Source organism: Semicossyphus pulcher, unplaced genomic scaffold (assembly GCF_022749685.1).
Source record: "Semicossyphus pulcher isolate SPU_LCO1_2020_fin unplaced genomic scaffold, fSemPul1.0.p SCAF_24, whole genome shotgun sequence".
NCBI lineage: Eukaryota > Metazoa > Chordata > Actinopteri > Labriformes > Labridae > Semicossyphus > Semicossyphus pulcher.
This window is the reverse complement of record NW_027211698.1, coordinates 11,856,591-11,971,976: the sequence shown is the minus strand read 5'-3', so window position 1 is coordinate 11,971,976 and position 115,386 is coordinate 11,856,591. Positions and strand designations below refer to the sequence as shown.

The following is a 115,386-nucleotide window of genomic DNA, read 5'->3' as shown; positions in this document are numbered from 1 at the left end:
AGTTACGCTCCATGTAATCCCAGAAACTTGATGAGCCCGACAGTGGCTGCACTTATGCTGCAGTTATTAGCATTTATAAGTAAAGGGAATATTTTCCCACCATTTCGATTGGCTATCACACTGCTGTCTTTTGTGATGCTGACACACTGTGATGTTTCGTTCCCTCTTAGGTCCAAACTGCACCATTCTTTCATTAAATATATTTGAGAGGTTAATAAAATATTGAATTTGGGTCGCAATGTGTCATTACGGAGGTGGTGAGTCCTGAGGCGAGACCATAGACTGTATAAAAGGATGGACGACATGACAGCTCCCTAAAAAAGAGGCCAAAACATTTTGGGCGCCCCCTGCTGACTGGCTGCAGTATAGCTCATAAAGCCCGCCTCCTCCATGTTAACAGATGGGACATGAGTCAAACTATAAAATCAAAATACACGCCCAATAAGTTTTTCTCAAACAAGCTTTCTGTCATTATAGCTAGTTCTTATAAGTGTTAATTTTTCTAACAAGTTTATTTTTAATTAATTATTTGATGCTGTCAAAATGAGGATTGACAGCTCTGTTGACAAATACGGCTCCTACAGCCGATCAGTTCCGGTTGAGCGGAGCGGAGGACGATCCGCGAGAGGAAACGTAACTAAAACAATCACTACAGTCATTGAAGTTTCCATACCTGTGAACGTTAACCTCAGACCAACACAGAGAAGCTGTTCTGCTGTTAAACACGCTGGCGTGCGGGATCCTTGCTGTTTTTTCAATAAGTTAAGTGTGTGTTTGGGTTAGCGGAAGTGGCTACGGCCGCTTCACTCGCTGATCTCTACTGCGCAGACTCTGGCTCCATATGACGTCACCATCGCAAGATGGCAGCGCCTATCACAAGGGCTATTTTGGCATCAATTTCGTACAATGGGAGCAGATGGAGACGCGTTGTCCATCTATATATACAGTCATTGGGCGAGACCATTTGAGAACCACTGACCCAGAGGGACGTGTTTTATAGTCGGTTCATTCCCCAGCTTTGGAACATTATTGTGGACCAAATGATCCGAACTCAAAGGTCCAACTGTATTTGGAGCTTCCATCAAGACCTGGTCAGCGAATGGTGCCAGCTCTAGTTGCTCAATTTCTGGCTGAAAGCACCATGAATACTTGTAAAATTTTTCGTAAGATTTCTAATAAAAGAAGGTTGGAAGTCTGAACAAAGGGGGGCTTCACATGAGCAATTTCCAACTTTTAAACGTATACTAGTCTGCAAATGTTGATGAGGCCACGTTGCAAGTTCTTAACGCTTATGCATAGGTTACAAACATGGCTTTTTTTTGTTTCTATTAGTGCAACGAGTCAGGTGGGAAATTAACTCGATGCTTGCATGTTGGGAAGTTGGTGGAATGTGCCCCGAGAGCGTTATTTTTAATCTTCAACCCATGTTTTTTACCTATTATTTTTCAATATCCATAAACCTGCTGATTACTTTTTTATTATGTCATCTTTTTTTCAGTCATGGTGATGTTCAAATCGGTAAAACCGTGCAGACAGTCTGCAAATATGGAATAAAAAAACATCTTTGATTCCACTTAGAGTCGATAAATGATGCTTTTGAAATATGGCCCAGAAGCAGCTATAATAAACATATAAGATAAAACTATATGGTCATGTTTGTGTCCCTGCTGATGGAGCAGTTGGGAAAAGTGCTTCTCGGACAGTCTGTCAATCAGCACCAAGGAGAGCTCCTCAGAATGACTCACAGCTTTGCAGCGGATGGTAAAAGCAAAAGTAGCCGAAGTGCAAAGTAAAATGACTCATTTCACACTCGTTTCCCCCCCGCGTTCCGCCGCGCACTCCCCATTGGTTAATGTTTTTGTGTCAGGCAGTTTGATTAACTGTTGCCTGGTGGTAACTGCCGCTTGTCAGACTCCACCAGAAGCTTCCATCGCCGTCGTGATCTCCATTGTTGTGGCCTCAAGGCAATCATATCAGCAGAAGCCAGCCGCATATGGAATCCTTCTGAAAAGGCTGCATTTGGCAAAGACTTCAAAAATACTCTTTGCATATAATCCAAATCCTAACAGTGTTATTCTGCTGCTGGAAGCAAAAGGACAAATCTTCAGGGTTTGGGATTGATGCAGAATTCAGAGGAGCAAAAAGCCGCCATCAGAAATCAGCTTAATCCTGTGCTTTGCTCTCTTGTAGCCCCTGTGAGCGTCTGCCCTGATTCTCATGTCTCCATGGAGTGTAGCCTACTGACACACTTTCCATCCGCTCCGAATTTTTGAAAGAATCTCTCGTTATTTGACAAATCTGTCACAAGTGCCAAGTAAAGATATTTTACATCAATCTGCACAAGAGTTCAGCAGAAGCTTTTTGAGGATGTGGATTTTGTAGTGATTCAAAGCGACGGTTTTGAGAGGTGATTTTCACATCTTGCGCTGCATTTTTCCGCCGCGCAACCACAGTTTTCCTCGACTGACTTTCTTTGTTACATTAGACTCGATTTGCCGATAGATAAACAACAAAGGCGGAAGATTAAAAGCATCACCTCTCGCTATCTCTGCATTTTCCCAACAGAATTGAATGTTTCAATCAATTAATTCACCTTAAATTATCTGTTATAAATCATCACATTTGCATGTCATTGTAAGGTAAAGGGTGTGGCATCAAATCCCGATATTAATCTTAAAAAAAACAGCATGCTTTCAGCTTAATAACACAATCATCGGATGCTTTTTTCCCCTTCAAAAAAAAGGAGCAAACTCACCTGAAACCTCTTCTTGGACCAGATTTTCTTCATCTCTCTTTAAGTAGTGCTTCCTGTCAAGCGTGTGAGATTACCTGTGGCATGAGCTCACAAAAACAACCCCTCAAAAATAAGCCCAGGGTGTGGCATCAACAACATGGGGGGAAAAATGTTAAAAAATCAAGATTCAGTACGGGATTCGGCTCTTGTGCGTGGGTGTGTTTACTCTCCGGTCTGGCAGCAAGACGGGGAGAAGGAGAGAGCGAAAGAGCGAGAGAGGATGCAAATAAGCCGGAGCCAGGTGTCTTTGTGTCTGAGCGTGCATCCGCTGATGTGAACAGCGTCCCTCTCTGACGTAGTCGTCGCCTTCAGAGGGGCAATTCTCAGCTGGTTTGACCAACCCCCCCAACCTCTCCGCCGCGATCGAGAGCGCTCTCAGAACACAAGAGGAGGTGGGGGTTGGAAGTCTGAGCATAAGGGGTGTGTTGATCTTGATTGCGGTGATGAGAGTGGAGAGAGAGAGAGGAGGAAAAGAGGGTGAAAACAACTGACTTCAACAGGGAATGTTGACTTTTTTTTCCCCTTGAAAAGCAGGAGTGAAAGATGAAAGCGAAAAGGGGGACGATTGAGGCGGAGAAAGAGGGAGAAAGGGGGAGGGAGGGAGACAAAGAGAGCATAGAGCGGAGGCGAGAGGTTGGTGGGGAAATTATTCACGAGGGAGGAGGCAAAGGAGAGAGAAACGGAAAGAGGAAGCAAGAGGAAGAGGCACAGATGATAGGATCGAGGGAAATGGCTAGACGCTAAAGAAAGGGGGGAAGGGGGAATTAATCTGCGAGAATTAAAATAAACCCTCCTGAATACAACCAAAAACAAATCCCAGCATCTTCTACCTCTCCGTCTACACTCCTGTTCCTCTAAGAAAAGGAACCAGCCCTCAGCAAAACCCATAAGCCATCAATTATTAATCCAGATTCCGTGTCTGTTAGCTTTAACCAGTGATAGGGTCAAGGTTAGCACCGCCTGGAGCGGCCGAGGGCGACTCGGACTGGAAGAGCAAACACAATTCCCCTGCTGGATTACAGGGTGATGCATGGGGCATATTCCAGGGGCAGCGGCCTCAGTTCAACCTCTTGATTTCAGGAAAGAGTCCAAAAAATTACTGCAATTGTCCAAATCCAGAAGTAAAGTTTTTAGAGTGAGCAGCATCCAAAACCCAGATATAAACAAGGTAAGAAACAGAAGACATGTTTGCCGTCACATTTCCCAAGCTTCAAAAGGCCAATGTTTTCCAGTTTTTAATAATAAATGACTTGAACTACACTACTACATTAAAAAATAAGGATTACATTTGACATTGGAACACCGAGTCTACCATACAAATCTCCTCGCTGACAGCGCTGCCAAACAAACAGCATTTGGTGCTCTGGTTCAATTCATACCAATAAATCGGGTGATATGCGTACAAGTGGCGCAAAATTGGCTCATTTCTATGCAAATGAGGCTCGCTGCAAAAACAGTCCATTTGACAAACATCAGCTGAAACAGCCACACGAGGTTAGAGTGAAAATTATACGCGTCTTCAGGGAGTTGATGGGACACGGGGATGGTTTATAAACGGGTGACGCGCCCAGATTTCCCAGGGGTCATTGCCGGTAAGTTCCCTTTGTCTTGGCAGATCGGTAGTATGCTAAATGGATAAATATTTTTGCACCGTAGTTGGATTAACCCAACCTGCAGCTTGAGGTTGAAGCCGTTAGATGAATCAAAAAAGGAAAAGTTAAAAAAGATGCTAGAACATACGCGCATTTCCGCTGATTAGAACTGAAAGATTTGCTCCGACCTCTTTGCTTAGTTTTCATCTCACCAAATAAAATCCTGATGTAACACTAATATCTATGTCTACATGTCGGCCTGTGAAAATCAGATAATCATGGATTTCTTTCCTCCAGGATGTGAAATTTGTTGAGCAAACGTGACGAGAATGCGCAGCTGCTTCCCACCATCCGCCCACCTCCTCCTCTCTTGGTGGAATACACACTCTGACGCACGTTAATTGTCCTTTCAGACACATCTGTGCTCCCCTCAGCACCTCCGTCAAAATGAATCTAAGAATAATTACAGAGCCCTTTGCTGCGAACCACCCAGAATCCTCGTCTGCGTTTCAGCACGGCTCTTCTTCTCTCGGATGCTTTCCTGATTTTTAGCGTTGTTAAGTGAAGCATGTTAATGTTTATGCCCTTGTAAACACAGAATCAATATGTGCGATTTACTCCCGCCATGAATCAGGGGTTTCTCTGTGAATGATTTCGATTTTGGTCATTAGCTCTTTCCCTCTTTCCTTATTAGATCACGCAGCTACAAGTGGTATTTTCCGTAAACCGGAGCAGAATTTAAAAGCCCTCCTTGCTCTCTTAAGACGAATCTAGATTCAGTGGTTTGCAATTGTTATTTCAACAAACCTCCCTCTCTTCACCCTCGCACGCCTCGCACTCCTCCTCCATCCATCACCAGAGAAAGGCACTCGGTCCAGCACAGAGTGCAGCGATCAATACCAATGCTTTATGTGTGATACGGGATACACCCCCAAGTAACAGTTCAAACGCCCCTCGGATCGATAAGCTCATCATAACACAAGATTCCAGGAGCATCATCCAGGTCCATTTCACGCTGCTTGGAAATCTCTCTCATGAGGTAGTTTTTTTTTACGCTCGCTAAAAGCCAAAAGGACTCTGCTTCAACCAATCTCTGGCTGGGATATCATTAAATATCAGCCATTAGGAGAAGATTATTAGATTTTAACGGTGCATGTCATTTGTCTCAGTCTGGATCTGCTTTGATTTGATGGCTCAGGAGGCCGAATTCTCCTCTGCACTGCTTACTGTAAAGACGCTCTGTTGAATCAGCCTGCAAATCTCAGCTCAACACAGATCGAGGAATCATACACGCAAAATGAGCGTTTAATAAGACTTTGGACAGGTGCGGTTTGGAGCACGCCACGGTTTAATTAGCTTAAAACAACAAGAGAATAAGCAGACTTCACGGAAACCCATTGATTTTGTGACAGAAGCTGCTTTCCGTGGAGCGGCCCTGATGGATGCCTTCCAGGCGTACAGCTTTATCAGCAGCAAGTCGGGGCATAATCTCTCTGCAACAGAATACAGATTCTGCTGCTGTTACATCACACTGTGATCACACTGTCTCTGCTTCTCGGCGCAGAACGAGTCTTGTCATATCAAGCCAGAGCTTCCATATCAGGTACTTTACATTCATAACCAGTGAATAACAGCAGGGGGGCTCCAGTGGAAGCTCTCCAGAGAAAAACCTCTTCATAGACGAAGAATGAAGTCTTCTGAAGAGTACAGAGAATATGACAGTAAGTCCTTCTGTACTGTCTTGGAGCTATCCTATGTTTGACTGGTTTACATCTACGTATTACTGAGTCTAATGATACAGTACAAAATACAGTACCAAGTAGTCAGTCGCCTTTTTGTACAAAGCTCTAGGAAAAGTTGCATGGGTTTGCTCTCAGCCAATCACCCCAAGTGCTCCTTTATTTAAGGCTACATGTGATTGGCCCTCTACCTACAATCAACCACAACCTTTTGGTCTAATCTAAGGCAGTGAAATCGATGGAGCTGGAAGTTCAGCATGGTTAGATGCCACCGAAACGTTTGGCAGTAAGTCAGATTTGGAGATCAATCCATCCATCCATTATCTATACCGCTTATCCGTCGCGGGGAGGCTGGAGCCAATCCCAGCTGTCATTGGGCGAGAGGCGGGGTACACGCCGGACTGGTGGCCAGTCAATCACAGGGGTGACACATAGAGACACCAATAGCATGTCTTTGAACTGTGGGAGAAAGCCAGAGTACCCCGAGGGAACCCACGCATGCACAGGGAGAACCGGGGTAGAAAAAGAAGGTACCAGATGAAATACTCGATTGGTATCAGGATCACCTTGAGGGTACTGATATTTCTACTTGTAAAGACGAAACAAAGCCGTGTCACACTTTGTTTCTCCATTGTTCACGGTATTTTCAGCGAGGGAAGGCAATGTTTCAAGATCTGGGATGAAACAATTGGGTATTTAGCTGAAGATTACATTTGTAATCCCATTTGGCCGCTATGTATCTGAACAAAGGAGAAAGCTGTGGCTTCTTTATTTGCCTCCCAAACCCTTCAGAGGCCAATGTAAGTGTTGGTATGTCGAGTCAGTTTGTATGGCGAGCTGGTTTTGAAATCCCAAATGACAGTGGCCAACGTTGACAGTCACACTGCAACCCGATCCTACCACTTAATCCCGACCAAATCCCAGAGGGTTCCTGTGAATGACCGTGTACCAGCGAGGATGGAACATAAACACGCGCTCTGCCAGACCAAACACCGGGCAAACAGCGCTGGCTTTACCCTCGCATGTCGCCTCAGCTGCCTCGTGAGAATGGACAACCTAATTGATTGTGTTGTAGCCTTAATCCACTTGATATAATATTTGGAGAATGTGAAATCATCAAGCAGCTATAGATTATCTCTGCTGCAGAAGGCCAATGTAAGCCGGTCGCAGTCCAGAGAGGAGGACGGGGTCGATAAGGAATGGATGCCATGTCATATATGGTGACAAAGCAGACAAGAAAGGCGTTTTGCAAGTTCCAGAGTAGCTCTTGAATAAAAAAGGAGAGACCAATAGTTTGGATGTGATTCAGCTGATATTCTGAGAGAAAACAACAGATCACTCAAATGTTTATGGCCAAAAATATCCACATCTGCCTGATCACAAGCAAGATTATTTTACTTCAAAGCAAAACCCTGCAGTAAAAAGCGTTTCCCATGAATATAACAAGGGCTTTAGAACAGGGCAAAGCCTACTGGAGACACACTGAATCCAATTAAGCAGCCACAATGGCAGCCTCAAGAGTATTACCTTGTTTTCATTTCCATTACAGCTGTTCCACTCAGTTGACTACGCATTTCTTAATTCCCTGCAACAGTGTGAGGCTTCTCTTACTTGAAGGATTCCCAGCAAACCGGTGCATGCTTTGTATTGATACCAGCTTCCCACTCACCTCTCTGTTTCTTGCTTCTCGGCCCACTCGCACCTTCCCTGACACCCCTCAAAGCCTTCCGAGCGTCAAGCAGCTCCCTCCGAAACATCTCGCCCCTTTGAAAGCCGAAAAAGATCGCTACTTCTTCTTGCGCAATGAACTTCTCGGAGTTCAAGTGTCTTCCATGGAGACGAAACACTAAAAACAAGGTGACTGCAACAGGCCTTCTCCTTCCATTTCCATCTTTCAATGTGATGTTTTTAAAATGGCTTCCTGTGCAGCATGAATTATTGAATTGGTTAAGCAAGGATGGTCGCTTCAAGATGGCTGCAACCCCTCAAACTTTAACTTCCTCAACCCATGTCTGTCCTTCTTGCCCTCTCCCTGTCTTCCCCCTGTCCTCCCTAACTTTGCCGTTCAGCCTCAGGGGTCTATTTCCAGTCTTGCATAGTACAACCCCTTGAGTTGTACTGTACTTTCCCTCTGCACCCCCTTTCGGAGAGAGCCTGCCCCCCAGATTAAACACATGCGGCGCAACAACCTTTGCTGTCCTCTGCGGGTCACTCTGCTGGGAGTTTTGAAACTCTAGAACAAGGCTGACATGTTGTAATACATCATAAATGATATGCTACAATACATTATGGAACAGCGAGACAGCGACAGGGACTCCAGCTGAAGTGAGGTGGCAGACAGATCGTGCTCATAAACCTTGGAGCTGGAGGTGAAAATAACACTGTAGCCTTGAATGAGTTAAATAGAAACTTCAAGACCGTGTGGCCAAATGAATACATGATAACAAGCCTCCGTGCTGATGGCTTGCATGTGTGGAATTCACTGTGAATCAAATATGATTATAGATCGACTTAAGCCTGTATTAAGATTGACTTATGAATCAAATTGTGACTGGAGGGAGATTTATTCGAGCTGCTCGTCTCTGTAAGGTAGAGCAGAACCGTCTCTGTCAGTCTGTCACATTCATATGGAGTGTTTGCTTCAATAGAAATGGCGATTTTTAGGATTTCTCATCTGATTTATTTGTGGCAGAGAAAATATGACGTTCCCTCATCATATCTGACTCGCTTCCAATCACCATTTATTTATTAGTCGCTTGTTTACTAGCCTATTAATGAACACTCTTTATTAGTACAGTACTTAATTACTGTTCATTTTTATGAGGAATAAAGGTCAGTTTACGATAAAGGTGGGAATCGCAGGGTAGCTAACATGCTAAGCATGATATATATGATATGATATATTGCAGGAAAATAATCACAATATCTGATTTCCGTTCACGTTACCCTCAATTATTACTTTATTTATTTTATTTAAAAAGGGACCACGTATAGTTTAAAACATAAATGTCACCGTTTGATGCAACGTACCAGATTATAGCTTTAAGCTAATTAGCATCCATAGTCCCTTGGCAGGTCAACACAAAACAGACAAAACAGGACAATAACAAACAGTACGGAGTAAAGCATACGACAAAGTTACACAAAAAAAGAAAACGACAAAATGACAAAGAGGGGGAGGGGCCACACCATAAGCGCTACCACGAGGAGTCGCCAGCCGATCGATAATTGTATTGCACGAGTCAGGACAACGATATAATGCCGATAATTAGTCCCACCCCTAGTTTACGAGGAGATGTCTTTTGTGACGAGACACAGGATTTTGTACCTGCATCACAGGCTGCACAACTTTACAGGAAAGATCCTGCCTTTTGGGTTGTTTGACCCACACTGGGAATCTGACATTTCTGCCCCTGCTGCTTTGAGTTCGACTTCTCCTTTCTTAACGTCCTTTCGACGTTATGCAAGCGCAATAAATCACTGGAGGTCTTTGAAACAAACAGGACATTTGTTCAAGTTGACTGAGCAACTTCAAGAGCTTTTGACGAGAGACTTGTGCAGCAAAGAGAACAGTTTGCTGTGACCCAGAAAGCTACCAGTGTAACATTACTGAATGAATCCAAATGCTCCGTCCCGAAAATGCACATGGCTTCTTAAAAACTGCATGATTATGGGAATCAAGAGAAAACCATGTGCAATACCAAAGGCACCAATGAGTCTACCGTACACTGCACAGATCCGTCTCTCCTGTCTTCCATCCCATATATCCCTCTGGCATCCGTCCAAGCTTTTCAAATTCTCTGCATACCTCTCCTATCTCTTCTTTCTCCAGGTATCCTCCGATGACGCAAAAGCCTCAGTCCGTTCCCCTACACTGAACTTCCTCCTGCAACGTTTGACCTTTCTCTCACATCCCTACTTCCTGCATATCATCAAATTTTAAAGACATGCTGTTGCTGAACGACGAGCGTTACATAAAACAAAGTTAATATGAGATTGGGCGTCAGATTCGTCCTGACTTTTTCGAGGTGTTTTCTTCTGCTCTCATTGGGCCTCAATCCCCAGGTTGGAAACCACTGCTTCAAAAGGTGCAACAAACATTTGAAAATGTTATTTTTTGACTAACTGCGAGCTAAGTCTGGGCTGTTGATGCACCTGCGTCACTATACAACAATCATGTATTATAAAAGTAGCTTAAAATACCACAGGTGAGCAATTCGCCGCTTTCTCAGAGCCTCCATCAAACTGCCTCTCCGGCCTTTCTTCCCTGACATTATGATAATCAAAAGCTTTACGCCACAGGGTGACGTCAATAAAGCGGTCTAGACTTGTGACACAGCACTCCTGGTTCCTGGTTGGTCTGATGTCTCAGGGTGAAACCTTAAAGTGACAGACCTGGATGTCAGTCTGACTCACTGAGTGATGCTCAAAAGCAGCCATTAAAACCAACACGTGAGCAAGCGCACACTCGCAAGCGCGCCCCTCCCTCTCTTTCATCACGCTGACCGTGATTGAGTGTGACAGCGCCGCGTCTTGACCGTGGCGGTGCTATAATTATCTGTGATGTCTGCTGGTTGCAATCGGAGAAGGGGGGCCGGCGGCATCCACACATCACTAGAGCACGAGCCCTCTGGCCAGCACGACACATGCCGGGCCATAAATAACCACGAGGAGAGAGAGAGAGAGGGGAGGAAAAAAAGACGGGGACATAGTGGTTATTTACCTGTTTTCTCTTCATGTAAATAATAACATCCAGCAAGATTTAGGCAGGAAATAAAAGGATGAGTTGTCTGACAATTATAATTCACTATATAGATTTGCATATTTTCCTTTTAAAGCTGCGTTCAAGTGTCTTAAATCTCGTAAATATGACGCTCTGTACGATTCGATGCATGCATTTAAGGTTAGGGTTGCTTCAGGACTCTCTCACAGCTTTACTTGGATGTTTTTGCACTTAGGTCAAGCCTTCGCAGGGTCAAGTCTGAAGCGAGGCCTCGTCTCCCCGCAGTCAAATCCAAGTCAAGTCTCGGCTCTTCATTATGGAGACTTAAGTGTGACACAAGTCACAGTGTCGCGTCTGCAGCTCAAGGCGGAGAGAGAAGATAGCAACAAAAAGCAAAGGCGGGGCAAGGGCAGAAATGTAGCTGATACGGAGAGAAGTTAAAAATGCCTCACATGCGAGTATGCAAAACAATGCACCAATCCCACACCGTGATTTATAAGCCTTCTTCTGCAAAACAGGAGCGTAAAGAGCAAAAGTGTATGTGTTTGTTTTGGAGCGCGAGAGAAGAAGTTTGCAGCAGGTGTGAGGCTGGTTAAAGCTCCACAAAGTCAGCTTTCACAGCGTCTTCCAATTAAACATTTTAAGGCTTTTATTTTGTAAATTAAAAGTTACGAGACACAAAATAAAAGCACTTTCATGCTGTTTTGGCGGGCACATGAGGGGCTTGCATAGCTCGCTTCTAGATGCCTTACTAGTTCTTAGCCGACCCAGGCCGGACAACAATAACAGCAAAGCAATAAGAAATGATGAGATGAAAGGACGCCAGGGGTCACAAAGAAGAGATTGGATTGAAGTGAGGAGATCAAAACCACCACGGCGAAGCCAGACCGAGGGGTGATGAGTGATACGCCAGCTGGACCGCGGTGCCAGCTCAGAGTGTGAGAGCTGGCGACATGCGAGCTCAACTGTCGACTTTCTCCACAGGCCAAGGCGGCAGGACGGTGATCAAAACCTACCCGGCAATGATCTCACTGGAAATTGTGTTCTATATTTTGCGCATGGGACTCTGTCAATCAAACGGGTGATGCAAGGAGTATTTATAGCTCCGATTGTGATGCTCCTGACATACAGTTTTGTCCTGTTAGATCCCGCTGAAAACCAAGCTCCACATCCAGACATGCTTTACTGTCTTGAATGCATGCTGTTGTGTTACTGGTTAAACCAGTGGGTTTTTGTTCCTATCATGTGCTTCAAGTTTAAAAGAAGTGGGTGAGACATGATGATCATTAGGACGATGGGACAGATGGGACTGCTCTTACCGAGCCGTCTCAAGAGATGATTTATGTCTCGCATGTTTTTGCCGTCTGAGTTTATGCTGACAGGACGACCACCCTGAGAGAAACTGTCCCACCGACATATTTCAGTCTTTGGAATGTTGTCAAGCTGCAAAGCTGGAAATAGACTTTTTTTGTTGTTGTTAAATGAGTTGGTAAGTTTTAGAGTAGGGATGCATGATATTGGATTTTTTGCCGATATCCGATATGCCGATATTTTACAACTCATTTAGCCGATTACCGATACCGATATTTTTTTCCCGTACACCTAACTGCAGAGATCACCAGCTCTCTTCTGTATTGGAATTAGCGTACAGTATAATGGTGATACTCTTATCACATTTGTTACAACGGTCGGGGTGACGGGTCTTGAGATGGTTAATCAAGTTTGTAGTGTTGAAAGACTATTCTATTTCGGACACTTTGAAAAACTTCCACACCACGGACATTTTGGCTTCTAACTCTCTCATGCTGCAGGTAGACACACGTGACGTCATCACGCTGCGCCGCACAGGTCTTCTTCGCGCCGGCGACATTGCGCCGAGGATGGGCATTTAATCAAATATGCACCAGCCCATTATTTTATCAGTTAATTATATTGGTGGATATCGGCATGTTGGCCGATATCCAATAGTTCATTTTTAAGCCGATATCGGCCGATACCGATAACGTGCCGATAATATCGTGCATCCCGAGTTTTTAATCAGCAAATCTACGAAGTTACTTCCAAATGTAAACAGAATATTCAGGAAGAAATAACTTGAAAACCAGCCTCTTAACAATTTCTCTTAATGTGGCAACTTCAGTCTGTATAACCGAGCATCTATTTTCACACTACCTGCAGAAAAATCATCCTGTTTCATGACTACCTTATACTTACAGTGCTTTTTGAACTCTGTACTTTACGGTAATTATCTTGAAGATTTTCATGTAAATAAATGTTGGTGATTTGCTACATGCATCAGCCAGCAGTGGTTGGTCTGCCAGAGAGGGTAGGCGGAGCTAAGCGGCTGCTTTTCCGGCGTAAACAGTAATCTACTATGGCTGAACAAACAAAGAAAAGATGGATGACTACAGATACAACTTCAACAATAAGTGAAAATCCAAAGAAAAAGAAACAAACTCGACGCTCAGATGAAGCAAACAGTCGAAAACGGAAAGCGACCGTCAGTGAGGAAAATCAAGAGTTACAACCGGAGCCAGCCGTGGACGTCACATCTGGATATCTGGGAAGTGTGCTCCCGCAATTACTGTCTATGGCCACAGGTGCCGCCAAAGAGAATGAAACTGAGATCTTTGAGATTACCACTTTAAAGTAGCGACCATATGTCAGAATAATCGAGCAAAACGTTCTTTATTCCGCCAAAAATTGCACAATGCACTTGAAATTGCAGCAACAGCAGAGGCTCATAGAGTTAGCTGTTATCTAACCTTTATGCATCATGTTAACAGACTTATTAAAATATCATTGTGCTGTTTACCATTCCATCTACTAAGTCATGCACACAGCTGTAGACAAGCTAATGATTTGTTTAGTCTTGTGGGCAGCTTTTCCCAGGCTAATTTAAGCTTCCTGACTCGAATTAGAAGCAACTTATCCTCCATGTAAGGTTGCTTCAACCAGGTGAACGATTCCGAACTTCCTCAGCTCGGAAAACACAACAAAAAAACACCCAAACATTCAGCTGTGCGGCTAAAAGGAAGCGACGGCAGGTGCAGCAAAACTGAGACCCTCTCTACATTCACGGGCTAATTTTAAAGGGTCTCTCGTTGCTGCTCTGCTGACGTGGAAGGCAGGGTTACCGTCTGATGATCAAAACACGGTCTCTAATTTGCAATTGTTTGGTCTGGGTGCACTCTGCCTGAACTGGGATACTGTTTCAAGGGATCCATATCAATTAGGGGGGATTAGTTTAACAGATTTAAATCCTCTTTTAAGCAGAAACACACTGGTCTTCTAGTGTCATAAATTAGCTGTTATACTGTACACAAGAGGAAGTGCAATCCAGCTCTTTAAAGGAAACTATTAGCCTGTAAACAAAAAGCTTCCTGTGTGACATTACCTTCACCCAGGTCCATTATGGCCAAGACAGCACTGCAGCTCGCCTCTCCCAGCTCATTGGTCGCCACACAGGCGTACAAGCCGGCGTCGCTCGTGCGGCAGTCCCGTATCCACAGCCCCCCTGAGTCCTGGGCTTCTGTCGGAGGAAGGAGGTCATCGTTGTGGTGCCAGGTCAGCGACGGCTTCGGAAAGCCTGCCACCGACACCCTCAGCCGGATATCACAGCCCGTTCCTACCGCCGCTTTACGGAGCTTACGGATGAACACCGGCGCTGATGGTTCTTGCGTTGCAGCCCCAGCGTCCTGCTCCTTGGCGACTCGGGGCCTCTTGGAGGTAGAAGTGAGACTGGGACCGGATCCAGAGGCGCCTGACATCCTGATTTCTTTCAGACTTCTTAAGCGACTGTACTTTTATCTGGTAATTGATTTGGGTATCAAGATGAGTTACAGTTATTGAAGGCCTCTTCTGAAAGAGTCCATCGGTTCGGATGTCTCCGGGCTCACAGGGAGGGCAGAGGATGTTTGACCTAGACTTTTGCACTGGGGACTGATGACAAGAGAACAGCAATCAGGGTGACATCAGGGCTATCTTTAGGCGTTACACAGTTTGACTACACACCAACAAACACCTGAGTTACAAAATTAGGACTATGAGTTGAAGAAAACGGTTGGTGCATGCTAACTAAACAAGTTGCATCATGGGATGTGTAGGATCAAGGGTCTGAAGGGCCACAAGCCAAGTGGTGTCTTCTCTCTTTGTCTTGCAGGTATGGAAGCCTGGAAGTGACAAAAACAAGTCCTGATACTGAAACCTTTTATAGCATGTCACCAACCATACTGGCGTGTGCTTTTACACTGAAAACAAGAGCTAATTTTGCATCATGCAATGTTTTTCTCACCCTTAGGGCCGCCTTAGGGTTGGGTGGAACAGATTTAAAAGTCTGAGGAAGGAGGTTGGAATGATGGCCTAACACAAAGGCTTTGACTCTAAAGGCCCGGACTTGCTTTCTCATCTCTTTCCCAAACTTATTTTGACAACCCTTTTAGATTCTGATGCAAGAAGTCTTTCCTTTAGAGAAAAGTTTATTACTAATGGTGGAGCTAGGTAAGAAAAAAGGTCTTCTTTTGCAAGAATGCAACTTGTGTTTTTGGACTTCCTGAACGCTTTTCAAGTAGTATTTTTAGAAACACGATTCAATTGGATCAAAGGAAACACAAGCATTCGCTAATGAATAATATTCCACAAATATGCTGATCCAAAGAGTTTCCAAAAATAGACCCCGCCCGATAATAGGAAGAAATCCAGCTTACCTCACTTTTGCCATCACAGCCGAAAAGAATCCCTTTGGACGTCCCCGCAAAGTCCGAGCGAAGGTAACAAGATCCATGAGAAATGTCTCATCTCAAATCATTTGCTAAAGCCCGCGTCTCTCCGTGTCCTTTAGCCAGCACGGGGCTGTAGGTGTAAGTCCACCAGAGATCATGTAGCATTAGCAGCCACGGCCATGGTCCCTTTCAACAGCTTCAACCCTGCTGCTGAGAGGTGAGACAGAAAGAGAGAGAGAGACTATTACTCCTAAATGTCAAAGCACTCAGGCCTTCTGCGCTGGTGTGTTTTCAACTCTGAATAACTTTAAAGAACCGCACTTTTAACCTCTTTAGTCTTGTAAGAGCTTAAATCAGCTCATGTTATCCGTCTCTCTCTCTCCCATCTCACCGCTTCACCCCCTGCTTCTCCCTCAGGTCGGACACGACAGCTGCACCGCCACGGATAGGTCACATTTCTCGGGCTGCCATGTACGACCTATGCACACACACACTCACACAGACGCACACAAGCGCACTCACACTCAGAGTCCTTTAGATAATGTTATCAACAAAAATGTGTGTGTGTCTGAGTGTGCAAGACAGGCAGAGACAGCATGCGTGTGACAGTTGGAGTTGCTATAAATAGAAAGTCTAAGAATAAAGTCGGGACTAAGTGATTCATGCAAGTGTAGGGCACTGATATAACAATACGATGTAATGTAAGTGGTAGCCACATTTAAATTAGACATAACAGAATATTTTAAATACATTTATCCAACTTTCATGTTCCTATAAAAACCTACAATCTTTACACAACCTTACGCATGTTTCCCCTCTATAATTTCTTGTTATAGTTTTTTCATATATCAATCATGAGCTTTTATTTCAATCTATTTACCTTCATAGTATTAAAAGATAAGAGAGTATTCTTCAGCAAGGTTCTAATTCAAAGCAAAATGCCAGTCTCAAGAGGCTATAGTGTTTTGTCCTTCAAAAAATAAGGATTTTATATGCTTGGACCTGGAAGAAGACACTAAATGTTACATAACTTCTCTTTTTACATTCTACAGATAACTAATTTCATGGCTGTTTTTTCAAACATAACCCTACGAGGGGCGTAATATTTTTAAACCGTGCTTTATTTTGGCCTAATACATGAGTACACACGTCTGGCGATGTGGTATTTCAGCGCCATCCTCTGGTAAATACAGAATATGGCACCTTCACAAACATACACCTGAATGAAGAGTTGAATGTGACGATCAGCATTCACTTTTGGCCACTACGTAAATATTTCATCTTTATGACCTCTTAATATTTATATTTCCTGATATAGAACCTCATTGGTAGTTTTCACACCGGAAATTAAGACGTTTAGCATCGACTTTGCAACTATAAATTGGCAAATTAACTTTAATAAATGCAAATGGTTTCATAATTAGGCTTGAGCTTGGAATTATTAGCTTTGGTTAGCATATAGACTTGGAAGACGGGGGCAACCGTTAGCCAGCCAGATATAACCGTTAGCCAGATATAACTGCTGAAAAGCGACCGGCTAACATTAGCCGCAGTTTACAGTCTTAATGATAAACTAGGCTAAACTGCTTTTAATGGCAAGTTACACCAAACACTGACTTGAGATTAAACCCGTACGCCAAATTATTCATTTCATCATTTGCTTGTGAAAAGCTTTATTCATTAGGAAAGCACTAAAGGGTTTTTTGCTGCGACAACCTAACTTGTTATGAGCGGAAGCTAATTAGCTAACATTAGCTAGATGAGAGAGTTGGCTGGCAGTGACTATTCTCTCACTCTCTAGTAATGTTAACTACTTTTCAGCAGGTTAAAAATCGTGTACCAGACCTTGCGACTTTTAAACTTACCTGCGTAGGTCCCATTTGTGTGGCTGTTGGTGTCTTTGGAGCTGCACAGGTGTTGCTAATCTCCTTAATTGATTGCTCAGTTCTATTTCCCAGAAAGCGAGCCAGTATGCACCATACCAGAGCCATGAGCAACTAAAATGTACCAAGCCTTCATTAGGATTATAATTCAAACATGTGTTTTCACTACTGTGAAATATAAAAAATAAAAAGACGTATAAAGAGAGATTTAATGTGGCATGAACCTGTAATCGCCACGTGTGGCCACAGATGGCGCTACTTAGCAAAACGTTGAATAAATAGGAATAGGACTTGGATTTAATACTGTTTTGTCAACAAACCTTTAAAAATGATTGAGTGGTACAACACAAAGCTTGTTTGTGAACATCAGGTCTTTGGCCTGTTATGTCTTTGTGCAGATACACACAATATGCAAAAAGATTTCTCTAACATGCATTCAAGGACTCAAGGCCAGTCAGATAAAGACGGCACAGGGAGGTACAGTAGACAAAGGCTCATTGTTTAGTGGTAAAACAGGTGTGTTATAGATATGGCAATTATCCACATAATGTAGGGGATTATAAAGACAGATTTTTTTTGTGATTTTATCAGACTTCTATGATCTAGATTATGCATAAAGCTACTAAAAGTGTGAATTAATGATACGTTCCCTTCGATATCGTGGGAAACAGCCGCAGTAACAGATGATACAACATCCCAACTGTCAAGGCCATTCTTTGCTATCTTCCTTTTGTGTGTTGGCAACAAAATACTTTGCTTGCAGACTTCTCTCAGCCTCAGATAGCTGTGAGAATAAGGAAAGTCACACAAGAGAGCCAGTATTCTGCAGCTTCAGTCCAGTGCAGTACAGTCATGGTGTCCCGCAAGGTCTACATCCTGGCCCCTTTGTGGATCCATATTCTGACACAAGCCTGCAGGGGAGAGGAGCTGTCCCGGGAGGCGGTGTTGTCCTGGTTCAGAGAGCGGGTTCTGGACGGCCTCGAGCTAGAGGAGCCTCCTTCGAACATGATGCAGGGTCCGGATGGGGACAGAGCACTGCCTGAAGCTAGGCCCACACCCCAGAGGGTCCCGAGGACGAGCAGGACAGCGTGGGTCAGACAGAAACCCAGGCTGAACCAGGACATGTCTCAGATTATTGTCTTTCCCAGTTCTGGTAAGATTTTTTGCTGTAAAATGACCTCGTACACTGTTTTCCTCATGTTAGCAAAGTTGCACTTCAAAATATGATACTATTTCATAATATTTTAAGTGATCTACAAACAAATATGCTTTAAATAGTCGAATAAAAATAAGCAACTTCCCTGACAGCTCTCTAATCTCACTTTGGCAGACTCGTCCTGTGCCCACTCTGACTTGGCTCCTGAAGAAACCACTCACAGCCACTTCACGTACTACTTCCAGCCGTCCGTGAACGACCGCGAGATCCTGGTCACATCTGCCCACTTCTGGTTCTACGCAGGCGAAAGCGCCTCGGCTAACTCCTCCGCCCAGCTGTTCATCCTCACCTCGGGGCAGCAGCTCCTTCAGGCCGCAGAATCGCCATCGACGAGGAGCTCGGACGGATGGACCACCTTTGACCTGGTTCAAAACCTGTTGGTGTTCGTAGGTGAGGGTCCTTTTCTTCTCCAGGTGCGCTGTCCGGCCTGTGAGTGCCACGCCGACGAACCAGACAAGATGCCCTTTCTTCACCTCCTCGCTCAGCCTCGTGGTCCTGTTCGATCCCCCCGCAGGGCCCCTGTAACCATCCCCTGGTCTCCCTCCGCCGTTGACCTCCTACAGCGGCCCTCCCAGGAGAGACCCCAGCACAGCGACTGCCACCGAGCCGAGATTGAAATCAGCTTCGAGGAGCTGGGGTGGGACAACTGGATCGTCCACCCGAAGGTGCTGACGTTCTCCTACTGCCACGGGAACTGCTCCACGTGGGATCGAACCAGCGCCATGCTGGGGATCACGCAGTGCTGCGCTCCGGTGCCGGGGACGATGAGGTCACTCAGGATCACCACGACGTCTGATGGAGGGTACTCGTTCAAGTACGAGACCCTGCCCAACATTATACCTGAAGAGTGTACTTGTATCTAATGAGTGACACTTAAAGGGCCAGTACACCCAAATTACAAAAGAACCTTTTTCTTTGTAGTTTCATGTGCGGAAGTTTTCCACCTTTGATTGTAACTGTGATTTACAAAAAAATAGTCCCTATAAAAACTGTCTACAGCAACGTGTTTAACCCTTAGAATAAGTAGGAAAATGTGATAGTTGAGTGAACTACTCCTTTAAAAGTCGAAAGTTTTTAGCCACTTATATTTAGCATTTATCTGTATTAACGGAAGGCCAGCGTTGTGTTGCATGTCTCTATGAATCTTACCTGTCGAGGGCAGCAGGGGTAGACAGTAACCAAGTAGTGCTGTACTTATATACTTTACTCGAGGATTATTTGTTGGGAAAAAGTATTACTTTGACTTCGTTACTCGCTACTTTTGCTCTGAAGTCAGCTGATGAATTTTCTTTTCTAAAATCCCGAAGACAACAAACCGTGTTCGCGTAGTTCTGCGTGTGGTTCGTCTAAGTGATGTTGCCGTACATGTACCTCGCGCGTCTCCATGGTGAACGCAGAGCAAACGTCACTTAGATCACGCAGTTCGTTTAGCGGTGCGTAAGGATAGCAAAGGCTGATAGTTTATTTTGTTGTTCCTGTTATTTTGGAGCTGGAAATCTGCAGCATGTGAGGTTAAAAATGTAAATAATGTTTTCTAAATAAACGTAACATAGCAGAATGTACACCCACGTATTCTTGACTGCACTCGTGCTTTGTGAAAATATGTTTGGAGATTTGAATCCTGAAGTATTTTTAAAAGCAAGTACTTTAACTCAAGTAATAATTTGACTGAGCAACTGTCACTTAAACACAGTAAAATGAGTGTCTACACTTTGACTCAAGTTATGAAGTTGTGTAGCAGAGACGTGGACTCGTGTTCATAAGTTTGAATGTAAATATAAAATGATATAATTCAACGTTGTCAAGTTTCTGACTATCAAGTATGTATTTGTTTGACGTTGTCGTCTAGCTGTCAGTAATTCGCTGTTTAAAAGTGATGCTGTTTGTTTTTGCTTTGATTGCATCTATTTCACTGAATATCAATAATTATATTCAGGTACAATTCATCGCCGTACTTTTTGAACAGGTTATATAAATTGGCCAATAATATCATTAGACGAGCTACTAACACCTTGTCTTTTGTCTTTATAAAGAGCGGAGACTACAGGTGAGAGTGCTGTATCATGGGTGGAAAATAAGTGGCTCGACTGTTGTGTACTTTGTCCACCACTGGGGGGCAGTGTAGGCCTACTTTTACACTACATTAAACACCATCTGATATCTGCTGTAACTCACGTGTTAGGAGCCTCTGGTCATACTTTTTGTATCTTATATACATTAGAAAAAGGGGGGGAAATGAACCAACTGATTTGTCCGTTCATTCACTGAACATTCAACCAAAACTTTTCCACAAAAAGAGTCGAGTCCAAAAGACCAAAACATACCGTTCAAATATATTTATTTACTCTGAAGACAAAATAATCTCTACAGTTACAAAAACTACAAACTTACAAAAGAAAAAGAAAAGTATAAACCATTGAAGATGTACCATATTCAAAATGGAAAGTCGTACCTTGTATGAAGTAGCAAAATTGCAATTGAGATGATTACAAAAATACAGCATCAAACAGCTCTTTGGCGATCTGCAGTTTCATTATTTCAGCCAAAGATCATAAAACCAAAGTACGCTGAACACGGAAAGCTATTGATCAAAAGTCTCATGATGAAGTGTGTGTGTTTACATGGCGCCGGGCCGTGCGTCAGCAGCCAACTGTCATCCCCTCCTCAGCCGGGCTGTGTGTGTGTGTTTTTCTTCCCGGGGTGCATGAAAGCACCCATGTTTGAGCACGGCAGAGGGGCAGCGGTGCACGTCAAGGATGGAAAATATGTCTCACCGGAGAAATATGTAAATTCAAAAGACAAGGGTGGAATGTCATTGTTAACAGGAGCCCAGAAGACAGATGTTTTCAGCTGCTTAGCACAAAAAGTGATATGTTTTAAAGTTTCTGCAAGAAGAAAGAGAATCATTTTTATTTTACACAATTAGGGAAGGGGGGAAAAAAAGGACCTATTTTTTCAGCAGTCATGTGAAACAGGTGGCGTTCAGGACGCCAACTTCTCCTTCTAATCTAGACAAAAGGAAACAAATCAAGAGCTTTGTTGAAGACGTAAAATAAAAAAGGAGGATTTTGAATGAATTGATTGTACAAAAAAATGATTCTTGGAAATTTCTCGCAACATTTCCTGTCAATAAAGAATTCAAGCATTTTCCAGGTAAACATTTTGGCTGATTTGAGTAAATATACAGGCTACAAAATCTGTTTCTGAAATGGTGTGGCTAATGAACACTAAATTATCCCTAGCGTCGAATCTGTTTAACGTGAAAGATGACCCATCTAGAAGAGGTTAAGCCGCCCTTGTTGCAAAAACAAAACAAAAAAAAAGCTACTGCACGTGCTCCAGACACGACATGACCCAAGGCTGCGTTCGAAATCCTCTCTGAAGCCAACATTCGGGGACATTTTATAAACAGAAAGCGTCTCTTTTGTGAGGAAGACAACAAAAGCAGACTCGGCCGGAGGAGTTTAAAGCTCTCCATAATCCTTGCGAAGGTCTGAAATGGAGGATTACAGCATGGCCACAAAAAAACACAGAGTGGGCGTAGAGAGAAAAAAGGGTGTAGACGAGGTTTTAGCTGAAGGCACGGTCCAGGTTTTTGGACGCAGGGTCGGCAAGTAGAAACTCGAGATGTGGCGGGCTTTCAAGTTTACAGTCGTGGAGATGAACCGCGGTCAGCTTTCAGGCTGACCCCTAATACTGAAAGGCACATTTCTCTCATCCGCACACTCAAACATGCACACAAACACACACGCTCTGGTCTCCCTCAGTGGTCTGACTGCACTCCCATATGTGCTTCCCCCATGTGTTTAAGGCCAGTAGGAATGGAGGCGCAGACGTTTGAGGCAGGAAGCACGCTCAGGCATGTATTCCTGGGGGAGGAAGAGCAAAACAAGAGGGATATTCAGCACGTATGCTCACTTAAAACCTGGATTTAAAAAGGTTCTTCCACGGGGAACATGACGTGTTGCTTGAGGGTTACAGAAATACATCTGAAGTTGACAATTAGTTACCTGCAGCTATTTTGATTGTTTATTGTTGTAAAGAATACGTTCAAATGTGAAGGATTTCAGAAATAAAGCTCTATTTTTCTGACATAAATTCAATGAAACTTAAATCGTATTTGATGTTTGTGAGTTCATAGCAAGTTGCAAAACATGACTTATGGAAAAACTATTTTTATAGGTTGGCAATACTTTTCTGCCAGATGTTTTCCTCTCAAAAAAACCCCGTGCAACGTTTAGATCTGCTACTGACAGTTATTCAAACGCTAATTCACAACAATCAACAGTCCAGAAATGATTTTCTCTCATTTACAACACAGAAAAGAAACAAATTCTTCATTTTTAGAGGCTTGAACGAGCGAGTATTTGGCGTCTTTTGGTGTAAACAGCAGTAATGACTATTTTTGAGTTTGCGTGGTTAAGTTATATCCAGCAATGTAGAGTTTTCAGGCGCATTTGTGTCACTTTTATCAACCTTTAAAGCTCCTGTGACGAACTTTGTTGGCGCCCCCTGTGGACGAAGCCGTACCTCTTATCTATTTATCTTATCGATTTTGTCCTGCCCGTGCTTAAAGGAGCAGTTCGCCCCTGGAAAAAACCACGGTCAGTCAAAGCTCTCTGTAATCAATAGAAGCAATAATAGTTGAAATTGGCGCCATAGCTGTGGAGAAAGTCGTACAAACAGCTCGTGATTTCGCCCATTCTACATTCCTACAACACCCAGAGTGCATTGCGCCCCTCCCTCTGAAAGGAACGGCCCCAGCGAGAGACGCTGGAATCCGAATTACGATGAGAATATACCGGTGGATCGTCTAAATAAATCTTCGGGACTTCAGTCTACATTTCAAAAGATTTTGAACGAGACATGACATTGGAGGCGGGCGTCCTCGATTGAGGAAGTGTAGTTTAGCGAGCTCCCTGGCCGGCCGGAGGTTTTCCAGGGCCCATTGGAGAAGCGGATCGCGTCCTCCAAAGGCACAGAGCCACATTGGATTTTTGCACCATAATGGCATTAGCTCCCCATGATAGCACGATAGGGCTGAGGCTTAATTTCAGTCCGTTTCATAACCAGTGAAAAACTCTTCTCAGGAGCTTTAAGCAAACTTCACCTGAGTCACCCGAGCGACACAAACGCGGGTAGAAAACTTTCATACTGTTCTGAAAAGTTTTTGAACATTGAGCTCGACTTCCTGGTTTAATATCTAGCTTGAAGATGGGGATGGTACTGTCGGAGAATACATTCTTACAGCACCTAAAATGTACCTTTCTCGCTGGTCTCTCCCTGCTTCTCCTGGGCGAAGTTGAGTCGGTTCTGCTCGGCGGCCGTCTCTGCAGCCGTGTTGACCTCGGGGCTGTTGCTCCGTGAAGGACTCCCTTCGTCCGCCTGGTAGGCCAGGTCCAGGTGCTGCTGGGCCAGCTTCAGGTGCCTCCTCAAGCGCTCCAGCTCCCTGGAAGACTGCACCTCGTCCCCGAAGCTCTCTCGCCCGGAGTCGCCCATCGGCAAGTCCCTCAGCTCGCCCTTCAGCTTCTCCTTCTTCATGGTGGCGTGGTATCCGGGTGGAGCTGTCGGAATGGAGCGTGACGAGGACGGACGAGGGGCGCTTGAGGTCAGGGTGGCCCTCCTGCGGAAGGTGTCCCGGATGCCGCCGATCCCAAGATGGATGATTTCAAAGACAGTGAGGAGCAGGCAGAGGAAGGACACGAAGTACATCACCAGCAGGAAGATGGTCTTCTCGGTGGGGCGGGACACGAAGCAGTCGACGGTGTGCGGGCACGGCAAGCGGGTGCAGACGTAGGAGGGGATCACCTCGAAGCCGTAGAGGACGTACTGGCCGAAGAGGAAGGCGACCTCGAAGCCGGTGCGCCACATCAACTGACACACGTAGACTTTCATCAGGCCGTCGCGCAGGATCCGCCGACGACCGTCATGCTTTTTCTCTGGAACTTAAATTTAAAGAGACAGTGTTCAGAATCTGATTTATTTGCATAAAAATTGGGCGAATTTGCTGCTCAAATCTCCAACTTACGTTTTTCTGCTTTGTCCGCCTTCTCTGGTACGATCTCCTCAGCGATCATGGGGTCTTCCTCGCCGTTGTCCTCTGCCTCCTCGTAGTCTCGAACCGCCCCTCGGCTGACGATGGGCATCCTCTTCCTCAGTTTCCCAAAGGGCCGGTACTCGCTGTCCTCGCTTCTGGCGATCTTGTGCATCGCAAAGCCCAGATACATGATGGTGGGGGTCGTGATCAAGATCACCTGGACAAAACAAATTCAGTTTGAAACCACTCTGGGTCATAATATTGTCGATGTTGCTCCGATGGAAGTGTGCAGCTCACCTGAAAGATCCAGAATCGGACGTGTGAGAGCGGTGCAAAGGCGTCGTAGCACACGTTCTCACATCCGGGCTGCTGCGTGTTGCAGACAAATTTACTCTGTTCATCGTAGTAGATGGTTTCACCGCCGACGGCTGTCAGGACGATGCGGAAGACGATGAGCACAGTCAGCCAGACTTTGCCCACGAAGGTGGAGTGGTTGGAGATCTCGTCCAGCAGACGAGTGAGGAAGCTCCAACTCATGGTGCCGAGGTGACCGGGGAGCTAAACCAGCTCTGAGGGAATAAAACCAGAGACAGAACTTCTTTTAAACTTTGTTCTTGTTTTTCTAAGTCAGTGACCCACCACTGTATTGCAAACATATGGTACTTTGCAGTTTTATTGTTTCTGTTTTTCTTGAGGTTACAGCTCTACAGAAAGGAAAGAACCAAAAAAATCTATTATTTTAATTCCACTGCGCAAAGAACGGAGGGGCAGAGAGCAAAAACAAGTTGTATTTTTCCACTTTACCCAGCAAATGATGCATTTTTAGAAGAAAAAATGACCAAAACTTACAATTTCCAGTCTTTAAAGCGAGAAAATGTGTTTATTGTGATTTTAAAGTGAATATATTTTGTTTTATGCTTCCAAAACTCCCAAATCCAGACATTTATTGCTGTATTTTGGACATTTGAGTCCAAATCACTCAAGGAAATAAGTCAAAAGATGCTGAATGCACATGCAGGTCTACTCATCCACACAATGATAAAAGAATGCAAGATCAAACCTTGCACGCATGCATCTTAAGTGAACCTCATCTGCAGGGCTAACAAATAAACAACCACATTCTTTGTTGTAATCGGACGCAGAGCTCTCAGACCTGCAGGTATCCACGTGCTGACTCCGCAACACACCCTCGAATCGGTCCTGTGAGCCCTTCATTCTTACACCTCGCTGCTGTTCTGAGCTGCTTAATCAAACATCAAAAGCGTCGGCCCGACAAGTTGCAGCAAGCTGCGAGGGGACCTGCTGCGGCTTTGGACCGCAGGAATTATGATACGAACGCGGTGAATGGGGCTTAGGAATTTATTTCCTGCCACCTTGCCAGGAATGATCCCTTTAAATACTTTAAAACCACTGTTTGATAATGTTACGTGGCCGTGACAGGAAGAAAGGGACGGAGCTGGACGTTTTTGACTCTCGTAGCATTAACAGAAAAGGCTCTGAACGTGGTCAGACTTTGTGTGGAGGTTTGATGACTTTTCAAAATAAGATTCACTAAATTTTATCTCCTAAACTTGCCGAAAAAGTTGCCTTGAAGCCTTTTTCAGAGCTGAAATTAAATTTGTTACTTGATTAAAGCACTACATTTGAATATACCAGCTTTGTTTGTTAGATATAAGGTCACAAAACACATCAACTGATATTAAAGCCACAATAACTAGATTTTTAAACCGATTTGACAACCAAACTTAAGACCTTAAGTCCAGAAGAAACGCCACGACTTCTTGGATCAACCTTTGCAACATTTCTCCATTTAACAAAAAAAAAAAAGGGTGTAACACAGAAGATTACCAGAATTTCATGAGTCATTTCAACAGGACAAGGCTTTAACCATTACAAGCATCTTCAGGCATGCCTCCTCAGATTAGTTGCATTATACCGCGGCCCTCCCGCCCCAGGTTACTCATCCATTCCTGTCTCCAAACTGGCATCTTCATGCGCTTTGGTGAGGATGACTTGCCCGAGCCTGACCAGAAAAAATGTTCTACCCAAAACCAGGGCCGTCATGGTGAAAGTTCAGAGGATCGTCAGTCTAACCAAAACTATGATAACATGTTGGAAGTCGGCCCGTCTTGGCTGGATCCAGACAGGGAAAATTACGGGCCCTGAGACTCTTCTCAGACCTAAAAGTAAGTCCAGTGAAACAGAACTAATCAAGACGGGTTTAAAAAGGAAGATTCACCTAAATCAGAGGCTTCATTCACTAATCTGAAAGAAAACAAACATGTAAATGCTGATTTTGGTGGTGGGAATGGGATCTCTGTGCCCCCGAGAGAAGCTCTGAGACAGGAACAAGCACAGCTGGGAGGTGACATCTGTTTTACCCCAACGTGCAATTACAAACCCCACCTATATGGTCGACTGTGGGTGTTAAAGCAGAGGTGTAGAGCACATAAACATGGGAAAGGCACTTTGAAACACAAACAAACCAACAATCAGGTTGTTTCAACAACCGTTCCAGCTCTCACAGGTACAAAAGTTCACATTTAAAAGCCTCGTCCCTTTAAACAGCGTCTGTCCCAGTTATGACAAGTGTCTGGTTTCCTCCATTGTGATCGGATATTCGGCCATCTCCGGTTCAAGCTGGGTTTTGAGGACACGGCCTGTTATGCAAAATACTCAGCACTGACCATAAAGCGTCTTTCCAGTCATAAATCCTGAGCAGAATGACCACTAATCGACATCTAATCTTCATGAAAATATCATCAATAAACTGCCAAAACACAAAAGTCAAGACCGCCGACATTTTAATTTGACCTCTTCAGTGTTCGACCTCTTTTTGAGCAACTTTTATCGACCTTTACGAACATATATCAGTCACCTGAGGAAACTTTTTGATATCCTCCCATAAAAGCTCCCCATAAGTCAGCCAAAGCTCCACATTGTCAGTATATTTGACTACTGTTAACATATTTACATCTTTCTTAGTTTTTGAGCAAAGCCTGTCCAGTTTGGGATTTTTAGACCGATATCACCGCCGATATTAGAGTCTCACTTATTACAGATACGGCGGCTGTTTGTGAATTATTGAGCTGGAATGCAAACAGACCTTTGCTAAGTGGATTGCGCATGGATTTTGCACCGATATGACATCTCAAAGATACTTAAACAGATTTTTTTAGACGGATACCAACGCCGATTTTAGAGGGAAAAAAATCTCACTGACTTCCAATATAGCGGCTGATATTGTGACTTATTGAGCTGGAATGCAAACAGATCTTTGCTAAGTGGATTGCGCATCACTTTTGCACCGATATGACGACCCAAAGATATTTAAAAACAGATTCTTTTAGACAGATATCAATGCCGATTTTAGAGGGAAAACAAATAACACTGATGACTGATATAGCGGCTGATATATGACGACCCTAAGATACTTAAAAACCTGCTTTTTTTTAACAGATAATGTATTCGTTTAGGATGAAATGATATACTCAACTCACGATTCGATAAGAATACCGATACTGGGCTCATGAGACAATTTTCTAATTTTCCTAAAGACAAATTATGAATAAATATGAATATTTTACTTCAATTATAACCAACACAATGTGTATTTTACCTCCAACTAATCATTAATCATTAGCCAAAATCTTTAAACCACCACTGCACTTAGTAATAACGATGGCTCTTTAACTCTGATTCTGGCATTGATATTGAAATGAACACAGATCCAATTCTCAGCATTTTATCTTTATTTCTTATTTTATTGTGTATACACACACATATATACATATATACATATATATATATATATATATATATATATATATAGTGTTTAATATTCTCTAATTAAGTTGTTAATCCTATGCTAATGCTTTGCTAATGCTTTGCTGCATAGGATGAAGACAGTACTGAGAATATTAATGGCACCATTACTCAACCTGTTTCCTGCATTATATGGTCTGTAAAGCAGTCATATCGATTCCTATCCAAAAACATACACCAAATCTTTTGGCCCACTAATATCGGCCTGATGATATCAGTCGACAGATATATCGGTCGGGCTCTCGTTTAAAGCGCTCTTATACGGTTTACCGCAGTCTGAATGTCACTGTGACTCTTTAAACTCCCTTTGTTCGCAACGCCGAATGTAAGAAGTGTAACTGAAACGTCAAGAAAAGCAGGTGTTATTAAGTCGCATATTGATTCTTAGCTGTACACTCCGTGCAGCAGGTGTTTATTAAGAGGGGTGTATCTCCTGCTACAGGCCTATGAAAGGTTTCCAGAGGTGCGTGGCTAAAGGGAAAGGTTAAAGACCCGTCTCTCCTCCCACAGTAGACAGATGAAATGTACTTTACAGCACCCATTGTTAGCACGCTGTTAAATGCCCACGTCTCGCTAACATAAAGACACAAAGGTACACACGAAGTAGCTCATCCCAAACAATCTGTTGATCTTGGACAAACTAGCTTCCCAGCTCGAGTAAATGCAAACATTTCCGTAACAGCTAACCAAAGTCAGCTCTCAAACAGTAGCTTATTTGCTCATGTGGGCTAAACCCAGCTCAACCGATTTAATGGCTTTTCTGCTTCAGGAGTCACTGGGCTGCAGGAGGAGATGGAGGGGGTTGGAGAGTTTTTTGGGCAGAGGATCTGGACAAAGCGAAGGCGAGTTAACATTCCTCCCTAACCAAAAGCAGAAAGCCTGGATTTTAGGGTTCAGGGAGCAGACAGAGGGCACATGAAATCCCCATGCAGTCTGAGCAGCAAGACAGGAATACAGCACCTACAAATGTCAATCAGTGCACTTCTTTGGTGCTCAAATAAAGTTTCTGACTTTGCAAAAAGAGGGACAAGAGTTTATCCCAAAGACTGGCTCTCTTTTCTCTTTCAAACAGGCAGTAAAAGAAGTTGAAAGGAGGCTTTCAAAGAGCCGTTGAAGGCTATGAACACGCTTTGCTGACTCAGACTGAATTGTTTTGGAAATTGTGGCATTCCAGGAGGAAAACAAAGTGCTGCCAAGCTTCAGTGGGGAAGCAAAAAAATCCGGTGGATTAGAAGGTGAAGCCGTCATTTCAAACAGTAAAAGACACGATGAGTAAGAAAGGTTAAACCGCTATTAATGGCAGAGTTAGTCATTAAAATAACAAAGGAAAATCACTGTAATGCTTTAAAGTACGTGGTGTCGGTTTATTGCACCATTCTGATGTGGCAGCAGGTTAAAAATAGCTTTGGTGGTACTTTTAAACATTTAAAGTCGAGCTAAAACCGAGTTTTTCAAAGTGTAACAGGTTATTTCGTTCTCCTTTGAACTTTAAAACTGACAAAAACAGGTTTTTGTAGCGACTCACCGCTTTCCGGCACGCGCAGATCCAAAACGCGTTACGTGGAACCCACTTTGAGTAAATTTAGACTCAACCCTGCTCGTAAAATAAATCCCCGGATGACAAAAAAGCTCCACTGAGGTTTAATTAACTCATACAAAGATACTAAACTGTCTTAACAAACTTTTCTCGCTGCCAAACACCCACCTTCTGCGCTCCAATCCGCGCGTGTTCTCTCCTCGCGCTTAATTGCTCGACCAGGTTTTCCTAATTAGCGCGCGCGCTCTCATCGGCGTCTGCGTGCGTCCGCGTCCGAGCCAGTCCGTCAGTGTGAACCCATTCAGCTCGGTTGACCCCATGTGTCGGCGAAAAAGAAAAAAGATTTCTGATTTCTGAAGGCTGCTTCTCCTCCTCCTCCTCCTCCTTCTCCTCCTCCTCCTCCTCCAGGAGGCCTGAAACTTGAGCCCCTCGACGCTGACTACCGTTCTGCCCTCGCGACAAAGGACTATGAGAATCCTATTATACGTTTTAGAATACGATGATGCTATGTTAAACCTCAGGTCTCCATGGGGAGTTTATTGGAATTTCATAGGACATAAAAATACCACGAGGCACAATGAAGCCACTGTAACCTCTCTGGTGCACCTTGTTTTAGCACAGTCATTGTGTTTGGCTGCAAAGTGAAATAACACACTGCCATGACTGACAATAAAACACTGAAATATTGAAATAATTCCCCCGTAAATGCAATTTAAAGATGGTAAAGTTTATAGGAAAGTTTGCAGCGAAAGCACTGGAGTTATAAGCTGCTATTACTATACATTTTAGAGTCACAAAATCCCTCTTTGTTAGGTCGAACAGCTGTGGAATAAATTGCATCGGCATTACAGTTATAATGCTCAGTTTTTGTGTGGGACTTGCGATAGAAATAATGGTCCAAACTTCTGCAACAGAGGCTAACTTTAATTCTAACTCCTAATGTGGGTCGATTTGAAGCAACTAAACAAGTTTAACCACATTTTTGTACAGAAACTGGCTGAAACATACGTTTACATGCTGGCCTGTATATTCTGAGCAGCACCGGAGGACTCCACTAGAGGGCACAACAATAAACTCAGACCATATAGAAGTTACATTTGTAGCTTTGCAGGAGGAAATTGCTAATTTGACTCTTGGTTCTGATGCTATCGAAGGCCCCAAGGTCCGGCACGTCTTTGTAAAGTTGCAACTATTAGCTTAGCGGCTGTTAGCTTAGCATTTCTGACCCCTGACCTTTGCACATTCCCATACCCCATGATGCAGTTAGCATTCATGTGCATCTTGCTGACTATTTGCATTAATTAATGAGAACTAGCATTAGCAACAGCAGCCACACAGTATTTTCTTATCTCCAATCCTGATGACATCACTGTGACATCATAAGAGGACATTATACATTAGTTTTTACAGGCTTTATTCCATGACTAAAATAAGTGCACTGCCCCTTTAAGAACCTCCATGTTCAAAGGCTCTCCACCTGAGTTGATTTATGTTGTCAGGATCTGTTTACATTTTTGTTTTTGATGCTAAAAAAGTACACAGAGTGCTTCAACACCATAATCTAATCATTCGTCTTCTTGCAGAGGACCCCGTGTTATCCGGAGAACCAAAGCTTGGCAGCTCAGCGGCCTGACAGAGCGCTGCGTGACTACAGCCTTTAGAAGACTTGGGCCCACCATCCAAGATTTTAGTTGAGTCCGGCGTTCAGCAAAACAACAGATTTCTTGCTGTCATGCACGCTGCAGCTGTAGTGCTCCTGATCTTGCAGAGGACCTGAAAATGTTTGGAGGAGGCTGTGGGAAGTCGAATCAGGCCAGATGTGCGCGCCGGGCCAAGTCCTCGTGGCTGCATCCCAGCTTCACTCTCACACTAACTATCCTCCCTGCTTTCTTCTTGCCTCTCGAATCGGATCCAAGTGAGGCATGCACTTATTCACCTGCGCCTTTTTATCCTCACAGACAAAAATGATTAAACTGCGGCGTATACGGGAACTCTTTATTTTTTATTTTCACTCATATTCTTTTAAAAATCCACTTTTTTTCCCTCCATCTCTGCACCTGGTTGCTATATTCAACACCGCTGTACAAGAGGTGTGACAAAGTCTGGAAAAGGGCCCAAAAATTATACGAGCATTATGCAATTTAAGCTAAAGTTGCAGTAAGGGTGGGGTTAATCTCTTTTCGGGCTTAAAATTCCTTCCTACACCCCTGCAGTGATTAAATCAAGTGCTTGAACGCAGGAGGAACACACTGATGTTGCGCACTTTCATCCTAAACTTGAACATACACGTTGTGATTAAATTTTAGTGTCAGCCCCGATTGCTGATTTCCTCCCCTAACATAAAACTATTTGACATAAATTCATGCCGCGTAACTGTTATGACTCATGGATTTTTTAAGGCTGAGTTTCTGGGCTCATTAACTTTACCCATATCACGGTCCAAAAACGAAAGAATTCAATATTTCCTCACTAGAAGTTTACTCCAGGCAAGATGGATGAGGCGCTGAAAGAGAGAAAGTCGGAAATTACCTGTTTTTTTTTAATCATTTGCCGAAAATACAAAAGAAAACAAACAACTTACACATGCTGGAAGATGATAAAAATCAGAAATGAGTCGGGGAAAATGGTCCCAGATGCCATATCAGAACTATTAAATAGATTAATGACGCACAATTCAGTTTTATGTACCTGCTGCTTTTCCTTTCATTTCAGCCATTTTACACAAAACTTTTAGGGGGCAAATTGTACTTTTAGACCCCGTTTTGACCCCTATAAAGAGAACAAAACTGACTGAGGGACCATTATGTGAATAAAAATGTGAACATTTCAAGACAAAAAATGGACAATATGTCTACATTTATAAGATGAAAGACCAAATAAGTTTTTCATGCCCTAACTCCAAAATTTCAACCATTTTAGACTTGACTTTAAGGGGGGGAAATTTGCACTTTTAGACCCCTTTTTGACCCCTGGTTTCCCATAAAGAAAGCAAAACTGAGTTAGCTATCATTATGTGAATAAAAATTTGGACATTTCAAGACAAAAAATGCACATAACATCCAACCATTTGACACTAGAGTTTTAGGGGGCAAATTGCACATTTCGACCCCTTTTTTACATTTCATGACAAAAAAATGCACATAAAGTGTCTAGATTTAATTTTTTTAACTCATTTGACTCATTTGACACTAGACTCTTAGGGGGCAAATTGTACTTTTAGACCCCGTTTTGACCCCTAGCTTCCCATAAAGAGAGCAAAACTGACTGAGGGACCATTATGTGAATAAAAATGTGAACATTTCAAGACAGAAAATGGACAATATGTCTACATTTATAAGATTAAAGACCAAATTTACCCCTAACTCCAAAATTTCAACCATTTTAGACTTGACTTAAGGGGGGAAATTTGCACTTTTAGACCCCTTTTTGACCCCTGGTTTCCCATAAAGAAAGATAAACGGAGTTAGCTATCATTCTGTGAATAAAAATTTGGACATTTCAAGACAAAAAATGCACATAACGTCCAACCATTTGACACTAGACTTTTAGGGGGCAAATTGGGCTTTCAGACCCCGTTTTGACCCCGAGCTTCCCATAAAGAAAGCAGAACTGACAGAGATGTCGAAATGTAATTTTTTTCCCCAAATTTACCAAACAAATGGACTTTTTTGCCAACACTTCAACAATTTTACACAAGACTTTCGGGGGCAAATTGCACATTTAGACCCCTTTTTTACATTTCACGACAAAAAATGCACATAAAATATAAATTAAACATAAACATAAATTAAATTTTTTAACTCAGAATTTATAAGATGAAAATCCAAATTTACAAAGAAAAGACTATTTCGTGCAGCAACTCCAAAATTTCAACCATTTTACGCAAGACTTTTAAGGGGCAAATTGTACTTTTAGTCCCCTTTTTGACCCCTAGCTTAGAAAGCAAAACTGACTGAGATATCATTAGGTGAATACAAAATTTAAAGTGTCTAAATGTAATTTTTATTTAACACATTTTCTTCAGGAAAAAATGTACTTGTCCCTTTAAGTTTTGACCCCCATCTCCAGAGCTCTTAGAGAGAAATTATCACATTTAGTCATTTTTTTAACTTACTAAGTGCTTCTCTCAATGATATGAAGGGAACATATCTTAGAAATAGAGTTTTAGACATTATTACTGTAAAATGCAAATGTTTCTTTCCAAATGATCGACCGGTGCAGTAATTTGTCTCATCAGCCATTCCCGAAACAAGCGGCGTGCACGAGGTGCATTCAGCTGATTTGAAGCACAAAGAATATCAATTGTTGCCTCATGTACTGAACAAAACCCTAAAATCCCAGCATCGAGAGCTGCAGCTGTAACACATGAGTTCTTAATATGAAAGCTTTGTCAATTTTTTCTGCACATATCCCGTAAGTCCTTTGATACTTTTGGATCCGTTCCCCGTGAAAGAGCTGTGATGAAATATGTCAACAGAAACCCAAATCCCTTTTTTTGGGGGGGGAGATTTTAGGGGTTCAAGCCTGTGATGCAGGAGGAAAACCAACTGGAGAGATCCAAATCAGTTTAAAGGGTGATTTTCCGCAGCTGACCTTTGACCTTCTTGCACAGGAGCAAGAAGCGATAAAAAGAATCAACCACAAAATGTGCTTTTATTTATCGAGTGATTTAGATTTGTGTAAGGAGCATTAAAGGCGTGAGTAGTCACAAGTCATTTGTGCGTAAAGCTGCTCCTGCTGACTGCTGCGTGGATCGTGGGCTTTGTCAGCCACGTGGGTGCAATTGAAGGTGATCCAGTTTCCCCCTGCGAGCATGTGGACAGCACATGCACAGCACCGGCAGGGGCTAAAGAAATATTTACACTGTGAAATTGGTAAACATACCTTTACACAGCTGAGCCTGGACACAAACGGAGCTTGTTGGAGTGGCGGTTTTGGCGTTGAGTTGCAAAAAGCAACTTAAAGCCTACAAGTGTGATTGAAAAAAGAAACAAGCGTGTTGTCTTCTTCTGCAGCTTTTCAGCATTCCTCCTCTGGTGCTGCTTTAAACCGGAGCCAGAAATACTGTAGTGATTAAGCTGACCCAATAAAGCAGAAAGGGCTGGTCAAGACGGCAACTTTACAAGCTGAAATTAAACACCAATGAAGGAATCAAACAATTATTTTCTGCAGGCTTCAAACAGTAAAAGTTAGCTAGCTAGCTTAAGCATGCTAGCAAGAAAAGAGAAGACAACTGCAAGTTTTTACCTGCCACTAAACAAACAGGAGGGGTAATTTCCTAATGTAAAGAGCTGGCATGTTTCTTCAGGTGACATGTAAAGACATATAATCAGATTGTTTAGGTAGAGCTATGTAAAGGATGTATATTGTGTGCTTTGACTCCTCCTAGCTACTGAAGCTTTCTAATGCTCTGTCAATTCATCTGTCATTTCCATATTAAATGTACCCTGTAGCGGAGTAGCATTATTAACCACTATTAGCATTATGGCGCTATGTTTTTACAGTTGGATACAATTTTTGGTTGGTATAATTCACGTACAAATGCATTAGCGCTAGCATCTTGATGCTAATTTAAGCTACACTGACCAGCAAAAGAGGTCAAAAAGAATCTAGCAAGCAAATATGAATGTAAAAAACCGAAGGTTGAAAATATTTTAGATTTTACAACAGTTAGTTACTGGCCAAGTATCTGATTGGACAAGAGGCTTTCAATGAGTGCTGATATAGACTAGAACAGCACTCCGCCTCACTGTATGTCTACATTAATCAAGCTGGTACCTCTGAGTCACACAGGAGACTCTTATTTCACTGGTTTTAATGATAAATTAAAACAGATTAGTGAACATGATAAAAAAACAGCAGTAACCTGGAGACACAGAGCGCAGCGGAATGTTTGGGTTGCTTGGCAACAACAGCCCAGTTTCAGTACGGCCATGGAACTGCCACTACTTGCTGCTTGTGTAACTGTTGTATAAAAGCAATATCACACTCGAGGTCATGATGTTATACTTAATATCAGCACAGCTGCGATTATCAGCCTACGACCGAATTGTTTAATTGATTTAGCAAATGTCTTATGAACGAGGAAATGTACTCAACGTGTTAAATTTTAAAGGATAAACACAATGCATTTTGGGAAAAAAAACTAAATGCGCTTTCCATGGCAGCTCTAAGTATTTGTTAATTTTTCAGACACCTTACTAGTAAGGTTTGAATAATTGTTACATACGCATAAAACTTTTCATTTATCAAAAAGAAACCACGCTGAAACACAAATGAGCACAAGACTTTTATATTCAAGTATTAACATCATTATTCATATTTATATAAAAATAAAAGACTTTCTTTTGCATCAACCCAGAATGAAAAATGCTAACGAAGAAATAAATTAAGTCATAGTTGTTTTTATAAATCAACAGCGGAGAGTTAATTTTGATCTTTACTGCATCTGACCGATTCAGATTCACCGATGAACAAACTAAAAACAAGGATTTAGTTGAGCTACTTAGAAATGTAACTTATCACATGATCAGTGCCTAGCAAGGAATTTCTTCATACACTTTATCGCAAACTAAACAAAAACACACCCACGTTGCACCTGTTCCCGAGTTTAAATAAATGGACACTGTTCATCTTATCTTGCAGACTTCTTTTTCCGTTCCCATGATGCAGTGCAGAGACGCATCACGAGACCCTAATTGGGGAGGAAAGGCGTTACGTGACCCTTGATGACAAGTGTCGTGAGCTTTGACCTTCCGGGCGTACCCCACGCCTCGTGTTGAGCGCGTGATGTCACAACTGACTGCACCCTGAGACGGAGAGGAAGGACTCTTATCAAGCTGCACTTCACGCCGTCTTAGTCACAAAAACCCCGAATCTGCTCCCTATCTGCGGTGATTGAAGAGCAAGTCGAGGCGCATTCAGGTGCATTTTAACAGAAATAACAGCAGCGGCAGAGAAAACAAGGCACACTCCATTTGAGCTGTAGAAAAGTTCAGTGGGTTGGTATCTGGAGGGCAGAATTATGCAACCAGCGCTTTTACAGGCTTGTGTACCACATGAATGAGCGCAATCAATTCCAAGTTCTTGGCTTAAGAGAAAGCAACAAGCATAATGGGACCAGACTGAGTGCAGACTGCGTAGAGAGAAAATAAAGACAAACTCACTCACGCTCACTTAACATTTCCCAGGACTGACACGCAAATCGTGCTCACAAAAACACACACAAAGAGTCTGCAACATGTTTTCATGCCCGTCCACTCTACGCTGCTTTGTCCTGCGTCCATGCTCGGAGTTTTACGCCGAACATGCCCTCCCACTGAGCTCTGACCCAGGCCAGCAGGCCCTGGAGGAGCTCCGCGCTCTCTGAGCGCACACACCACGTCTTCTCCTCTTTCACAGTCTGCAGGAGAAAACACAACATGACAGATTATGGAAATTAAAGCAGTTAACTATTATTGTATCAATAATAGATCTAATCTTCTCACACCAAACACAGCTTGATTTGGAGCGATTCATCTTTCAAGCGATAAGTAAACAAGCTGTGTGGTCGTGTTTAGAGTCACGGTGAAAAGAGGAGCAATTAGAGGAATCAGTCCGCTCATTAGTCTACTGTAACGACTGATTCACATGTGGGGCCCATCAACACCAAACATGGCCTCATGAATACCTGTTTTCACAGTTGAATCAGGGGCTCACAGCTGAGACCAAAACATGAAGAGACTAACACTGATTTCTGCTGATCTAAATTCCTCTACTTCATCATGTTGAGTCAATTTCATGATGAATTTGGAAAAAGATGTTTTCAAACTCAACTACCTTTTAATGACATGTTGCATTAAATAGTGTGCATCATGAAATTACCTCAGCAGAATCAGGATTGAACTAAGTCAGCAAAATGATATATTTAACTGTTCTCCAACTGTCTCAATGAGTAATGGCTGTTGTCGGTAGAAATAAAAGAGCTGTAAATTTATGAGAAAAAAACACAAGCCCGCGAATAAAACTTGGATATCCTCTGAGACAATGAAGTCATTAATCAACGGGAAATTTTTTTTCTGAGATTAAAGGAAACATTTTTTTTTTGTCCCAGGAACCACTTTTTTTTCTTGTTTTTTTTATGAATGAGTCCTACTGAATTCTGTTTTTATTTTCACTTTTCGATACACATTAAGACACATATACTTGGATATTCTTCAAGTAATTAATCAGTGTGAAAAAAAATCTATGAAATGTAAAATTTATCTATATAAAATTTTTTTTTTTTTTTTTTTCAGCCTTTTATTTACTCCAAGGAACCACTTTTTGAATGAATATTATGTTTGTGTTATTGTTTTCCCCCTTTTAATACACATTGAGACACTTAAACTTGGATATTCTCTAAGATAATAAAGTCATTAATCAATGTGAAAAAAATCTCTGAGATCAAAGCAAAATTTTACTGGAAATCTTTTTTTCTTTACTCCAAGGAACCACTTTTTTTTCCTTTTTCTTAATGAATGAATCCTGAATTCGGTTTTTATCTCCCATTTATTTTCCTGGAACTGGAATATAGTGATGACTTTGGCATTTACTCTTGGATTTCCTCCTGTTGAGTGTTTTTATGATTGAGCTTCTCTTAATACAGCAAAATATTCTGAATGCAAATGAGAAATATCTTCAATTGTTATTATACATAAACCTCACCTTCACAAATCCACAATTTTAACTTTTCAATAAACATCAAGACACATAAAATAGTTTTCTTCCCTAACGCATGAAACCTACTGAATCCTGGTGCGCTTTTTATCAGCTGCCAAGCTAAGATGCAAAAATTGTGTCTTTCTGGAATCAAACCGTGTATTTAAATGATATTTCATTGCATCTTCTTTTCTTAAATGCTCAAATCTCTCCTCTAAACCAAGCTTTATTAACACTGTTATACACTAACCTCATCGTACAGCTGAATATCCACCCTGCACTGGTCTGACGGCCACAGGTGGACGGAGCTCACGCAGCTGATCGACTGCGTCTCTAAAACGGTCACGCTCCCGCTGCTCGGTTCTTTGCTCTCGTTTTCTGCCGGGCCTTTCGGACTTTTGGTCCACTGGTGATCCTCTTTGAGGAGGTACAGGGTTTCCCGGGTCGCAAGGACTGTTAATGGCGTCCAAATATCATCTGAAAGAGAAAGATACAGAAATATGAGATGTTTTCTGCTTTGACTACTTGACAGAAAAGCTTTTAGTGTGTTTCAGTGGCTGTTTAAAGTCTTAATGCTCCAAGTCTGGATAAAAAAAGCTGTTTTATTTTGGAGATTTCAGCCTCTGATTTATGACTACACATTAAAGTAATTCGACAACTACTCTAAGAGCTTTACATAGTACTTTTCTATCTACATAACAAGCTCTGGTGCTATATTTCATACTGTCTTCAGAGCAGCGAGCAGAAGAAGAAGGCAGATCTAGACATGCAGAAAAATGACAGCACTTGAAATTCCTCAGACGTGCGCAGCTGTGTGTAGCCTGCAGCTAGCTTGGCTTCGAATGTTCCTGCTGATTCACAGACAGCGAGGCATCCTGTACCTCCTGGACACCGTATCCACATTCGCTTAGTCCGGTTAAATCAACACATTTGTGCCTCTTTTTACGGCTGTGGTTGTTAACAAGAATCTGTGACAGGCGCCTCATGGCGGCTGCTTCCCCACAAATCACATCTTCACGTCGATACTGACCTCATCCTGCAATTATTTGGTTTTATCAATTTTGTTATTATCTCTCATTTAGCATATTTTCCTGGAAGCAGAATATAATGATGGCTTTTATTTTGGCATTTACTCTTGGATTTCCTCCTGTTGGTCGAAATGATTGAGCTTATTTTAAAACAGGGTTAAAGCTAAATATCAGGAATACAAATGATAACCATCTTCAGCTGCATCTAGGCTTCATTTTCTTATTAACAGCAAGCAAAAAGATTCCTTTCTTTATGTCCTTATTGACAGAGGGGACAGTGGATGGAGTCGGAAACAGTGGGCGATGACACGCTGCAAAAGGCCGATGGCGGGAGTCGAGCCCGGGGTACGCCGCATTGGGGACTGAGCCTCTGTACGCGAGACGCCCCAATCAATCTTCACTGTCTTCCACTGTTTCCCAACATGACAGGGGCTGTTGGTGTTCTGTATCGGTGGCACTTTTTTACCCAGAAAGAAAGAAGACTGGAGGGCGTTATTAAGTAATTAGTGCTACAATTTGCATCTAAGGAACTCGTTCTATAGGACACGTTGAGTCTTGAAACCCTACACATCCTGTTTCTGGAACTATCAGCAGTTGCATTGTGGGTAACGTAGGTGCCAGTGAACATTTTTTCCTCCTCCTTTTTTCCCCAACATGTTCTTTTCTTCTTTCTTTTGTTACTTTTGTAACTCTCCTCCTCCAGCATCATGTTTTGCATTAGCACTCGTATTGTCATCACCTTATTGCCCAATAAAAAAAAAGTCTAATAACCGCAGCAGAGTGGACCCAGAAAGGAAGAAGACTGGAAGACATTATTAAGTAATTAGTGCTGCTATTTGCATCTACGGAACTCGTCCTATACATCCTGTTTCAAGAACTATGAGGAGTTGCACTGTGGGTAATGTAGGCGCCAGATATTATAAAATCCTGGTGAACATCAAACATGTTTTATTACTTTTCTGATACTTTTGTAACTCTCTTTCTGCTCCTCCAGCACCGTGTTTTGCATTGGCTAGTACTTGTACTGTCATCAGCTTATTGCCCAATAAAAAAACACCACACCAGAGTGGACCCAGAAAGAACGAAGACTGGAAGATAGCAGTAATTAGCATTAACAGCACTACTATTTGCATCCATAGAACTCATTCTATATGACACGTTGAGTCTGGAAACCCTATACATCCTGTTTCAGGAACTATCAGCAGTTGCATTGTGGGTAATGTAGGCACCATGTTACTTTAAAAATATTCCTTTATAGTACTTAGTGACTACTAAACTAATATTTTTTTATGTTTTGTTTGATTTTGTCATGTCTGATACGTTTGTCACTCTCAGGGATGCAAACAGGTAAGGGCTAAAAAAAAGGTGAGAACACTGCGTGGAAAACCTGCCACAGCTGAGGGGGTCTGGGGGCACGCAGATTTGGCGTTACACTCTCATTTCTAGTTATTTTTCAGTAACTAGTAACGAGCCATTATGAGGTAAAACAGTGTTGGCGGCGCGTCTGCCTCCCGTGTGTCCCCGGCGTCAGGTGCGAGACGCCCTTCAAGACAGTTCTCGGGGTTTACTTTAGAATCCTGTGGTCCTGGCAATTCTGTGCTCCTAACGTCTAACCCGATCAACCCGGCTGGACCCCCCTCGGATCTACACGAATCTTGTAGGTGACCTATTTTGTGACACCATGTATTGTATGTTTTGTCACTTTTTTTACCAGTAAAAAAAACAACACATGTGTAGACCCAAAAGGAAGAAGACTGGAAGACATTACAAAGTAATAAGCATAAACAGTGCTACTTTTGGCATCTATGGAACTCATTCTATGTGACATGTTGAGACTTGAAACCCTATACATCCTGTTTCTCCCAGATATGTGGAAAAATTCTGTAACATGTGATGCATAATTAAGTGTTTGTGCACAGTGAGTTCGATGTGTCACCTTGCAGGATGAAAGCCAGAACGTAGAAAAACTGCAGCTGGCCGTCCTCCACATCTGCCTGGATGTCTTCACACACCAGCGGCCTATCAAAATAAAAGAACATATATTAGCACAAACCCCTCCTCTCGCACCTAAGCGGGCTGCTGAAGCTGTCCTCCTAAAGATAACAGGGCAGTGCGGTGGCTGGCAGGTGCTGCGGCGCTCTCACATGGAAGCACTTCCACATCACGGGGTGAATTTCACAGTAACTGTGAAGCAAAGGGGATAATTGACGTAATAATAGCTGACAGGAGTTGGATTGCGAAAACACTGGAAGTGTGTTCTCAGACTGTGGTTAGCTGCCTTGAAACACATGAAGGAGCTGCTTTGATTTGTTTTTACTTCTTTTTTATCGAGCAGTGGAGGCTGTGGCCTGAAGGCAAACGACAAATTGGGAAATTTCAAGTATTTGCGTGCGTCGGCACATGAATGATTCTTCGGCGTATGTCAAAGGAAATGCAAGATTATTCATTTCCTAATCCATGCTGATTTAAAACTATTTATTTAACATCTCTAGATGGACAAAAACATGTTTGCAAAGCTGCCCAAACTGCTAAAAAGGCCTATAAACCATGCCTGTTTTAAATGGAATGATTGATCACGGCTCGCTTTGTGCCAAATTTTGCGCTCGTTCTGCAGAAATCTTCCTCCTACTCCTCTCTGAAATCACGTTTTCATTAAGAGAACCACATTCCTTTTCCGCCCGGACATAAATAAAGCCACCCTGTTCTGTTTTTGGGGAGAAAAACAACGAGGTGACACAACATGACATGCGCGCTTTCGGATCTGCAGCGCAACACATGCTACAGATTAAGATGTGGTTTGCCAGCTAATTTAGCGGTCCACTTTAACAAAGTAAAAGCACTGATTGTAATCAACTTAACATGTGTCAGAAATGCTCTTTAACTTACACCTCCCAACCACATACAAATGTGCACAGCACTATTTCGACCACATCTTTCAGCAAATAAACACATAAAAAACAAAGATGGCCACCGTTTTCTCCCTGCATTGACGTAGAGAAGGTGTGAGGAGCGTACCAGAGGTGGTGCTGAGGGTTGAGTCTCGTGGTGGAGATGGACTGCAGCTTGCTGTCTGATTGGTGCGCCATCTCTCGCACGATTCCTGCGGGATTAATGAAAGAGTTTTATTAAAATCAGACGGTTTGTGAAGTTGTGTTGGACTAAGCAGTTCAAGACACTCAGATAATCAATGATTAAGCAATAGGAGCTAGGGATGCACGATATTGGATTTTTTGCCGATATCAAATATGCCGATATTTTCCAACCCGATATATTAGGCACGTTTTTTTCCACCTAATTGCAGAGAACATCAAGTCTCCCCTGTAGTTGAATTGATATTATGCCTGCTCTTATAATAGTTGCCAAAAACTGCCATACCGCAGACCTTCTTTACGCTTGACAGAAGAGGCGTTGTGTCTGATCGCTCATGTTTCTGAGCGCACTTGAATGCAGCATCCAGGGAGGAAGACATGCCCGGACTTGTTCACTGCACCTACTACGGAGACATCAGTGATCGCCGACGGACTCTTTTTATCGTGTATGCAACCATGAATATGTAAGTTAGTTTTGCACTGATGTTTATGTTTCTCTCTGTTAGCGTCGGCTTTGGCCGTGAGTGTAGTTCCGGCGTGTTTGATGTTGTTAACTCCGGTAAAATGACGAGAATGTGAGCTAACTGTTAGCTAGTTAAGAGCTGTGAAAGTGGCTGTTCATAGTCTTTATTTGCATATTGTTAATAACTCATGCAGAGTTAATCTCGTAGCGTTACGTCAAGCTTTTTTAGAGAATCATGGAGCATTTAGACAGAATTAAAGCGGTGTTTTATCGGCGGAAAATATCGGCAGAAAAATGACATATCTGTCGATGCCGATAAGGTGCTTTTTGATAACACATGACAGCTACATTCTTTGTCAGAGTAAACATTAACAACGTGGTAAGTGAGAGAAAACAAGCTCCCTTTAACCTTTAAAGGACACAGAGGAGTTACAGTATCCTAAAAATGTCACGCCCAAATATTCATGGAAAGAGGTCTACACACAAAAGCCAAACTCGATCGGAGACTTCTCCTTTTGCTATTGTCGCCGGGACAAGAAAGCCAAAAGGTCTCTGGTTGCAGGTGTAAGATTTCGGCTCCATACACTCAGCGGGTGAGAAAATGTTAGGGAGCACAAAGCGCCGGGTCACGCTCACATTCGCGGATTGTAAGCGTGTCAATGAGCGCGACAGCAATACGGGACGGGGAGGATATCTGCAGTGTGGCTGCACAGTCAAGTTTGAATGGACGGACTTCAAAAGGATTTAAAGGGACAAGGAGGGGGGAGAGAGGGGAAGAAAGAGGAGGATGATGGGTTAACAGGGGAGGGAAAGAAACAGGTCAAGGTGACAAACCTAACCTATTTCCCATGACACTTCTCTATCTGTGCTCTGCTGTCCATACATTAGCCTTAAATAACTAATATACAAGGAAGAAAATACTCACTGAAATTTGATTTATGCCTGTATGCCTTGACAGACAAGCTGAAACAGCAGCAGGTATGAATTATCTGATGCACAGGCTCAATGTTTGCCTACTTGTGAGTTTGGGACTCCAACTAGGGGACACACGGTGAACATGGGGGTTGAGACGTGACTGATGGAGATAAAGACCACGTGTCTCAATTAGACTCCCTGTCTAAATAAAGGCTTAAAAATAATAATAATAACACAACTTTAGCCGGAGCTGTATTTATTGAACACTTGACGTATGCAGCATGGAAGCAGAGCATACATGTACCTCACGAGAACATGCCAGATCTCCTTCTCTGCTTGGTTTGAATGTTAGCTGTTAAACATAAAATGATCAAATTCAATGTTAAGTTTCTGTCTAACTATCAAGTATGTACGCAGCGCAAACTGGGAATCATGACTGGACGACTCAAAAACCTCCCCGGTATGTGACTGTCATGATTGGAGGCCTGGCTGTCAGTTAAACTCATCGCTATGGCAACACGCAACATCAAAGCCCCCAAATAGAATCCTCATCAGTCGCGCTCGTTACTACTTAATACGGTCTCAGAGCAGACCATCATCATGGCTGCGTCTGTGCCAAGATAATACAGACACAATTCACTGTCAGACTTTTTGAACAAGTTATATATATTGGCCAATAATATCATTATTAGACGGGCTACTAACACCTTGTGTTTTCTCTTTATAAAGACCGGATACTACAGGTAAGAGTGCTGGATCTTGGGTGGAAAAAAAGTGACTTGACTCAGGACTTGATTTGACTTGCCCCAGAAAAATATGACTCGAGACTTGCTTGAGACTTGGACCAAATGACTTGATACTTACTTGGGAGAAACTCTACAGAAACATAATTGATCACAGTGATTATATAATTGAATGAAATCGACTTCTCCAAGAGTAATCAATCCTCTCGCTCTCGCTCCTCTGAGAGCTTTTTTATTCCGTCTAAATTCATAAACGCCTTGTTAAGTGCTTTGTGTTCCTTGTGGCTTATAAAGTCATTCCAGATTGCTTCAAGGGAGACCACAGAGATTGTTGGAAACTGAGGAAACAAGGGAAAATGAGGCCTCAAGGTGCATGGACATCTCCCATTAAGTGCTATTATGGCGATCTCCTTTTTCCCCGATGCCAAATTGACCCCGAGACAGCTGCTGTAATATTCTGTCAGCAGAAGTAGCGAAAGGCCTAACTATAACAAACCCCCGTTTATCTTCCAACTGGCTCCCAGCATGCGGACAGAGCTGAAAACCACAACTGGAATGACGAAGGACGAGGAGAGGGAGAGAGGGAGGATGTGGTTGGAACTGGGACGGTTTTTCTGGGGCTCAGAAACTCACCGAGTCAGACACAACTTCACTGAAACATGAGCGATAACACGAGACTCCTGGAGGCCGCAGCCAAGACAGACAAAGGGGGAGAATCTGCTGTTATTGGAACGGCTTGGAAATGGTCAGTTTTTGTACTCAAACTGTGTGCAACAACTTTCTAATAGACGAGAAACTTTTCTCACACCGTCCTGCCGCCGCGTTCGTACGTATCAAATCATGTTCTGGGGTTTAATTTCACGTGATAATCATCAGGGGTGTCAGGCAGCCAAGCAGTCTGGGTTTGAAACAAGAGCAAGCAAGGAGGACTGACAAAGACCAGAACACCAACCAAACTTGGTTCTCCTCTCTCGGCCCGTCGCCTTTTGTATACTCGTGATTGCAATCTTGGATGGCACCTTGTTAATACTGTCTGTGCTCACATGTTATGTAATTGATTGCTCCCCAACACGTGTAAATGTTCCAGCATCAGCGTGGGAGAGCAATCAAGCGATCAAACCAAAATGTGTTAAAGCAAACTGGAACTAATTGCTGGCTTTTATTTTACATTTTACTTAAAAAAACTGAACGTTTACAAGACTTAAAAACCAGAAAATAAATCAACGCGGCGCCCAGTTAGTGACGCGTTTTCCATCAGCCAGCAGTGGTTGGTCTGCCAGAGAGGGTAGGCGGAGCTAAGCGGCTGCTTTTCCGCTCTCTGAAAGTGTTGCGAGTAAACAGTAATCTACTATGGCTGAACAAACAAAGAAAAGATGGATGACTACAGATTAGGGCTGTCAAAGTTATAATAACGAGTTAACGCAAATTCCCTTTAACGCCACTATTTATTGTAGCCCGTAGTTTGGGAAATTAGGAAGCGATGCAGCCGGCACGTTGTGGATAGCAAGCAGAGACAAACCTCGGTGAGCAGAAGTGGATAAAGAAAAGACAAGTTCAGGCTCAAAGCCCCGCTCGATGTTTCTCTCGACATGACAAAAGTTATTTGTCTTTACTGTCGTTGTGTTACCACCGGAGTACGTCGAGTCTTAAATACCACTTGCTGGCCGAGCACACAGCTGATGCAGAGAGCCCCAGGTTATTTTTATCTACTTCTGCAGACTCAACGACTTATTACTGAGGAATGTTACATTCAGGTCAAATGCCCGTCTGTTGTTGCTTGTTATGCTTTCAGCATATTTTTTGTACCTTTCGTACCTTTGAGGTTATTCTGCAGAATATTCTGGACAGTATTTGTCATTGTTTTGGAATGTTGCAATAATAATAAACTACATTTGCATAAAGGAAGCATATTTGTCCATACCCATTTTGATAAGAGGACTTGAAAAATATCTCTTGAAGGTACATTTACAACAGGGAAAAAATTTGCGATTAATCGCGAGTTAACTTTGGACAACAATGCAATTAATTTTAATTGATTGACAGCCCTACTACAGATACCCAAAAGCCAAAGAAAAAGAAGCGACCATCAGCCAGGAAAATCAAGAGTTACAACCGGAGCCAACCGTGGACGCCTGGTTAAACTGGGAAGTGTGCTCCCGCAATTACCCTTTACCACCATTAGGGGGCGCTCATGAGAACAAAATTGATATTGTCAGTTTAGGCGCAAGCATGGCTTTGCGGTTAAATCGGCGACCACATACAGAGGCTATCGTCAGCTATGCGGCGGCCTGCGGGTTCAACTCCCACCCTCGGGCCTTTGCCGCGTGTCATCCCCGCTCTCTCTTCCCCTGTTTCCGACTCTATCCACCGTCCTCTCGATAAAACAGACGTTTTCTATTGGGGACATAATTTGCAGTTGAAAAAATGTCGCAAAATATGTTATTACAAATGTTTAAAACAGCAACAATATCATATTGTAGCTTCTGTCGGGCCTCTGGGTGACTCCCAACACGACTTTTACTGCACTGTAATTGTATATTGTCTATTATTGTGACACTTTTAAGTTGTTTAAATAATTGCTGTAACAGTGCTTTCATGCTGCCTTCTTGGCCCACGCTCTTTTAAACGAAGAATTTTATGGAGGAAAGTGAATGATGTGAAAAATAAGGAAAGATGACGCAGGAAACGAGACTTTCCATGCACAAACAATACTCCTCCCTTCCTGCGTCTCTTACCCTCAGACTGCTAATATGAACGAGCAATTATGGAAAAATACCTCCCTAATCCCCATTTTCTGTTACAATTACACGAAGTGGAACGGAAAAGCAATCCTTTCTCTCCACACGTGCCAACATGTTTTCCTGTTTTCTGCGGCTGCGTATTGTCAAATTCATTTTCCATATTTTTCCAGACATTCCAGCTCCCGAGCAGGAGCCCCCACGTCTAATAAAAGCTTTTTCCCCTCTCTGCCGCTTTTGGTCCTCCCTTCGCTGCAGACGAGTGGGTCTGGGCAGGATGTACGCAAGCCTGTGTGAACCCAATGCAGAGGAGGGGTGGAGGCAGAGACCTGCGTCACGTAGCCCACATATGGTATAGTATTAGTTTGTGAGGGGAGACGGGTCTGTGGCACGATGCCTGCGAGAGGAACATGTTGTTCTAATACCTGCCTCGGGGATTCAGCAGAGCTCTTCCACTTCTTTGTAATCTAAATTAGTCCACGGTTGTTTTGCGGTGTCTCCCCTTAGGAAAGCGCTCAAACCAGTGCAACCAGTGCGTAAAAAAAGAGCAGGGTGAGTGAGTTTCTCTGTAAAGAAATTAAATAATAAAAGTCCTTTTATGTGTTTTTCCATACATTAAAAAGAAACAATTTTCCACTTTGCTCCTATTTGGCAGCTTCCTTTACCTGTCAGCAAGCCAAAGAACCTCTTGCATCGCAGGCTGTCTCGAACCAGGAGGGTATAGGCCACGCCCCCGTCGCCAAACTCCATGTGAATGCACTGCGATCCAAGCCCCACCTCCAGGTAGCCGAGCTCCGCGATTGGGCGGCTGTCCCGCTTCTGCAGCCAATCGGAGAGCGGGCCTCTGCTGGGAGGAGAGAGCAGAGAAATTGACGGACACGCCGAGGTGCATTTAAAAAGTTTACTTAACGCTTTGGAGGTGTGGGTGTTTGCTGAAGCCAAAGTTTACTCAGCACAATTACGGTAATAAATGATGTAATACCTCATTTATCAAGGATTAACTTCAAAATAAAAGTCTCCTACGCAATGCCAAGAACAAGAAAAGACAGCCCCTGTGGTCGAACTCACGCTAACTCCTCTAAAGCCGTCACAGCGTGGGCTCACGTCGGAGGGAACTCGATCTTGTTTTGACGAGGGGGAGAAAAGATTTTGTAATGGAGGAGAGAAAAACTAATAAAGGGGGCTAAAACTAGCAGGAGGAGAGACTCCACGGTCCGTGCAGACACCGCGAGGTCAATGTGTTCTCAAGATGTGACCCAGAAACCTGCGCAGGTTATGCAATGTAATCCACATCCTAAGCAGAGGGTGTGGGGGCTACACACAAGTATTAAACGTTATAATTGTTAACTGCAGTGTGGCGTCCTCTTTTTGAATCCAGCAGGGTTTGATTACTCTTCTGATAAACTGGAATGTGTTGCGGAAATATCCCTGACTTTGTTTAAAGTTTCAAGTTATCATTGAGAGGAATCCAAGCGAGCATTTGTCTTTTTATGCTACAACACCTGCTACAAGTTTCCCACTGTGACTGAAACGTTTACACTTAATCTTTAGTTAAAATGTTTTTCTTACCGTGTGCGCCTATTGAACTGTTTGTCTGTTCGCCTGGGAATACGAATCAACCCCACGATGCGCAAGTCAATTATAGAGGGGGCCGATACTACAAACAGGGTCTCAGACGAGAGCCGAACGGGGTCAACATTATTTGGACAACAGACATAAATAAACCACGTTTTTATCAGAGGTATTATGACAAATTAGTCGCAGAGAAATATGAACTTTATTCATTATTTTTTTCACAACACCATCAAGAAAATAAGAATATTTTAAATGTAATCAATCTGGTGAAAATGTGAGAATATATCAACCATAAGCAGTCTACCTGTGATAACAGGTAAAGGTGCAAAAAGAAAAAGTGCACTCTGCTCTTATTTGCCCGAGCCAGGTGCTTGGCATCTTTTCTTGGCTGCAGGTTCATGACTGTTTGGGGTTAGGGTCTGAGCTGTGGACACTCTCAGGATGGAGTGACACACAGGTATGTGCTTCCAAACATGAAGCTTGTAGGCGGAGCTTGTGGCATCGTTCTATCAGCTCTACAGACTCATCAGCTCTGTCAGCAACAAACGGATTATGGAGCGCTTCGCATTTAAATTTCTGAGCGACAAAGTCGGCAAATTGCCGCGTAAACGCAGCGTTGCAGACGTGGTTTGTCGTCGTCTGGCAGCATGAAAAGTGGCGCAAGTTTCCCTGCTGCCTCCGAGTCTCCCACAGGCGCAGCTCGGCTCGTTAAGCTCTCACTGCATCACACATGCCTGTCTGTGCTCACACGGTGCTGCACCTGAAGCTGGAGAGAGGTGCTTCGTCACGTCGCGCAGAAACGCTAGCTCACACAGCTGGTGCTCGCCGGTCTTGATTGGCGCGCCCGCTGTTGCAGTGCATTCTGGGATTTGTAGTTGCATACCGGCGGGCCAGTTATGATAGACATAATATTATCTCGCGACACCCGGTACAGCACATATAACACGACGCGTTGTACCGCGTTCCTCTTCTTCAGGGAACAGACGTTATATCCGTAACATTTCGCTTGCCTTACTCATTAATCAGTCTTTCTTCTTCTTGGCGTTGCAATAAATTTAAGCATATTAGGAGTATTTAATGATGGCTCATGCAGACAGTAAATATTAATTAAAGGTCTACATAGAGGATGTTGCATCATGTGTGGATTAAAAGGTGATTTAAGCCTATATAACACTGAAAAATACATTTTTTAACACTTCTGTTTAAAACTGTAACCACTTTATACATTATATTTTCTTTCATTCATTCGGTTTATTTTTATTGGCTGCAAAGTTGCTCAACTCACTGTGTTTCTGACATCAATTCCAGGAAGTAGAGGCGCTTGTTTGACACCACCAGCAGAGAGGGAACCTCGCCGGGCTCCCCAAATTTGACAGCGGACATCTGACGGCACAAACAAAAGGGATACATGACATGTAGCAGGAACAACTGATCTCATAAATGCTGCTCCCCTTGTGAATACCATCTTTTACAACATAATAACAAGCATCATAAGGTTCTGACGGTTTATTAGGCTCTTTAGGGGTTTAAATCATACTAATAGATCAAGCTCTTGCTTCATTTCCCCTAAACAACACCAGAGGTAGAAGCACAAGCGAAACAGCCAGGAGCCCTGTCACAGCATAAACAAACACAACCAAGATGAATGAAGCGGGACCTCCTGTTTCCAGCTGTGTCCGCTCCCTCTCGTTCCGCTCTCTCTGCTCCTCGTCCAGGTGTCCGACTGTGAAAAAGCAATATCCTGCTGCTTTGAGGAGCTCCCAGGATGCATTGCACATTCAAGAAGTCGCAGAAAGGCTTCAAGAGGCAGCGGAGGAGGGCGCGCAACGAGAGACAAAACCGCAGCCGGAGTGCAGGTCCTAAAGTTGTCACCACTCATTACGCTGGAGTCTTCTGGCCATCAGGGAGATATGTAAAAAGGACTCTTTAAAACCGCAACAACAAAAGCAGCAGTAACAGCAACATAAAAACAATGTGCTGTTAAATTTGAGCGATCAGTCACAGGCTGCTGTCACTGGCAGAATTCTGAGTCTGGTAATAATACGCTTTTAATAACAGCTCCAGTGGAGATCTGAAGGCCCTGGAAATGTAGTTTTATGTGCTTTTTATTGGGAGTGATGGAGTCCGACAAGAACATTTTGTTTCATATTTTTTATTACACGACAGTTATTGGGTTGTTTTATTCAAACCTGATTCAAACACACCCAATCAGCCCATCCATTCATCCGTTATCTCGACTAATCGCCAGTCAATCACAGAGCTGACACATCACCGTCTTTCCCACTGGTCAAAAAACCCGGTAACACCCGGCTTTATTGCTTAATGGGATTCGGCATCCAGACTCGGGTTGAATGACTCTGCAGTAGACCCCGGTAATTATCGCCTCGGCTCCGATCGGCATTGATGGGAACAAAAAACCTGTGTCGACGCGCTAATCTCCGCCCCCTTTCCGGCGAGATGCTATGCTCCGTCGGTGACTTCTGCGACTCCTCATCATCTCGGCTGCAAATTCTACCCGTCTCCGTCCGAGCAGCGCTTGAACATCTTTCCAAATTTGGCGCTGAGTTTGATTGACATACTGAATGATTAATAGATACGATAAAGATCTAACCACCGTAACATCTTCACTGTTTACTAACCCTGTCTCCGGCGTGTTTGTGATGTCAGACGGTGACGCAGCAGAAAACAGACAGGAGTATACTTCACTGGCAATGGGAAAAGAGAAAATTGGCGGGTCTTCTCGGGTCTGAAAAACCCGGCGTCAACACACCAATTTCCGTGACAAAGGGGTATATTTGTCAGCCCTGTGATTGACAGGCTGTCAGTCTAGGTGTAACCCCGCCTCTCCCCCAATGACAGCTGGCATAGGCTCCAGCCCTCCCGCAACCTGAACAGGATAAGTGGTAGAGATAATGGATGGATGGAAGTCTTGTTTCACAGCTTCTCCGAACACGCCGTGCTGATTTCAGTGTTAAAGCCGGTTTTAAATCAGCCCATACTCTTGTGTTCAGAGGAGGAGAAACGCTGGTGTCTTTATTGGGGGTTATATACCACACTATTTCTCACTTAGTTCTGAGTGTGTTATGTTCAAGAGACTCTTTTCTTCCTCTTTCATACCTTAAGGAAGGAGTGAAGCTCCTCTTCCTCCTCGAAGACCTCCACATCCAGGAAAAGCTGCAGCCGATGATCCACCGCCGCGTAGTCCTCGCTGAGCAGGTCCAAACCACCTACAGACACATCGACAGTCGGTCAGCCTTTAAACGACTCAAACTGAATACTTCTATTTTATTTCTACTTTATTTATTCCCTCAAATTATATCTTCCATTAACAGTTCAGCCATAGTTTCCTGGCAGCGACGGGCGTCTTTCATAAAAGCATATTTGTTGGCTTTTAGGAAACACTGGCCAGGTTTGAGCGCGGCGTCAGCCAGCAGGCCTCACGCAGAAAAGGCATTACAGGGCAATAAATCGGCAATAAAGGCGATATTAACAGTGATTAATGGTTGCAGCTACTTTAAAATGACAGGGCCGGAGCTGCAGAGGCCAAAACAAACTATATTAGATTACATTAAAGCGGCCTTTGAACCTTAAAGGATTCTCCTCTGCGACAATAGGAGCTCTGTGCCACCAAATAACACAGTGCACTCTGTGTGAGCGCTGCAGGATGAGCCCGAGCTGTCTCCAGAGCGAGCCTGCGGTTTCACAAGCACAGATTACACGGTGTTGGCGCTGCAGCTACGGCATCAAAAAAGACGCAGGAAGCTATTATTACGACTCAGGCCGTCCCTCTCTTTCGGCTCTCATTCCTCTCCCATCACTTCCAGTAATGATTCCAATCTGTCTCGCTGCACATGTACCATGCGGTCCCGGCTAAAAATGGCACACAGATGTGTGGGAGGAAGTCGGATGCTGCCGCAGAGATACAAAGCGCCCTCGCTGTATCCGAGCGACTTCCCATCTCTTCTCGCTTTCGATTACAGCTGAAATAAATCTCCAGAAAAGGCGAGCTGTTTACACCGCACGCTACAGTTGGTGTGTTTTACATCGACCATATGAGCTGTAGAATTCAAATCAAGCAGTAAGATAACATTTATGTTTTACTGCTGTTCGGGCTTCCCTCCAATAAACCTCTCTCCTGCCAAACGTTACTCTGGATGTATAAAGTCTACGGCTGGGTTGATTCTGCTATTAATCCAGCCTTTATGCTGTTTAAGTTGTCAGTTTGTTGGATCGAGCTTTGAAAATGTGATGATTTGCTGCGACTGTAAAAGACGTCATGGATTCTGACATTTCTCATATTGCTTCCGAGTTGTTTTCCTGCTGCTTTTACCCTTTAATTGCTCCGATACTTGAAGCTATTTTAGTTTGTGAATAATAATTAAAGGGCAGCTAAGTTTCCGATGTTTTCTCACAGTGAGAAGATCCACTGACAGGCAGAATGAATAGCTGGAAATACACTGCGGTCGTGCAGTCGGTCTGCCAGAGAGGGTAGGCGGAGCTAAGTGGCTGCTTTTCTTTTCCGCTCTCTGCAAGTGTTGTGAGTAAACAGTAATCTACTATGGCTGAACAAACACAGAAAAGATGGATGACTACAGATACAACTTCAACAATAAGTGAAAATCTAAAGAAAAAGAAACAAACTCGACGCTCAGATGAAGGCAAACAGTCTAAAAAGGAAAGCGACCGTCAGCCAGGAAAATCAAGAGTTACAACCGGAGCCAACCGTGGACGTCACACATGCAGCACTGTCTGGATATCTGGGAAGAGTGCTCCTGCATTTACAGTTTATCGCCACAGGTGCCGCCAAAGAGAACGACACTGAGATCTTTGAGATTAGCATTTTAAAGCTTCTCCCCGTGCGTGCGTGGGTTCCCTCTGACTTCCTCCCACAGTCCAAACGCATGCTCGTTAGGTTCATTGGTGACTCTAAATTGCCTGTGTGAAAGGCTGTCTGTCTCTGTGTGTCAGCCCTGTGATTGACTGGCGATCAGTGCAGGGTGTAACCCCGCCTCTCGCCCAATGACAGCTGGGATAGGCTCCAGCCCGCCGTGACAGGATACGCAGTATAGATAATGGACGGATGGATGGATCACGAGAGCAAATAAGATACGTTTTTTGCCTGTATTTAAGGGAGAAGACAGTGGATAGTGTATAAACAGGGGAAGAGAGAGTGGAGAACACACAGTAAGCCGCCGCATCAAGGACTGGAGCCTTTGTACAGGAAGGCCGCTGAGCTAAGCAGGCTCCGGCTAGTCGGGGTTTAAGATGTCATCTCATCACTCCTCAGATTTCTGCATGTAGAATAAACCTGCGAGGAGTGATGAGGTCGGAGTCTTGACGCCAAACACGCTAAAGAACCCACCATTCAGAGCGGCTCTCCCCGCAGGTTTGTCTTGCACTTCAGGTGGCGTAGCCCCTGCAGCGGTGTAGTGGTAGCTCCCAGCCAGCTCCTCTTTACTTTGGCAATCCGTGTTGTAGAAGATGCCGGAGCTGGAGGCGTCCCCCTGCCCGTCCGCGGTGAAGAAGCTGCTTCCCTGCGCGGTGATGAACGTGGGATCGTCCGTGTTGGCCGTGGCTTCAAGTATCGGGCTGCTGCTGATGCTGGCGTCGGTGTAATCGTCCTGTCGTGCGACACGTGAAAGATGATGAGATGAAGAAATGTGGAAATAAACGACAGAGAAGAAGAAAGACAGACCTTAATGATGCTGCGGGTGCTTTGTGTCATGTCGAGATGATCGTCCTCGCTGTCCGGCCGTGATGAGTGGCGGATGGGCGTGCTGCTTTGAGGAGCTGGCTGGCCGGCGAGCTGGACCACATGATCGCTGCCGCACTCTGGACAGATGTTACCATTTCCTGAAAGAAATACACATATCTACTTTATAGAGGTGATGGTTAAAGCATCCCTACCACTGACATAGACTAGGAAGTGCTCCCCCTTATGGTCTAAACTGGTTAGTGCACATTTAAATTGCAAATTATGTTGTGGCCTTTCTGCAAGATGACTGGCTGTTTGTGACTGTTAAACTCATACATTAAGGTTTTATTTTGAAAGGTATGAGTACTTTAAGTTTGTGCAACAAAAACATTTGAGGGTGCATATGATAAATTAATCATTTATGTCTACTCAAGAACAACAGGAACATTTAAGAATCCTGGACATCACAAAGTGCAGCCTCAGCAGGCTTTGGAGAGCCGGCCAATCAGAAGGAAGCAGCCTTGTAGGGGCGGGCTTTCTTAAAGGGACAGAGCTGAGTCATTTCAGGCAGAGGCTGTATGAGGGCCTGCACAGAGCACCAGTGTTAGAAACACAAGGAGTTTTTTTAAGTGTAAATTATGCTAAGCTACAGGTATTACAGAGTGAAATATGAAGCTTAGAAATTAGCATGATACCCCCCCCTATAATGACTCTCTGCCTATTTCTGAGCACTAAACTCATACATTAAGGTTTTATTTTGAAAGGTATGAATATAAATATAAAAAAAGTTTAGGTTTTTCATTAAAAATATTCCTTACTTTAAGGATTCTCATAAATAAATTGCCGAATATGCAAGAAAACGAATGGAAAATTAGCATGTTTATGTAGTTTAAGTTTTTATTTTGAAAGGTATGAATATAAATACAAAAAAAGTTTTTTTTTAGTTTAAAAAATAAAATATTCTGCACTTTAAGGATTCTGATAAATAAACGGCCTAATATGCAAGAAAATGTACGGAAAATGTGCATGTTTATGTAGTTTAAGCTTTTATTTTGAAAGGTATTAATATAAATAATTTGTTTTTGTTTTTTAAGTTTAAAATATAAAACATTATTCTGTATTTTAAGGATTCTGATAAATACACGGCCTAATGTGCAAAAAAATGTACAGAAAATTAGCATGTTTATGTAGTTTAAGCTTTTATTTTGAAGGAGAAATTGCTTAAATGTACAAAACAAGCATAATTTCTCATACGCTTTAATTTTTGTGCGCCTGCAGGGCATGGATTTCTCTTAACCACAGTCAAACAAGCGTCTAAGTTCAGACACGTGTGAAAGAAAAAGGTATTTACTGCCTTGAATCTGCTCATATCAGCAGCCTAAGCACACTAACAAAGGAGCACAGTTCCAAAGAATCCCTGACACATCCGTCTGACAAAGCCTACGTGCAGCCCGTGCATGCCCGCGCAGGTCTTAATGTCAGGTTTGGTTGAAAGCAGAGGGAAGGGTGCTATCTGTCTGCTGCTGATTATAGAGGTGGGAACGCAGCGGAGCGGGCCGCCTGGCAATAAAGAACGGGAGGTAGCTCCCGGGATGCTTCTCTCGGGTTCATCTGGGAGCAGAGTTTTGTTTTGGGAAAATATGCAGACGAGACTGATAGGTGAGGAGGAGTAAACCATAAACCTCTTCTGACCTCCTTTTGTGTGCGTTTCAATCACTTCCAGCACACCCAGCTGAGAAAACAAGCCTGAAAGTTGTCGCTTTAATGGAGAAAATGAAAAGTACATGTATTTTTTAAGGATGTTTCAGAGTATCTAAGGCCGAGCGTGACTCATCGGAGAGTGTGCGTGACTCCTCTGCAGAGTCGGGGCTGTGGTGTGTGTGTGGGATTGTTTGAAATCTTCCGATGACAGATTGAGATATAAACTTAAGCCAAACATCACATCGCTCGGGCAACTGATCCACCTACGAGCCGGGGCCATTTTTTATTGTCAAATGCTGTTGGTTAAGTTTATTCTAACCAGATTTTATTGTGTTTGGAGATGCCTTTTTAACATGTGGTCACTTAGAGCAGATCAAAAGCTTATGATTGTCCAAACCACTTTATTTCACTCAAAACTTTCATGCTAAGTGGAATTTTTTTGTTTTGTTTTTTAAACCAATTTGTTATTTTTTCTTGCAGATTTTATTGTATTTGGAGATGCCTTGTAACATGTGGTCAGAGACAACAGATCAAAAGCAGATTATTGTTTAAAGAGCGTTTTTCATCCCTCGAAACTTTAATGAAAAGTAGATTTTCCTGTTTGTTTTTCTTGCCTGGGTTCCATCTGTGTGCTGTCTTGACTCCTCTGTTTGTTGCTCCGTGCATGCTAACATGGTAACTGTCTCTTTAATTACACGGGAGCCTTTTAAAGTCTTGCTTCGAGTGCAATCTCCACGTTAAATTACAAATAAAGACTTTATTACGTAAGCGTGTTTGGCCTTGAGGCCTCTGCAAATCTCTCTGTCATCACTCTCACCTTTGTCCTCATCCTCCCCGCTCCTCCACGCCTCCTCCTCCTCTTTGTCGTCCCCTCCCTGACGAGTGAACTCCGACCTGCAGCGGAGGCACTGCAGGCGCACGCAGCTCGGGCGGAGCTCGGAGTCGCGGCGCTGGTTTTCCTCCGCCACGTGAGACAGCACGTCTGTCAGAGCCTAGTCAGCGGAAAGTTGCAGCAAAAAAACAAGTCAATTTATTCCTCTTTTCTGCTGCTAATGTGACTTTTTTTTTCTTGTTTTGCAGGTAAAAAATGCACCGAAAAGGTGTTTCTAAAAGGGACAAAAATCAGTCAGACTTAAAGGTTCACCAAGGTGTCCACAAGGCTTGTATACTTGTCGCTTCAGCTATGCAAGTGTTTATAAAACCGAGTTCACAAGTCCCAAACCTCTAACCACAAATCTGAAAAACACAACATCACATACTGGAATCTGTGTTAAAATTAAACCTGGCACGGACTTGTTGTTGCACAATGCGAGGAGCCCGAAATCGTAAACAAGGTAGTAAACATGGTACAGAATGTGCTGCTGGATGCTGACGTCACACAAAACACACAAAAGGCGGCGGGGGTTTGAGCCGAGGGCGGCCGGTAAGCGTGACCAGACACATCCGAGAAGTCAGTGGGTGTTCTGTGTTCAGTGCTTCACTCGTACGTGCCTCAGGTCGTGTTTATTATGTGTGGTAATCACCTGAAGTGCCTGCTGCGGGTCGTCGTCGAGCAGGACGTAGCATCTCCTCCTTTTCTCGCTGCTGATGTAGTCGAACAGAAGCTCCACGGCTGGAAGCATCTCCTCCGCCTCCTGAGAGAAAGACATCATTGCATTTGCAGTATAGTTTCCTTTGATCAAAGAGCAACAGGTTAAATCGATAAGCTCCTCACCCCTCTCGTCCAGGCGGCCTCCGTCGTCTGCACCCTCGCCAGGCTGCCCAGCTCCAGCCGGCATCTCTCCCGGCCGCGCTGCATGTCCACCTCCAGCACCAGGCCCTGTTTGACGCGCAGGAACACCTCCCTCCTTCTCCTCTTCTTCTCCCCCTCGCTTTCACCGTCTTCCTCTTTGTCGGATAAGACTCCCACGAGCAGGGGATGACACAGGTCCACTAACAAGAAGAAATAAGATTAATACAGATTAATTTTAAATCTACTGATCATCTTTTTGCTTGCCTACCTCCAAGATCCTCCTCCTCTTCTTCCTCCTTCGTGTCTCTGCTCTCCCTTCGAGCCGACTTGTGGGACTCAAGTGCGCTCGCTACTTCCTGGTTTACCACCGCGCCGTCCACCACGCTGTCCTCCAACGTGGACTCTGTGAGACGAGAGCTGTGCCCCGCCCACTGCAGCGTAGACTCCGTTTCCAGGTCGGCGTCCGCGTCCGACGTCTCCAGCTTGGGCTCGGATGCGAGCAGCGGCGGGGGGAGGACTTCGGGGACTTCCATGGACGGTGGAGATGGTTGATGCCCGTTGCTGGTGGAGGGACACGGGGCGGCGCCGAGGCCATTTGAGAGGGGCTGGTGAGGCTGATTAGTAGAAGAGGGACTTCCTTCTAGATGGTGTTGGTACCTCAGCCAGTCCTCACCCATCTGGTCTCTGAAGCTGGACATGCGCTCGATCTCCTGCTGGTGGGGAAGGACAAGGCCTAAAGGAGGAATGATACATTAAATGGATGAAGGAATAAAAGTCATGGAGAAGAATAGAAATAAAACACATTTGACAGCTTTTAAAACCGACCCTCAGTGGAGGGAAGCGGCCTGGGTTCATAGTCGGTGTCGCTGGGCTCCGATATGCTCGCCCTCCGCACTCTCACTTTACTCTGCAACACAAAAAGGTTCGAAATAAGAAATAAAATGTTGCAAAATTCATTTGAAACACTTTGAAAAAGTTGATTTTTTTTTACCCTGGATTTCTTCTTCCGAATGCGCGAGACTCCCACTTCCCCCACCGACACGCTGTCGCTCAGCTCCCCGACGCCGCTGGACACTTCCTGGTTCGTCCGCTCGGGCGGAGGCGGAGGCTGCACCTGGTGGACGATCAGCTGGCCTTGTTTCGGCAGCACCTGCAGAAGAGATTGGACTTGTAATGTTACCGTGTATATAAATGTATACCACACCTTACTTGTACTTAATGCTACGTCTGTGTCAAACGCTGGTGCCTGTCCAGGGCTTTGCAGGGAACCCTGGAGAGGACTGTTCCAGTATTCCAGGTGGGAGGTGATGAATGCATGTATGAGGGTCTCTGCCACGGAGTCTGGAAATGTTACGGAGGAGGTAAAAAGCAGATTTGGTGACCGGTTTGATGCGAGCCTGGAAAGAGAGGCTGCGGAGAGATGGAGCGGGCGTCAACGGAGAGAGGAGCAGCCTCCCGGAGCAGCGCCTTGGGACCCACAACCATGAGCTCGGTTTTATTGCTGTTCAGTTTGACGACATCCAGCTTTTTATTTCATGCAGTAGCTCCCGAAATAACAAGCAGAACAGCTTTGACGTAATAAATAATGTGTAGATTCTTCTTCTTCATTCAGTTTCTGCACATTTCTTTGGCATCTTCACACGGATATCGACTGGGAGTGAGGCTTTATTGAGGCGCTTGTAGCTCACAGTGGATGTGTCATGTGTTACACACAAATAGGGCCTGAAAGATTGCAACTTGCACTGCAACTTTTTTTAAAAGGCTGTTGCGAAATCGGCCACAACAATCTGTTTATTTGACTTTTGTTTATTTTGGTTGTAATGCACTTTCTTGGACACCAGGGGGCCGTTTTATGCCACAGACTGCACATATAATCTACAGGAAAAGGGGAAATGCAGCCAGGTGTGTTGAATGCCGGGGCTGCCTCACCGTTGCCAGGGCAACAAGTTGAACGTAGTAGCAGTGTTGTTCGGTTAGGCTACCAAACTGGGTTTTACCTGAATGCAAAAACATGTGAGGAATAAATTGAAGAAGCAAACAGAAGTCTGAACTCGTGCACCAACATCGCAACACCAGCTGGAAAGGCGCTTACAAATATTATATATATTGATGAACAAACTTACTGATATCTCAGACGAGGACAGCGGGGTGCCGTCAAGTTTAAGCTGGAAAAGAAACAAGAAAAACAACTCGTTATTGTAAGAAAACAAACATGACATGGCACATTGTCCTCGGTCTGAAATCAACAAGCAGACAGGAAGTCTGCGCTCTCAGATAAATCAGCTCTTACAGCTACATGCCCTTTCCATTCAAAGCAGATGAGTCAACAGCTGCTATAACTGTCACAGTATATTTTGAAATTTCAGCCCAGTTCGGGACGTTTACAGCTTCCCACAAGCGTCATGTTTTTATCCCATTGTTATGTGATGTTTAGACCAGATGGTGTGCTCTCCCTCCATCGTCAGCTGCTCTTGGGTTCTTGTGTTTGTGTTGTAACCGCTATTATAGCATTGGTGCAAAAAAACAAACGTCCACGCAGAGGCCATGCACGCTGTAGCTGTTACTGACTCTATGGTTTGCAGCCTTCGGGGAGAGGTGTCGCACTGTGCAGTTGCGGTGGCTCCTCTGGAAGTACAGCGGGTTTCCCTCCAGGTTCAGCTAAAAGAAAACATTATTTAAGTATCTAAAGAAAATAACTGCGTGTTTTGAATGTTATTATAAAAGGAAATGTGTTTTATACATCCAAGTGTTTCCTTACTGTGTTGAGGCCGTGCAGCAGGGACAGAGGAGCCAGCTGGGAGTGCTCCAGCAGCAGGTTGTAGGCCAGGTCTAAGTGCTGGAGCGAGGACAACTGCTCGACACCTGTTTAATCAGACAGCACGGCACTTTCTCAGACTTGATATCTAGAACATGCAGGATCAAATGTACACAGAATAAAAGGAGCTCAAATTCGACCCTCGGGCTGTTCTCCTCTCCCGTCCAAGCAGACATAACAAACGGGCAGGTGTACGGTTATCTAACGCTGCACTGCTTGCTTTTTTAGCTCACTCCTCTCTAAGCGCTGCGATCGTCTAACTCTTAAAGAGCGAGACAAGAACCTCTGTGACTGCCCGTGTGAGTCTTATTCACCGTTTATAGTCTCCAGTTCGTTATTCCTGAGGTTGAGTGTGAGGAGTTTGGCTCTGGCGCTCAGGCCGAGCGTTGGCGCCCTCTGCAGGCAGTTGTAGCCGAGGTTCAGGTGCTCCAGTTCACTCAAGGGCTGAAGACAGAAGAGAGAACAAGGGGTTGAAACAACAAGCACGTTCTTTAAAGTAAAGTGTCATTATAATTAGACAAACCTTTAGAAATTCAGCGCACTCCTGAATCTTGTTATGGCTTAGATCTAAAGACTTCAGGACGTTCAGTAAACTCTATGAGAGAAACAGAAGAAGCGGTTAAAGTGAGATGAAGATCAGCTAGTAATGCTCCACTGTGTGTACGCTCTTACTATTGACTGGTCAAGGCAGACAATGGAGTTGTAGCTAAAGTTAAGGGTGTGCAGTTCAAGCCACGGCAGCGCAGAGCTGAGGTCGCCGCCACACAGGGAAAGCAGCTCCTAAAAACAACATAGAAACATACATCACTGTGGTATATAGTTAAACATACACTTTTACTGCTAAAGGAATGTACCTCCAGGGAGCTGAGGCTCTTTGAACACGTGAAGACCTCCAACTGGGAGTAAACGCCTCGGAGTCCCTCCAGACAGTGCGGAGGGACTCGCTTCAGCTGGAATAGAAGAAGAAAAACATTTAATGCTTCGTTAAATGTGTGTTTTTAAGGAAGAAGAAGAGATGGAATGAAAGAGGGTGAGGGATAAATGTAGTCAGGGTTACCTCCAAACATTTTAAAGATTTGAACGGGAAGATTTTCACCACAGATTGAAGCCTCACCCCTGGAGGGTTGATGAGCTACAATTAAAAACAAACAAAATATGCAAATGTGAACTTTCAAAACAAAGGAACATAAGAACTTCTTCGATTTAAGACTCCTAGCTAACCTTGAGGGAAATTGTCTTTTGCAGGACATCGAACAGGAACTGCAGCTGAAGCAGGGAGGCGGTGTCGGCGGGATGGGAGGGCAGCGCGAGGAAGCCATGAGCCTGGCTCCTGGACAGCAAGTACTGTTCAAAGAGCCGGGTCAGCTGCTGCAAGCTGGCTGCTGGCAAGGTCAGCGTGCTGCTGCCGTCCAGCACCAAGTCACCTGGAGGGTTTGGAGAGAGAATGTATTGAGCTCTGGGGAATACAGCAAATAATATCAAGCAACAGCAAAGTCTTAAGTAAACGGTCTAAATAAGTTATAGGGGGGATGTAAGTTGACAGAGGCGCCTGCAACAGTACAAAGAAAGAGTGTTTGCAATATAAGTAAATATGGATATTTACACCCACTGAAAAAGGGGCACCCTGCTATTGTTTTGGGTGACATGCAGCCCCAGTACAAGTGACACCACCCTTTTGTCACCCAAGCGGATTTGGACCGTAACTTACCATCATTTCGGAGAAGTGTGGCCAAGCTCTGTACAAGGGAGGACTGACCATTGTGGGAGACAGCCATCCTGAAAGGTGTCCAACAAGGTATTATGTTAGCATGAAAGTACAACAACAAAAATAAAGAAGCTCGCATTTCACTCTTGGGCTTCTCGTCATTACTCTAAGTCATGGCGTTAATACAATTGTTAAACTGACCGTGCATTTATAGCACCGCTAGCTAACATTAGGGTCCAAACATCTGCACTCTGCTGCTGCTAACGTTAGCTAGGCTAATGTAAACTAGCTAAGCAGTTTCCTGGTTACGAAGATGAAAACGACTTACCTGTGCAGTGGCAGCCGGAAAAACGACGGCTAACATACAGTTTTACTTCGACGGACCAGTACTAAAACATGTTATCTTTTTTTACATAGAGAAAAACGACGTTTCCGTGGTGATTTGTTGGTTTCATAGTGCAGGGCACGGTGATGTTGACATTTTTTTCATCACATGACAGCCTGACTAAGCCTCTACGGCGGCCCCGAGAGACCAAAAGGGAGAGTCAATCAAAATAAGTCGCAAGCATCTCCTGTCTCTCCTGTCAAATGTAAATTTACGCCAGAAATTACCACTTTTTTATCGTTTCCTCGCTATGTTTGGCTTGTGGACACAAACAGAAGACACTAGCCTACTTATACTCAGAATAAGGTCTTTTAAAGTAGCATTTTCCCGGTCCAGACTCAACAAAACAGCTCGGCAAATGCTGCCAGGTTAAAATCATGTTAGAAAATGTCTGGCTATAGTATCTACAAGGGATCTCGGCCTTAATTTTTAGCTTTCTAATCTTAACGAGTAAATTTCTGCGGTGCTTTTTCGTTGTAGGGTGACAGTAGCGTGATTTTAGAACTGTTACAGCTGTTTCATGTCATTGGATGGTACGGCATTTGACTCATTACTGCAAAGGGCCACAAGATGGCGCACAATAGCAAGCATCCCAGACTTAACACAAACTGGACGTAACACTATGTGAGTGCATATAAAACTTCAAATTAGCCCTTACAACAACCAACATAGACACTGAATTCTTCCAAATATCTTTAGATAGATGTATTTTATTTCTTTTCGCTGCTTTAAAAGGTCTCTGTTTCAATCCAAGAGCCGGATAGCTCTTAAGGTAACCAACCAGTAAGGCACGGCCTTCGTGGTGGCTGTGGTTTTTAATAAATGCCAGCTGTCAAATTTACCCACCTGAGTCTCACACCACATCTGCCTTCTGGCAAACCATATCCGAGTCATGGCACCAATAAAAACACAGAGCTTGGGAGCTGGTTGGCTGAGGAGTGTGAGTGTTATTTATGCCTAGTTTGCATGCTGCAGAGATGGTACTAATTTCTGGATAAAGCAAATTAAAGCAAGTCTGGTTCCAGTTTGTGCTGCACTATAAAGAAAATAGCAAACATGTCCTTTTATTTAGACTTCTTACAAGTAAGCTACATAGCAGAAAGACAATTGAGTGACCTTAGATGCTATTGGAGCATGTCAGTTTATAATGTAATGCTGACATCAGCATATAACCAAGCTATAAGCTGCAGCTTCTGGCCTCTTAAACTCCTTTAACACATTAGCAGACTCTTTATTTTGTTCATTGGGGGAATACGTAACGCAGATACCTCACAAACATTTGCATGACCAAATAAAGCAAAAAAACTTTCCGAAATTACACACGCATCACTTGTTGCTAGGCAGCAAACAAACACACTCGCATACAGACACACAAGCATTTTTCCATTTGGGACTTGTGATGCGAGCGTTTCCATGTTGGGATTTATGTACTGTAATTTGGTAAACATTTCCATTCAGTGAGATGTTGCACATTGCGGCAGCTTGTTAGCTGTGTACGCATGGAAGCTTGTGTTGACAGTTTGTCTAACCATATAAACTCTTTCACATGCTGTGTTTGGTATCTAATCAATGATCCAAACAAATGGAGCTTTAATGCAGGATAATCAAAGCCAAACACTAAACAGTGCACTCATTCATTATCAAAGGCTGGCAAAGGAACATAAGGATGTCTTTTGGGTTCATTATAGACTGAAATCAAGCCTTCAAACACAAGGTAAAGTGTCACTTTGCAGTAAGGCAGAGTACCAAGACATGAAGTGAAATGTATTGAAGTTTCCATGACTCCGGCTTCATCCCACCGTCCAAAGGCAGGTTCATTAGTAACTCTGAATGAGAGTATGAACGGTTGTCTGTCTCCTAGGAACCAGGAACCTTTAGAGGTGCGTTTTGATAGCAGGAACCAGGGTCTTAATTTAATTTCGGTTGTAATTGATATACCCCTTGAAAAGTCGCTGCTCCGGGGTAGTACTTTCCAAAGGTCCAGGAACTTTCAGGGCAGGGCCTGCAGTGCTGATCGTTTCTGATTGGTCGAGCACTTGCAGCATTTTATTTCACCCGCCATGTTTAAAAGAACCAGGAAGTTCTCTTCAAGGAACTAAATGGTTCCTATGGCAGCCTAAAGTCCTGGGAAGATTATGCAAATCATGCCAGTGACGTGTGGAGAAGCAGTAACAGTAACTGCACTACACCGCCAGTCCTATTGGTGGCGGTTAGAAGAAGATGAAGGCCGTACAGCAAAGATGACACCATAAAACGCGAGCATGGAGGAGATTAAACGTGTGCGGCTTTATTGCAGTGCAAATGGATTTCATTGAATCAACACTGGAAAGGAGACAAGCGCTAGTAGCAGCGATGATAACAGTGAGTGGGTGAAATAAAACACTGCGAGCACTCGACCAATCAGAAACGATCAGCACCTGTTCCTGGACCTTTGGAGAGTACTACCCCCCGAGCAGGGACTTTTCAGGGGGTCAATCACTAAATTTAGACCCTGCTATCGAAACTATTCCTCAAAAGGTTCCTAGTTCCTGGGGAGAGTTCCTGCTGTTGAAAAGCACCTTATTATCACCGTGCTTTGAGATGGAGTCAGTGAAGAAAGCGACGACGAGGTGCGGCCATCGGCCTGATTTGTATAATCTTCCCGGGACTTTAGGTCGCTGTGGAAACGCAGACAACAAAGGGCCACAGGAACCTTTTAGTTCCTTGAAGTGAAGTTCCTGGCAATGTAGCTTCAAGCATAAATCCAGTGTGCAGAGAATATGCAGTGTATGGAGATAATAATCCAGAAGATGTGTGTTATAAAGCACATAACAGTCACATGCTTAGGCTTTATGCATTAGCCATGTGTTCATACTGCTAATAAGTCCTAAAATAGAAGACTAAATTCACTGTTCAAACCTCTCTCTGTATACACGCCGTACCCATCAGTGATCGCACACCTTCCTCTATCAATGTGGAGTTTATCCAGAGTTTCCACGGAGAGGAAATTTAAGTACCTGACCTTGGCGGGGATTACTTTGCACACATGGGCAGATACCGCGGCCTGTTTTGGGCCGATTAGCCCGCGGCTGTCCTGCTGCCTTTCCATGCGCTGGTTACATATGAGGTTCTATATGCAAACAGACGCAGGACAGATTCAAATGTGCTCTTTCTGTCCCCAAATAGTACAAATCAGGGTGTATTTCTGGGCCCTTGGATAAACACACACAGGGTTAATAGGAGCTTGTTCAATAGGAAATATTGCTGTTTACGTGCACAGTAGCATGACTGTACACATGGTGGGTTTTAATTGAGTGTCAATGGACACGTCTGCCACACAGGGAGGCCTTTCCATAAGGATAGCTCCGCACATAGTCCTTTTGTTTGTTTGTTGGTGTATGTATGCTTTCTGGGAGTTTGAGGCAGGCTGTGATGATTGAAAGAAAACATGCAGCAGTATGTATGTTCATGCATGAGCTGTTTGAGATTCACGTGCAGTTTTCTTCTTATTAAGTCTGCTTTCCAACCAGGAGAACAATTCCTTCCTGAATTGCCTCCAGGATTTTTATTTCCTTTTATTTCCAGTCTTGTGTTTGCTCATTAAAAGTGTCATTTGAACTCAATCCATTGTCTTCAATTTCACATTAACACCAACATGTGGCCCCAAGAGCAAACCTGGGAATTTGTAGGACCCAGCAGCCCTCCCAGCCCCCGGCTTCACCTGTTCGCATGCACACTTCTTCCCCTTTTTTTCCCACTTGGGATTGCCTTCTATCTCCCCATGATAATGCCCAGAACCCTCATGCCTCTAACAATGCTGTCGTACGCGGGCTGCAGCTTGCTGATCCTCTCCGCGTCCCTCGCCGGTGCCTCCCTGGCCGAGATGGTGTTCCGCTGCCCGGGCTGCACCGCGGAGCGTCAGGCGCTGTGCCCGAAGCTCACCGAGGCTTGCGCGGAGATCGTGCGCGAGCCGGGCTGCGGGTGCTGCCCCGTGTGCGCCCGGCAAGAGGGGGAGATGTGCGGCGTGTACACCCCGAGGTGCTCCACCGGTCTGCGGTGCTACCCGACGCCCGACTCGGAGCTTCCCCTGGAGCAACTGGTGCAGGGCCAGGGCCAGTGCCGGCGCAAAGTGGACACCGAGACGGCCACCTACAGCCAGGAGCAGCGGGAGCAAACCAGCGGTTAGTCGGTTTATTACTGGAAATCTGGTTTTCTTCTATCAATTTTTAATGACTGTCTAGACTGCAGCAGGAGGAATAGTGTAGAAATATTGCATAGTCATGAAGAGGGAGCCCAAATGTGTGTCAAACAGGGACTGTTACTCAATAGGGAAGTTCTAGTGAGCATTTTGCACTTTTATGGATGATATTTTCATGATTTTACTTATATTCTGCCTTAATTTCTGCAGTGCATCATTTTTGCAACATTTATTAGGTGAATTCCCCCCTGAGGAGTCCCTTTTAGCCATCAAATTTACCTTAAAATTTGCAAGTCTGCACTACCAGCACTTTTTTTAGATGCATTATCATGCATTTTTATATTTCTCATATCCATTTAATGCATTTGACGACTGCAATCTCCAACTTTTCTGCAGCAATGACCTATTTTATGCTTGTTGCATTCGATTTTGAAACACTCCTGCTCAAGTCTGTGTTGCATAGACTTGTTCCAATGCTTCTGAATCATCCTGGTGTGCATGAGGAGAGAGAAACAAAAGAGGAAAAGTCACTCTGCCCACCTCAGCTATGCACCAAACAGCTGGCCCGATATCTGCCTTGACAACACTGCTACAGAGAACAAGGTAGTGGCCTGCGAAATTCCCAGAGGTTGTACTTTCTGAGGGATGGGACACTGAAAACATGGTAGTATTTATGTTGACATTTCCACGGGGGAGTGGAGAGAAAGAAACAGAGAGAAAAAGACAGCAGGAGGAATGCTGCATTGATTGGAAAAGTGGACTTTAAGCTTTGGCCAGATGTAACTGGAAACGTCTGTCCACTGTGACTACATTAACCGTGTTTTCTGCCTTGAAAATAAGCTGGACGTATGTGCGGGAGGACCACAATGAAGCTCCGTTTGCTTTGTGTTTGAACAAGGACAGGTCACGGTAAAGACGAAAAGTCAACGGCCTTGTTAATCGGCTGATTTTGAAGCTGCAAACAGGCAGTGAGTGTCCAGTGGAGCCTGCCCGGGTGTGATTTTACACTCATTTCCAAAATCCAGGCTTTGTCAGAGTTTACCTCCAGATTGACACGTGTTTATTTTGGCACTGCAACGTAGAGAAACTACCGTTGTAACCCTGTTCTCTGCAAGGACTCACGTGCAACCTGACAAATGCACAAAAATGCCTCACAACGCATTTAATAATCAGCCATCATAACAATTTATTTCCACTTTTGTGTGTCCTTGGGCTGCTGTAAAACAGGCACGAGTTGCAGGGTTACGTAAGAGCAAAACAAGACAAAATACGAGGACGCATCATGTAAAGACTTGCTTGCAAGAGGGCAATTTGTTAGATGTCAATGATTTCTTTTCCCGCCTCAGGTTTTGGGCCTCGCTGTGTGTTTCGTCTCGCAGGCTGAAAGCTCTGAGATTAAGTCAGAAGTGACCAAAAACACAGTAAAAGCTTCGAAAATTGGCTGAACACGGAGTTGTTTTGGATAAAAGCCTCGCTGCGGCAGATGGAAGAGCGATTTCTGACAAAGACTGAGTGGCCCGAGCAAAGTGTACAAAGTGTTTCTCAAGGTCAAAAGATGAAAGAAAAATATTTTAACGAGGCAGAAGCGAGGCTGAAAAGGCGACCTTCTCGGGTAAAAGTTCTAAGCAGCAAGGAAAGGCTTTTTATCCACTTCTACTCCATTTATTGCTTTTGATTCCTGCAATACAGCTTAATAAACACACAGATGGTGTTACAGGTGGTTGCTGTCAGTCTTTGGCCTAGTTTTCATCTACAAACACTTGATTTCCTGTCATTAATTCTTCTCAGATACACAAAAAGAGGAAGTAATGAAATCCCTGATCGGAATCAGCTCAGACAAAGCTGTTGGGAGATCTCAAGCAAACATCTGGCTACTTTCCACTTGCATATTAGAAGATTAATCAGTGAAATGCAGGAAAAATAGGCTGATTATGATACAGATTAGTTGTAATAAGTTGAAAGGGGAGCGAGCAAAGCAAAGAGCTGGGCAAAGAATCAAAGGATGAAATACTGCAGCTGCTTTATTTGGAGGGTTTAAAAGCCTCAACATCCTGTCATCCTGTTTTTGTAGCTTATTTTATTCAGGGACAGACAAACAACACATCCAAAGGCAAGCATGGAACAAAATAAAAAAAGCACCACTGAGAATTTGATAGCTTGATTTCTCAAGTTAGCTTACAGTGTGACCAAGAAATAAAAGGCAATTCACCATAATTCATCATATTCTTGTAATATCATGCTAAGGGTGGGAAGCTCAAATACTGTTGTAATGTCGTATTACAGATTACAAATCCTAAAAACATGGAGAATTTGATGAATAGTCATTATTTCACAGAGTCAGCTGTGAACCAATGCCAAGCCAACATCACCTTTAGCTGGCTGACTTTACCTGTAGCTAGTTAACATTACCCATAGCTAGCTAAAATAACCTTTAGGTAGTTTACATTACTGTTAGATCACTAACATTACCCATAGATAGAATAACCTTTAGCTAGTTTACATTACTGTTAGCTCACTAACATTACATATAGCAAGCTAACATAACCTTTAGGTAGTTTACATTACTGTTAGATCACTAACATTACCCATAGATAGCTAAAATAACCTTTAGGTAGTTTACATTACTGTTGGCTCACTAACAATACATATAGCTAGCTAACATAACATTTAGCTGTAGTTTACATTACTGTTAGCTCACTAACATTACATATAGCAAGCTAACATAACCTTTAGGTAGTTTACATTACTGTTAGATCACTAACATTACCCATAGATAGCTAAAATAACCTTTAGGTAGTTTACATTACTGTTGGCTCACTAACAATACATATAGCTCGCTAACATAACATTTAGCTGTAGTTTACATTACTGTTAGATCACAAACATTACCTATAGCTAGCTAACATAGCCTTTATCCATTACTGTTAGATCACTAACATTACCTATAGCTAGCTAACATAGCCTTTATCCATTACTGTTAGATCACAAACATTACCTATAGCTAGCTAACCTAACCTTTAGCCATTACTGTTAGATCACTAACATTACCTATAGCTAGCTAACATAATCTTTAGCCATTACTGTTAGATCACTAACATTACCTATAGCTAGCTAACCTAACCTTTAGCCATTACTGTTAGATCACAAACATTACCTGTAGCTAGCTAACATAACCTTTAGCCATTACTGTTAGATCACTAACATTACCTATAGCTAGCTAACATAACCTTTAGCTAGTTTACATTACTGTTAGATCCCTAACATTACCTTTAGCTAGCTAAACATCACATGTAGCTAGTAATTTAAGGAATTCTTATTGTATTGTATAACACTATCAAACAGTAATATATGCTATATGCTAAGATTGGCTTTTTTCCGACAAACTACTTGTCAATTGTGTTTTTTTTAAGTTGAAATATGGCCCTTTGTTCCTCTTTATTTTGGGTGTTTATTGGCTTATCAAGCATGAAGAGTTTAAAGGATAACAATTTGTCTTTGTAACATTTCTCTACATTCATATAACCTGGAACACAGCAGTATAACATTTTAGCTAAGTGTGTCAGGAAAATGGCCACCGTGTCAATAAAGTGAATGTGACACCAGAGGCATTTAAATTATTGCTTTAAAGGTCTTATCCAGTATAACTTGCAATGACAGCAGGAAAACAATCCCTGTGAACTCCTAGATCAGCAGTACAACTACCAGCAAAGAGGTCAGAGGTCAAAGGTCAGAGCTAATATTCCTAGGACCTGAGACTTGAGAGGAAAGTGACACACGTCATTTTACACATCTAACCAAACATTAATCTGCTTTCCTGTTTAAATGCCTGGAACAGACCAACAGCACGCTGATGAAATATAAAGCCTGCAGCCGTGTTTAAAAAAAGCGGAATAATGATCTAATTTAGCTCTTTGTTTGCTTTTAATGAAACTGTGCTCGGATTAAGTGTACTGGCACTGCACTTGCTTATTTTGTTCCGCAGTCAAGACCACAGGAGATTTTTGTCCACTGTTTTAAATTATCTAATCACCTAATTACAGCATATTAGTAATTAGATATTGCCTCATAACGCTCTTTAAAATGAACTCCCAGGGGTGCAGAGAGTAATTTCGGAATGCGGTAATGTCCTGTTTAGGTCAGCAGGAACTTAAGTCGTCCTGGGCCACACTGCAGAAGTATGTATGATGGACTCACATTTAAATTTCCTATATTAAAAGTGAGGTGAGGGAGTCAAAGTGCAAGGAAATTTACTTTAATAAGGTACGCTTTAGTAGCAAGCAGTAACTTATTCTTTCCGTGTCAATTCATTTGCAGGTTATTTTCCCATTTTGTCTATAAATTGTCAGAAAATAGCGGAAAATAAAGTCCCACAGCTCGAGTAGATGTCTTGAAAACATTTCGTTCTGTCCATCCAACAAACTTTTTCAATTTAAAATCATGTATGAAAAAGAAAAGCATCAAATCCTCACATCTGAGGATCTCCATATTTCAAAGTTGTCGCTCAATCTGAAGCTGCAGAGATGGAGAACTTACTATATGACACACAGCCTGTAATGTTTCTGTGGTGCCTCGACACGGCTCAAACTTACGCATGCGACCACACAGACATGTGGATCCCTTGGTCACAGCTGAACATCTAAGTTGGAAACATGAAAACATAAAATTGCACTTGGTTAAAGTTGAATAAGACCAAAACCAAATCCTGTGCGCTCAGATTTCCCCCCCAAAACCTCCCACTCCTCTGCCTTTAGCATCTCTGATCTGTGTGTTAGTGTTCTGCAAGTGATTGCCTACATATGTCATACTGCGGGCAGCTTTGCAGGGAATCAGGAGATTGGTTTTGTGCGGGAAGTATCTAAAATAATGTGCATAACTGAAAATAAATACATACAGACGCGATTTGACCCTTAAGCTTTATCCCAAACCCATTAGATGAAGAAAAAGGCAACATGTTGGCACTGAACCCACTCACATGTGCAGTGTAAAGAGTCCTGGGATGTGTCCACATGGAAATCTGATGACTATGATCCAGACATGCTTGTTGACACTTTAAATCATGAGGATTAAGAAAAGATCTTTAATCCCATATTGAAATTACCCAGACTTCTCTGTGATGTGGTGAAAATAGGAGGAAGAAATGAGATACTCCCTCTTGGTAGAGCTGCAGTGTTGAGTAAGGCTCAGACATGAACCCAAGGGCCGATTAGAATGGGTAATATTAAGATTTGATAGATATAATACAGATACAATCTAAGAAAGTATATTTTTATTTCAATTCCAGACCTTTACTACAAAAATATTCCATGTTTCTTTAATTTTAAGATGAGTCTTCAAGCTTAGATCTGAAACTTTACCCCATTCTCTCTGTTTATGCGCCGTATCACTTGATATTCAGTTCCCACTGAATCCTGGACCCAAATAAAGGTTCCTTTAATCAGATTGGATGGACTTTAAGGTGTTTTGACTGTCACTTCGCCATCTGTGTCCTTGAGCGGGAACAAGTTGATTAACATAGCCCAAACACAGCCCGTAGTTGGTTCCAATGGTGGCCATTCTGTTTAATAAACATTCTAAATAGGGTATTTAACCTCGCTTTACCTTTTGTTTCTGTGTTGATTTTGTATAAACCTTCCCAGAGTCTGTTGTACGTGTTGGCAGTGCGAGGGGAAGGGGTCTTTTGTATCAATCTGGTTATAAAATTTGTTATGCAGAGGAAAATGGGGCTGGAAGGAAAAGTGGAAAACTCCCGTGCCATCTGGCCGCTGACATAACACGGTTAGCTAACAAGGGGCATTCCTGTGCACCTGCGGGGCATCCAGACGGAGCCCGCAGAGACTGAAATAGCTCCGAGATAATCCCCCCCACAGGCGTCTCCAAAAACAGGGAGAATTGAACCATCTCCCCCCCAGGCGTTGACTTCTCGTGTACCCATGCCAAGAATCTCCTCGTGCCTATTGAGAACCAGAGGAACTTCCCAACCTCGGTTTTGGTCATGGTTGACTTCGTTAGCGAGTATGTCCAGTGTAGCTTGCTGAGCGATACTATGAATGACATTTGCGTTTACATATCACTTTGCAAAAGCTTTATATGTCGCCCCCTGCGACCCTGAACCGGATAAGCGGTATCGACAATGATGGATGGATGGATGGTCGTGGGTAGAGGCTAACAGTCCGCCCCACAGACTCTTAAGAGACTTTATGCTAGTGCTAGCAGGGCTGCGAGGAAAAATCTGGAGCAGGAAGTTATTAGGATTCATCCTCTGGGCAAAATGAATGGGTGTACCAAATATAATAGCAATCCATTTGATAGTTTTTGAGGTATTCCACTGAAGTGGAAGGGCGGTACATCATCTGGGGACCATGAATGTCATGATAAGTCATCCAAAAGTGGACTTAGTGGAGGGTTCTACTGCTACATGATGGTGCAGTTTTTAGATACATCTTGTGATGCACCTGGACCCATCATCAGTTACCTGGGGTCGTTGGGTGATTCGGGCAATCATACATCCTCACCCAGGCGACCCAGCCGGGGTTTATCATGCCCCAGCTTGTGTCCAGGTAGCACTACCCCACCCGCCGCTCTCCTCTCCTGATCCACAGCCACCTTGAGGCAACTTCTGCTGCCTCTGTGGCTAACTTGATGGCCCTGCGTCTACTGGCCCCCGTGGTGCCAAGTATGTTCTGCAGAGGGGCTGGCCTGCGAAGCCTCTGCAACCCCACTTCAATGGGCTCGCACCTCGCTCGCTCACCCATTGTTTCTGCTTTCCCAGCTCCATGATGGTGCAGTAAAGAAGTAAAGACAAAGACTTCCTACTTAATGCCTCTTAAATGTCATAAAATGGAGTAAAACCCACCGTTAAATTCTACCGTCTTCAGGTTAAAACAATGAAACCTCAAAATAGCCCTCTATCCTGTAGGTTGACAATGTCCCTTGACCTTTTAAAAACCCAGAGTCGCCATCACCTTGGAAACATGGATGTTGACATTTTGGAGGAACAACGTTTTCACCCAACAACAGACACGGCATTATTGTTATAAAAGAGTAGCTTGGTTGGGAGAATGATTGTCAGTTGCATGTGATGCCCAACAAATTCGATGTGTTCCAGCTTGCCTCAGTTCATGTCCTCGTTTAGGTCCCACACAATTGCCCCAGAATTCACCCAGCGCTGTGCACGTACGAGCCAGAGCCTGTCCAATGCCTCCGTTTAGGTGATGGTTGGAGCCTGGAAGGTAAACATATCTGCACTTTGCTGAGTTTGTGTTTCTAAGAAAACAGTCCCACTTCATAATGGATGATGAACTGCAGCTACTCTTGGCAGCACTTTTCTTCAACTTCTTAAGTGGCACATGACCTATTTCACACCTCAGAGCTCCATAGTGAGGGAGATGTACTTTGTCACAGATTTCCACACTCCGATCTTAAAAAGGGAAGTTCAAATTTGGGTGAATATTGTTTGGGCCTACCCGGATTCCATTTCCTAATGCCTTTATGTGTGTTATGTGAGACATAAGAAAGACATCACAGCCTATAAAACAACAAAGATCTGTTTGTAATTATGGAAATAGGATGGATGTTGAATGCTGTCATGCTTGGATATTTCCTTTTCCAACCTTTCCATTCTCCGCGACCCAGCCAAGCCGTCCATTTGCTCAGTTGACCAGAATCTGGACAATCAGACATGACACTTCTGGCCTACGCGCCACCTGGGAATTCGACATGGATCAGATATAGAAAGGAAGCCCTCTCTGGCCATTGTGTGAGGATTAACCCAAGCAGTAGACTGGACAGTAGGCCTGCTGCTCTGTTGATACTGCTGATCCCGAGCCCACCGCTGTGGAACGGCTTGGACTGCAGAGGCCTAGTGCCCCCTAAAAGTGGGGTCCTGACCTGATAAAAGTTGCGTTCATGTGTGCGTCTTTGTGAACCCGGACAGTGAACGTCTCAGGTTTCTTCAGAAGAGAAGGAGCGACAGCTCTGCACTTGGATACTGTGGGGATTATGTAAGACAGCAGCCACTATTCCCGAGTGTGACGTGTGTTTATCTGCACACGCACATTTGAACACACACCCGATTTCTGTTGACTTTTGCCCTTTTTTTGCAAAGAAACCCAGTCTTCAAAGAACAGCCAGAGAGAGCACGGTGAAGCGTCATAGGGGGAACTGTAGTCCAACAACACCACATCTATCTGATGGCAAAAGGCGCCAGCACCTTGTTATTGCTTCGTTTGGAATTTCCTTTCTCCCGTTCTCTCTTAGGCCTTTTGTAATCATATTCTACAACCGGATGTCAAATTTACCTCTTGCAGAGCACAGAGAATGCCTCTCCACCAGTAACACACACTGGGTTTCATTCTCTGTCCCTCAGACGCCTTTCCAAAAGTCTGCAAGTTACAGCTTGGCCCTTGCATAACTCTGAACTATCTACATACTGGCCGCCTATCTGACCTTCTCTACTGTCTGTGCTTATTTCCCTTCTTTCCTTCGGGTGTCAAGTGACGTTCTGCATTGGTAAAACACATCCTGTCCTGCAAAAATTTACTTCTTCTGGTTTGTGTAATCACCATTAGAAGTAAGCTTGTTGCTTTCTAAAGAATTTGCATCATGTAAGAACTGCTCGTCTGAAATCAACTGGTTTGAAATGACGCTCCTTTTCCACTCCCTCTGCTCTGTTGTCAGAAACAACATGTTGGGTTGGACCTGATGGCCTCTCACATTGTTTGCTCCATCTGTTTGAAGAGAGGCTCTTTTTTTAGGTTGATGTTTAACAAGACTCCAAGGAGAGAGGAGACGGTCAAAGTGAATGAAAACCGCCTGGAGGAATCGCTGGATGGCCACAGGAAGCCTGATATTTGACAAAGTTCCAGTGACAGCAACAGCACATGCAAAGGATCAGTTGTTGATTATGGGCAGTGGGACGTTTGCTACACGACTACATGTGAATACCTTGTTCTTTAAGTGTTATGGCCCTCCTTTTTATTCATGTACAGTGATGGCATTTGCACTATAGCCTGCTTAAAAGTCAGTTAGCATTTCGGAGTTGCTAAGCTGTGTCTTTTGGTTCTGTCAACTGTAGCAACTTGAGAGGCTCAATTTGCATCTATGAAGAGGTTTTGAAGTATAAATTGTACACAACCTGTTGCTTAATACTCAATTTGACATTATTACATCATTTTAATGAGTTAATTTTAATGTGTTTGTAGCTGTGACTGCTAGCTAATTGAGAACCTCTAATTCCTATTTGGAAGAGATTATTTTTACCGAGAAATTGCAATTTTTTGGGCTATTTTTGACGTTATATCATAATTTTAATGTATAACTTAATACGCGTAGGTAGCCATAAACTTGCTAGCTAGCTGAGAGGCAAAAATAGCTTCTGAACAGATTTATAACCGGGAAATTGAACATTTTTCTTAGCTTTAAACTGAATTAGAAGTTATGACTGGAATAAAGTGTGTAATTTTTAAAAAGTAAGTAGCCATACACTTGCTAGCTAGGTATGAGGCTAAAATTGCGTGACAGAAAACCGCATTTTACATTCTAGCTAGCTAGCTTGCTAATTAGCAAGTGCCATTTTGTAGCCAATGAAGAGAAAGACTAAACTTTCTTCTGAACTTGATATTATGACATAATTTAAATGTGTGATTTTTAGAGTAAGGAGCCGTACACTAGCTAGCTAGTTATGAGGCTAAAATTGCATCTAAAGAGTGATTTTTAAAATGAGAAATACTCCAAAATCGCATTTAACATCCTAGCTAATTAGCTAGCAAGTGCCATTTTGTAGACAAGAGAGAGAAAGACTAAACTTTCTACTGAACTTGATATCATAACATAATTTAAATGTGTAATTTTTAAAGAGTAAGTAGCCATACACTTGCTAGCTAGTTATAAGGCAAGATTTGCATCCTAATAGTGATTTTAAATTGTGCATTTTCAGTTGCTACATAACCAAAAGCACATTTTACATCCTAGCTAGCTAGCTAGTTAGCAAGAGCAATTCTGTAGTCAATGACCCCTTTTCCCCTTCAATTCAAAATTCGAACTCTCATTTCTCAAAAAACCTTTTCTGCGTTATAATGATGCACAAGGTAACCAGAGGCCATAGCCTCAGTCTGATTAGATCCCTTAATACGGGCTGAATTCACCTTAAAGTCTTCCATATATAAGTTTTACAGAAGTACAAAACCCATTTGTCACCACTTTTAACATCTGCTCATGAAATTAAAAATCACACTAGCGAGGAAAAAAAGCAACCATGGAAACCTGAGTGTGACTAAAGTTCAGCGGTGGCCAACTTTCTCTCAGCCAGCCAGCTTGTTAACGGAGCTGCATGTGGTTGTTTCACCGTATGAGAGGGGCAAGGATTGCAGTGACTCACTGATTGTGCTGATGCATTTCAGAGCACTTTAACAGAGGTTTGGAGACTGCGCAGCTTACCCCCCCCCACTTTACAACTCTATCTTTAGAGGAAATGTCGGCTGTGACAGTTCGGAAAATTGTCACAAACACAAAGTAAGTGAAGCAGAAATGAACAATAGGGAGTGGACATTAGCGATGTTGAAAGCTAAGCATACATGTGATACATTCGGTGTGGAGGCCTTGCAACAAACACATAAGGGAAAATAAATGTCAAAGAATTCAGGGTCAGCATCACCTGTGCCTTTTAAGAAAACCTTTTAAGCCGAGCAGACCTCCAGCTTTGTCACTCTGATAGATGATCAGCGCAACTTGAAGCTTATTTCAGCCGGCTTTTAGCCTCTAAAAGCCCAATCCATTACGAACCTCTTGAAAAGGCACAGATTAAATTATTTCAGCTGCCAAAATGTCCATCAAAGTGTCGTAGAATTTGGGATCCATACTGACAGGTGTTGCGTCGTGTGTCCAAAATCCGCAGGTGAGGCCGTGGAGCCGCTTCCCGAGCAGGGCGTGAGCGAGATCCCGGCCATCCGGAAGCCCAGCAAAGAGACCGCCTGGCTGGGGCCCAAAGAGAGCGCCGTGCGCCAGCACCGACAGGAGATGAAGACCAAGATGAAGACCAACAAGGTGGAGGAGGTGAAACCTGCGCGGCCCAAGCAGGTGAGATGAAGCAGAGTGTCTTTTACGTGCAGGACACAGCTATAGAACTATTGTTTGACTACTGAGGAGAGGAGGTGTTGCCTCCCTCTGGTTCAGCAGCTGTCCGTGTTTGGATGATGCATCGGAAAGTACAGTAATGCTTAAACCTGTTGATGATAGCGCTCTTTGAATTCATGTCAAAGCCGGAGAGGGGGGTTTGGCACAAATAAAATCAGAAGTGGGATATTTACTGACCTCAACCACACCTGATCCTCTTTGTACCCCCGAGCTCGGACTCACAGGGTATTTCTAACAGGCATCGTGGTACTTTCCATCCGCCATAAAAATCATTTAAAAGGTTATTGCTCTACCCGAAAGTTAGAACCGTCTCAACAAGACATTTGGCTCCCTTTAAATCGTGAGGTAAACCTGAGGTCACTGGCAGGAGTTGTTGTTCATTACTGGCAAGAAAACATGATTCATTTGCTCATTACAGAAAGCCCCTTAGCTTTAGCAGCTTTGTGTGTGTGTGTGACTTTTATATGAGATTTTATGTAGCAAGTGAGAAATGTGCTGATTGCTTTGCTAACACATTTTGGTGTTGATGCATCTTAGTTGTTCCAAGTTAATTAGCTTCCCCCCCTTGTGAATCTAACAGCAGTTTTAAGGTAAAATTAAAGGAATAATTTGTACTGAGCATTTTTTTCCCCTGCAGGCCAGAAACCTGATGATGCAAACACACCCAAATCGAGTTATACGGGCCTGTGAACAAGTGTTGTGTTTTTCTCCTTCTCAAGACTCAGTGTCAGCAGGAGCTGGACCAGATCCTGGAGAGGATATCCAAGATGCCCTTCAGAGATAACCGAGGTCCCCTGGAAGACCTGTACGCCCTGCACATCCCCAACTGCGACAAGAGGGGGCAGTATAACCTCAAACAGGTGACTCCAGGCATGGGAAAGAGGGAGGCAGGCTGATAATATGTTAAGTATTTATTGGGGGAAAAGGTGGGTAAAGAATCAGAGCAACAAATTTAAACAAAAAAGTTTCACAATAAAATACCCTTAAATCATACGGTTAACCCTTGAAGTACTACATTTATTTACCTCATTTGCAGGGTGAAAGTGAATTTGTGGTTTTTGTGTCTTCTGCTACATCCTTAAAAATGACTAATAATTTGTATAGCAACTTATTTTGAAAATATTTATTTAGATACTTAAAGGAACCAGTATCCAACAACAACAACAACCCCTTTAATTATATATTTACCCTTTTAGGAACTATTTGTCAGAAATTTGTAAGACAGTTGCCAGACTTGTCAGGCATTTATACTTGTTAAAACTGTGATTTTTGCAGTTTATTTTTGCACAAATAACGTATTCATGCATTTTTAAAGATGCCAAAAATAAAGAATGACGCTCTTATTTTGAAGTTTTTTTAAACTACTGAAGAGAAAGGAGATCCAATTGAAACATATGCCCTAAACAACTGGAATACACACTCTTGCAGTATATTTGTGCACAAATAGCACATTTGATGCATATTTAGGGTTGTCAGAATCACGTACTGTATCATTCAAACAGGCAGAGATGTTGACAACAACAACAACAACCCCTTGAAATATATATTTACCCTTTTAGGAACTATTTTCTGAGAAATGAATGCAAATATATGTAATTTTCCCCTCTACTACAGCATCAATAATGATAGAAAAGTTATTTGTACAGCTTTTACACTTGTTAAAAGTCTTTTATTTTGAAGGTACTGAAAAGAAACGGGGTCCAATTGAAACTAATGCATTAATAAACTGCAAATACACACTTTTGCAGTGTATTTTTTGCACAAATAACACAGATTCATGCATATTTAAAGTTGCCAAAATGAAACATTGGCGCTCTTATTTTGAAAATGTATTATGCTACTGAAATTAAAGTGGATCCAATTGAAACATATGCACTAAACAACTGGAAAAACACACACCGTTGCAGTGTATTTCTGCACAAATAACACGGATTCATGCTTATTTAAAGTTGCCAAAATGAAACATTGGCGCTCTTATTTTGAAAATGTATTAAATATCTCTTATTTTGAAGGTACTATTTACCCTTTTAGAAACTATTTTCTGAGATATTATCATTTGTCCCTCTACTACAGCATTGATAATGATAGAAAAGTTATTTGTACAGCATTTACACTTGTTAAAAGTCTTTTATTTTGAAGGAATCAAGGTAGATACTGAAAATAAACAGGGTCCAATTGAAACTTGTGCACTTTAACACTATTAAACATGCAGAAATAATCTTTGAATCACTATTTTTTTCTTGTTTAAACTCTTATTTTGACGTATATGTATATTTTTGACACATGTAAGGTTGTCATACTCAATAAATGATGTAAAAAATGCAGAAATAGACTTCGTTTTTTGTGTTTCAGTGCAAGATGTCTCTCCACGGTCAGAGGGGCGAGTGCTGGTGCGTCAACCCCCACACCGGCCGACCTATCCCATCAGCCCCCACTGTGAGGGGCGACCCCAACTGCAGCCAGTACCTCAGAGAGCTGGAGCTGGAGCTCCCTGACATGGCCCAGATTTAGCGTGGCATGAAACCAAAACCAGAAAAAAAAAACTGTAAAGTACTTGGGGAACAAAAAAACAACTGAGTAAGCTATATATTATCTTTCTGTGTGTATGCGTCTGTAGTTCATTTGATGACAGTGACATGTGAATTAAACGGTAGAATCCAGCTTGCGTAGGACGTAACTGCAGATTATAGTTAGGAGGAGTAAAGATAAGACTCGTAGATATTCAGTAGATGTCAGCTGGAGTGTCGGTGACTTAGCTTTACTAATGTGCTCAGATTTGCTCTGTTATCAGTGTTTTGTACTGTATGTGTTGAAAAAAAGGAGAAGCCTTCAACATATTTGGTGTTTTTAGGTGTATTTTCATGTTCTAGCTTGCAGACTACTGTTATGCCTCATTAACAGATAACGCTAATAAAATGGTGATAAATTCAAATGTAGCCGGGCTGTGGTTGAATTTGTGGACTCCCTTTGACTTCGGTGAACTCGAAGGGAGTGAAGAACATTTATTTGATGTTTTACAAGTTATGACTCATACCCAATACGATCAAAAATAACACTGTTCTTACTTAAAATACAGCTATATGTCAGTTTAGCTAAATGCTAACATGCTCACTGTTGCTGTGTCCCAATTTAGGGGCTGCATCTTTATAAAGACGTATTTAAAGGCTGCCTTTTGCCCGGGCCACGAAGGATCCATTGGGTACGTCCTTGGCGGCCCAATGTATCCCAAGATTCATTGCGCATTAACTCTTAAGCATCCGAGGAATAGACTTTTAAATGTAAAGGTTTTTTGGTTTCAACTCAGTCGAATAGCTTGCTATACAATTGTAAAAATAACACAGAGGCCTTGAAACAAATTATCTTTAAAATATCAGGCTAAGTTAAGTGACGTTAGCCAGCTAGCTACCTGTTGCTAGGCGACAGGGTCAGCGTTTAGTGACGCTAAAAGATGGGAACAGCAATCCTCCGTAGACCAGACCGTCTCATTTCAGTTCGGCCTTAGCGGTCTAGGCAGGCCACGAATGACTCATCCTTTGTAGCGTGCGTCCTTCTAAGGATGCAGCCCCTGAATTGAGACACAGCTAATGACAAAGCATACCAACATATTGCAATATGATTACAGCCAAGGCTGACAGGAACATTGGTTTTGAAGGTATTTGGTCATAAAGAACTCATGGTGTCACCAGGAAGTTACCAAAGGCTAAGGACATCCTCCAGGGACTATGAATTTCAGTATTTAATTTAATAGCAACCCATCCAACGGTTTTTGAGACCTTTTGGTCAAAGATAAGTTTTAACCTCGTGGTGGCACTGATGGAAAGGTCAATAGTTCACTGAGGTCTGTAGGATATGTCCTCTAGGGACCATGAATGTCTCTATTAGATACTTACTGAGACATTTCAGTCAAATCAACAGAGTTTTATCTCATGGGGACACTAGAGGAAAAGTCAGGGGTCCACCAAAGTAAGTAGTATGCATCCTCTGGGGAGCACGAATGTCTGTCAGTGACTGTATATAAAGATGGACGATGCGTCTCCATCTACTCTCTATTTAAAGCCAAAATACCCCCGAGGTGGGCGCTGCCATCTTGCGCTGGTGGCGTCTTTTGGAGCCAGGGACTGCGAGATCGGCGGTTGGAGCCACGGTAATGATGTCCCGCCCCTTCCGCTAACCAAGACACACATTTAACTTTTTCTTGTGTTGGCCTGATGCAGACGTTTACACACATGGAAACTTCAATGACTGTAGTGTTCATGTAAGCTACGTCTCCTCTCGCCGTTCCTCCTCTACTCTGCTACTCAGGAACAGAACGCTGCAGGAGCCAGATTTGTCTACAGAGCTGTCAATCATGAGGCCACGCCCACTTTTTATCGCATCAAATAACTAATTAAAGATAAACTTGGAACACTTGAACGTTAATCTAACTATAATGACAGAAACATGCTTGAGAAAAATGTATTTGACGTGTATTTTGATTTTATAGTTTGACTAATGTCCAATCTGTTAACATAGAGGAGGCGGGCTTTATGAGCTATACTGCAGCCAGTCAGCAGGGGGCGATAGAGAGGGTTTGGCTCCACTTTTAGGGAGCTGTCACGTCATCCAGTGGAGCTTTAATTTATGGTTACTGTAAGATAAAACAATAACATGTCCTGCTCTCCCTTTGACCTCTCCCCAATGAGTATTGTCCTATCAGGCGGTTTTGCCTTTGACGGATGGAAACAACCTGCATGGAGAACCACGCAAGCGTCAAGGTCATAAAGATAGCAATCGCACAAACACTGACTCAACAATTGACCATGCTGGCAGAGTGCACACAGGTGAGACAAAAGTGCATTTTTTTGTGAGTACATGAACTTTATTTAAATAGTGATTTGTCATTACAAAATAACGAGTACATCAATTACACGCCTGATAAATATTTCACCATAATGTTCACATTAATCTGAAAGTGTCACTGTGTTGTGTTTACATGTGTGCTAGAATCAATAGCATAGTGTTTCAGAAGCATTGCTCTCCTAACTAGGCATTAGGAATGTCTGAGATAATTCAGTAATTGGGAGATTAAAACAAACAAACAAACAGCGTCGCTTGACCGGGAGATCATTATAATCCTTGTCAGCAACCATCTGAAAACTTATGTGCTGGAGTGTCCCTCCTTCAACGACACAATGGGTCCACAGGCAAATCAAAATTCAAAGTGGCGTGGGCAAAAAGGCACTTGAATTTACATACAAACTCAGCGACCTTGCTCTTCGCAGGATAAGAGAGCCGATTAACCGTGAGAGCGAGTCCCCGTCGGTCGACAGATTTGCCTGTGTGGTGGCGGCGGAGACCCTGCACGTGGAAACATCCCCAACGTGAGGGCGTTTGCATACGATTTGTGTGTGAAGGGAAATGCACAGCACCACATTTGTCGGATAGTAGCTTGGGTAGACTGAGCTTGTGAGAATTTAAAACCAGAGAATTTGAGAACTATAAGGGCATGGCACATACAGTACAGTACAGAACACACACATACTGACACACTTAGGAGCATGCACACACACTCTGTACATACATTTACAAACGGAGGACACAGTTGTCTGGACTTGAAAAAAGGCCTTTTGAAAGTTAAATATCTGACTTTTTACAGTACACAACAGTTTGCCTAAAATACAACCAGGTTCGACAAGAAGAAGAAGACTCTTCTGATTGTGGCAGAATAGTTAGCTACAGTAACGGCAAAGTGCGATGCTAAGGTTTTTAAATTTAATTGAGTATAATCGAATCTAACTGCGAAAAAACATTAACATAACTTTAATGCACACTGTTTAACAATTCTCATTTGATTTTCCCATAATTAATGACACGTTTTTAATGGATTTTCTTGCTAGCTTACAAGCGGAGACTCCAGGAAGTAGCGGCCCCCAGCCAAGAAATAGTCCCCACCATAACACCTCCATTAAATGGTGTTTTCTACTTTAGTTTTCGCACAGATTTAACAAACATATAACGTGTCAATTAGTGAGTGTTGGATTGAACGGAGTCAAGCTAGCAGTCTCCTGTCTTTGGGCTAAGCTAAGCAAGCTAGCTGCTTTCTCTATCTTTACATTTAACGGACTTATTCAAGAGTGATATCAATCTTCTCAGCTTACTTTCAGCAAGATAGCAAAAAGGTTTATTCCATAAAATGTTCAACTAGCCTGCCTGGTGTTCTGATTTAGCTACAATTAGCGAAAACCGGCCATGTTGAGCTAACAATGCTAGCTATCCAGCTGACACACGAAGCATCCTGCCGACTCATGAGTCATTTTTTTCCCCCATGTGATGACAATTAAAAAAATAGCTCTGACATCAAGTTATTGTTTACTTGACAGCTAGCAAAACATTGCTAATTTTGACGACAACTGACGGAAAATTACCGATATAGCCACATTTAAATATGTCTTGTCTTGGAATTTCTTGAAGTAAATTTAGCAACGGACTCATAAGTACACAATATATCATCAGTATCATACAAATATATATATATATAATCCTGTATTCTATCTATGGATATAAAGAGGCGAGGTGTTAGCTAACCTCAAACATAGTACACAGTCAGTCGGGAGGCGGAGTTAACACCTACATGAGCAGAATTTTCACCCAAGAAAGCTTTTAAGTTCAACTCCCTTTTAACAAAAAACGACAAATACAACGCAGTCCATCACACCTGACCATATATATAACTATTTGTGCCACATTTTCCTGAATTGGCAGTCATTTAGCGTGCTAGCTTGATTGGCAGGTTTAAAGAAGAAACGGGGCTCAGCGAGTGCGACCCGGTCGGCTCTATCATTCGTTGCTGTTGCTGCTGCTGTCGAGCTCTTTGCACTGCAGGTCTCCTCCGGCGTAGTTGATACCGGGGATCTTCACGCCGAAGCGGTCGACGCACCAGCAGATACCCCTCCGACGACCACGGGACGGCTTACACTGCAAAAAGAGTTAACACATGGTTTGTTTTTAAAAACTTCTTGTGGTATTTCTGCGTAAAAAGTTGCATCAAAACCAACCTTTGTCAGTTTTGATACATGATATTACATATAAAAATTGTATTCATACCTGTTTGCGCTTGAAGAAGCCCTTCTTGTCGCAGTTGGGGATGTACAGAGAAAGAGCCAAGACCCTGGAAGTGTCCTTCATGCTCTGAATGAGATTATCCAGTCTTCTCCTGCAAGGCCCCTACATACACAGAACCAAACGTGTGCGTGTTAGCATGGTCTCAGTTTGTGCTGAGTGTTAAAAATGATGCTTTAACATGTCACAAAGTCAAAAAATAACGCTGCAGGAAACACCTCCCCTAATAGGTACTTTAGTAATTAGGCTTTTGACTCTTTTCAAACCATGTTGTCACGTGTGAAAGCGGCCCTGCAGCGCATCTCCGCAGATTTGTCAGAACTGGTTTCTTTAAGATGCCTAAGGCTACAGGGTGAAGTATATGAGATTTTTATGATTTACATTGAAGCAAACATTATTCTCCTGCCAAAATCCGAACAATTATGCTTCTGAAATGGCTCCAAATCTGTATCAGTGAAAGCTTATTCAGTGTTGCATTTTGGTTTGCGTCTTTGTAACTTACAAACTCAGGCTCCAGTTTATCCAGGCTGAGCGGTGAGAAGTCCGCGTTGCTGGTTTGTCCCAGCCTGGCCAGCTGCTTCTTGCGGTCCTTGGCCTGCTTCATGGCCTGGGCCTTCCGACTGCTGATGTGGTCTCTTCCGTATAAGGGCACCTTGGTTTGGGGCAGCATGGACTCCGGGACGGGCAGCACGGCGTCATCGTGAGATTCTCTGTCTGATAAAGAGGCAAAGACAGACGAGGTTTAATATTCCCTGTTTGGTTTTTTCGTTGACGTTCAGTTTTATTGAGGCCGAACAAAAGTGTTGAAGGCATTTCTTTCCTTAAAAAACATATGCAAAACTATCTGGTGCTTGCTCAATGCGTCACCACCAAAAAATCCTATGGTGGAATTGCGCCACACTGGGGACCATTATATCGCTTGCAAGCTTAAAATGTATAAAAGAAGTGGACGTAGCCAACGTGATGTCATTCATTGGTATGTCGCCAAACATTTGGAGCCTTAAGTTTTGCATTTTTGCAGTGGCCATCTTGTTTTTTTGGAACCGGAAATGACCATATTTGGACGACAGGTAGCTGCGGTAGCCACTTGTCAATGACGAAGAAGACTTGTAACTCGCGATTGAGACCATAAACTTATTAGGACGATGTTTATTGGGGTAATGGACTAACCGAGAAGTAAGGAAATTTCTCATCTTGTTTTGTACAATTGTACGAATTTTTGCAACCAGTGGAGTCGCCCTCTGCTGGCCATTGGAGAGAATGCAGGTTTAAGGCACTTTAAGAGCCAGAGCCAGGGTTGCCAGGTCTGCAGTTTTCCCGTGGAATTGGGCTACTTTCAAAGTGTTGCTGTGGGAAACGCTCCTTGTTGCAGGAGCTGCTTAAGGCCCCCACAGTCTCAAGCAGTTGTCCATGATGGATGCCAGTTTTGACAACATCCTCCTCTTAGTTTAATCAATCTGTGTAGCATTTGGCAATGATCGCAATGCTGTTGGATTTTTGGCAGGGGCATATTTTGAGTTCTAGTATTGGGCAGGTTTTTGTCACACAGACCTGGCGACCCTGGCCAGAGCCTACATCCACTTCCTCTTGAGAGTCGATACCTGCTACAGCACGTAAATATACTTATCCACACGACACAACAACACAGGAACCCACTAAATACATTACTCTACTGCGCCTCTAGTGGTCGGAGACTGAAATAACGTTAGCATAAAGCTGCTAATTCACAATGTAACAGTTGCACCACTGCATGAAACAATATAAGAAAGGGGAGGCAAGAACTGGAATGTGTCAAAGCCGCAGTTAGCCGAAGCTTGATTCACAGCAGGATTACTGTTATCAGAGAAGTATGGACGGTAATTTACACTGGAACTTTACAAATTACACACACGCAGGATTAAATTACCAATGAAACCAATTATTACAAGCAATTTGATGTCAACAGGGGTGATATTAGTTTGGTGCAAACTGGGCTTCAAAGCATTTTTCTGCTGCTTTCAAGAGCCTGTTTGAAGACGGGTCAAAAATCAAGAGCACTAAATCCAAGGCAGCAGCGTCAATTCTGGCAACGTCACAACACGACATGATGAGTTCATTGCAGCAGCTAAACGCTCGTTTAACACAGTCAGTGGCGACCGGCCAGGTTCAGATTGGACGTGTTGACATACGGGACAACACAGCCTACATTTATGGCGAGTCAGGCTGCCAGTTTGGGGTATATGTAGACCAGGGGTTTTAAACTTTTATAGCCGCTGACCTAAATGAGATATTTAGTCTCACCCTGGCACCCAGGCCCCATGAAAATATACTGTTACACTTGTCATGTGGCAGCCCGACAGAAACAGCCGCAGCCCGTTTTGGGTCGCAGAAGCCCTCATGTACATGCATCTCTCATCAAAAATACAGCTCATCTGAAGCTCAATCTCGGGGAGTCGCTCAAACCTCAGCCGCTCGCCCCTCGTCCCACCCTCTATTCATGCGACCACAACGGCTGCGTCGAGGCCAGAACAGGCTCCTGCGGCTTTCCTTCCCAAAAGCACTTACGCTGATATTTCTCCTCATTTACAGCTTTTAAACGCGCATTAGCTTCGTATGTGTCCTAAGCCCCAGCTGGCCCACTTCCACTGCTGTGTCACGCACTTGTTTCCGCTCCGTTTTGGGGCGGATTCCGCACACAAAGCCCCTCCACTCCTGCACTGACGTGATCGCTAAGCTACTAAGCTAGCCGGGGCGGTGAAACAAGGTCACCGCCACGTTGCAAATGACGCCTAAGCCCCTCCAGCGCTGATGATGATGATGATGTCATACATCCACATAATGACAGGTTCTTGGAAAAAGCGAAAGAGATTCCCCCCCATCCTCCAGTTTCCTGCTCACACCATTTTTTCTCTCTCTCTCTGCAGAGAAAGCTGGTGCAGATCAGCGTAAGTCCAATCAAGTCCTCACTTGCTAATCCTACAGCTCGTCTAATCTGACCTGTGCTGACTGATCACGTCTTTCGTTTTCTTTCCTTCCTCCTCTCCCTTTTTTCTTGTGTTTAAATGAGGAAACATGGTGATCCTGGAGCAGCAGATCCCTGCAGGAATTAAAGACACGAAGCTGCTTCCTTGCTTCTTATTTCTCCCCTTTTTTAGCTCTTGATTCGGAGTTTCCTCCCTCGTTACATCTTTTAAAAGTATGTTGTGCAGATAATGCTACAAGGGTTTAACTGTAGCTTTAGTTTCTTTAATGCAAACATGAAAAAAAGGCGGCGAAATTCTGCTATTTTTAGTTTTTATCCAGCATTAGCATGCTAAATATGCTACATGCTTGAAACTAGCTAGCTTAGCCATGCAAGATCACACTCGAACAGGTGTAAAAATGCACCTTTTTGCGCACACACATACATCTTCTTTAGTGACACATTTCCTCGCCGTGAGTACATATGCGCTGTGTTTAATTTATGCATTTAGCGAGCGCCCAGCAGGAGACGTGGAGTTAATGGAAAAGCTGGCTGACTGGGGAGACAGATGGGGGGGGAGGGGGAGATCAGTAACCCACGCTCAGCCTGCGTTCTGCTGAATCACTGCACAGCCGAGACGGAGCGAGAGGAGGAGGAGACGGAGAGATGAAGAGAGAGAGAGAGCAGGGTGGGACTAACAAAGAGGGGTGGGAGGGAGAGGAGGATAGTGTGGGAAAGAAGGTTTTGGTTATACAGCAACTTAGATGCAGAATCGGGCTGTAAATGTCAATTTGACGTCTTATTTTCTGACACAGCTCATTTGAATGTGACTTTTAAAGCTTCCCTCTTTCTTATCCGTCACTTTCTGCAAGGAAAACTGCGGTTCTCTGCCTCAACCCGCCGAGGTTTAACACAGCCTGCAGGATTATTTATGTTTCCAGAGTGGCTTTTTTCTGCTACACTAAAACTCCAATCTGCAAGGAAAATGAAGCAGAATGGAAAAGGGTGAAACCGGGTACGGGGAGGGGAGAAAGAGGAAGAAGAATAGGGTGTAAAAGATGAAGAGGGACGGCAGCCAGGCGGGGAAAGAGGAGAAGAGGTGGGAGAGAATAGAGAGACAAAAAGGTGTGGGAGAAAAGGCACAGGTGGTGGATGAAGAGGGGCGACAAAAGAAAGGAAGAAAGACAAAAAAAGAAACTGTAGAAGAAGAGAGGAGGGTAAATATTTCCCACAATTCTCTCCACAAAGTAGACACAGTGACTGTCATTCAAAGGAGCCTCTCCTTTAGCACCACCTGTAATCTTCTCCCTTGTTTTATGTCGGGCCGGGAGCCCCCCGAGGGGACGGGGCCACTCACACGAAACCTACTGATTTACAACTGGCAGCCCTTTCAAAAAAAGAAGAAGAAGAGATGACAGGTTGATTGGCGCCCAGCTCCAATTGTTGACAGAGTTCACGGGGTCAAGGCGCAGCGAGGGGCTTTGGAGTCGTGTGCCTCGGTTAATGACAGGTGTCAGGGCGTCTTAAAGAGGGGCGGGAGGATGACCCACATCAGGCTGGTGGAGCAGGGTGACTAAAACCTCAACATCAGGGATTTCAAAATAAAAGCATACATGTTGGCGTTTTCCACAACAAAACTGGTCATTTGATTACTATTTCTTTGCAGCAGTTCTTGCAACAATAAAAATGCAATAAATACACCACCAGAGCTGACATTATTTCCTGAAACTGCTTCTGATTCCATCCCTCCATCTTATTTTGCCTCACTACATAACTTGCTGATTCTGTCATGTGAGGGGTTTAAAATTCCTGAATGGACAAGGGAGGAGAAGCATCTCAACCCAGCTGTTTGCTATTTCTTGGCACCGGATCTTGCAACATAATTTCTGCAATGCAAATAGAAAAGAAGCAGACGTCAAAGTGGACTTTAAACCCCTAATATCTCCGTGTCACGAGGGGCATAAGGATGAAAGAGGGTTTAATGTTAATTGAATGAGTCTTCAATCAATTTATGGCTCAATTAATTCAGTTAATTAACGTCGCATTGAATTCAGTGACCTGTTTCAGCCACTGTGGTCTCAATCAGTCGCCTCCACACAGGCCCTACCTTTCGATGGATGCAGCAGTTTATACAACTTCTCGTTCCTGCACACCCCGCGGCCGTGCAGCAGCGCGTGCAGCGGCTTCTCCTCGCCGTTCTTGGGCAGGCAGCGGAGCCCGCGCGTGCACGGCCCGGTGTACACGCCGCACGCTTGGCCCTCTTCGAGCGCGCACGTCAGGCAGCAGCCGCAGCCGGGCTCCTTCACCAGCTCGCAGGCCACCGGCACCGGCGGACACATGGACAGGGCCTTCTGGTCGCACGGTTGGCACGGCACGTAGGACGAGCCGCAGCCGGTGATGCTCAGCAGGGGGACCACCAGGAAGGAAATACGCAGGAGCATCATGCGCCTTTTCTTTAAACTGAAGGTTGTTTGCTCAAAACCTGCGACGAATATCAACTAAATCTTGCGGTGAATCCTTTCTTTGCAAAAGGTTTCAGTCCGAACATCAGGGGGGTGTTTGCATCCACAGGTGCCTCTGCGCGCTCAAGCCCCAAATGTCACCGCGTCCAATACTCGAAATCCACAGTTGAGACAGTCTTTTTTTGTTCCCCCTGTTCTTTAATCTTGCAGAAATTTTCAAAAAAGAACAGAAAATATCCACGTAAATATATATATCTTCCTTCAGTGATGCCCGGTGCCGTTTACGCGCAACCTCTCCGTCTCCAAATGCGAAAGAAAAGCGCCTGATTCCCTGCGTCGCTCCCTCTGTAGGTTATTTAACCCGCACGGTTTGTGAGCAAAATGTATAATCTGCGGCTTTGAGCTTGCCTTTTAAAAAAAGAAACTGCCAGAGGCGAAGCCTATAACGATGGGTATGTCAAACAACGTTTGGAGAGGGGGAGGCGCACTTGTCAACTCCGCGCGCTGCGATGCTGATTTCACAGGGCGGGTGCTGGCATGCCTCCAGATCTGCCAGATACGAGACGATGCTCCTGAAGGCGACTGAATAAGACCTTGTGTCTCTCTCTCTCTCGCTGCAGAGTGGCCATTTAGTTTCCCCGGGCTCACGGAAACAACTGTGTTATTATTATTTTAGCTGTTTGGGCTTCAGAATGAGACTTCTTACAAGATCAAGATGAATGTGGAAACTTGAGCCAAACAAGTTATTTTTTCAGCAGACAGATTATGAGGTTTTACTGATCCCCTTATGTTTAATTTGTCTTTAAAAATGGCTTTCACGCCCGCAACACGCGAGGTTTTACTGCCCGACTAATGACGTCTTATCTTACAGTGTTAATGACTGGGGATGAGCAGGCATTACATCTTCATATCCGTCCCAAAATAAGATCAGAATACTGGTTCTCTAATTTGCTTTACACCAATATAAAACACTTCATAACTTCCTCACTTGACCCCAGAAATGTGGTATTCAAGCTTGGAATTCACCCTGAGCTCTGTTTGTTTCACTCCAAAACGCTGAAATCCCAGATGATCTCCATCAAAATCCTAATACTTGTCGGACATTTCCTCCTTGAAAGATGCTGTCAGATATTTATGTTGAACATGTTCCCCCGTGGAGCTGCCAGATGGACGACCCACTACACCCCAACATGTGCCATTTTCTTCTTTCTTTCTGAAATTTGACCGTATAACAGCGCCAAACACTCTCATTATATAACAAAACTGAAGCTTTTCAAAGTTAAGGGTGGGATCCTGCTTGTGAAACAAGAACGCTTTTATAATTCCCCTTAGATATCTTTGGGTTTGTCGCCTCTGCCAAAGAGCTGTTGCTTTAAATATTTGTGCGATGCTGTCTTAACCATAACAAATGCTGAAAAATGTTCAAAAAGCTCCAGATCAGGACAAAACCGCTCATTTTACGACTTAGCAAGGTCAGTGTCCAGTGAGATAAGTGGTCAGCTCTGTTGGAGTACAAAACGCTCATAATTCACTTGATGTTTTGGCAGATAGCGATATATGTCTGAGATGATCAGCATGTTTTTGTTTTTAGTAAACAGAGTCCTTGCAGTGTCCAGGAAAAGTTTATTTAATGCTTTTGACCCTGGTCATGTTCATCCTCTTGGAGTAGCCTGTGTTCTTGTTTACATGGCTTTATTTACTTCTCTGTTTACATCCTGTTATTCTTCATTTTGTTTCTACACTTGAAGTGGAGTTTTAGTGTCCAATCCATGGCACAGTGAATCCCATTTCGGATGTTTTTCAGCACTGAAACTGACCTTTAAAGACTCACACAGATCAAAGCTTTGTTCCACTTCCTCTTCCTCCCTTCCCCCCTTTGTGAAACTTTGTCGGCAAACTCTGCTCACATCACCCAGCCCCTTGTTTGCCTTTGCCCTTGACCTTTGGGGCCGTATCAGGTGTCAAAGACGTCACAACAAGCGGAAAGGTCAGCTCATCGTTGCCCACACAACCCTTTCATTTCCCTCGCCTACCTCTCCACATTTAAAGAAAGAGCTCCATTCAGGTTTTAAACCTGTGTGACACCTACAACTCAAAGATGGTCGAACAGGCGACTCGAAGATGGTTCAAGCAACAACTCAAACATTGCCCACCAACAAGTTAATGATGGTTAAACCAACACCTCAAAGATGGTCAAACTACAACTCAAAGATGGTCAAACAGGCGACTCAAAGATGGTCCAAGCAACAACTCAAAGATGGTCAAACTACAACTCAAAGATGGTCAAACTACAACTCAAAGATGGTCGAACAGGCGACTCAAAGATGGTCCAAGCAACATCTCAAAGATGGTCAAACTACAACTCAAAGATGGTCAAACTACAACTCAAAGATGTTCCAAGCAACGACTTAAAGATGGTCCAAGCAACAAATCAAAGATGGTCGAACAGACGACTCAAAGATGGTCGAACAGACGACTCAAAGATGTTCCAAGCAACAACTCAAAGATGGTCAAACTACAACTCAAAGATGGTCCTAGCAACAACTTAAAGATAGTCCAAGCAACAACTCAAAGATGGTCGAACAGATGACTTGAAGATGGTCCAAGCAACAACTTAAACATTGTCCGACCAACAAGTTAATGATGGTTAAACCAACACCTCAAACATGGTCAAACTACAACTCAAAGATGGTCTAAGCAACTACTCAAAGATGGTCGAACAGACGACTCGAAGATGGTTCAAGAAACAACTCAAACATTGCCCAACCAACAAGTTAATGATGGTTAAACCAACACCTCAAAGATGGTCAAACTACAACTCAAAGATGGTCGAACAGACGACTCAAAGATTGGCAAACAGACGACTCAAAGATGGTTCAAGCAACAACTTAAACATTGTCCAACCAACAAGTTAATGATGGTTAAACCAACACCTCAAAGGTGGTCAAACTACAACTTAAAGATGGTCGAACAGGCGATTCAAATATGGTTCAAGCAACAACTCAAACATTGTCCAACCAACAAGTTAATGATGGTTAAACCAACACCTCAAAGATGGTCAAACTACAACTCAAAGATGGTCTAAGCAACAACTCAAAGATGGTCAAACTACAACTCAAAGATGGTCAAACTACAACTCAAAGATGGTCCAAGCAACAATTTATAGATGGTCGAACAGGCGACTCAAAGATTGTCCAAGCAACACCTCAAAGATGGTCAAACTACAACTCAAAGATGGTCCAAGCAACAACTCAAAGATGGTCCAAGCAACAACTCAAAGATAGTCCAAGCAACAACTCAAAGATGGTCGAACAGACGACTCAAAGATGGTCCAACCAACAAGTTTATGATGGTTAAACCAACACCTCAAAGATGGTCAAACTACAACTCAAAGATAGTCTTTAGACTCTCCTACACATATAAGATCCATACATTTTTGATTTATTGCCCAGAGGAATATTAGCAATGCTATTTATGTGAAACAGTTGTTTTGTTTCTCCAGGTGTAAGACATGGGGAACCTGTGGTCCAAACGCTGTTAGGGTTCGTAAAACCTTTCCTGTATGTGGGTATGAGTCAGCTGGTCTGTATGGGCCATATGATGAACAGATGGTGCGTTTAATTAATCTGGTTTGGGAATCCCCTTGAAAGTAAGCCAATGATGTAACAACAGAGAAACTTTGTTTTGATTTGAGGAAAACCTCAGGGTGATAAACTTGCAAATGTTTGACTTGAGTCGTTAAAAAGCACCTGAACGCACCATTTGCGTCGCAAGTGAAATGTGCACACAGTTACTGCAACCGCATTAGCTCCAGTGAAAGTGACGTTTGACTTCCCTGTGGAAATATCTTTCTGTTTGACATGCAACATAATGAAAGATAAAAATCGAATTGCTTCCTTTTTATTGCAATATATTCCCTTTTGAAATCTAAGGAGGTTCCAGAGGTATTTTTAAGTCGCCCTCTCAGCCTCTTTCATCTGTGATTCTCTACCATTGTTCACTTTCTTCACTCTCCAGCTTGGCTTTCATATCCTGACCTACTTTATCCACCTAAAGACACTGAAGCTGCCGCTGTACTTGTTCTGGAAGAGATAAAGACGCTGGAGCCAACTTTGAGCGATGCCTAAACGCGGAGAAAAAACTGATCAAAGGCGGAGAGAAAAGAAGCAACCTCAGCACAAAATGGTGCAGAGCTGTGATACGAAGGGAAACAGCGCGCCGGTATCAGATTTCTCTTCGGTCCCAGGACCTCGGGCTAACATGTTGAATTACAGGAGAGTCGGGAGAGGAAAGGTTTGCCAGACAATGAAGTAATCCCTGGGAAAGTGATACCTTGAAACCTTGTCGTGTAAGACGTTTTCTAGTTGGAAGTAGTTTTTTTTTCCATCTACGTCAGGTGGCTAATTATACAACAAGTTATCCACAAGCTACTCTGTTATTTTTGTTTTGATTGATCGTTGACAGTTGTTAATTTTTGGACATTCTAGATCAGATGTGTCAGATTGTTTGTTCACTTTTTCCCCACCCCAACCCTTCTTACTATACGTGCTACCAAGCTAACCAAGGTGTGTAGCTTAGCTAGCTAACTTTCCAGGCAAAAAATGTCCATATTAGCTGCTTTGCTAGCATCATGACCAACAAAGATGACTTGAAACCACCATGTGAGAATATTTTTAACCTTTAGCTACCGCAAGATTGTTTTTAGCTTTTAGCTCGCGGTTAGTTGCTGTGGGATGATGTTTAGCGTCTAGCCACCATGAGAGTATTTCCTAGCATCTAGCTATGTCCACAGCGTAAAGTCTGCTTTCAGGAGAGGACAAACTCAAGCACTCCTTGTCGAGAAGTTCATAGGTTATGGTGGTAACCAAAATACTTGACGTTAGTTTACAGTTAAAGTAACTGAAGGCGAGTTAACACTCATAAAATGCAGCATGATGACGTCCATTTTTTATGCTAGCAATTTACTTTGGTTCTAACCGCTTTGCTGATGATTGAAACTCTTTGATAGTGACTGAAAAGATTAAGTTTGGGTTGTCTAGGATCTGATAAGAATGTGTTCTGGGCGTAGAAGTAGGAGACCAAAAAGTAGGCCTTGATTTGAAGGTGCGACATAATAAAGCTATTATTAAACGTGCTTAAAATACTACATATCCCATCTGGCCTGTAAGGGGTTGAGAGGCGTTTGTGGCTAGAAAGAAGAAGAAGAAGAAGTGGGCTACTTACCAGAAAATGATATAAAACACCATAATCAGTGCATTTCTACAGCGGGTCGGCACTTAAGTTGCCGCCAGCTATCTCTCCAACTTCACACAGCTTGATGTGGATCAACAGATGACTACTTTACGTGGCTGATGTGCACCATATGACACAGTCAGAGCTTACTGTAAGCGACAAAGCCGAGTCAACCGCTGCAAATGTGCTGAGGCAGCACGCGTCGCCCTTCCCCCGTACACTCTCACGCAGAGAGAGAGAGAGTCAGTTCCCAGAATACTGTGAGCACTTGATTTTCAGAAACAATTAGAGGAGTTCACGCCGGATTATCTGCGGCTGGAACTTCGAGCAATGCAAGTGTGCTTGGTTTGAGGGACAGGTGGCGCTCATGGACGTTGACCTTTTGTGTGTTTCCCAAAGCATGCTAGGAGGAAAATTACTAAGAAAGAGCAATGGACATGATATATAGTATCCCTAATGGCTGTTAAAGCGTCAGCCGTCATGTTTGTTTGGAATAAATAGATGACAAACCGGGTAAATAGCATTAGCAGCGAACAAGCAGAGCACCACCTACAAAAGTTTCATCAGGGGAAAATCCCCGGAAAAAAAGACATCTGGCCACACTTTCAGGTTTCAATTTTACATGTGGGAAGTAAAGTGCAAGAAGACCACATCAATGGCTGCGCAGCATCAATGACGGTATCTGAATACAAAAAAACGCAAAAACAACAACGTAATGAGTTGTTTACAGGCTGCAGGAAAGATGCAAAACAAATCTTGTGCCTATCAATATATTTTCTGCCCTTTTACTGTAAACTACTTTGCTGCGGTCGCTCTGATTCTCCAACTTGTTATGATGACAGTGCACTTTTAATTTCCATGACACAGCAAACGCAGTCACTGACACCAGATTACACATCGGCGAGCGCACGTTTGGGAAACGGCGACCGCAAATCAGCAGGGATGCTGTGATCTGCATGCTGCTCTGTACTGAAGGTAAGAGGAGGAAAAAACAAGCAGACGCGAGGTGTTTAAAGAGCACTGCAGCGAAGGAGGAGGATTATAGGAAGCAGTACGTGAGATGGCAGATTGGCTGAAACCCTGTCAGCACATCTGTGTGGCCCTGGCAACCGTGGATTGGACGAAGGCAGATCATTGGATCCAGATGTTGGAAAAGCTTTGGTGCGCTTGTGCCATTCCAATTCTATTCGAGGAACAAGTGCTTTTTCCTATGAATTCGTGGAGCCTGAAGATTCAAATCTGTCGGCAAATCATTTGTCTTCTGCAAAGTGAGCTGTATTTAAACACCTAGCAATGAAGTCAAATTGTGTCAGGTGGTCTTTCTCTTGGAGGGAGGTCGCTCGGATTTGATTTGCAGATAGTAGGTTGACATGTGGCGAAGACATCGACCTCAAACTCCCTTTAGGAAGTCCTGTATTTCCAAAATCCCACATATAAAAAACAACTTTTTTTTCCTTCTTAGAAATCACAAGTGATTCACTCCAAATCAAATTGAAGCCCCAAACGCCGAATGACCCCTCGCAGCACCTGCAACGCTCAAACCCGAAAACAAGCAACATTTCTTGGAAAACAGGAATTTGGCGTCACGCTCTTGAAAATGCTTTCACAGAATTCGCGGTTTCTACTCGTCTGCAGCGTGGCATGCAGAAGATCTTCCAAGGAAATGTGGATGAATTTTGGCACGGGGACGCTCTCCGAGGAATCGCTTTGATTTACAGCTCCGAGGCCTCGGCCCTTGTTGTGGGCCCAAACGGTTTTGAACTCGTGGTCACGCTGTCCTCCGCCTCGTTGCTTTCCCACTGGCGTCGGTGCACAACGCGATGAGTTATGGTTGAGTTTTTCTCTTAAGAGTCTTTCCCAGAATAAGTCCCACTGTGGGTTTTGGGTCAGTGTGTCCTAGCTCGCTCGCGCTTCTTGTGCATCATTTGTGTCAGTTTGTCTACTCATGATGTGCCAGAGAACTGTTTCCTCCAATTTAGATCCTCATTTTGAGACGGCCATATAAATATGCACATGCACAAACACAGCTGTTGGAAAGAGAATACGGGTGACTTGGACGTCACATGCACTGGTTCATGTTTGAGCTACGAGCTATTTGATGGAATTGTATTTGCATTTTAATATTAAAGATTGGTGGAGTTGTGGTTTGAAATACCATATGCAGCACAAATTGACTTGGGATAGTGTCCCTCCAAAACCAAGCCTTACAGTGGAGTCAATAAATCCTTTAGAATACATTTTTGCACAGGAGGAGGTCTGTGGATTCTGTCATCCATCTTTTTAATTAGAAGCTTGTTGGAATGGGAACTCATATTTGCCGGTATGAACGGCAATTATCACAGCGAGCTAGAACGGCTTCAGTGTATGGTCATCCAAGAGTATTTAAAGACGGACTGAAGGCAATCCACGACAACAAAGTTCAACCATACTCAGTGGAAAACATTCATAATTTAATCCAAATGGCTGTCAGTCCAAAACATTTCTCTTTGGGTCAAAGGTTAAGGGTAGTTCAGCGTCTTAGTTCTGAACAGACCAGAACATTTTAAAGATTAGGGACCATGTTTGGCTTCACGGTAACGGTTGTTAATTGCAGTCGCATGTCTTGTTTTGTAAGTCAGCACAAACTAATGCAATTCATTAGAAGAATATTTTGTTCCTGCAGCAAGAAATTGAGCAACAAAGCAGGTAAGTAGTCTATAGAGCTAGAAAGTCCAGTATGGTGGCTGCTTTAGGGGGCGATGGACTGGCCCAAGAACTTGCACCCAGAAGACCAAAGTTTGACTCATAAAAGTTGAATTATTTAGTGACTTAACTTCCACTTTTGTACATTATAACCAAACTGCAACCACTTTTGGTTCAGGGGGTCAAAACTACCTGGTTAAGTTTCGAAAAGTTAATGGTTCAGTAAGGTAACATAACTTCTTGCTTCACGCTGGAGATGGACCCCCAGGAAGAGTTTCCAAGACAACAACTAATGAGGATCCCAATAAAAGATAGACCTCCTTAGATCCCAAATAACCAGAGGCTGTGTCTTCACAATGTGAGACTTTGTGTCTTCCATTCAGCGCAATAAAGCACCTGTGTAATCAGATTAATCAGGTTGGTTCCTGTCTCGATTAAGCCAAGAGTCATTTGCTTCAAAATAGTTGAATCATTCATCAAAACTTGCTGACGAGGATGTTCTCGCACACCTCACTGCAAACCTTCAATCAAGCAGTAAATATGTCAGGTCTGAACGCTCATAAAGCAACACCCCTAATTTAATCATGTTTGACTATAGTATGGGATTGTATAGGAGGTATATCGTTTGGCTTGGCTCAATGAAAAGAATGTGCCTTAAACTGGAGAGCGTGCTTTGGGCAGATGCGGAATAAAGCACTGTATCCTGACATACCCTTTACACACTTTCCCCTTACATACACTGATCCGACACAAATGCATGCTATTTCAAATGCCTCAAAAGCCCCTTGGTTTTGCTCATTATTGGGTTGGCAAAATGGTTTGATAAGACCCTTTGAAAGTGTTTTGGATGCAAGTAAACTCCTGTCCAAAAAATGGGACTTTTCTTGAATTCCTTGGACTTACCTGCTTGACACTTTCCTGTTTTAAGAAACAGACATACATTTCAAGAGAGTTCTTCAAACAAGTCGATATCTTTGGGAATATTTGGTACCAAGAACTCTGCTTTAGACAAAAATGACTCCTCGCGATCGAGAGTTTCTGCAGCGCTCAACCGTCAGAAATGTTTTATCGACTCCCCCATAGGCGTGGGCTTGTATAAACAATGGTACACTGTGGTTTTACACCCTCGGAGGTTAATTATCTTCAACAATTTTGCCTTGTGTACAATGATGTGTCAGTGTGTGGAGGAATCTACGGTGGGAGTACAATCCAAGGGTTTGGTTTACGGTTCTGGCATGGCTTGCATTAGATAAGTCATGTCATGATCCAAGAACTCCTGGTTTCGTCAGTGTCCTTGGGGATCTTGCATATCGTCGCAATGTGATAGGCCAAGGAGATAGCATGATAAGGGAACAAGAGGAGGTTTCCGTGAGCGTTGCAGATTGCTATCAAGAGTTGCTGAGCTTGTCAGTTCCGCATTTTTGGATGCAGAGATACCGAGATTGGACACTGATGAGATTCATGGAAATGTGCATCATGAACAAGTCTGTAAGAACTACCTGCCTCCTCTCTTTCTGGTTTTGAGTAATCAGTCTACCTCCCTCCTCCAAATCTGTCAAGTATCCGAATACGTGCGGTTCATCAGCTTCCAAAAGTCAGCTGGATTGAAGCTCTTGTTCTCATGTTTGCTGATCTGTGAGCTGCTGCCAGAGCTGTGTCTCTCTGCAAGACATGCGATACCGTAACAGGGGGGTATTGTCAGGCAGGACGGAGTCACAGCGTGTTGTGTTTTGTAGATAGAAATTCAGACAGAGCGGGTGAGTGCACATATTCGTCGGTGGATGACAGACACACTGTGGTCTTGTGTTTCAAGGGCTCAGCTGTTGAGGTTTGAAGGGAGAGAGAGAGAGAGAGAGACTCTTACAGTGAGTGAGATGTTTTAAAGAAAGGGGGGGGAGGAAGGTTGCATGACATTGCGGATGAAAAAGGCAACCAATGGGACGGAACAAGAAAAAGCTGATTTAAGAGAAGGTTGATTAAAAAGTGCCAACACATTTTGGGAATTTATATGCTTGTTTTCTTCGTGTAAAATCACCTGACTGAAAATGAGCCCTTTATATTTACAGAGAGAACAGGACCTCTTCAGCAGAGCGTGCCGTGTTGCACTGCCAAGATTCTAGTGTAGCCCAGAATGGACAAACTAAACAAACAAAACCGTTTCATTGCTTTGTTCACCTAAATGCTTTACAACCACTCCACTTCACTCCGCCCTTCAATATGAGGCTACAGCAAGCTTAGCTTAGCTTTGCATTAAGACTGTAAACATCTGTCCTTACTGTCCAAATGTTAACAATCCACCCACCGACCCTCATTTGTTTAATCCGCACAGAAATTTAATCCACCAAAATATAAAAACGGTAAGTTGTTCTTGGAGGGGCTTGTGTTATTCTTTTTTATTAAGCTAAGCTAACACTCAGGCGTCATTCCTGTGATGGTTTGAACTCCTGCCAGAATATCTCTCGCTCCCTGCCAAGAAATAGTAGGGCACATAAACCCCTAGTAAAACCACAACATGTCATTTTTACAATTAAGTCTCAGACAAACAAGAAAAAACATGTAACTTTGTAAGCTTTAAATGTTCCTGTTGGCAGATTTTGTTACCTTTGGGCAGAGCAGTGTAGCTGTTTTCCCTTGTGTGTTTATTAAATTCTCTGATTCGACGAGAAGATCAATACCGGTCTCACATGAAATCTGAAGCAAAAATCCAGGAGATGGTTAGCTTAGCTTAGCATTAAAAACAGAAACAAAGGAAAGCGGCTAGTCTGGATTGCTCAAAAGGGACAAAACACCTATAAAGTTGTTGTTCCTCTTTTTTTGATACCATAGATTAGCTTTTATGCTAAGCTAAGCTAATCGGCTGCTTGTTGCCTGCTTAATATTTATCATGCAGACATAAGAGTAGTATCGATCTTCTCAGCTAACTTTCTGCGTGACAGTGAATAATCATATTTTTCAAAATATCCAACTCCAACTGATTTATGATTAAAACAATCCACCTACACACTCCAATCGTCCCCATCTGCAAGTTTTAGGGCCCAATTCCTCAACACTCCTCCGTCTCTTCTTCTTTCTGTCCGAGGAGCTGAGCAGTCTACTCTCGTCTGAAAAGAAAAACAAGGCAAAACAAACCTTTCACTAAGCTGTCACTGACACGTCTTAATACACTACAGTCTTGATTTAATGACATGTCATAAGTGCAGCCTGAGTCACCCTTCTTGGCGGAGATGAGGCGCTTACAATCACACCGGGGAGTTGATGGAAATCTGTCAGAGGGATGCGCCTCTTTCCTCACTACACATACAGAGCTGCTTTTGTTTTTGGCTACAGCCGGATGTGTGTCGTGTGCCCGTTTATATTTTGTGCATTGTGTAAAAGGCCTATTCTTTTAAACAGGTTATTTTGTATCCCACACCTGCTTATTACAGTGGTCGCAGTGGGATCGGCGCTTCTGGGCGGTGAAGATATTTTGCGTGACATCCTTACCTGGATCTTCCAAATGTGCGTGAGATGTCTGAATTTAAGGCCAAACTAATATCTTAAGAGAGCTTTTTTCTTGTAGAGTATTTGCAAAGCGAGAGTCTTAAAGCCTTCCAGGATTAGGGCTTTAGACAGTGGCATTTCTGGGGGATTATGCTGGATATACTTCTTGTACTCTTCCTGATGCCAATTCACACAGAGCTCAAGCCAAGTTAATGAACCCGATGACACGAGATAAAGCAGGAGATGTGAATAAAAGAGGCAATTTAAACTCACACCTTTCGGGCTTTGTTATATCAGGACTGCTGGAAGGGTATCTTTTTGCAGAATGAGCTGATACATTTAGAGGTTTCACTTTTACTTTGCATCTCTCGTCTAAAAGAAGCAGCAGGAAGTGGGAAAGTCTGTGCATCAATTTAGGCATCGCAGGATTACTAAGAAAGGAGTCTAAGATGTTTATCTTTGTTTTTACTTTTCCCGTGCTGCAGGTAAGTGAGATGTCAGGAATTCAGTCTTTTGCATAAGCACACTTTAGCGTTGCAGTTCTTTGCCGGCATGAGGCCCTGAACCTGAGTTTTCTCGGCCCAGGGACGCTCTCTTCTCGCTGCCTCCATCCAGCTGATCCAACTCAACCACGGCTGGCAAGGAAGCTAAATTTCCGTCTCTGTGTTAGCAAACCGGCTTCCTTCCCCTGGCCAAAAAGGCAGAACAGGCTGCTATTAATTACAAAGAAATATTATCCTCTTGCGGGAGGTTTGCAACAACATCAGTATCCAAAGCAAACAGATACGGTGTGCTTGGAAGCTTGGTGCCTTGTACAGCTGCCATGCCAAATCCAGGCCCACAGATCCTCTTACAGCAGATCAGAGAGAGGGGAGGAGGGGAGGTTTGTTATCTGCATGCTGCAGCATCATAATTCCCATTTCATCTTCACTTCTTGACGACAAAACTGATGGGAAAGCAGCATGCTAAAGTGCTTTTATTGTATTCCCTACTGTGAGTGTAACTTTCGCAACGTGCAGCAAGAAAAAGTTACCCGAACAAACTTCTGCAGGATCACAGGAATATGATTGCATGCATGATAAATACTTTCCAACACGCAGCGCGATAGCAGATGGTTGTGTGGGAGGTTGTAAGTTTTTGAACATGCATAACACCATATCAACCCTGCAAAACAGCGGGACTTCATTACACTCAAGATGTTACATTTTGTTGCAGGAAGCTTTTCCAAGGTCAAGAACCACTAAGATGTGATGATAAAACTTGATTTTGCCATCAGGTGGTCTTTTCCTATTACTGTTCGACTAATGTGATGTTTTTTGGTGCTTGAAATGTATTTTGAAGCTTCTTTGAAGGTAGAAAACCTTTAAAATAAGAAAAGAAAGTCGTCCTCATTGAGCTTGAAAGAGATTTAGTTACTGAGGATTTACAGGGATAAAACTATAATGAGTCTACGCTACGGCTAGGCTATGATAGCAACTTTATGAGGCCGCACTCAAGCACTTGAGCTAAAGGCTAACATTGGCATGGTAATATGCCGACATGCTGACGATAAAGCTTGCTTGGCTAAAACAATTTGACAAAAAACATGATGCATTCATGGTCCTTGAAAATATTCAAATCTTTTTTAAGGAATAAACCATCAAAAGACCTCAATCAGGTCGCCCTAATTGTGCTCAAGATACCAAAGATATACTGGGGATAAAACTATCAGTGTATGCTATGGCTAGGCTATGCTAGCAACTTGGTGAGGCTGTAGTAAATACTAACATTGGCATGCTAATATGCTGAGAATGCCATGAATGCAGGTCTTTAAATATATATTTTAAAGCTCTTTGAAGGAATAGACAATCAAAAGAAAAATTAAGTTACTTTTAGAGGGATAAAACTACCATTAAATTTGGGTTTATGCTATGGCTAGGCTAGCTAACATTCAAAGCTAAAGCTGTCTCGCTAAAGACATTAAGCTCCTTAAGATATAGGCTACAGGGATAAATCTACCATGTATTTTGAAACAATTTTAAAAAGCCTATGCTATGGCTAGGCTATGCTAGCAACTTTGCGAGGCTGTACTTGGTCATTTAAGCTATTAGCATGCTTGATTTTGTCCTTCGCTGACGCAATTCTACTACAAACATGATGCGTTCATGGTCCTGAAGTATATTTGAAAGCTTATTGAAGGTATAAACCATCAAAAGACATCAACCAACTCACCCTTATTGTGCTTGAACGAGATTAAGTTACTGAAGCTCCTCAAAACTGTCAATTTACAGCTTGAACTTCCAAAGCTAGGGGCCCCCTCGACAAGGTCCCGCAGTACTGTACATAAACACGTCGTAAATAGCCATTATTCCCTCGACATTACCTGCAAACTGTGAGCGGAGGACATCCTGTGCAGTCAAAGGGGGGGAACACTCAGTGTCAGGATGATGGATGAGGCTAGGCCGTGTTGTTTTGATGGAAAGATGTGGAGGGAGATCGCCCTGTGGAGGTGTGTGAAAGAGATGATACCCAGTGGGCTGTTTGAGTGACAGCAGAGGCGCTGCACAGAGTGGATTTGTGCGTCCCGGGAGGGTTTCAGAATCAACCCTTAGTGCAGAAACTCTCACGTCTTGCTGCTACGCTAAACAACACTGCTAAACTTGTTGGGGATGATGACAGCACCAGCTTACAGAATCAGCTTCTGCATGTTTAAGGCGTTATTGACTGCAGTGCCTTGCACAGAACATTAGAAGTACTCTGTGTAACAAGTGTGGTAGCACTTTATTTTACAGGCCCCATTATATTCTAATGATTTCCTAAAAACAGAACTTGGAAGGAGAGTTTCCTGGAGAGAACTACGTATGTAATCTGGCACTAATTGTATGGAAAACCAGACAGCGTTGTATTCTTACGTCCAATTAAAACTTTGAATGTAATGTCTACAAGTCAAGCAAAATATCTGAGCACAATTTAAGATATATTCAGGTAGCTTACTAGCTTTTGGGAATATATGTATGGGAAATATTGGGCTTTAAAATGACTTTGTTACTATCCTGGCTAAAAACAGGGCCTCCTGTGGTGTGTGTGTGTGTGTGTGTGTAGTCACCAAAGACTCCATCATCAGCTTCTTTCTCCGAGAGGCTCAGGGGAAGACAAAACAGCCACAGCATGCCTTCACCTCACACGATGTAGACAGATAGAAGACATTCTTCTGCTGCTAATAACTCTCAATTAATCAACTCCACGAGCAAAACTTGGCTTTCCAACTCTAAATTTTATCACCCATGTCTGATTTTGTTAACCTCGTGTGTGTACACCAACTTTCCCGCATTCATGGCGGAACTCTTCTGTTTACATTCAAAACAACCTGCATGTGTAAGCGACATCGCAGATGCACATACAGCCTGGACAGTCTGTGCGCCCTGCTCGTCTTCACAGCTAAACCAACATTTGCAATTGACAAAAAAACCACATGGTTCAGCTACTCTCTCCTCGGTACAGTTGATCTTATTCTCGCTTGTCATTTAAGCCGTCAATCTTGGACTTAGGAGATGTGTAAGAAAGGCCTGCTTACATTGAACAAACCCAGAGAAGTTTCCTACTTCAGTTGTCAAGCTTACTTAATTTCAGGAAGTCCTTAACATGAAGCCTAGCTAGCTTTGGAACCAGACGTATCTGCAAGATTTTCCATACAGCCTGATTCATGGCAGGCCGGTCGGAACCATTTATCAAAGAGGGCCGCTGCTAACACGGTAGCTTCTGAATCCTCTCTCAAGTCAGTAGCCTATTTAACAAACTTGATGGTAAAACACATTACAAATGGCAAGTATTGACAATGTAATTCGAAACATCTTTGTTTTTCTGTGTTGAGTATTTGAAGCTAACTAGCCTAGCAGCCTACAACAAAATCATACGGTTTGTTGCTGCAATTGGTTCTAGTGTCCAGATGCAAGTTGGTTTCAAAAATATGTGGTCAAAAAGCAAAATATATTCAGATTTATCATATATATAATTCAGTGTATCGTCAGCGTAAAGTGACATTTGGTCCCAGTCAGTAGCTGAACTTTTGGCTTTGTTTTTCAACATGAAGTCGCCCCCAGAAAGATGATACAGGTTGAATGTTTTAGGCATTACATTGATGCTTTAATCCAAAGTCAACTCACACTAGAACATAGCCCCAGGTCAAAAAGACAGATTTCAAACAGCTGCTGATGGACACGTTGGCTGTTTTTAAGGTTGAACCTGTGACCTTTTTGTTCACATACAGAGGCCAAGGAAACTGTCGGCCCTGATCTTCAGACACCGCAACAAGATGTTCTTTGTCCTTTTCATGCAAGGTGAGGAAAGGGATTTCTCCAACAACACACCGTAAACCCCCTCCAGGCAAAGAGCGAGTTCAGCCCCAGTCCAGCAGTATTTTGAACAAAAGAGGCGAGACAGTCAGTGAGTTCTGGCATCTTCTCGTTGCACCTCAGGAGATATTATCCTATGACTCATGCGTTTCTTTTTCTCACCTTTATTTATCTAGAGAAGTTTTTGCTGAGCAGGCACGCTCTCCTCTCCTCATTAAGTTTCACATCACAACACCTGGGAGCCTCTCACCTCAACCACATCTACGCCGTCTACTGCTGGCTGCTGAGCTGCTCCACTGGCGCAGTTGTAGGTTGTGTATATTGCTCAAGGGTTCCTCTGACAGTCGATGTTGAGAGAAGTATGAATTATGCTTTTTCGCTTCCTCTACTCAGAGTTTTCCAGGCAGACTGGGATCCTTGCAGACACAAGCCTTTGTGTTGAAGTCTGTCTCTAGGCTACATTAGAATGTATCGTGTGCCTTTGGGGGATTGACAGGATTGATGACCAATGGCGGTGATTCATCAGTTACTTTGCCAGGTGCTGATGTAGCTGGATTTCAAAATCTATGCTAATTTTTTTCAGGGGTAGACATGACTGCCTTCCTCCCAAGAAAATGACTTGGGGTGATGAAATATTCTCTCATGTTGGACACAAATTGCTAATCCAATATTCAAAATCAGTGTGTCAGACAGTGTGCACACAGAAAAGTCCCACTGCACTATAAGAAACAGGCATCCCTCTTGGTTGCCATGTATAATACCCCTTTCCCACTAAAATTAGCGGGTTGACACTGGTTTTTCAGACCCGGGAAGAAAGCTCTTTTCCCATTGCCAGTGAAGTATACTCCTTTTGGTCTCTTTTCTGCTGAGTCACCGTCTGACATCACAAACGTTGCCGGAGACCGGGTTAGTAAACAGTGAAGATGTTACGGTGGTTAGGTCTTTATCGTATCTATTACTCATTCAGTCTGTGTATCAAACTTCAGGGTCGACAAATTTGGAACGATGTTCGAGCGCTGCTTGGACGGAGACGGGTGGAATTTGTAGCTGAGATGACGAGGAGTCGCAGAAGTTATCGACGGAGCATAGCATCGCGCCGGAAAGGGGGCGGATGTGTTCCCATCATTGCCGATCGGAGCCGAGGCGATAATTACCCGGGTCTACTGCAGAATCGTTTGGCCCGGGTCTGAATGCCGATTGTAGCCTTCCCATTGAGCAAAAAGGCCAGGTGTTAGCAGGTGTTTAACCTTTGAATAAAATCAAACTCTTTTAGATGCTACACTGACTTGAAAAAGGGCACATAACCTGGGCTGAGTAGGTACCATCTCCAGCGATGTTGTTGGAGGAAGTTAAGAACGACCCAGTGACTGTAGGGGTCCAGAACTGGAACGATTCATACCAATTACCAAGCAACGAAGTTTGTGCAATTTGAACCAAGGTAAACCACGTGAGCTCAATAACCAATACCCGGCATTTGGTAGCACAAATCCAAACTTTTGGGGTACCAATTGTTCAAATTAAATTGGAGAGGCGGAGGTCGTAAGCATCAAGATCCAGAAATGCTGAATCCCACAGTCGACATAATCCTGCGACTCAACGGCATCTTTCATTGTGACACCATTGGGATTATCGTTTTTGAAGAACACATTACATAACATGCTTTCGCAAGCTAGTGTTCTTGATAAAGAATGTTCTTAGGACACTTGATGCCATATTCAGACTGGCCTCATCCCCTAATCCCTGATCACCTGCTGGTCATAAAAGACCGCTATCAAATATCAACGTGTAGCTTTGTTCCTTAACCAGCTCAGGGTCAAATCTTGTGTCGTCTGTTCCCAGCACAAGCTGATAAATCTGCTCTTGGGTCAGACATCAAGATATACGGCAGGAACACGATCGCTGTCGTTATGTACAGTGATGTATTGTTACCTCTTTACTTGACGTAGCTAGTTAGCCCAGTGTGTTTCTCCATTGTAAATATCGGATCTTATTGGTGCCAGTTGCCGACAGCAGTGTTCAAGAGACGACTTATTCTGGTTGAAAGGTCACAATAAGGAGTAGGACCGAATGGACGGTCCATCTTTGTGTTATCTTTGTTTGGTTGAGCTTGATTGTATCCTAAAACCTGCTGAGCAAAAAAAACAATATGCGCTTTCATCAAGAAAGTCTGGACACTGGCACGAACAGTCAAGACAAGTTTGAAGTCGCACAAAAACAAGAAAATCTTAAATATTTGCACCGACGTTGAGAGCACATACCATACTGAAGATATACAGTATCATATACAAGATTCCCCTTTAATGCAGGACTCCTACAGCTCCGAAAGAATTCTCGCTATGTTGGACAGATTTACAAGGTGGTGGATGTTTAAGATCAAGGAATTTATAGCATATACAGAGAGTGTGCACAGTGTCCTCTCTAAATCTTCAAACGGCTTGATCTGGAATGAGAAAAATATGATGTTCTGAGACTAAAGAGGAGATAGAAACGTGTTAAGAGAGACACGTTTTCTGGCAGCTCCGTCCCTGAATGGATGTGTCGAGGGCCCGGGGTGTAAGTTCCACCGTGGAGGAGATCGTCTCGATTTTTATTACTGTTGGCAGAAGCCATAGACTAAATAATGGTTGTGTAATGGAATCGGTTCGGCCTGAAACACAGGAAATAAATGGTGGTGGTCATGTTCATTCATGCTGGTAATTATCACTGGCTTTCGAAGGGAAAGAAAGCAAAACCCACTCAAAGAAAAGAAATTATGAACTTTGGAAGGGCCCGGAGAGTGTTGTGTCGATCCAAAATTTAAAACCACTCGTGTATTACAGTCTGGTACACTCAACATTTTGATACTGGGCAACCACCGAGGAGCTGGTTTCGTCTCTAACGGTAGTTTCAAACCAGATGAATCTTCAACTTACAGGTTTCTTTTCCTTTGGAAGGATTCCTCGAAATAAGATCTCAGAAAAAGAGACCAAAAGGCGCCTCGTGCATGTGTCAAGAATAATATCACTGAGGAAAAATGTTTATAAAAGCATCTGAAACAAATTATGCAGCCACTTCCATACGTTTCGGACTCTTTGGGAGATCCTACTTCTTCAAAGCTGGCGCGTGGTCGGCCCTTCCCAAAGCCCCCGAGGCTCCTCAAGGGCCACGTCGTAAAAAGAAACACTTACGCCCCGACATGACTCAAGTTTGGGAGTGCTCACAGTTATGACAGTGTGTGTTTTCTCTCAACTGTAATGTGCTGTACTCGTTTGAAGCAGGTGACCTTCCCCTCCCCCCGCTTTGGTTTGTTTCTGGACCGTCAGGTATCATTCCTGCGATGGTTTGGATTCTTTCACGTCTTGGTGTTAACCTGCAAAGTGCAAGCCACTTTGATGGTTTTATTCTGCCTGCAAGATTGTAGGTTTAAGGTAAACTTTATGAGTGCTTAAACAACAAATCAAGAAGACTTTAAATATCTGTAAAAAAGCTTAAAACAACCCAGGTATCATTGGCTGCACGATAACCTTTTGAACGCACATTTTACAGGAATAGTTTGAAATTTTGGCATACCTATTTGTTTGCTTTATCGCATAGAACTAGCTGAGAAGTTTGATACCACTGTTGCCTCTGTACCCCAAATATCACTCTGGATTTAGCATGTTATTAGCATGGCTTAGCATAGACTTAGCGTAGCTTAGCAAGTTTTGTTTTCTTGCTTTCTTTCTTTCTTTCTTGCTGTTAAATTACCATTTTGATAATACTCTGGCATTTGTATGCTAAATATGAAGCTGGCGCCAGGCGATTGTTAGCTTAGCATAAATACTGGAAACAAGGGGAATCTTCAAGCCTGGGTATGTCCAAAAGTAATAAAAGGCCTCACTAATAAACACCTTGTCTTTCATTGTGTGAGAGTTAGTTAAACTTTATGAGTGTTACATGCTTAACACAACAAATCATGAAGACTTTCAAAGACTGTAAAAACAGTCTAAAACAGCCCAGGTATCATTGGCTGCAAGTTAAACTTTTGACCCCAACTTTTACAGGAATAGTTTGAAATTCTGGCATACGTGTTTGCTTTATTGGATAGAATTAGCCGAGAAGTTTGATACCACTGTTGTATCTGTACCCCATATATGACTCTGGATTCAGCAGGTTATTAGCATAGCTTAGCATAGCTTAGCATAACAAAGACTGACAAGTCTGGAAGTCTTATTTTGCTTTCTTGCTAAGAGTTAAATGAGAGCTTTGATAAAACTCTGGCATCTATATGCTAAATTTGAAGCTGGTGCTAGGCGATTGTTAGCTTAGCTTAGCATAAATATTGGAAAAAAGGAGAATCTCCAAGCCTAAGTTTCTCCAAAGTTAATAAAAGCCCTCACTAGTAAACACCTTGTTTTCACTGTGTTATTGGGCTCTTAATGAGGATCTAAGCTAACCTCTGCTATCATTCTTTTTCAAATATAAAACTTTGAATTTAGACTTGTGAAGAGATGAGAAGTGGAAAATCCGCTGAATACTGTTGATCACGTTCTTGCTGAGAGGTAGATGAGAAGTTTGATACCACTTTTGTGCCAGTACACTAAATATAAAGCTAGAGCCAGGTGATTCGTTAACCTAGCTTAGCATAGAGACAGCTAGCCTGGTTGTTCAAAAGGTAGCAAAATCCACCTATGATTACTTCTACATACTCACTAACTAAACTATATCTGTAAATATGGCTTGTTGAGGTGGTGCCACACTTAGCTTAGACATTATGCTAAGCTAAGCTAACCCTCCTCCATCCTCGTATGTAAGTGTACTTCCCAGAAATGTCCAACTTTCCCCTAAAATGTCAACCCTAAATGCCTTCTTAAAACTTCTCAACCACAAGTTCTGCATATATTTTTGTAGTAGAGGAAAAATTAATCTTTATTTTTATCCTGGCAGGACCTGCTCGCTTCCTCAGTCCGTGCTTGACTTAGATGCCTAAAAGTCTCCACTCTGTCTCATAAAACTTTACCCTTTAAGAGCCGAGACTCCGGATCCTCACACGTCACTGAAAAACGTACGTCAGTGTGGCAGATATGAGCGCTGATGAGCACCATGATGCACGACCGCTGTTCCGGAGAGATTTCACACGAGCGTGAAGCCAAACGGGGAGTCAGTGAGCTGTTGCAGGGACACGACGAGAGAGAGTCCAACAGGGGTTCGTGTTTTCGCTGCTTTGGCGTGAGAACAGCTGGCTCGTTGCAAAAAAACCGACCATGTTGGCCTCTTTCTGACCAAGAGAAGCCCAATGTAGCGTTTCCGACCCTTAATTAGCCTGAACTCCACACTGTTATCCTAAGGAAGCTGTGAATCGGTTAAACTGCGGATATGACAGGAGTTGGATCTGAATGTTTTCCGCAGCAAATGAGCTAAATTAAAGCTTTTCTTTCAGGAGATTATCGCTGGCAGGAGCGAGAGAATATTGCAGATTCGCTTTTAATATTTCCTACAAGGAGAAATCATCAAGTTGCGGGTGTTTTCAGGCTTCATATGAGCTAATTTAGCATTTAGCGTCACTTGTAATAATCACCTACTGCTCTGCTGCAGAAGATTAAGCCTGTAAAATAAGACTTTGGGAGGAAAGAAAAGAAGCACCGCACGTAGGGAGGAGGAGTGCAAACCAAAACAAGCAGGTTGATTTTTCCATTTGATAAGAGCAGAGTGGGAATTTTCCCCTATTTGAATATTTACAGTTCAGTGACATCTGCATGTGCAGGGGTCAGGTTTTTCCAAAACCTCAGAGTCTCCGTGTAGGAAGGTCATACCTGGGTGAGATGCCTCTCACACACTGAACATATTTCCACTGCGTTTTACACGTTGGCTCGCTGACAGGCCGAGAGGTTCGTGTTCATGTTTTTGCCATGTGGTGCCTGAAAGTCGCAAAGTTCACCTCTCAGAGAAACAATCTGAATTCACTTGCAGCAGCTCACCTCCAAACGGCTCAAAGCAGAGAGCCATATGGTCCTGATTTTTTATTCAATGACTTGGCCCGTCAATCGAAGCTGAAGCCACGTGCTGTCAGAGTCCTCGCTAACCGCTGATGCTTGAACTTTGGCTGCGTTTTTAACGCCTCGACAGATTCTGAGTTTGCTTTTTTGTCTCTTATAAAGGAAAACTTTGCTTTCGTTGGGATTTCCTTGTTTAAATAAAGATGTCAATTCAAATCTGATCAAAACATCTGCCATTGTCGGTGTGTCCATTTTTAGGACGAATGCATACACAAAACCAAGGCCTAGCCAAGAGTCCCATGATGCACTTGGTGGGAGTGTTTCCCTCCCTTACAGCTCATAATCCGGGGGGAAGTGTGTCATACATACTTGTGAGTTTGAGCACCGTCTGCAGCCGTGAGAAGCTCACAGAGTTTTGATTATGTTTCTTTACTGCCCGGCTCCGTCACTCGTGCCTCTGACTCGGGCTTCAAACTTGGAAACAAACAGAGCAAACAAACAGAGTCGGCTACCGCTTGGAGAGCTGCCTTTGTTGACTCTGCAGCGCTGGATTTCCCCCGAGCGGCTGAGTGGCTCGGCCACAAACACACACACACACACACACACACACACACACCTGTTATCAATCTGTTTGCCCTCGTAAGATGGTTTAAAGGCTGGCCCACACGAACAGATTTTTAAAATCTTAGCAGATGTTGAAAATGTGAGAGACCCCACACGTGACGACAAATAATGACAGATTGAACAGTTTTGTGTACGGAGAGCATCAATAAGACCAACACAGCACAGCACACACAAACAGATTCATCCACCAACAGAAATCTCACTAAATCTCTCAGGGTAAAGCGAGACTTGAGAGTAAACAAACATGGCGGACGACGAGCTGGAGGAATTGGCGATGATGCTGGAGTCAACTTGCTTCCCAATTGGCTGTCGCTTGGTTCCACGTGACGATACACAGACTGCACAATTTAAAATCTTTGCGGGGGATCGGGGGAAGTAAAATCACTCTTGACGCTTGAAATCTGGCGAGTTAATCTCAACAACCATCAACAAATCGGGACTTTGCTTGCTTTTGTCAGAAGGGGGGAATCAGGCCCAAAATCGGCCTGATTATCTTGTAGTGTGTGTCCGGCGTAACTCTGGGGTGTCTGATTTTCTGTTTGTGGTTTGACTCATTTTGTCACTTAAGAACAACAAATTTAGGACGTTTAGAATTGGACTTGAAAATGAAAAATAAGGACTTCTAAAGTGGCACATTTTTCCCTCCTTCGTTTTCCAAAAAATCTCAGTCCAAACGAAAACGCAACAGAAACGCTGTCATGAGCCACACCAACAGGCGGCGATATAACCCGGTCATGCAAAGACGAAGAAGAAAATCGTGGCCAATCAAAAGTCTGAAAAAATGGGAATATAAAGTAACACAGGAAAAAGTTCCTCTGTTCCTCAACACAGTGCTCGAGTAACTGTACATATATGTGTAAACATGTAACAAGTCTTGATAGCGAGGTTAGAAGCATCACTGTTTGTCACGTCGCCTCACAAAGGAAATGACGGCGCACAGCCTGACCTCACGAGCCAAAGACGTTGTTTACCTTGTCTACATGTTTCCGTGGAAACAGAGTTTCTTAAAGTCTCACGTTTTACCAAAGCTCTGTTTTCAGTGACCTAAAGCGGCGTTTGTGTGCGGATGAAAGGGCCAGAGAAAAGGCTACGTTTTTTTATTGGGACGCGGATGCTTTTATTTTGAAGGACATAGTTTTCCTCTGACGTGCGTGCAGCAGTAGAGCTAGTTTAGTTACGCTCCATGCATCCTCTGATTGGGTAATCCCAGCTACAGTTACCTTCTTGAAACTTGAGGAGCCCTAGTTGTTGTGTATTTCTGTAGAGGGAATATTTTCCCCTGATGCACTGCCACCATTTTGGTTGACGATCATACCGTTGTCTGTTGTTGACTTCCTGTGATGTTTCGTTCTGTCTCAGGTCCAAACTGCACCATTTTTCATTTAATACATTAATAAATCTGAGCTTTGTGTCGCGATGTGTCATTCAGGAAGAGGTGGTGAGTCGGAGGTGAGACCAGGTGAGAACCACTGATGTAGACCTGGATCAAACTTACCTCTCTCTGGCAGGAACAGGAACAGTTGTAACCTTTTGTATTGAGGTTTCATATTCTATCACAGCATGATAAATAGGCTTTAGTTCACAAGTTAGACGTATACATATTTTATATTTTTCCGAGCCTCTCCTTCCTCCTGAAACCAACAAGGTCAAGGTCAGACCTTAGCCACAATTGGCTGACAGTGTTTGTGTGCGATCCCACGAGAGAGAGGATCGGCTTTTCGGCCTTATATGCGCAAGCCAGAATCGCCAGGAGGTATCAGAATGGTGAGTTGAAAATTTAACGACGGTGAATGACGATTGGTCGATTTTCAGCGCTCTACGTCGAAACCTGCAGCTGTTCTGAACGGCCCGTTTCCAAGGCGACCTTTTTAAAACATGTAACTCTGGATTATGCAGTTTTCACTTGTTCACTGTGAACAATAAACACCATTCAAAAGACACGGCC

The 115,386-nt window shown here is 43.3% G+C and overlaps 6 protein-coding genes across 7 annotated transcripts; 2 read left to right on the top strand and 4 right to left on the bottom strand.

The window, feature by feature from the left end:
* Nucleotides 1-6,458: 6,458 nt before the first annotated feature.
* LOC138603273 (striated muscle preferentially expressed protein kinase-like) lies at nucleotides 6,459-14,618 on the bottom strand. Its single transcript, XM_069674954.1, has 2 exons — nucleotides 14,246-14,618; nucleotides 6,459-6,526 (listed from the first exon to the last, which is right to left on the bottom strand). The coding sequence occupies exons 1-2, from the start codon at nucleotides 14,616-14,618 to the stop codon at nucleotides 6,459-6,461; spliced, it is 441 nt and encodes a 146-aa protein (XP_069531055.1).
* Nucleotides 14,619-18,243: 3,625 nt separating this feature from the next.
* On the top strand, nucleotides 18,244-19,531 carry inha (inhibin subunit alpha). Its single transcript, XM_069675643.1, has 2 exons — nucleotides 18,244-18,605; nucleotides 18,783-19,531. Exons 1-2 carry the CDS (start codon nucleotides 18,305-18,307, stop codon nucleotides 19,529-19,531), a joined length of 1,050 nt encoding a protein of 349 aa, XP_069531744.1. The 5' UTR covers nucleotides 18,244-18,304.
* Nucleotides 19,532-20,995: 1,464 nt separating this feature from the next.
* Nucleotides 20,996-30,382, bottom strand: LOC138603578 (gap junction gamma-1 protein-like). Of its 2 annotated transcripts, none has more exons than XM_069675438.1 (5): nucleotides 30,236-30,382; nucleotides 25,003-25,274; nucleotides 24,697-24,922; nucleotides 23,933-24,613; nucleotides 20,996-22,537 (listed from the first exon to the last, which is right to left on the bottom strand). In XM_069675438.1, the coding sequence occupies exons 2-5, from the start codon at nucleotides 25,240-25,242 to the stop codon at nucleotides 22,524-22,526; spliced, it is 1,161 nt and encodes a 386-aa protein (XP_069531539.1). In that variant the 5' UTR covers nucleotides 25,243-25,274; nucleotides 30,236-30,382; the 3' UTR covers nucleotides 20,996-22,523. The 2 variants fall into 2 exon arrangements, with proteins under 2 accessions (XP_069531539.1, XP_069531540.1); XM_069675439.1 differs by lacking the exon at nucleotides 30,236-30,382 and adding an exon at nucleotides 30,056-30,138.
* A 6,001-nt stretch (nucleotides 30,383-36,383) lies between these two features.
* stk11ip (serine/threonine kinase 11 interacting protein) lies at nucleotides 36,384-63,432 on the bottom strand. The gene is made up of 26 exons (XM_069675638.1): nucleotides 63,274-63,432; nucleotides 62,949-63,016; nucleotides 62,462-62,664; nucleotides 62,298-62,372; nucleotides 62,095-62,190; nucleotides 61,913-62,020; nucleotides 61,764-61,835; nucleotides 61,555-61,684; nucleotides 61,184-61,287; nucleotides 60,994-61,083; nucleotides 60,549-60,590; nucleotides 59,417-59,575; nucleotides 59,251-59,332; nucleotides 58,694-59,158; nucleotides 58,408-58,625; nucleotides 58,217-58,327; nucleotides 57,511-57,685; nucleotides 54,993-55,150; nucleotides 54,660-54,918; nucleotides 52,415-52,524; nucleotides 50,583-50,680; nucleotides 48,388-48,569; nucleotides 42,790-42,874; nucleotides 41,711-41,793; nucleotides 38,997-39,223; nucleotides 36,384-37,469 (listed from the first exon to the last, which is right to left on the bottom strand). Exons 2-26 carry the CDS (start codon nucleotides 63,013-63,015, stop codon nucleotides 37,329-37,331), a joined length of 3,540 nt encoding a protein of 1,179 aa, XP_069531739.1. The 5' UTR covers nucleotide 63,016; nucleotides 63,274-63,432; the 3' UTR covers nucleotides 36,384-37,328.
* Nucleotides 63,433-67,051: 3,619 nt separating this feature from the next.
* Nucleotides 67,052-81,573, top strand: igfbp2a (insulin-like growth factor binding protein 2a). Its single transcript, XM_069675042.1, has 4 exons — nucleotides 67,052-67,490; nucleotides 78,399-78,580; nucleotides 79,357-79,497; nucleotides 80,990-81,573. Exons 1-4 carry the CDS (start codon nucleotides 67,091-67,093, stop codon nucleotides 81,146-81,148), a joined length of 882 nt encoding a protein of 293 aa, XP_069531143.1. The 5' UTR covers nucleotides 67,052-67,090; the 3' UTR covers nucleotides 81,149-81,573.
* Nucleotides 81,574-83,485: 1,912 nt separating this feature from the next.
* Nucleotides 83,486-91,531, bottom strand: igfbp5a (insulin-like growth factor binding protein 5a). Its single transcript, XM_069675043.1, has 4 exons — nucleotides 90,784-91,531; nucleotides 86,238-86,449; nucleotides 85,721-85,840; nucleotides 83,486-85,591 (listed from the first exon to the last, which is right to left on the bottom strand). Exons 1-4 carry the CDS (start codon nucleotides 91,118-91,120, stop codon nucleotides 85,454-85,456), a joined length of 807 nt encoding a protein of 268 aa, XP_069531144.1. The 5' UTR covers nucleotides 91,121-91,531; the 3' UTR covers nucleotides 83,486-85,453.
* Nucleotides 91,532-115,386: the final 23,855 nt, after the last annotated feature.

What these genes read in the sequence shown, in the direction of transcription:
- LOC138603273 (XM_069674954.1), bottom strand. Translation starts at nt 14,618, where the DNA reads ATGTCAGGCGCCTCTGGATCCGGTCCCAGTCTCACTTCTACCTCCAAG. An exon ending in CATAATGGACCTGGGTGAAG is followed by an intron (nt 6,527 to 14,245) that starts GTAATGTCACAC and finishes ACTGGCCACCAG; the next exon opens with TCCGGCGTGTACCCCGCCTC.
- inha (XM_069675643.1), top strand. Translation starts at nt 18,305, where the DNA reads ATGGTGTCCCGCAAGGTCTACATCCTGGCCCCTTTGTGGATCCATATT. An exon ending in TATTGTCTTTCCCAGTTCTG is followed by an intron (nt 18,606 to 18,782) that starts GTAAGATTTTTT and finishes TCACTTTGGCAG; the next exon opens with ACTCGTCCTGTGCCCACTCT.
- LOC138603578 (XM_069675438.1), bottom strand. Translation starts at nt 25,242, where the DNA reads ATGAGTTGGAGCTTCCTCACTCGTCTGCTGGACGAGATCTCCAACCAC. An exon ending in TCCGATTCTGGATCTTTCAG is followed by an intron (nt 24,923 to 25,002) that starts GTGAGCTGCACA and finishes TGTTTTGTCCAG; the next exon opens with GTGATCTTGATCACGACCCC. An exon ending in GGCGGACAAAGCAGAAAAAC is followed by an intron (nt 24,614 to 24,696) that starts GTAAGTTGGAGA and finishes TTTAAATTTAAG; the next exon opens with TTCCAGAGAAAAAGCATGAC.
- stk11ip (XM_069675638.1), bottom strand. Translation starts at nt 63,015, where the DNA reads ATGGCTGTCTCCCACAATGGTCAGTCCTCCCTTGTACAGAGCTTGGCC. An exon ending in GCCGCTTCCCTCCACTGAGG is followed by an intron (nt 59,159 to 59,250) that starts GTCGGTTTTAAA and finishes TTCCTCCTTTAG; the next exon opens with GCCTTGTCCTTCCCCACCAG. An exon ending in ATATTCAGCTGTACGATGAG is followed by an intron (nt 37,470 to 38,996) that starts GTTAGTGTATAA and finishes TTTCTCCTGCAG; the next exon opens with ACTGTGAAAGAGGAGAAGAC.
- igfbp2a (XM_069675042.1), top strand. Translation starts at nt 67,091, where the DNA reads ATGATAATGCCCAGAACCCTCATGCCTCTAACAATGCTGTCGTACGCG. An exon ending in GCAGCGGGAGCAAACCAGCG is followed by an intron (nt 67,491 to 78,398) that starts GTTAGTCGGTTT and finishes CAAAATCCGCAG; the next exon opens with GTGAGGCCGTGGAGCCGCTT. An exon ending in AACCTGCGCGGCCCAAGCAG is followed by an intron (nt 78,581 to 79,356) that starts GTGAGATGAAGC and finishes CTCCTTCTCAAG; the next exon opens with ACTCAGTGTCAGCAGGAGCT.
- igfbp5a (XM_069675043.1), bottom strand. Translation starts at nt 91,120, where the DNA reads ATGATGCTCCTGCGTATTTCCTTCCTGGTGGTCCCCCTGCTGAGCATC. An exon ending in ACTGCTGCATCCATCGAAAG is followed by an intron (nt 86,450 to 90,783) that starts GTAGGGCCTGTG and finishes CCTCTTTATCAG; the next exon opens with ACAGAGAATCTCACGATGAC. An exon ending in ATAAACTGGAGCCTGAGTTT is followed by an intron (nt 85,841 to 86,237) that starts GTAAGTTACAAA and finishes CTGTGTATGTAG; the next exon opens with GGGCCTTGCAGGAGAAGACT.